Source organism: Armigeres subalbatus, chromosome 3, assembly GCF_024139115.2.
Source record: "Armigeres subalbatus isolate Guangzhou_Male chromosome 3, GZ_Asu_2, whole genome shotgun sequence".
NCBI lineage: Eukaryota > Metazoa > Arthropoda > Insecta > Diptera > Culicidae > Armigeres > Armigeres subalbatus.
This window is the reverse complement of record NC_085141.1, coordinates 53,198,843-53,343,021: the sequence shown is the minus strand read 5'-3', so window position 1 is coordinate 53,343,021 and position 144,179 is coordinate 53,198,843. Positions and strand designations below refer to the sequence as shown.

Here is a 144,179-nt window from a genome sequence, read left to right as displayed (position 1 = left end):
AACCAATTAAAAAATCTGCGGTAAAATTGATTTTTTCGGCTATGATTTTTTCATTCACGCCGGTTCACGCCGCCGCCGCCGCCGCCGATGAAAACCAACGGCGCGCCGCCGTGACACCGCCGCCGCCGGGGCAAAAGTGACCACCACGCCGCCGCCGCCGATTATATGACCGGCGCACAGGTCTAGTTTTATAGTGCTGCGTATTTCATTTTTGTGAAAAGGTGAAAGTGCTAGTGGATAATGAAATTTATTATCAAACAATTCACTGCTATACGTTCTGGCCCTCATGTTTTCTAAAAGGTAATTTTGAGCAAACCAACATACATAGTTGTATTTGAATTTGACGATAGATTTATTTTGTACGAAATTGTCATAATAAGTTTCACGTAGAATGTAATATATTTACTACAGCTTAGAAACAGAGTTCGCATCATGAATGAAGTCGGTTATCGTCAAAATTGAATGAAGGCGGTTTTCGTCATAAACAGAGAAGGCGGTGCTCTTCGAAATTCAGATAAGGCAGATTTCGTCAATAAAAACGGCGGTTCTCGTCATTTCATAGTATCTGAAGGCGCTCGTCATTTCATAGTATCTGAAGGCGGTTTTCGTCATAATTGGGAAAAGGCGGTTTTCGTCACGATTGAAGGAAAGTGGTTTTCGTCATTAAAAAATAGAAGGCGGTGCTCGTCACAACTCAATGAAGGCGGTTTTCGTCACAAACAGAGAAGGCGGAGCTCGTCGTTATTCAGATAAGGCGAATTTCGTCAATTAAATAAAAAAGCCCAACTTAATTCACCGAGTAGTGATACCGTCATACTACCTTTCTCGTAGTTAGTCAAGGCACCAACCTTATATGGCGCTTATATAGCTCGGTTCGCTGTACCATTATCTTTATAACTTTCAAAAGCAACGGTCGATCTTTATCAAATTATCAATAGTGATCAACTAGGCTTTGCCCTCTGTCGAATAAAACATGTTGCGAAAAAATCGGTCAAGGATTACTATATGAAAAGTTGTCTAGTGTTTTTCTTAGTGCACACACATACACACGGACAGACAGACATGTGCTCAGTTCGTTGAGCTTAGTCGATTGGTATATAACACTAGAGTAGAGTGGGCAAGATACGCACTTAGTTTTCGATCGTTCATGTGGTCCTTATGAAGCAAGCTTCTGCATATTAAATCAATGTCGATGATTCATATACTCTTCCTATATGTTACCCAGCGGAAAAAATATTGAAATTATTGAGATTCGTTTTAGTAAAAGATATAGCAGGACCATTTATAGCACCCCTATTCCCGTCTGCAACGTTAATAACTCGACCGCGTTTCAACCAAATGGCTTGATTTTTTTGTACATCGCTAGATATCGACAGAAACTAACCATGTACTAAAAACAAGCAATTCGATTGTAATGCGCTCGAGTAATGAACGTTGCTGACGAGAATAGGGGTGCTATAAATGGTTCTCTACTATTTTAGTTACTAGATAAAGATTGTCGCTGTCGTCGCTGTTCGAAACTTCTTTTGTTGGCGAGGATAGGGGAGCTAAATGTCAAAGAAGGAAAATCCATACGATTTGACAGCTTGGTACCCAACATGTTCCGGACAGCAGAACAAAGGGAATCGAAGCGACAATCTTTATCTAGTAACTAAAATATCTTTTGTTTTAGTAGAACCCTTATTGCAAGACAAGTAAAAAACGCACTCTTACCCCACCGGTGAGATAAGAGTGCGCATCAGGTGGGGTAAGAGAACGCATTTATCCAATCATGTGCTTTAAGTATATATTATCACAACTAAGAGTTAATAACATTTAATTGCTGTTTAATGAACATATATTAGTGAATGTTTAAAGATTGCGTAACTTTTAAAGGAGGAGGGGGTTAAGAAATGTGCATTTTCACACGAAAAAAAACATTGTTTACAGAGGTAAAAATATATCAGGTTTCGCGTGGCGTGAACAAAGGAATTTTCCTTAAAGAAAGTCCACCAATCACGTAACATAAAATTTGTTTCATCCCCCCTCCCCCCTATCTTACACTTTTTGTATAGATCCTCTAAAACTTATATGGATCGTCATACATCTCGCAACCCCTCCCAGCACAGCATTGCGTAAATTATGGGTGTTTCTTTTGATAAAATGAAATTATCATTTAGATGAAAAGGTGTTTTCGTACTATGTTTAGGTGTACAACAAGTCCTAATACAATTTCATTATTTCGCTTCAGTGCTTTGATCGCTTTCTAACACCAAATTACTTTAACTTATCCTTAAAACATGTGATAATTTTCGATTCCTGTCCCTTTTTTCTTAGTTGGGTCTCCGGGCCTTCTGTAAAAAGTTCGTTCTTGGAGTGAAATTATAGCCTTTCGGTACAACCGCAGACAACAGATATTTAGGCTAGAACAAATTTTATTGAAAATCCTGCACTGAAATAATTCTAAACCACTACCCAGACAACCACACATCGCATAAGAATACACGATCAAAATCGTTTACCGATCCAAGTTTCATCAGATTCGCATTGTTGTGCACAGCTCATCAGTTTATTTATAAATTTTCCCGCACAGTAGGCTATTTTACGAGTTTATTCCAGCTTCATTTGTTGACATCGCATATTCCTGCAATCAAACTCACATGAAATCGGATTATCTGTCAAACAGAGTTTGTTATCACAAACTACATCGCAATGCATAACGAACAAACTCGCATAAAAATCGTGCACATCGCATACACTTCCGTGCAACGTCGGATAAGAAATACACTTATATCGCCTCCACTTTTGTACGTAAAAAGTGTTTTCGCGACTGGTAAGCGATGAAATTTGTGCGCATAGGCATCGCATAACAGAAAAACAATTCTATTATGCATGCATTCTGGTTGTCTGGGTATTCCACATGTCACACACGTTATTTTTCACTACTTGTGTCCCTTCATGAATCAACTAGTATTACACGTTAACATATGGTGGGCGATTTGAAAATTTACTTCTATTTTCTCCAATGAAAATAACGTGGATAACATAATAAATCAATGTACGAAAATGTAACTTTTCCACAGTTTCAATCAATAAAATTATATTGCGTAAAAGTTATATTTAAAAGAAACCATTTTTTTTTTTTTTCGTTTTCTCAATTATTCTCATCTTAATGCACCAATGAACAACTGATTTTTAATTTTTATATAACATGTCTGTTTATTCTCAGTTTACAATTTATTGTCAGAATAAAACATTTCCTGTAAAAATATTCTATTCTTATTTTACGATTGATGAAAGAAGACCCTGGCTGTCGGGTGATTACTGTGCTGAGTTTTCCGGGGTCACGGGTTCGACAGCTGGCAATTCATGGTAGTTTATTTTGCGAGCTAAAGCTGGAAAAGTTTCACTCTATATTATAATAGCATTAGATTACTTGCGGTATTACCTGTAACCAGTGGTGTGTTGATCTGTCCAAGATTGTTGAGATTTTCGTGGTTTTTGTATTCGGTTTTTTGTTGTATATGCCTTGAAAGTTATTGATCCATTGAAACTTGACCCAATCAACACCCACTGTGCCGACATCAGCAGCATAGGATAGTTCCGCTACTCAACACCAGGTGTACGCAAGGACATGGGAGGCCATGGTGGGTGGTGTAATGGGGACAGCAATAGGGCGAAAATGTGATGAGGGAAAAAGGTAACGGTCAAGCCCAAGGCCAAGCCTTTTCGCGCGAACGACCACCATCGCTAAATGGCAATTAGCTTGCAACTTTTGCTAGAGAAAGACGTGAGTCGATTAGCTATCCGGAAAATTGAAACCAAGAAGTTAAAGTCGAAGATCTGTGAAAGAGTGAATTGCGCGACATAGGAGGAAATATCCAGGACCCCTTTTTGGGCTAGACCTTAGTGCACCCACATCAGTCTACGTGAACTCGGCCGTGGAGTGTTCTTGGAGCCATTAATCAAGCAGCGGTGGACCGCTTGCGTCCGAAGCTCGACCCTACACGCTCTGGGCCAGATTTGCCATTCTAGCACGTCCGTGGCACAACTGTCCAGACACCGCCATTTTGTGGATATCACCAACGCTGCAGGCACTCCGTGACTGGGTTCGAGGAGACAACCCAGCATCGAAACCTCGAGGTAGTGTCCCCCCCGAGACAGTCCAATACGGGCTACAATTGGAGCTACCCGGTAGCGACGTTAGAGGAAGCGGTTGGAGTAGCGGAACGTGAAGGGGGCCCCCACCGAAGAGTTAGAAAAGTGAGGTAGGAGGTAGATTAAGGAAGTGGGAATACGAAGGAGTAATAAAGGTACCTGTGTGTAAATTGAAGAATCCGGTTTTGGTGTTCAAGTGGAAGTTTCCTATATTTTCTTGGCCGCGATAATCAAGCGCGTACGCCGACCCTGAGGCTATTGAATAAGGGGGGTCTCATTAGTGCTGGGCAGGGATCGCCCCATTAGTTACACTTAGCGCCCAACTGAAATTTGCGTAGATTATCAGTGCCCGGGTACACTTGAATGCCAATTGCGTGTCTTTGCAGAAGTCTCTGGGAAAACGTCCAGACTTCGCTAACGAACTTGACCAAAGCACACAAAACAGGTAACCAATTGATGAATGAGGGTCAATATATTTTTTTTCATTAAGAGGGGTCTTGGATGTAAGCGAACGGTCTGAATAGCTACCCATCATTGAGCAAAACTTACTAAAAGCATATGAATTAGTCGGAGAGATTCGCGTTGAATTCCGGAATTTGATCAATGTTGTATTCTTTCAGACTGTTGAGTAAAACACCAAATAAAAACAAAAGTTTATCAAAGATAGACGAACTAAAACTAGGATTTTCAAATTATTTGCTTCATTAGGGAGCGTGAACAAATTTTAGGATTTTTAATTTACAGCTTCTTTGAACAGAAGTATTTCCTTTCTCTAGGATTTTCAATTTTTTGGTGGTATTCCACTTGAAAGGATTCCGTAGTTTCCTTTTAATTCAATATTCGATTTTCTTAGTTGAATGCCTGTTGAAGAGATGGCTATGTCCCATTTCGTATCGTGGTACCACGCGATGAATCCTGGCCATCTGACAATAGATGAGCTAGAGTACGAGTTGAAGATCCGTAGCATGCCGGTAGAAGGCACACGTAGCGTTGCCGAACGAAATCTGCGTAGTCGCCTGAAAGAGGAAAAAGGAAAATCAGACTTGAGAACATTGTTTGTTGGTGAATCGGTAGTTCATGAATTAGAGGTTTGCGACGATAAGTTGAATGGAATCAAAAATCATTTGGAAAAGCGTGCGATGAAAAAGGCTCCAGATCAATTGTTTAAGACTGATTAATTCACATTCTCTTCCGAATGCAGCGTTTGAGAACTAACACTAAGAAGGACGACGAATTGAACAGCCTTGCAGTGATAGCTGGGAGTGTGTCAAGTTACTCAATGTGTACTATTCGGCCACCTCCCACCTGTTAGAGGTGCGAGAGGCAGAATTAGCAATCATAAACGAGAGCTTGAACACCCTTAGGGAGAAAACCAAACCGATGAGTTAGAGCAAGAGAACAACGTGAATGAACAAACGAGTGAGAGGTCTGTGAATAGCAAGGAAACCGATCCTAAAGATAGCAATACGGTTGACAGAGTTAGTGCTAGGGACAATGAGTCTGTTAAAGTTGTAGATAGCGAGAGACAGGGATTCGCAGACGAAATAAAACAATTGAAAGCGATTATGACCCAATTGCTACAACGCATCACTGTGCTTGAGTCTGTCCAGCCCGTTGTTCAGCAGCAGGAACTTCATACAGGCACATCAAACAGTACTCAAATCGAAGAGCGTTTGACGGAGGAAAAAGAAGTAGAAGAAGTACAGGCGAAATCGGTAGATTTCTTAGGCTGGTTAAAACAAAGAAATGAGTCGTTGGACACACTCAAAAATTCAGAAGAAGAGAAGGTGATAGAAAACAGTAGCAATGAGAAGAAGGAGGTAAGGAAGGATAACAGTAGACCATTGAATAGCGGAAGTAAGTTCCCGATCCATAAGTGGTCGGTGAAATACGACGGAATGGATAATGGCAGACGGTTGAACGAATTCTTAAAGAAGTCGATTTCAACGCCAGATCAGAAGGATTTTCTGAGGCAGAGCTGTTGCAGGAGCTCACCATCTGTTCACTCAGAAGGCGAGATCCTGGTTTATGGAGGTTAGTAGCGATATAGGGACATGGAAAGAATTAGTGACTGAACTGAAAAAGAGTTCTTACCAGTCGATATAGATTACGTCTATGAACGGCAGGCTAACAATCGGAAGCAGGGTCCCAGAGAGAAGTTCCAGGACTTTTACTTGGACATGGTCCGGATCTTCCGCAGCATGTCGAGCCCGTGGGACGAAAAACGAAAGTTTGACGTCCTCTTCCGTAATACTAGGGAAGATTGCAGAATTGCAATGCTGGCAGCAAATGTGAGTTCCATACCTAAAATGAAAGATTTTGGTAAAAGATTCGATTCGATAAACTGGCATATGTATCAGAAGAGAGAGAGTAGGTTTTCGCGAAAAGAGGTAGTGCAGATTGACGAGGTCAGAACTCAGCAACCATACCGAGCAAACCAGGATAGGTTTCCGAATAGGAACCAGGATCGGGGAAGCTCAAATGGGAAGCAGCAGTTCAGACAAGACAATCAACAATTTCAAAAACGACCTTGGAAACAACAGCAGCTCAGTGTCCAGAAAACCGACAAGTTTCAAAAAGAAGTATGCAAACCAAATCCAAATCCTGAAACTGCACAGCGGCAAAATAATCCAGTTCCGAGCACTAGCGGAACAAGCGCCCTCCAGAGAATCGTAAACGCATACATTCCTCCAGGCAAGAGCGTTTGCTTTAATTGCCATGAAGGTGGACACGATTTCGAGGTGTGTACAAGGGAACGTAAGCTATTTTGTCTACGCTGTGGGTTCCCTGGTTTCAAAACAAAAGATTGCCCATACTGCCAATCAAAAAACTTGTACAAGACTGCCTAATGAGGCAAGACAGTCTTGCAAGTCACTCCACAAGACCTCAAACAGAACCAGAAGTTCCAGATTCTCTCGAACAGCTCGGTTACTCGCGGGTCAGTGGAGACATAGCTGAAGAGGCAGAGTTGACAACCATGCTCGTGACTCTCAGCGACGATTCCAGGCCATTCGTGAGAGTGGAAATACTGGGAATTTCTATTATTGGACTTTTAGATAGTGGAGCAGCTAAAACAGTATTGGGCATAGGTAGTAAAAAGCTGATTAGTACCCTCAAGTTGCAATTAAGACCCACGAGAATAGATCTCAAAACAGCCGGAGGACAGAGTTTAGACGTGATAGGGACAACAGAGGTTCCAATAACCTTTAACGGAGAAACCAAACTCTTACCAGTTCTGGTAGCTCCAAGTCTGAGTCGTCGTTGTATTCTGGGCTACGATTTCTGGCAAGCCTTCGGGATTCGCCCACGATATCTCAGCCCATTGATGCAATTGATGATGCTGAAACAGAACCGTTAGAAGAGATTAGTGAATTAAACGATAATCAAAAACGACAACTTGAAGAAGCAAAAGTTTGTTTCTACCAGCAAGTCCTGGTCATTTGGGAAAAACAAGTCTCATTGAGCATAAGATCGAGCTGAAAGACGAATTCGCCAACGCCGATCCCGTTCGGAAAAATCCGTACCCGTGGAGTCCAGTAATCCAGGAGAAAATCCACCGTGCACTGGACAACATGATTAAGGACAGAGTGGTCGAACCTTCCGACTCGGATTGGGCGTTGCCTGTCGTCCCTGTTAAAAAGCGAGACAGCGAAGAGATAAGACTTTGTCTCGACGCACGAAAGCTCAATGAGCGAACAAAAAGGGATGCATATCCTCTTCCACATCAGAATCGGATTCTTAGTCAGCTAGGTCCTTTTCGATTTTTGACTACAATCGACCTTTCGCAGGCCTTCCTGCAAGTTCCTTTGAACCGTGCATCGAGGAGATTCACCGCTTTCTCGGTTCCAGGGAAGGGACTTTTCCAGTTTACGAGATTGCCCTTCGGGCTAGTCAATAGTCCGGCAACGCTCAGTAAACTTATGGATAGAGTACTCGGACATGGCGAGCTCGAGCCGGCTATATTCGTTTACTTAGACGATATAGTAGTGGCGAGTCATACTTTCGAGGAGCATGTCTCGAAGTTAAGGGAATTAGCTCGGAGATTGAAGGAGGCGAACCTTTTCATTAACCTGGAAAAATCCAAGTTTTGTTGCCACGAACTGCCTTACCTCGGATATTTCCTTTCGGGGAAAGGATTGCGGCCTAACCGGATCGAGTCCAAGCGATCCTGGGCTTTGAGCACCAAAATCCATAAGGTCATTGAGAAGATTCCTCGGTATGGTGAACTACTACCGCAGGTTTATCGATAAATTCAGTGAACTCACCGCACCGTTGACAGACTTGTTGAAAAACAAGCCGAAAAAGTGCGGTGGAATGAGGCAACAGAAAACGCGTTCAGAGCCATCAAGGAGAAGCTGATAACTGCCCCAGTGATGGCCAACCTGACTTCAGCGTACCGTTTTGCGTACAAACGGACGCCAGCGATACAACTCTAGCAGGTGTACTCACTCAGGTACATAATGGCATTGAGCGAGTGATAGCGTATCACTCTGAGAAGCTGAAAGGTGCCGAGCTCAACTATCATGCAGCGGAGAAAGAAGGCTTGGCTGCCCTTCGCTGCATTGAAAAGTTCCGATGCTATATCGAGGGAACACATTTCACGCTCATCACGGATTCATCGGCGCTTTCGTTTATAATGAGAGCCAAATGGAGATCGTCATCCCGCTTGAGCCGATGGAGCATAACACTGCAGCACTTCGATATGGAGATAAAGCATAGGAAAGGGAAGGAAAATATTGTTCCGGATGCTTTATCCCGATCGATTGAAGCCCTAGAAGTGGATGAGACGGACAAATGGTACCGAGCTCTGTTCGAGGCAGTAGAAACCGATCCCGAGAAGTACGTCGACTTCCGGATCGAGGACGGAAAATTGTTTAAATTCGTTGCTGCACAGTCTGACGTTCTAGACTACAGGTTTGAGTGGAAGGAATGCGTGCCTGAGTCCAAACGCCAACGTGTCATTCAACAAGAGCATGACGAAATTATGCACATTGGGTTCGAAAAGTGCATTGAGAAAGTCAAACGCAAGTATTATTGGCCCAGAATGAATGCTGACATCAAAAAGTACATCGCATTGTGTGAGACTTGTAAGGAGAACAAACACTCCACATTATCAACGGCTCCAGAAATGGGGAAGCAGCGAATTGCGACCAGACCATTCCAAATTGTGTGTATGGACTACATACAATCACTTCCTCGAAGCAAGCAAGGCAATGCCCACTTGTTAGTCGTATTAGACATTTTTTCTAAGTACTGCTTGCTTGCTCCGGTGAAGAAGATTGCTTCAGGTAGTCTTTGCACCATTTTGGAAGAGCGATGGTTTCGTAGGCTGTCCGTTCCGCAATACGTGATTACGGATAATGCGACAACATTCCTATCAAAGGAATTCCAGGAATTGTTAAAGAAGTACGAAATACAACACTGGGCCAATGCACGACACCGTAGTCAAGCTAATCCTGCTGAGCGTTTGAACAGGACGATAAACTCGATGATTCGAACATACGTCCGCACCGACCAAAAGCTCTGGGATACTAAAATATCAGAGATTGAGTTTGTTTTGAACAACACGCTGCATGGATCCACGAAGTTCACGCCGCATCGTGTCATTTTCGGCCATGAGATGGTCACACGAGGATCTGACCACCGTAGAGAGCAAGATGGTGAGCTCTCAGAGAACGACCGAGCCGAGAAACTGAAAGGTATCAGTAAGAAAAATTACGACATTGTCCGAGAAAACCTGAAAAGAGCATATGAGAGTACAAAACATCAATACGATTTACGCCATAAACGCTACTCACCCACGTTCTCTGTCGGACAACGAATTTTCAAGAGGAGTTTCGCGCTGTCGGAGGCCGGCAAAAACTTCAACGCCAAATTAGGTCCGCAGTATAAGCCGTGTGTCGTGGTTGCGAGAAAGGGCAACAGCTCCTACGAAGTAGCCGATATGAACGGCAAGTCGCTGGGAATATTTTCCGCAGCAGATTTGAAGGCCTAAAAGGAAAATATTTATTATAATCCGTGGTACCAGTAAATGCTTTGGTTCTTGAGTGAGGGAAGGCCAATAGTGAGGAGAGAAACTGATCCGTTAAAACCCTATTTGGAGAGGTTTACTGAATCCTATTGCGTAATTCTCGTATCGAGGATGGAACCACTTGCAGCTAAACGGGAGGTTGCTTATGCAACTAGTACCCCATAAATGAATGCATTCAACTAGTCAATCGTGTGTTTTAATTCGTATTTATTGTTTCGTGATCATTTTTAAATTGATTAAATGAGTTGTTTCGCTGCATGTTCAATCATTGTTATGCCGAGCTTATCTGCTTCATTATGCACATTATGCAGTTTTCTGACTTGCATGCAACTTCGTTAAAAGTTTTTTGAGGCTGCAGCATCACCAGTTAACAAGACTGTGTATAGAGTACAAAGTGAGTGTGTGTGGATAAGGAAGGAATGGCTATAGCTTAATGATGACCCGTACTACTAATGCTTCAAAATAAATCTCATAAATACGGTCTATTCGCAATAGGATTCTATTCTTCGATGTTAGTTGTCGCTACACAATAAAATTAATCACTATTAAATAGCTTAATTCCTATACTTACCGTTGTATGATTATCATACAATGCAGACGATGATGAACTTGTAGGTGAAATCAGGACAACACATTTTAGAGTAGAAATAACACCATAATGATCAATTGGCCAAAGAATACTTCGACTAGTCGTCAAAATGATATTAAATTCCTCAAAAACTGTGATTGTTCTCCATGATTTCAGCCACAAATTCATCGTTTCACAGTCCACGCCATACCACATTAAACACTTTCTGTAGACATAATAGGCATTAAACAGTTTGGTTATTCACGGTCATCCATACGCGCACACTGATAAGAGCCGATAACGTTATCATAGCCACAGTTGATTACGATTGGAAATGGCTATACTCCGACATAGCGAAACTTTAGTGAAATAAATCATACCGTACTCTAGAGTAACTTTGTACATATTGTAAATATAATTCCGGAATTCTTCCTTATATGTTACTTTTGTAGATTATTTTATTTTGCATGTAAAATTGTTGATTTGCATGTTTTAAATTTTTTAATTTGTTTTATGTAGTTTAATTTGTATATATTTTATTTCGTTTTGCTTCAATGTTGGTTTATTATATGTGTACAGTCGAATGGGATCGCAGGAGACCGGAATCGTAAGATGTTGATGGTCAGTAGAAGGTTCAAACCTTGAAATAGAGTGGAGTTGGAATACCAATGATGAAAACTTATGACCCCGACCCATAATCCGTCTGATACTAAAAATGCTACTCTTTCCCTAGATTACAGCTTTGATTCGGTATTTTTGAATAGATTTGAGATTTTCAGGAGTCAATGTGTGTTAAAAAAAGAGTGTGTTAGTAAGTTTTGTTTTGTTAGTGAAAATTTTGGTTCAGAGGTACGCGTCACAAAGTTGTTGTTCCTGTGTATTAAACAAAAAAAAATACGGCTTCACCGATTTTTTTTTACCCGAGCGGGGGGAGAGTGTAACCAGTGGTGTGTTGATCTGTCCAAGATTGTTGAGATTTTCGTGGTTTTTGTATTCGGTTTTTTGTTGTATATGCCTTGAAAGTTATTGATCCATTGAAACTTGACCCAATCAACACCCACTGTGCCGACATCAGCAGCATAGGATAGTTCCGCTACTCAACACCAGGTGTACGCAAGGACATGGGAGGCCATGGTGGGTGGTGTAATGGGGACAGCAATAGGGCGAAAATGTTATGAGGAAAAAGGTAACGGTCAAGCCCAAGGCCAAGCCTTTTCGCGCGAACGACCATCATCGCTAAATGGCAATTAGCTTGCAACTTTTGCTAGAGAAAGACGTGAGTCGATTAGCTATTCGGAAAATTTAAACTAAGAAGTTAAAGTCGAAGAACTGTGAAAGAGTGAATTGCGCGACATAGGAGGAAATATCCAGGACCCTTTTGGGCTAGACCTTAGTGCACCCACATCAGTCTACGTGAACTCGGCCGTGGGGTGTTCTTGGAGCCATTAATCAAGCAGCGGTGGACCGCTTGCGTCCGAAGCTCGACCCTACACGCTCTGGGCCAGATTTGCCATTCTAGCACGTCCGTGGCACAACTGTCCAGACACCGCCATTTTGTGGATATCACCAACGCTGCAGGCACTCCGTGACTGGGTTCGAGGAGACAACCCAGCATCGAAACCTCGAGGTAGTGTCCCCCCCGAGACAGTCCAATACGGGCTACAATTGGAGCTACCCGGTAGCGACGTTAGAGGAAGCGGTTGGAGTAGCGGAACGTGAAGGGCCCCCACCGAAGAGTTAGAAAAGTGAGGTAGGAGGTAGATTAAGGAAGTGGGAATACGAAGGAGTAATAAAGGTACCTGTGTGTAAATTGAAGAATCCGGTTTTGGTGTTCAAGTGGAAGTTTCCTATATTTTCTTGGCCGCGATAATCAAGCGCGTACGCCGACCCTGAGGCTATTGAATAAGGGGGGTCTCATTAGTGCTGGGCAGGGATCGCCCCATTAGTTACATACCTGTTATGGTTTTGGTCTCGGTTTTTGTTGAAACTGTGCCAGAAATGATTTCCACTGGCCTGGCCTACAGCTGAGGACAATCATTTTGCTGTGAAGTGAATACATAATTTTGAATTATGAATACACATCCCAATGTTGTTCAAACACTTACCTACTTAAAATTAATGGACAATATTTTTCAGCGAATGAATTCCGAGGAGAAATCAACATTTTTATTGTCGAAATTAGTTTTATTTTGAACTCAAACTGCGAATAAAATGGAATTAACTTCTCAGTTCGCCGCTCAAATGTCAAGCTTCAACGTAAATATCAACATAAATATTACTTTGTTGGTTGTAGCAAAATCGACATGCCAAACACGTTCGATTGTTGTGGCTTTACATTTAGTAAGGATCGTCTTGTGTTACACGTTAATGTCCCATGGATTTCCAAAAGAAAATTAATTTGCTCAGAGCGTTGCAAATTCATTGTGAATTGCAGTAAACAAAATGTGTTAGATCTATCGAAGTGATGGAACTTCATCAAATAATTTGTATGTCAAGAAAACTGAGTTCATCATGTTTTTGCATTATCTTCGATCGTGTGGATTATTTTCAGTGTGTGTAAACTTTTGAATTGATATACATTGGCCTACTACTGCCATCTACTTAACTAATTGCGGCAGTACATACGGACGCAGCTGATTAACAACCGTTGAACGCAGCCAATCCATTTGACAGCCGCATTCGGGTTGCGCTATTGAAAAAAAATATAACGGCGACACATCACAGTAGACGTTCGATAACTGCAAGTCATTTAACTGCAATGCTTTTTAACTGCAATTCGATAGTTGCAACAGTTTTGCAGTTATGTCAGACTGATGTCAGACTCAATGATAGCTGCATTACGCTGCACATTTAGATGCACTTTCATTGCATCTGACGTCGTTTGACAACCGTTTGACGTCTAGAATGCGTTGCAGTTATCGAACGGCATTCGTTAACTGAAAAGTAAACATTTTGCAGTTATCGAACGGCTACTGTATATAGATATTTTTTGCAGTGTATGGATTTTTGCCAATAAAAATGTGTGGATTTTTGGAAGTGTAATGTAGAGAAATTTCACCATATAGATAAATACCTTTCGCCATGCTGATTCCAAAAAGTCAATTCCTAATATACTGTTTTAAGCACTCTTAAAGTGGGTAATGGATCGAAAGCAGTGCCTGGTTTTTTACCAAGGCGCAAGAAGCAACCTCATGGAAGACAATCGTAAATTTGTATTGCAAAGACATCTCTTTCAAACAGCACCTTTGACTACCAAAACGCGCCACTGCGCTAATCATTGTGCAACGGTTTTAATTTATTTTATTTTTTATTTTTTAATGTGCTTTTTTATACATATTCCTTATAGGTATTTTTCGGATATTTTCCCACTATGCATCGCCAATGATTCATCTCGTTTACCGTGCCCACCACTAGAGGACTCTATCGCATACAGCGGAGACATTTGCGCTTGAAAATAATTTCATTGTCGACGATTTTCCTGCAGTACAATCGTACCGGAAGCTAACGTTTGACAGATCGTGCTTGACAGTTCTTGCTTCCTGCGCTCTCTTTTCGTTTGTGACTGAATCGACGAGAACATCAAAATGGTACGTGGTGGCACGAATTTATATTGTTTTCGTGTACAAAACCGGTGAATTATGTGTTAAAATGTAATCGATTACCAAGCCAACTAGTATCCCTAGCGGCAGTGTGTAATTTAATGCCGATTCGGTTTGCTTTTCGACGGAAACAGTGAAATGTTTTGTTTCGTATCCAGCACCCTTGAGGTTAAGGGTGTTTGGGTATCTCCCCGGCTTGGACCAGCGAAACTAATCTTCGTGTGTTGTGTGCTTCATTTTAGGTGAACGTTCCCAAGCAGCGTCGTACCTACTGCAAAAAGTGCAAGGTCCACCGCGTACACAAAGTAACGCAGTACAAGAAGTCCAAGGAACGACAGGCTTCGCAGGGTCGTCGCCGTTACGATCGTAAACAGAAGGGTTTCGGTGGTCAAACTAAGCCTATCTTCAGGAAGAAGGTAAGTAGCCAATGGGTCCGGGGTGAACTGGGATTTAACGGGGTATGTAATAAGAATTGGGTTTTCTTGTAGTTTAGAAAAGGCGCCTAATGGATGATACCCCGAAACGAAAATCTTTGAATTTAACAATAATTTGACATGCTAACCATTTTAACAAAATATGCTTTCACATACTGTATACTGATCTGGGCCGTATGATGAACTTGTAGCATTGTGTTTTGTTACACCTTTGTTGTTCTACAAATTAAGACGAGACAGAACGCTAGTTACAACCACTAGAAGAAAAATTTCAATTAATTACAAAACAGTGTTTGCATACTCACATTTATTATTATTATTCAGGGCTTAGCAATATATTCTAATTTTTCAATGGCTCTACATTACAACTGTAACTTGGCCTGCTTTTCAACTCAGTACTACATATTAGCATTTTCGCAATTATTAATTGAAAGCTTTTTTATGCTCCCCGATTGCATAAATATGTATCTTGTTTGAACATATTTGTAGTTCACTGCCAAAATTTCAGCCCAATCGGTCATCTGGGAACTTGAAGTTAAAGCTTGTCAAAGTAGAGCATTTTGTATAAAAAACGGCCTCCGCTGCTTCATTCTGAACACAGATGTAGAAAGAATAATAAGAATATAGAAAACAAAGCAAATTTGGTATTGATGAAAGTACATTCAACATATTTTCTAGAAATGGTCTACTACATTTGACAATTAATGTAATGGGACGCTAATGACGCCGTAGTCCACTGTTTGTCACATTGAAAATTATTTGTCGGAATATTCTCCACCAAACTTCATGAGTAACTTAACTGCTTCCGTGGTCGATGGACCCATCGTAGCTTGTCTGCTGCAACTCCATGAAACTGCTCCGCCACTCTGGAGAAAGACATATCCGCTTACAGATCATTTCGTCACGTGATCGTTCACCCAATCAGCATCACTGTATCCGGAAAATGCCGAATCTGACTCCAATTTGTTAGCTTGCACTGTTTGTTACCCCGGAGGTATCGGAAGATACTTTTGGTTGTTCTCCTAATGCGGGAGCGCTGGATCGCTGCAAAATGGGTCAGATGTCCAGTCTCGTGCATTGTGCAATCAGCTCACGAAATGGCACCTGCTTCATCTTCGCTTTATCTTTCTCATTTCGAGGGCTTCTCATCTTCAGTAGTTGTTGATTCATGTCCAACACATTCCGGCGAGAGACGGTTACCACTATCGATGGTAGAAATCAACTTGCCTTGTACTTGGTGCTCCCAGTCACTGTGGCCTCTATCATGTTGCATTTCAAAGCTACTTACTTAGAAAGTGTCAGGAGTGCTGTGCTGTCCAAACATCACGCACCTCGTGGCTGCGTTGGTTCTGTGATGTTGCAACATCTTGATGCGAGACACTGTCAACTTTAAAATCATCATACTTACCTGTAAATCTGTGCTCCTTTCCGCTTCGCCAGAGGAAATTGCAAGGGGAACTCAAGCGGCTGTTGCGAGTCTATTCTAACACTAACAGCCGGCGAACTGTTATTCTTCATCAATGTTGAAGGGCGGCTTGCATCATCTTCGTAGTCGATCACATCGTGTTAGTCGCCGTCCACAATGTCTTGCTGATCAGCCCCCAGAAAATAATCTGTTTCTTCCGGGATCGGTACCTTCGCTTGCTGACGTTCATCCAGAATCATCGCATATCAGCTCTCAAAAACTTGCTCTCCGGGTTGTAAATTCGATAGGTCTTGGAACATTCCAGGTAGCGAATCAGAATACACGGTACTGACTTGGGGTCCCACTTCGCACGCTTGCCTTTGGAAACATACGACATTGTCCTTGCTCCGAAAGCACGTAGATTCGATAGGTCCGGTTTCCTTCGTCGGCGATCATTTGATCAAAAAGACCGCTATCGAAGCTGCTTCTGCCCAAAACCGTTTATGTAGCTTTCCGAACAAAGCATGAGGTCAAATCGAGAACATGTTTTGATGTTGAAGAATCGGTAATTTTGATTACTGAAGTTGACATCCCTTTTGGTCGTTTAACTGTTAAAATAACAAAATCGACACCAGAAAAATCTTACTGTGACAACAAATTAAAAACTATTTCTGCTATCGATGAGAGCAAATTGAAAACTTAATTTGATATTGGTTCTTGATAACGAAGTAATAATATAAGTATTTACCTAGTTGGAAATCAGTTCATGTTAGTTAGATTAGAATTGACCTTTCCCGTTAAAAATTGTTTCTCGTGTTATTGCCTCATTCGATTCTTTGGCTTCTTTGGGTTCTTTGAGAAAGTTTACCTTAAAAAGCCCAAAGAATCCATTGAGCGAATAAAAATTATTGACGAGAAAGGTCAATTCAACAGGAAACTGAAATCAAAGTAAATACAGTCCCATCCCGATTTTGACAACACCCGTTTTTGTCTACCCCCGATTTTAGCACATTTTCTTCCCGATTTTGGCAACAACTTCGAAAATAATTTTTTATTACTTTTTAAAGCTAAATGCTTTGTATTAATATGTAAAAGGATAAACAAAACCAAAAGTGAATGTCATTAAGGTTAATATGCTTATTATGGGCTCTGTACGAATGGTGGGCACTTTCACTGAAATAACAACCACTCGTATCTCCACTCATTGCAAACAATTTCTATTGAAACTTTTCTGCTCTTTTTATTCACGTTTTCCATGTCCCTATTCACACTACTCTAATTTAACCAGCCCACCGTAGAATGTCGTATTTTTGGAATTCTCACTGATTTTGTCGTCGACAAGCTGACTCACACCGTTGTACATAGTGTACCTATTAAGCAAAGCTGGGTTAATTGCTAGTAATTATATAGTCTATACGATATAGCCATCAAATCGTTTTCTCATTATGCGCCTCTTTTCTGATACCAGCCGAGAAACTGTCATTTTATCATTTTATCCGTCTTTCTGCTGCATTCCCGTATAGATAATAAGCAACAATTTTATTTCAAAGAGTCTTATTGTTTAAAATTGACGCGAATTTGTCTAGCGATTAATATCAGAACACTGTTGGCTTTTCCAGTTTCCTGATGTGTCAATTGCATAACGAGCCTTTTGATTCCAGCATGTTTGCCAACAGTTCAACAGTAATGGTAAGAGTTTGGTAACATGTAACCGTAAGGCTCTCGAACAGGTATTGAAAAAATCATATCATGAGAAAAAATCGGGTTAATCTAAGCCATCTTGATGCTCTTCGCGGGGCAAGTTATGAGGTTTCTAAGATCTTTGAAATTGGACGTTCGATGATTCACCGGATGGAAGCCTATTGAGTGAAGCGAATCACTTGGTAACACAACAATGAGCGTCGTTACGGTGCGCTGATAGAAAAAAACTCAAAGGTGCAGCCCAATCGGGTTGTACGCAAAGGTGACGTAGGACTACGTAGCTATTCGAAATTGATAGTATTTGCCATAATAATTTGTGTCGTTTTATTAACATTGAGCAAACTGCTCGGAGGCCAACTGAATCAAGAAGTCGAATAGTTGTTCCCAGTTGGATGGACTTTGAGTCTCTAACCGTGGAATTAACATGACTCATTGGCCGCTGAAGCCACTCGACTGGCTTTCAGTCGGGGACATCACAATCCTTACTTTGCCATGAACGCTTACATCGCGGGTGAAGAACAAACGTTGCATATAAATATATTTGTGTTTGGTTTCACGCCACTTCTGATTCTTCTTATTTCTCCTTTATTTCGGCCATTTTTGAGGATGGTGTCCTCCAAAAAGGTCTTTATGCATACAAAAGAAGGTTGATCCGACAATCCGATTTCTTTAAAGTGCAAAACTCAATCGTTACTAGCAAATTTGATAGCGTGGCTGAGGGAGATGATGCAATTAATTTGAATGGGTGGAATAACTAACAGCAACCAAGGTACCACGCTAAACCCGATGCCTCCGAAACAATCCATTTTCGCAATTAACTCTTTCTTTCCATAAAATGCTGGTCCTGAGAAGAACCAATTTTCTTTTCCCAATGCGTCTTTCCAATAACTAACTGCATCCAAACGCTTGACAGCACCTTGCGTTGAAATTGTCCGACCGCCGACCGCCTTCGAGCTGCTGTGTCCGCTCCGCTGCATCGAATGTCGAACCGCTCTTTGTGTAATCCCAATCAAAACGGCTCGCGTGCGCCGAACAGCAGCTTTCTTGTATTTAATAAATTAAGCCCGTTAGCCCCGCCCCTTTGTGATCTAATATGGGTGTAAATATAATGTGCACTCATAACGATTAATGAAGGGGCGGGGCTAATGGAATTACTTCATTAGATATAAGTAGAGATGTCGCAAATTAATCGATTACTTCGATTAATCGATTCATCGTTGTGATAATCGATTAATTTTGAATCGATTATTACCCAACGATTAATCGATTCAATAATCGAGATGAATCGTGAGTAATCGATTAGTTACTAATCGATTAATCAGAATTTTACGACATCATAAGGATGTCGAAAATTAATTGATTATTTCGATTAATCGATTCATCGTTGTGATAATCGATTAAATTTGAATCGATTACTATACAATGATTAATCGACAAGAATCAAGAGTAATCGATTAGTAACTAATCGATTAATCGGTATTTTACGACATCTCTAGATATAAGAAAGCTGCTTTTAGACGCGCGCGAGCCATTTTGATCGGGATTCCGCAGCAGACAACGGACCTTTCGGAGAATGACAAATTCTAAGAATCTCATGAAATTTTCTCGCAAGATTCTGAATTTGGTTATGAGCTGTTGGTTATCTAAGATGCGTATTGTTGTGAAGAGTAACAACATAAATTTGACTCAAGACGAAGTTTCTTCATATTACCAAACATTATCTCTTGGCATCTGTCTGTCCGAGCGACGTTCACCGATGGGTGGTTGCTGTAGATAGTTTCCACTGAGGTGGCGTCTTCATTGATTTTATACAAAAGAAGGTTGATCCGACTATCCGAAATAAACTTTCTTCAAAGTGCACAACTCAATCGTAAATAGCGAATTTGATAGCGCGTCGGAGGGAGATGATGTAGTGAATTTTAATGAATGGGATCACTAACAGCAACCAAGCTACCACGCCAAACCCAATGCCACCGACACAGTCCATTTTCGCAATTAACTCTTCCTTTTCATAAAATGTTGGTCCTGATAAGAACCAATTTTCTTTTCCCAATGCGCCTTCTGTCCAATAACTAACTGCATCCAATCACTTGTCGACACCTTGCGTTGCAACTGTCCGACCGCCACTTGATGATTTTTCGCTAAGCCTCCAAAAATTGAAATAAATTTTCAGCATTGCCACCCACTCAGTGCTGCTGTGTCCGCTCCGCTGCATTGAATGTCGAACCGCTCTCTGTGGAATCCCGATCAAAACGACTCGCGCGCGCCGGAAAGCAGCTTTCTTGAATTTAATAAATTAAGCTCGTTAGCCCCGCCCCTTTGCGATCTGATATGGGTGTAAATATAATGTGCACTCAACGATTAATGAAAGGGCGGGGCTAATAAATTACTTAATTAGATATAAGAAAGCTGCTTTTCGGCGCGCGCGAGCCATTTCGATCGAGATTCCGCAGAGAACCGACCGTTCGAAGAATGACAAATTCTAAGAATCCTATGAAATTTTATCGATTCTGAATTTGGTTATGAGATGTAGTTTATCTTAGATGCGTATTGTTGCGAGGAACGACAACAGTTTCTTCATATTGCAAAACATTAGCTTTCGGCATCTGTCTGTCCGAGCGACGTTCACCGATGGGTGGTTGATGTGTAAAGTTTCAACTGAGGTGGCGTCTTCATTGATTTTATACAAAAGCCACCATTTTATACAAAGGTTGATCCGACTATCCGAAATAAACTTTCTTCAAAGTGCAAAACTCAATCGTAAATAGCGAATTTGATAGCACGTCGGAGGGAGATGATGCAATAAATTTGAATGGATGGGATCACTAACAACAAACAAGCCTCAACGCCAAACCCGATGCCACCGAAACAGTCCATTTTCGCAATTACTCTTTCTTTTCATAAAATGTTGGTCCTGAGAAGAACCAATTTTCTTTTCCCAATGCGCCTTCTGTCCAATAACTACTGCAACTGTACGACCGCCACTTGATGATTTTTCGCTAAGCCTCCATAAGTTGAAATAAAATTTCAGCATTGCCACCCACTCAGTGCTGCTGTGTCCGCTCCACTGCATTGAATGTCGAACCGCTCTCTGTGGAATTCCGATCAAAATGGCTCGCGCGCGCTGAACAGCAGCTTTCTTGTATTTAATAAATTAAGCCCGTTAGCCCCGCCCCTTTGAGATCTGATATGGGTGTAAATATAATGTGCACTCATAACGATTAATGAAGGGGCGGGGCTAATGGAATTACTTCATTACATATAAGAAAGCTGCTTTTAGGCGCGCGCGAGCCATTTCGATCGGGATTTCGCAGACAACGGACCGTTCGGAGAATGACAAATTCTAAAAATCCTATGAAATTTCCTCGATTATGAATTTGGTTATGAGATGTTGTTTATCTTAGATGTGTATTGTTACGAGGAATAACAGCAGAAATTTCACTCAAGACGAAGTTTCTCCATATTACCAAACATTATCTCTTGACATCTGTCTGTCCGAGCGACGTTCACCGATGGGTGGTTGCTGTAGAAAGTTTCCACTGAGGTGGCGTCTTCATTGATTTTAAACAAAAGAAGGTTGATCCGACTATCCGAAATAAACTTTCTTCAAAGTGCACAACTCAATCGTAAATAGCGAATTTGATAGCGCGTCGGAGGGAGATGATGTAGTGAATTTCCACTACCACGCCAAACCCAATGCCACCGACACAGTCCATTTTCGCAATTAACTCTTCCTTTTCATAAAATGTTGGTCCTGAGAAGAACCAATTTTCTTTTTCCAATTCCCATTCCAATAACTAACTGCATCCAATCGCTTGTGCAAATTTGCAGCATTGCCACACTGCCACCCACTTCGTGCTGCTGTGTCCGCTTCGCTGCATCGAATGTCGAACCGCCTTCTGTGGAATCTCGATCAAAATGGCTCGCGCGCGCTGAACAGCAGCTTTCTTGTATTTAATAAATTAAACCCGTAAGCCCCGCCCCTTTGTGAGCTGATATGGTGTAAATATAATGTGCACTCTTAACGATTAATGAAGGGGCGGAGCTAATAGGATTACTTCATTAGATATAAGAAAGCCGCTTTTCCGCGCGCGAGCCATTTCGATCGGGTTTCCACAGACAAAGGACCGTTCGGAGAATTATGAATTCTAAGAATCCAATGAAACTTTCTCGAAAGATTCTGAATTTGGTTATGAGATGTTGTTTATCTAAGATGCGTATTGTTGCTAGGAATGATAACAGAAATTTGACTCAAGACGAAGTTTCTTCATATTACCAAACATTATCTCTTGAAATCTGTCTGTCCAAGCGACGTTCACTAATGGGTAGTTGTTGTAGGTAGATTGTTTTCACAAAGGTGGCGTCTGCATGGATTTTATACAAAAGAAAGTTGATCCGAAATAAACTTTCTTCAAAGTTCAAAACTCAATCGTAAATAGTAAATAAATAGTCCTGAGAAGAACCAATTTTCTTTTCCCAATGTTCCTTTCCAACTAACTGACACCACAATTTGTAATGAATTTTCAGCATCGGCACTGGTGGTGCGGGATCGCCACAGTGCTATTTTTATGGTCATCCTTTTCTTCATATGAAATTCTGGTTCGTTGAGGTTGAATGATCTGCAGCAACACATCGAGCATCACCACCAATGCGATGGATTTTCTTTGAAAATGTTATTAGCGTCTCCGTGATGCTGTGTTCTCTCCGCTAAGATCGCTTTGATGCGTCTGCTATGCGTAAAATCTTGTTCCAACTGAGGATTAGATCCAAACCCGCAAGTGATTGATTTTTGATGTCTGTGCTAGTGATGCATGTACGTGATTGGTTAGTTTACCTATTTCTAAACTTTTTATCAATTATTAATAATAAATAGTTAAAAATCAGTATTTTCAAATTAATACAAAGAAGCGTTGACTCATCCTTGATCGAATGGTCCAAAAAAATTGAAAATCCATCCAGAAACGGCTTAGATATTAAAGTTTAAAGTCTATCATATTTTCGTGACGGTCCCAGATTTTCGCAATCGTAAAGTGTACCCCAATATAGAAAACACAGACGTAGTCCTACGTCAAAAAACCATTCAAGCATTCAAAAATGAAGACCTCTACTGCCGTAATCTGAAAAAGTGACGTATACGACATTTTCCAAAAATGGTGTTAACGAGTACTACTCATCGAGCTCTTTAATAGAAAAATGGAAAACATGCATGTTGTAAAATGGCTGTTACGTCACTTTTCCAGATTACGGCAGTCTATGAGTCTGGAACTCTAGCACACTGAATGGGAGGCGTTGATACTGTCTCTCGACTCTCTTATCACCTTGGAAGAAGAGTTTGATTCAGTGGCGTAGCCACGGGAGGTGGGGGTTTTGTTCATGAACAACCCCCCCCCCCCCCCCGAGCCAAATTTTTTAGAAGAAATTTTGTTTCAAACCCTCAAATTAAAAAAAAACAGTTCAGAAACCAGCACCACCCCCCCCCGCCCCAATTTTTTGGCTACGCCACTAGTTTGATTGTTTGGTTTCATTATACTAGAGCAAGCGGGGTACGAATGCAAAAATCTTAGCATGGATACCTCACCACGGCTTGGCTTGTTAGACTGATGTGTTGCTTATTGTTTATCACAGCAACAATCGCTCCTGCTCGTTGTTTGGCATCCATCTGAGCGAGGCAGTTTACTCATTGGCTATGGATGCTACGATTGGAATAGATCAATGCTAGGAACTTTTTTCAAATGGGCGTACATGATTCTGACCTTGATTTTTGGAACGGCGACTGTGCTTTTCAATAATACTATTTTGGTGAACTTATGTGCCTAACAGAAAGAATAGATTCCGATCTATCTGGTAGTAACGTTTGTTAAACGAAATATGCTGAATTGAGAGAATACTAACCGTTTCAAATGTCAAGGTCAAATACAGTTACGCCTATTTGAAAAAAGTTCCTAGAATGCTAGATTGCTTTGAGAATAGGTCGTATGTGCAAAAGAGAGATTCTCTTTGTTCACGCTCTCTTTCGCTAATAGATCGGCAAGTTTAGCATTTTCTGCTACATTTTCACTTTAGCACGCTAGACAAAGTTATTGTCTTTAGATATCTGCCAAAAAATCCAACATAAATTTGTGTATAGCTTTGTAATAATCGAAAGAGAATGTAACCGAAGAGAGGCTCTCTTTTGCACATACGACCTATTCTCAAAGCACTCTAGAATGTTCACAATGCTCACTCACACTTCTAATGTCTGCTCTCGAGTGTTCTGTTTGTGATGGCGACGTATCAGAAGTGGAGTACATCTTGTGAAGTTCCCATGAGATCTCTGGGGCAATTCTTGCTGCTTCGATAGGCGAGTGATGCGTCACATGTGGCTTTATTATTATTTGTTCAGCCTAAGGCCGGAGTGGCCTCTGCAGTACATAACAATTGTCTCCGTCCACTGCAGTCACGCAATCTGGAATCAGTGCACAAGGCCGAATCACAAAAGGCCGAGCATACCACAACCAAGATAACTTGGAATGCTAAAAAATTAACGTTTACTTTTATTATGCTGCCCCATAAAGAAAAACTTGTCCACGTGTTTTGCAACTACTAGCAGCGATGTAATTAATCTTATTCAGTTAAGGTATTTAACGTCAGTTCAACGTCGAAGTTCAATCTTTCAACTGAAATAAGTGGCGGTGTTTATAGAGTCAATTTGAATCCTTATATATTGCATAATAAATCAATCTTTATTGCAGTAATAAAAGGATGAACATAACTGAACACTGTATACATATAAATATTAGCACATTAAAGTGCTGATGCAGTAAACTTATCATCATCAGTAGTATTGGGAAAAGTCAAATTCCCAAATCTAATGCAAGAACCCGAGTTCAAATCCACCGGATTCATGGCTCACAGAACCACATAATCGAATCTCCGATTGGCATAAATGTAGTAGTTGTGCGCTTCATGATGCGCACTACTCACGATCTAATTGCGACATCAGAAGCTAAACAAAATCAACTTTTCCAAATATTACGTTTTTAACTAAAAGCTGTATAACTCACTGTAACGCGGTGTTCTCAATTGTATATCATTTTTTCCTAATTTAAGAGAAACTGACTTTTGGCAAGAAATCACAAAATAATCCGAATAATCTATATTAAGTAATTAAGTAATTAATATTAAGAAATTAGCCGTTCAACATTTGGCGAATTACTCTATTTGAATAAAAAAAAGTCCGAATAAACTCGGCAGACCAACAAAGTGGACCGGAGCGAGCGCGCGGTTCACTTTGTTGGTCTGCCGAGTTTATTCGGCCTTTTGTGATTCGGCCTTTTGTGCTTTCGGCCTTTTGTGCTGTCGGCCTTTTGTGCATTCGGCCTTTTACGCTTTCGGCCATTCGTGATTCGGCCTTTCGGTAATCTATGGAAGGGCCGTAAATGGTCGATCCACTTTAATCGCTGCACACATCGCCTTCTTGTGCCTGTCGAATCGTTGTAAAGAAACATTTTTACTCCAAGTGCGCGTTGGTCCTCCACAAGCATTGTCCAGATCTCGTGTTGAAGGAGGACTACCGCCACCGGTTTAATTAGGGAGTCTGTTCGGTACGGCGGCGAACTCTATTCGATCGGAGTGTTTTTCGGAGTCCAAAGTACGTACGCTTTCCTGCTACGTTGCGTCTCCAAGTTTGTCTGCTGGTATCCTTATCGGAGGTCAAGTGAGCCCAAGTACACGAATTCTTCAACCACCTTGATTTTGTCGCCATTGATATAAGCTCATGGTGAATGCCCGTTGTCTCTCTTGAGCCTACTTCGTCTTCAACGTGTTAATGACTAGTCCGATCTGCTTTGCCTTCCCTCTTCAGTCTGATGTAGGATTCTTCCATCTATTCAAAGTCATAATAATGAAAGTATTGCTGGAGTCCGATGACCTGCAGCGAGCACCAGTTTGTCCGTAGGTTGACTGCTGTCGAGTGTCAGAGGTGGCATGCCGCAAACGGTCTTCACATTGTGCTCATGGATCAATCATTTTCTTCTGGAATATTCCTGGGTTGAGTGCTAGGAGACCGACTAGTGCAAAGGGATTTGGCTTTAGTGAGTCGAGTGTAGTTAACCCATACTCACACTACGCTTGACTGATGTGCAGAATGCAGATTCCCGTCACCATTTTCTAAATCAATGGAATATCTCATGCCTTGCGTTCATTTTTTTCCATAATGTCAGCAAAAATTGTGCACAGAACTTTACTTTTAATCACACCGACCACAAGAAAGTTTGCCTCCATCAAAATCCATTATATAAGAATTCGAAAGCACATTTAGTCATCTTGTATCCATTGGATCGCTATTTGATTTACATAGTGAGTTATGATTAAAAAACATTTTTGGTGGACTAAAATTTATATGAGATGTCAGATTGAAGTCAGCATTTCACTGAACTACAATAGGTAGATACGTTGTTTTTATCACCACAATTTTTTGTAAGGGCGGCCGATGCTATTGTTAATTTTAAATATAATTTATTATTAAATTTGTATTATGAAATTGACTAATTAGTTACATTATCGTTACGTTATCGTCTTCGTCGTTATTAGTTACGTTATCGTCTCGAGTTTGTTTCATTTTTTTTTTTTGAACTTTTTTTTGAATCTCCGAGTTGTTATGAATAATATCGCAAAAATGTCAATTATGAAATTTTGTATGACTTTTTTTTTCTCGATTTTGGCAACTTTAAAATCCGGTCGTGTTGTCAAAATCGGGAAGGGACTGTAATGAATGACAAAAAACAAAATTTTAAAAAAATGATTTTTATCGATATTAAAATATGTTTTCTATTTGACCTTATTATAATGTCAGGCATTGCTTGGACTGCCATCGAATAGTATAAACATCTGTGGGGCCGTACACTAATTATGTAAGCATTTTTTCTGGGTTTTTCAACTCCCCCTCCCCCATGTAAGATTTTTCCCAAGTAAATCATTTTTTATTTATATGGAGCATAAGAAAATGGCAGACTCGTTCAGGTTGCCCGTTTTGCTCCGGATAGTTGGGCACTGTTATCTCCATGCAAATATTATGCTTCTTGAGGAATTCGAATAAATTTCCTTCCGATGATCTGGGTTTTGAAATAGATCTTCAATAACATAGTCCAATACTTCAGAATATTGGACTATGTTATTCAAGATCTAGGTATTTCAAAACCCAGATCGGAAGGAAATAATTTTAATATTTAGGAATCAAATCTGTTTGATATTGCAGACTAAACACCTTCTGTATTTATTGGTTGAGACTTATTCTGTACAAATGCGATCAAACAAGAAATCAAATCATTTTAAATCCGGATAAACCACGCTTTACATGTTGTGAACGGTTTACAGAAAATACTAATTAATTGTTTTCTTCTTTTTATTCGTCTAGGCCAAGACCACTAAGAAAATCGTGCTGCGTATGGAATGCGTCGACTGCAAGTACCGCAAGCAGACCCCACTGAAGCGCTGCAAGCACTTCGAGCTGGGAGGCGACAAGAAGCGAAAGGGACAGATGATTCAGTTCTAAACGCTGATTTTGGTTGCTTGTGTATTTCCAATTGTAAGAACATTCGTTATAGAAACTGCTGAACACAACAGTTGATAAAAAGCCCAGCTGAAGGAACCTTTTCCCCCTTTGGTGAGCAAGGGTTTCGGATGTGACCAAAAAAAACACCTCAGTTCAGTTCGAATTAATTTATGTATCACAGTTCCATCACACTTCGTACGATTCTACATAGTCTTCTCCGTTGACCGCGCCATAATGACTAACCGACGTGGTTTCGTTACCAGCGAGCATCGACTGTCGGATGACAGCTGCCATCTTCGCGCACCGCACCGGGCGATCGTTTTGGCAGCAGAACTCCCTACCGGCGGACAGGTTGCTGTTGACCCAACGGGGCGAGCAATTTTGGTAGAACAGATAGGCTCGTTCCCGAAAGCAGTCCCGATCAATGGTTCCGCATATCAGCGCCGGCGAATTAGGTAAGTGCTTGAGGATGGCGTCCAGGCAGCGATTTGAGCATTGTTTGTTTCCCGATGCGGTACAGGGATACTGCTGCAGCAGCTCCATCTGAATGCCCGGATTCCCACGGGGTGGCTCCGACCGGTTCTGCTTGTTGAATTGTCCCGTGAGAAAGATAGCACATGAGCAGGGTACGGTTTCCGACTGAAGCACGGCGTTACTTTCTAGATCTGCATGTTTCGGTTTGCGTGGTCTTATTCGTACATTTCGGTTACTCTCGACGGGGCTTAGGAGGTTTACAATGAGAACAATTTTAATGATGATGATCACGGCGCGAATCCGGTGAACCATTTTGCACGGGTGCTGGAGTAGAACTGATTAGTGTCTTGCATCTTGAGATAACTCGTGAATGTGGAAAATGTGCCTCGGATAATGTGCTGATACAACATTCTGCTATTCGTTTGATTCTTGACCTTAAACTTTTCGCTTTTGCTTCGCAAGCAAGTGATACAGTGGTTCTCAAGCTTTTAATACGACACCACTATGTCAAACATAGTAAAATAAATATTTTACAGAAGTTTAATATACGAGAAGAAGCTCATGTGACCAAGACATGCATTATTTTCATATTGCCGGCGAGTTTTTGATAAGAGGGCCGACGAGCTGAATATCATATACTAAACTATTCACCTCAACGTAGACCTGTGCGCCGGTCATATAATCGGCGGCGGCGGCGTAGTGGTCACTTTTGCCCCGGCGGCGGCGGCGGCGGCGTCACGGCGGCGCGCCGTTGGCTTTTATCGGCGGCGGCGGCGGCGTGGATGAAAAAATCAATGGCAAAAAAATCAATTTTAATGCGGATTTTTGAATTCACGTGGTTTTCATTCACATCGCCCGTATAAAAATCGACTTCAGTGGATTAAAATTGTAATATTCTATGTTTGTCGATCATCAAACATCACATTCCATAGTAAATTACCAGCGACACTAATAAGTACCTGATCTCAAAAAGTTATTTTAATTAAAACTATTTTATTATTCTCTGATTTTGATAAATCAAAATTTAACAATTTTACAACTTTTCGTAACCCTTGAGCAGTATTAAGAACTAAACTTCGGTGGCATAAGACTAATTTGTTAATATTTTTTCCAAAACTTTTCCCAATTCAGTATTTTGATAAACTCCAGTCGATTTACTTCTAAATATATCTAAATTTGAGAAAAATTCTAACTACTATTCTTTGAGTTACATATACAATTGGGTAATGTTTGAGTGGTTGCATATCTAGTATATTTAGAGAATTTGCAGTGCTACTTCGTTCACCTGCTGTGACTCTTGGATCCTGGAACGGCATTCACGATGGAGTCCACTAATGACAACCACAATGGACAGTTTACTCCCCACCCCCATAGATGATCAACATAACTAAAATGGGCTCTGGCTGAGTAAGACTGGGGCATGATGACCAACCAAATTGAATATTTTCTTCAAAAGTTGGTAAAATATGCCAAAAAAGTTCTTGGTGGAGTTCCTGAAGGGACTCGGAGGAAACTACGATTTTTTTTCTAAGTTTCATTAGAAATTCCTTTGCAAAACCCTATAAGAAATTCTGCTCATATAGGTATTTTTTCAAAAACCATTAAGGTTCTCGTTGGGAAATTTCTTTAGTAAAACCACAGGTAAAACCGTAGAATATTCTTTCACGATTTCATTCGCAAATTTATTAAGGAATGAAATAGTTTCCGAAAGAATTCCTAAAACGATTTCCGAAGAAATTGCTAAAAAAAATCTTCTTTTAAAGGGATTTTCAAAAGAACTTAGTGTAAAATTCTTCTTCCGAACTTGGCCATCTTCACTATTGATCCCACGACTCACTTCCCACAAATCACACCAAGGAAATACAAAACCTTGCTTGATGTATACTCGTTTATTCCTCATAAGGAACAAAGGTTTGGGCACACAGGCCTTGATTATTATATATGAATAGGTATTTTATAATTTTGCCCGGTAGCACCGACTTCAAAAATAGTTTACAAGGAAGAAATTCCCGCAGAAAAATCAAAAAGAATCTTTTTAGTAAATTTTGAAAAAAAAATTCTAGGGAATTCCTAGAAGAATTTCCGAATGGTTCCAAATAGCAATTTCCGAAGAAATTTCTTTGAATTAATTTCGGGAAAGATTCCCAAAAAAAATTAAAAGAGATAAAGAATGTTGTGACGGAATTATTGAGGAAAAAGTCCAAGAACTTCTTTCTAAAGTGACCAAAGAATGTTCAAAGGATTACCCGTAAAAATTCCCAAGGAACTTAAATTGCTAAGGAACCCCTGGCGGAATTTCTATAAAATTTACAACGTTTTTTTTTTTTCTAAAAAAATTCCGAAGGAATTCCTAAGCAAACTTTCAATGATTTCGAAGGAATCTGTAAATGAATTTCTGAAGGAATTTTTAGAGGAATTATAAAATATTTTCCGTCGATATTTCAAAAGGAATTAGCGAAACATTTTCGGAAGGTATATCCGAAAGAATTTCTAAGGGAATTACGAAAAAAATCCTAAAGCATTTTATGAAACAATTCCTGAAGCAATTTCCTAAGAAATTTTCAAAGGATTATTATTATTATCTTTTTTTTTCGGCCCTGGGCCCTGGGGTAAATTTTAAGGAATATCCGAAGAACTTTCTGGAATTCGTTCAAGGAGGAGTTTTTTGTAACTTTGTGAGGCAATTTCCTAAGGAATTCCTGCACGAATCTCCAAAGGAATCTCTGGAGGAAATTGCGAATAAATTACTGGGAAAAAATCCAAAGAAATTCTTGAAGAAACCTAGGAATTACATCAGAAAAACCAGTAAGCATTTTCTCTGAAATTCTTTTAGGATTTTCTTCGTAATTTCCTTTGAGAATTCCTTCGGAAATTCCATCATAGGAATTCTTAAGGAAAGTATTTTACCTTCAAAAAATGTTTTAGAAGTTCCTTTAGGAATTATTTTTGAAAATCCATTCAGGTTCTCATTTGGGAATCTCTTCAAATGTTTATTTGGATTTTTTTTTTTGTGTCTTTATTAAGGAGACTTTCAGCCCGAGGCTGGCTCGTCTCCGGAGTTATTTGGAAATTCCTGCACTAAACCCAACACATTTTTTTTTTAAACGCCTCCAAAAGTTTATTTGAGAACTCCTCCAGAATTTTATATTTAAAATAATAATAAAATACCGCCCAGAATTCATTCGGATATTCCTCCAGGGACTTCTTTAAAAGATAATTCGTAAAACCTCCGAGATTTCGGCAGATCTTCCAGGAGATACTTTGAAATTTATTAAAAATGAAGTTGTTTGCGATGTAGTTACTTATTGAATATTCGAAAAAAAAAATCCAGGAATAAACAACAAACAAACAAAGACTTTAGGAAAGATGAAGGCATTTTCGAATTCCTACAGGAAGTTCCGGAAGAACTCCCGAAGAATGTGTTAAAGGAATTTCTGGAAGAAGTTCTGAAGAAACTCCTTATGGATATCTAGAACTTTTTCCAGCGATTCATGAAATAAATACGGAAACAATTTCAAAGAGAAAAATTTCCGAAGAAATTCTCAACAAATTCCGAAGAAATTCTCAAAAGAACGAATGGAATTTTTAAAGGAATTTTCACAGGAATTGCTAAAGAAACATCCAAAGGAATTTCTCAACGAGTCTCCGAAGGAGATTGTAGGAATTCGTAGAACAAAATCCGAAAGCATTCCGCAAGCAATTTTCGAAAGAAATTCGTAAAGGATTTTCTGAAGAAATCCGTAATGAAAATTCTTAAGGAATTTTCGGAGAAATTTTGTAAGAAATCTCCGAAGGAATACCCAAACAAATTTTAGGAAGAATTCCTAAAATAATCTTCTAACCCTTAAATGCGCAATGTTGTTTTAAAACAACAAACCGAAAATACGTTAAAAGTTAATGATTTTAATGGTTGTTTACGTTAAAAATATTTTCAACGATTTCTAAAAAAATCGCCTTGCGCCTTTAAGGGCTAATCTTCTTTCTTTATTTATTTCCAAACTAATTTCTGGAGTATTTTTCGAAGAAATTCATAAATGAATGTTTGAACGATAATTCTTCGAATATTCTCAGAAGTTCCAGGAATTTCACAATAAGACTGTTGCTGTAAAGTATTAAATAATTTCAAGACAATAAAATTAAATTAAATTTTCGTAATGTTTGAAAATACCTGACGTTTTAACTAAATAATTTGACTAAATACTATGCAGCGAGGCGACAACACCCCAGTTCTGAGCTACAATAGCTGTGAATAAGAAAATAAGAAGCGTTTTAACTGATGCTCGTAATATTTGCTCAGCAATATTTGCTTTGCTGATGCTCAGCAAGTGGTTTTGTCAGTTATATTCAGAAATTGATTTCAAAATATAAATTACTTACTCGGGAGTCGGAACACAGCATTCACAGTTGGGATTTAATTATTTTGCTAAATCAGTTTACCTTATAAGCCAACTGTCCTAATAGCACAAATCTTAAAACAAAGAAAACTGATTAAATAAGTTGATTTAAATAAATAAAAAAATAAATATTATCAAAATAAATAATGTGCAACTTGACTTGAAATTTCTTCCTTTAAGAATGGGGACGCTTTGGGCATGTATCAAGGCCCCACAAGAAACCCATTTTGCGAGTCACCTACAACAGGGTGTCGACTACCTGGAAAAACCTGGAAAGTCAGGGAATTTCAATTTGGACCTGGAATGTCAGGGAAAGTCAGGGAATTTCGATTGAGGTCAGGGAAAAAATCACAAAATCCAATATTGAAAATTTATAGTGATTTTTTTTATTCCAAGCAATATGCTAAACACTTATGACAATGAAACGCTGAACCATTTTAATCCATTGAAATAGGATCAATAAAAGTACCGAAACTTCGGATCAGAATTAATATAGCGTTTTAGCTGGTAATCAGACTGCATAGCCGATAAACAAAACAATACTCCGAGGCAGTTACAGTCGACAACCACTTTCACTATCAAGCTTTGAAGCTTTTTTGTGTGACCGTTGACAGTCTCTAGAATAAGAGTTTACTCCGGGCCCATTCCATGTACCCCATGGTAATCGAATTTGTTTATATTAATATCTAAGCAATAACAGAGGTTCCAAATCAATGATGTTCAAATGATCACTGTTGAGGCCTGATACAAATAGATTTTTTAAGTCCTCTTCAATATTGAAGATTATTTAGTTTGAGTGTCAGAGTCGTTTTGATTATTTGTTTGCAGTTGCCTCATATAGCGTTCAAATACTTAATCATTCTTCGCGAGAGTCTTAATAAAATTATATTAGGTCGTTACAAATATTTAAATAACATTTTGTCCTACTGGTCTCCGAAAGGTCTGTGGAATTTCCAATGGTGGATGAATGCACCAGAAAGTTTATAACATTGGAGTAAATAATGAAAACCTTTCAGGAGTTCTGCGCATTTACTTGATTCTTTGTGAACGACCAGAATTTCCTATGAAATTCTACATATCCTTAATGTTCTGCTTCTAGAAGTCATAAGGCTTCCAGTAACTCAGGAACTCATATGGATAGGAATCAAACATGCAGAGATTTTCATGTGCTTCTAGAAATAGAAAAAAAAACCTTTTTCATACCTGGAATTTTTCGAGAAATGGTCTGGAAAGTCAGGGAATTTCATTCTAAAATTTTAGTCGACACCCTGTACAAGTTTAGGTGCCCGACTAAATGAGGCCAAAGATCAGTTTAACAATTTATGTATTATTATACTAGATAAAGCCTCATTCAAACTCTCAAACTAATCAACCAACCCATTAATTAACCAAGACAATATATGTCACTACACCGACTTAGAGACACCATCGTTTGAGGTAGATTTGAAATTGAGTTTTGACGAGATCCACCTTAACAACATTTATCAACTTCCATAAGACTAGTTCAGTACTATTCCAATTAAAACTACCAAGCTGTATTTCTTCACAGATACGTATTTCGACCTCAATTATTAGGCCGTTTTCAGTGTGAGTTTTTTTATTGCGATTAGTCACCGGCGTGGCAAAATTATGATCGGCGGCGCGCCGACCCTAAATCATCGGCGGCGGCGGCGCGAGTAAAACCACCGGCGGCGGCGGCGTGGCGTGGCGGCGCACAGGTCTATCTCAACGATGTTTGTCTGTGTATAGTTACTCATCCTAACCGATTTTCTCGGGAATTTTTACGATTAATTGATCAGGATGGCCCCCGCCAGGGGCCAGGAAATCCAGAATGGGAGCACTAGGGGAAATGATCACAAATTACACCAAGGTTTTTTAAGCGGTTGTAGTAATTAATTCTCTGGTTAACCTAAATTTTTACAGCTTTTCAAATACCACTTGAATTTTCTTTGATTTTTTGTGAATTTTTCGGAGCGGTCCACTCATGTTATTGGTGCTGAAGGTTTTGAACGGCTGAAATCAAACCGAGCTCAAACTGGTCCAAAGTAATTCAAGCCTCTAACAAACGATTTTCTCTTGGATTACATCCGTAATCAACCGTTTGGCCAATTTCCAGATGGCCCTCTTTAGCGTCGGCTCAAAAAGCATGTTCCCCTTCATTTAGGTTATATTTGCCACAGAGGCCTTGGAATATTCGTTCAAAAACGAACGCATGCTTCGTTTTTAACCCACAGTGAGGTTTTAATTTCGGTGTGGCATCTTCACAAGCCGGGTAGTGCCGAGGAGGCATCATTCAGTAAAGCAGCGTTCATCGGCAGTGTTTCAGATGCAAGTGAGTATTGAGTAAATCTAGACCAACATTTGAAAAGGGCGTCACAGCCAAAACAAAGAAATACAGCACCAATCTCGTCGCTTCTTTTTGCTAACACGCGTGCTCATTGGTGAAAAAATCACAAAAATAAAAAACAAACCAAATTTATTTTTATTGCTTTGTTTTTGATGGGATGGAAATAGGAGCTATGGGATGAAGTGCCGAACTGTTCCCCTATGTGGACGAAGAATCACAAGGAATAAAGTTTGGCTGTCACGCCCTTTTCAAATGTTGGTCTAGAAATACAAAACCATATTAGCGAGAAAGAGAGAGCCTGCTTTATTTCCTTTTTTTTTACACATTAATTCCAACAAAAATGTGCAACTTAGTATAAGTGAGGCAAGAGAGTACAGTCGGGATTCGCTGGTGTTTTTTTGTTTTGGTTCTACAAAAAATATACTTTGCGAGAGAATTAACCTGATAGTTTAACAGCTCTAATAATATATGACAATGTTTATGAACATTCTTAGGATTGGTATGTTTTATCGTAAATCTATGGCTTCAACTTTTTTTACTGGTGTTTGGTTTTGAGGTTTAAATTTGTTAATTTGTTATCCTACCCATTGGCGTAACTAATGAAAAATTCTAGGGGAGCTAACTTTTTTTTAAACTTTTTTATTTTAACACTCATAACACAGAAAGTTTACCATTTTCGCTCGATTCAACTGATGTATATTGTTGGTCTACTAGATATCAATGGACGACTTAAGTATTTCAAATGATGTTCTTCAACGCCCAGCCCTGTTACAAAAATATAGAAATCTCGTAGGATTCCCAAAATTCTTGATAGGTTCAGAAAACCATAGGTGTTGCGCTCGCCGTAAATAGAATGTGAAGCATGATCCTGATTTTTAAAGGATTTTTTTATTTGCCTCGAACCTAGAATACATTATAAATTAAATATTGGATAAATTAGTTGGTTAAACTCTTTGCGCCAGCTTTCAATTCAGTGACCTGACAATTCCTACGAGCTTTCAAATGGCGATCTGACCACAACAAACTAAACTCTCTTTTCTGTTAGAATAACTTCTAGGATGATTTAAAAAAAAATCAGTTTTACATCCCAATACAACTTATTGGTCGTTGATTTTCAATTTAGTTAAAATTGCAACAAATTAACTTATATGAGCATTTGTTTACACATAGGAATATTTAACACATAGTTTCTCTCAGTAGGTCTGTTTCCCGCCTAATGAGACATTTTCACTGGTTTCATTGATGCAGCGACTATAGGAGTTTAAAGAATTAAATAGTATGCGGAGTTTCTAAAATCCATCCGAAAGAATACAAAGTTCTTTCTTATTCAACTTTTAATTACCTCTACTTGAAATCTAAGAGTTTTACCGAACCTTTCTCAAGAAGCCTACAGTGATAATTAAAATGCGCTGCAGCTTTTAGGATTGGTGTTAGTTAGGAAGGTTAAGATCATACGCTCGATTTAGATAACAATTACTCACAAAACCTGGAAAAACTTGAAAATCTCAAGGAATTATCCATTAAGTACTTGTAATACTAGTAAATAATATATTTTAATTTACTTGTTGATGATGTATTTTCTTTGGCATTTCATAAGTTAAAACGTGTTTTGAGGGGTCTAGATTTTGTCATGAGCAAGCCTTATAACAATTGCTCGAAGTTCAAAAACTTGAGCGAATAGATTCAACTTGCTGTAGTGTTTCGAAGAGAGGGATTGGATAATGAAGACAATCCTTTCTCTGCATTTACCCCCGTATATAATCAGTGGACTAGATATGTGCAATACTTATACAAAGTAACAAATTTTCTAGGGGGGGCTAGCTAGATGCTAGGTGGGGCTATAGCCCCCCTGTAGTTACGCCAATGATCCTACCTATCTAAACTACGAAAACCAGCTATGGCTAGCCGGTAAACCCGTTGATCAGATCCTCTCTAGCACCTGTTCTCTATGATGAACATGCCAAGAGCAAGAATCTGATCAAAACGGGTTTTGCAGCCACGCAGACGGACCACGACGGACCGCAAGTTTGTTGAAAATTGGGATGAGTTGTTCCGGCGTATAAAGCGGGGCAGCATCTTCCGAAGGAATCTTCTTCTTGGCGTCCTTGCTCTTAGCCGTAGCGGCCACCGCGTCACCCATTGAAGGGTGGAAAAACGCACCAGCTGCCGCACTGTGCACTTCGCTCTGAAATAAAAATGAATCGATTTGACAGAGAACCGCGTACGTCCGATCAGATCGCCCGGATTCGCTGGTTGGGATTTTAATACTTGGATACCGAAAGCGGGATTGCGCCTCGCTGGACATCATTTGAGATGTTCAAGTCGAAATACACGTGTTCAAATGGCTGTTAGTTGGCCCAACAAAAAAACGGATTTTTTAGTTGTTATAGGTTGTGGCCCAACCAGCGAATCGCGACTGTAAAATATTCTCTCTACTTCACTCTCCAACACTGTTTCGAACAGCAGTGACATATGGAGCGAGGAAGCATTCTTTAGCGCTTCCTCGGGAGTACATATATCTGGTGCTGCTCCTCCAATCGCAAATTTGCTCCTCCAATCGTGCATTTCGCTTTGAAATCAAAATTAATCGATTCGACTGAGAACCGCGTACGTCCGATCAGATTGGTTGTCGGGAGAAGACTGCTCGGATTCGCTGGTTGGGATTTTAATACTTGGATACCGAAAGCGGGATTGCGCCTCGCTGGACATCATTTGTGATGTTCATGTCGAAATACACGTGTTCAAATGGCTGTCAGTTGACCCAACAAAAAAAAACGGATTTTTTAGTTGGTATAGATTGTGGCTTCACTCTCCAACACTGTTTCGAACAGCAGTGCCATATGGAGCGAGGAAGCATTCTTCAGCGCTTCCTCGGGAGTATATCTGGTGCTGAAGCATCGGTTCTCATCTTCATTGCTTCGTTCATCCAAGCCCTGGTGCCATCAACTTCATTGTCTTTTTATCAAAAATGGCAAATGCAAGGCTGTTACAACAATAAAGGTAATAAACTGAATGTCAACGAAGGGAAAATCAGTACGTTTTGGCGTCATCTATGGTTTATTACCTCTTTTCAAAAACTGTCCTCCAATCGCGAATTTGCTCCTCCGATCGCGAATTTTCTCTCTCTCTCTCTCTCTCTCTCTCTCTCTCTCTCTCTCTCTCTCTCTCTCTCTCTCTCTCTCTCTCTCTCTCTCTCTCTCTCTCTCTCTCTCTCTCTCTCTCTCTCTCTCTCTCTCTCTCTCTCTCTCTCTCTCTCTCTTTTTTTTTTCTCTCCAACAATAGTTCCCATGAGTGTGGACCAGCAATGGACAACATGTTTTAAATCGAAACTACCATAGGGGTGATCGGGGCAATATGGGCAAGGAAATCGTTCCGAAAAGCGCCGAAAACCTAAAAAAACATCGTTTAAATGTAGTTGACTTATACTAGAGTATGTTACCTTTCATATTACGTCGATGAATGATGGGCCACCCATCCAAAACGTTTATTTAGGCGAAAAAAGTATTGTAATATGGAAGAATATGATATTCCTACAACAGTTGTGAGTATTCCATACCAAATGAAATAAAAAAAAAACTGCACAACAGCGGACTGAACCGATTTGTCACTCTTCACCGTTTGAACAGGCACATTTCAATTAGTCAATGGTCATTTTTTCTGTTTCAATCGCAATAATGCTCTGTTGTAATTTTTCCGTAATGAATCTTACATATATGATAATATTCTTGTATTTGACTACTGAAATTTGAAATCGTTCGCATTTTAAGGCCTGATATCTTGCTCTGTGCAGGTATGCCCATATTGCCCCATAGATACTGGTTTTGGGAAAAAAAAAGTTTTATGATAAATTCAGATTTGTATCAATACAAACATGTGTGCACAATATTCAATTTTAATATATCTTTTGATTGTGGTGTATTTTTGAGCTGTATTTTAATCAGTTTTGTGTCAAAACCTTATTTATAAACTTGAAATCTTATAATAATTTTGCCTATGCAGCAAAAATTTACATTTTCAAGTGTATTTTCATGTTTGAATTGAATTTTAATGCGGTTTTCACGTTGATGCATATGTGGAGCATCCTCTTAAAGATCATACATATATCTTTTACATGATAAAACTTGTCAATAAGCTCAAAATGAGGGTGGCTCATATTGCCCCGTATGTTCATATTGCCCCTACTGCCTACTACGTTCCGCATTACAGCCAATGTTGAACAAATTTTTAACTTGCCATCCTGTTCCACAATAAAATTTCATCTTCAAAAGGAGTGATAACAAAGTACGACCAAATTATTCGAAATAATTCCACATTATTCGGAGGCTTGGCCGCACCACCTCCAAGCCATGATTCTTCCTAGACAGTCATAATCTCCACATTAAAATGTACACGATGCTCAAAAACGGCCCTGAACCATCTTGCCCCGCCTAACCCTACTATCACATTTGGCAACCCGTTAATCAAGACGAACCTCTGCCTTAGAACCAACCCCCAGATGTCAATAAATTTCGCGTGGCGAGTGGGCTTGTAATTGCATCATGAACTCCTACACATCCCCGATAGGCCGTGGTCAACGCCGTTATTGGACTGTGTACATTGACGTTGGAGAGCAAATCCCGTGCCAATAGATGAAACATTGATTCCCTGTGCAATCGCGATTGTTCTGGTCAATCACAGAGTTTCAACTACGACATGCATCGTCATCATACTCATATTACGGCCGCAGTTCAAAGATGAGCGCACTATAGTTTGAAATTGTCTATCCCGAAGAAAGTTAGTACGCCTTTTATACCGAAGTTGGATTTTTAAACAGGTACAGGCAACTTACCTGGAATTTAGCATTAAGCATCGAGAAAACCCGGTAACGCAGCGTCGGTCGCAACGCTGATGCATATCTGGGTTATTTGGCCAACTTAGCTTTAGATCCTATTTCCATAAAAAAAAAATTAAACGAAAAAGCAGGTTGCGTTTCAGTCTCAATTTTCACCAAAAAAAATTGGGAAAGAAAAATGAAAAAATATTTTCTAAAAATTCCGCCGCAGATGGTTTTTGGCATCACGCCGCCGACACTTTTGCATCAGCGGACTACAGCTACAATTTTGAAAACTGTTCATGTTTTTACAATAATTCAAGAAAAATCTTCAAAAGAATGTCTTGTGGATATTCAGGAAAAATCCAGTAAAAAAATTTCCTGTAAAAACTTTGACCTTACTTCATACAATCCTGATAAAGTGCTAGCATTCAGAATGTTTTTTGAACAATTCTCTCTGGAAAATTTTGCTACAAATTGGTCATGAAAAAAAAAACAAAATATCGCCAGTGTAAATGCCGAAAAAAATTCCATGTGAATTCTGTCTGAAAATTCAAAACAGTCTCGTGGGAAATACATATAATTTTCGGTGGAAAAAAATGTTCATATTTTCATATTTTTTTACATTCTAATGAATTTCTTCGACAAGTTCTTCCGAATCTTCACCAGAAATTCTATTTCATTTCCAAAATAAGTTTTTCGAGCATTTTAGGGAGTGCACTTCAAAATGTTTAGTCTCCAGTTAGCCTTACGAGCAAAGGCATAGGATTGCCAATCCGGAGATGACGAGTTCGATTCTCGTTCCTGTCTAGGATGTTTTCGGGTGTCAAACATTGTCGACACCCTAGGTATAATGTATCCTTCGTACTTGCTACACAAGATATATAATCGTACAATTGCTGGCATTTAAAACTTTCAATTTATAACTGAGGAAATGCTAATAGAATAAACTAAGTTGAAAAGCAGACCAACTTCCAGTTGGAATATGGAGCCATAGAAAAAGAAGAAGACTTCTAAATTTTTCAAGAAAAAATCTTCTGAATTTTCATGAGAAATTCAATAGCCAATGCCACATGAAACATTTTGATATTACCGTTGATTTTTTGTTTTTGGATTTTTGTTTTCAAATTTGGAATTTTGAAATGAAATTTTTTACGCTCTTTGTAAGTTCTATCACATTTTTTAAATTTTCCAAATATTTTTTTTATTCGAGGCATTATTTAGAATTTCCACGGAAGAGTCTATGGATTATCTTCAAAAAATACTTTGGATTTTCAAAGAATAAATCTTTAGAATTCTCAAGGGTTGTGTTTTTTTTTAATTTGCACCATAAATTCTTCCAAAATTTCATGGGAAATTCATTCTTCTTCGGAAAGTCATTTTGATTTCTTTGTAGGTTCAGCTAAACATTGCTTTAAATCTTTACCATGCAAAGAAGCACAAGAAATGATTTAAAAATTTTAAGGAATTTTCACATCAGAAAATCTTTAAAATTTTGATTTAATTTTCTAAGGAATTCCTATTGGAATTGCTTCTAAAGTACAACCTTCACAAGTACTACAAAAGTGCAATTTTTTTCGTTATTTCCACTTGTAAAAACATCAAAATATCCTCGGGAAATTCATTATTGGTGTTTTAGATGAACTTTTTCTCGATTTTCTACTGGAAAATCTTAGGAATTTCCATCGGAAATATTTTGGTATACTCCAAATAATTTCTTTTGGAAATTAAAAAAACTGCTGAAAATTTCTAAGATTTTTTTTTTGAAAAACGAAAAAAATTTCCATTGGAAATTTAGAAGAATTTCCTTTGAAGATTCATTAAATTTGCCCAGGATTTTGAAAAAAATCTTTAGAGATTCTGTAAAAAAAGTAAGCTGGATTTTTTTTTCTAATTTATGCCGGAAGTTCTTCGGAATTTGATGTTTATTGGAATTTTCATGCATTTAGGATCCTTCTACGGATTCTTCTAGTTCTTCAAAATTTCTACCGAACCTTTTTTAGGAACTTTTCCACAGAATTTCGAAAAAAAATCGTTGAAATACTGAAGATTTTTCCGTGGAGACTCCGAAGAATTTCTTCTAACTATTCTGAAGGGTTTCCCTTGCAACTCCAGAATAATTATTCTTGAAAATTAGGAAGATCTTGGAATTTAGAATTCATCCAAGCAATACATGCAGGCAATTATTTAGGATTAAGAAGCCTAGTTCTTATGATATTGAATAATTAGGCTAATTGATCGACAAATTTAATAATGCACCTAATTAGAACATTTAGGTGCATTTTTTAAATTTTTCGATCAATAATGCACTAAATTCTAGTAGTGCGTATGAAAAAGTGTATGACATAGAGAAGTTTGCATTTAAAAAATCAACATGAAATTCTAAATAAAATGCTTTTTAAATTCATAAAAGGGTCTTAGAACTAAGAAAAGTCCGGCAATATGAAAAAAGGTGGCAGTGTTCCAGAAAAAAAAACACTCCAATTCCTAAAACTATCTAGGGTAATAATTAGTGTTATAATAACGATTGAAATTGAATTCCAAAACAAATCTCAACCCTTTCAGGACGGATGGGTCATATATGCCCAGCGTTTTAGATTGGCTATTAAATCACAAAAGAGAGCTAGACCACCATTTTCTTGAGTAAAATCAATAGTAGAATCATTCTGAACACTCAGATAAGATGGGTTAAGCCAGTATTGCTCTCAAGTTCAGCCCACGACTTCGCTCGGGTGATCAATCATGACATTTGTAATGTCCTCATCATCGGTATGTACCCAATCCGATGAAATAAGCATATGATCCTAATTTCCATTAACATGAGATCTAAGAGACAAGGTACCCAAAATTATCTTGAGTCAACATCAAGCTGCACAATGACTATGCCTTTTTTGTAGGGCCTTAGAAGCACTGGGTTCACGGACTTGAATGATTAAGTAGTTCAAACATTACGACTTCCAGGACGTTTTTTAAAACCTAAAAGTTTTGTATAACCTAAGTCGAGTCAAGTACGAAACACTGAAGACGACCTTACTGTTGAGGTCGCAATACGTATCTGTCAAGGTACAATCAAGTGGTGGAATTAAATGGGAAGGTACAAACTCGTCTTATGACAAGTAAAGACATTCCATTAAAAAGCTCAACATAATTTTTTTAACTAAAAAGTCTGTAGTAGTTTGTACAAATAACAATTGCCATATCAATCCAATGGACCTAATGGGATATTATATCATACATCATTCATAATTTGGTTAATTGGATAAATCGAATGATCCGAACTCCAAAATGATAATTGATCTATAATACATTCATTCTTCTATGAGTCCACCATTGACTGAAGCATATTCGAGATATGGAATAGAAGTTCCTTGGGAAATTATTCGAAAGACATCAGAGTGAACGAGAAAATATGTTTAGTATGGCATCATTGGATTCCACGAGTCAATATCAAAATAAAATTTCAATGAAGAATTAGAAATTTTGAGAGATGAGCCAGCTCTAGATTATTTATTAGAGAAAAAATAGAATCTTCGAAATAATGAAAATTTATAATTTCCATGCTGGGTTTTAGTTTGATTTTGAATCAGTTGAAATTGTCCATCTTCAAAATTGATCGGATTAACCATATGTTTTAGTTACATAGGTTTTTTTTAAATTTTTGTGCTTGAAAAAAAAACCACGTGGTCAAAGGGGGGGGGGAGGGGGGGTCTGCCAAATGACCACGATAGACCACATGGGGGGAGGGGGGGGTTGAAAATCTTCAAAAATATGACCACGTGGTTTCTGGATGGTCCCCAATTAGTTTGACAGATAAATCTTCGGAAGACAGTTCGGTTCGGAGGTTGCAATGGTGTTGAAAATCGTGTGACTTATGCCTTTCCCACCCAAAATCAAAAGGATGGAACCAACTTTGAGAATTTGGAGTACAAATAGTTAAACTATAGATAGTTTTAAATAGTTTAACTATTTGTACTCCAAATTGATTATATCCGAAGTTTAAAGGAACCATAAAGATGTGCCAAATATTGCTTTTTGGTTTACAAGAAAAAGTTTGCAAACCACTGCTTTAAGGTTATTGGACTGTACTGTCTCGGCGAAACAAAATTAAACTTGAGACATTTTGCGACCATGGAAGCCACTTTATTTAACAAAACCACTCTATAAAAAAGACAAATAAAAACAATCTACCCCTTAACGGCAAATAACTTCGCCGTGCCTTCGAATACCATCTGCTCCCCTTGACTGCATTCATACGAGATTTGCACAATCTTCCTCAGCCCATCCACCTTCACGCGAAAGTGTACCTCCTCGTCTATTCGGCATCGATTGGGAAACTTGAATTCTTGGGACGTCACCACATAGCCCGGAAAGTTGCTTCCTATAATTCCCGCCGTTGTAGCATTCAGTAAGGCACCATTCACGAAACTCTGCTGCTCCCACTTATGGATTGGATTGCTATCACCGGTGAACTCCGCGAACTTTTCCAAATCTTCCTGCCGGAAAACCCTCGTCAAAGTGAAAATCTGTCCCGTAGAGAAGCTACTGCTCAGAAACCTTCGGATCGGAAACAGCATTGTCTTGATTGTCTTCGAGGAATAGCGTTGCTAAATTGGAGACTGTTTTGTTCGGTGCTCGTTTCAACTTTAGTAAAATTCCATGGAAAGCCACATCCAGAGGGTCTTTGTCCAAATAAATCAACGTCGTAAGAAGATGCTTCACTAGTTCGTCCCTTGTCATATACCTTGCGATTAAAGCCCGGATTTGCTTCACAGTTCCACCGCGCCTCAAGAACTCTGCCACCTGCTCATCTAGGCAAATGTTGCAAATTCCTGCCGCGGAGTGTAACAATAAAGCCGAATCTGCCGAACTGTTTAGTATCTCAATGAACAGTTCGTGAGCTTTAGCGCGTTTTAGGTGATTCCAGTTGATAGGATCGTAAGCGAAATTCGCTAAGTTGGCAGTTACTTGTTGCTGAGCTTCTAAAATGACAAAATAAGATTGATCTCTTGTTGAGTTGTGGTTGCGTTTCCGCGGTTTCGACAGATCTTACCTAGATTCAATGTTTCGTAATACTCGTCCACCAGAAGCGCGATGTATTCTTGCCGATCAATGCCGTCTTTCGGTGTGCGACGCTTTAGCTGTTCATGGTTGGTAAACATCATAACACGATGTATTGACTACTCAAACGCTGACTCTTGATTAGAATACGATAGAAGCAGAGAAACTCTCTCGCATGCGGGTAGAAAGATGTTTTTGTTTTGCTTTCAGTGAAGATGGCAGTTGCGCACAGATGCTCTCAAAAATAAGCGTACGCCATGAATTGAATGAAAACATATTACTCTGAATAACAAACTTAAAGATGCAAGATATAGGCCGTATAGGCTATAGTCTTGAAAAATTCAATTTTCAATGGAACATAAGGCCGATACAAATATTTAAAAACAATTATGTTCCCCCCCTCGTTTTTTTCGCCCAAAAAAAATATTTTGAGGGGGCAACAAAAAAAATTCGGGCAATTCTGAGGATTTTCAAAACATTCTTTAACAAATACGAGGAGTTTTATTGATTTTTTCCATTTTAATATTTATTTTTTATTGTCCCTCCCCCCCCCTTGACCTTTCGGAGACCAGTATAGGACATAATTTAAATTAAATATTTGTAACGGCCTAATTTGTTCTTATTTTTAATTTGGTTCAAAAGTTCTTTTCATCCTACACTTACGTTCTTCTTCTTCTTCTTCTTCTTATTGGCATTACATCCCCGCACTGGGACAGAGCCGCCTCGCAGCTTAGTGTTCATTAAGCACTTCCACAGTTATTAACTGCGAGGCTTCTAAGCCAAGCTACCATTTTTGCATTCGTATATCATGAGGCTAACACGATGATACGTTTATGCCCAGGGAAGTCGAGACAATTTTTAAGCCGAAAATTTCCTAGACTGGCACCGGGAATCGAACCCAGCCACCCTCAGCATGGTCTTGCTTTGTAGCCGCGCGTCTTACCTCACTGCTAAGGAGGGCCCCTCCTACACTTACGTACAAATACTATATTTTCATCAAAATATGGCTCATGTTGGGGTTGCGAACAAAGGCGTATGATTGCCAATCCGGGGATGGCGAGTTCGATTATCGGTCCGGTCTAGGATGTTTTCGGGTTGGAAACTTCCTCGACACCCTGGGCATAGTGTATCCATTGTAGTTGACTTGTGTAGACTTCTGATTATCTACATTGTACATATATTTATTTAATTGTTAATGATAATAGAAAAAATCTATAATTGATTCCGGAAAAGGTACTATTTTTTAAGGATAGCTCCTTGTGGGCGGACAGACGTCAGAACAAGGAAATAACTCCGGAAACGTGATATAACGCGAATTAAACGATTACAACTGCGGACCACTTTAAAAACGTGTTACTTCATTTCGCAGACCAAGTGTTGTATTTATTTATTATTTATTTTTATTTTTAACAAAAAATTTGGAAAAGGGAAAAACCCCTTTGAGTGAATTCTTTAAGAATTACTTCTCAAAAAGGCACAAAACCTCTTCATCTTTTCAAATAACGTTACAAAATAAAATTTAAAATTAAAGGCTCATGCGGCGTAAATCCATTGAGGAGCCAGGTACTTCAAGCGAAAATATCACGATGATGATCATGCTTCACTTACAAACTGAAACGAAAGGGAAAGAAAACAAAAAAAAGATCAGAATCAAACGAAATAAGAAATATCATTTAGAAAACGAAACAGTAATTTCAACATAGGAAGATATTTTCTTCCTAAAATATCACGAACTGATGATGGTAACTGGTTATCTAATTTTAAAATATCTACAAAAAAATTATTTCTAGGAGAAACGTAATTAGAACAATGGAAAACTATATGATCGATATCCTCATAAGATTGACCACACTCACATAAATTAGAGTCTTTGATATTTATTCTATATAAATGGCTATTACAAATATAATGATTCGATATTAACCTAGAAAAGGACAAATAAAATTTCTACTAATTGATAATTTAGAAAACCATGGATTTTTATCAACTATTGGTAAAATAGAATGACACCAACGACCTTTATCACTCGAGTCCCAAGACAATTGCCAAGTATTTTTAGAATATTGTTTTAGTTTAACAAAACATTCAGAAAATGATATATTGCGATTAAAAACAACACCACAACGCACACCCAATTTAGCTAAACTATCTGCCTGTTCATTGCCGTAAATTTTACAATGAGCAGGAACCCAAACCAGTTTAATAATGAAACCTTGTAAATGTAATTTAAACAACAATTCTTTTATCATTAAAACTATATGGTGAGTTTTAGATTTAAAACTATTAGACTCAATTGCTTTAAGACAACTTAAACTATCAGAACATATTACAAAAAAATCTGGAGAACATTTCTGAATTAAAATACATGTAAAAAATATAGCAGTTAATTCCGCAATAAATATAGAACAAGGAGCTTGAAGTTTGTAATAATGAGCTGAAAAATGATTATAAACACCAAAACCTGCAACATCTTGAGTTCCGATCCATCCGAAAAGTAAAATTTATTGAAATCTAGTCCAATAAATTTACGCTGAAAGAAAATATTTGCAAAGCGTGAATACTCATGATAAGTTAATTGCTTCATCTCTTCATATAACGTCAAATCAATCAAAGGATGAAATGAATGTACTTCCATGCTATAATTATAAAATCCAAGTGAGAGGTTTGAACTTAAATTTTGAGAAATACTGTAATGAAATGAATCCAATATTCTACAAGTTGGGTTAATTTCAGATAATAATTTTAAAATATTTATTATATTATGATTTTTGGAAACACAATTTAATAAATATTTACAATTTAGTTCGCGAAATCGAATATTAAGAGGTTCAATCCCAGCCAATATCTCAATAGATTTGGTATGAGTAGAATTCATCAATTTCAAACAAATACGTAATAGACCTCTTCATGTTTTCAAAAAGTATCAAAAATTCAATCGGTCAGCCCAGCATCACAATTCGTATGCTAAAATAAGTCTCCTGTCAAATTTTCAGCTAATTCGGATAAAATTTCGAGGTGGCTCAAGTCGATTTAGTGTTTTTGGGCTATTTTAAATTTTGGAAAAAATCTAACAAGAGATATAAACGTCGAAAACTATCGCAACAACCTCTATACGGAAGCTTTTGGTGTGCTCTACAAGTCTTGTGAACATTGCGATTCGTTCCGTTCACGTTTTGTCCATGTTAAAGTGATTTTCAAGCTTTTAAGTGCATAAAAATACTGTTTCCCCCAAAAGTCGTTGTTCTACAAAATTCTTGAGTTTATGACAAATGATTGTTAATTTATTATATAATTATTCCTCTTTCTACCCTGGAAATTTTAGTAATATAATTGCCTATGTGCGATTTACCGTTGAATTCTTAAAAATCAGAAGCTGAACATTTGTAATAAATTTGCACGTTAGGATTTCTTCAAGCAAGTTGTTCGAATAAAACATAAATTAAATCATATGATATTTGATGCTTACAACAAACGACTTCCAAATTTTGTTAAATTCATCATATGTCTACATGATTTTAACATTGAGTGCATTGTAGTAACAAGTGAAATCGAAGCTTCTTTGTTTGAACAACTTGTTTGAAGAAATCTCAGCGTGCAAATTTATGACAAATGTTCAGCTTCTGATTTTTAAGAATTTAACGGTAAATCGCACATGGGCAATTATATTACTCAAATTTTCAGGGAAAAAAGAGGAACTATAATATAAGAAATTACCAATCATTTGTCATAAACTCAAGAATTTTGTAGAACAACGACTTTTGGGGAAACAGTGTTTTAATGCACTTTTAAGCTTGAAAATCACTTTAACATGGACAAAACGTGAACGGAACGAATCGCAATGTTCACAAGACTTGTAGAGCACACCTAAAGCTTCCGTATAGAGGTTGTTGCGATAGTTTTCGACGTTTATATCTCTTGTTAGATTTTTTCCAAAATTGAAAATAGCCCAAAAACACTAAATCGACTTGAGCCACCTCGAAATTTTATCCGAATTAGCTGAAAACTTGTCAGGAGACTTATTTTAGTATAAGAATTGTGATTCTTGGCTGACCGGTTGAATTTTTGATACTTTTTGAAAACATGAAGAGGTTTAATACGTAAGCACCGAAATTGAATTTTTTCTAGCTTAGCAAAATGTGTTGGAAAAGCACTTCCAAAAGAAAAACATCCATATTCAAGGACTGAGCGAATGGTTGTTTTATAAAGCGTAATTAAATCAGATGGATGAGCACCCACCATGTTCCTGTTATAGATTTAAGAAAATTAATACGCTTGGAACAGGTTTTATGAATATATGAAATATGTGTTTTCCATTGCAATTTTGAATCGAACCATATCCCTAGATATTTATAATCTGAAACTTGTTCAATTTTCAAACCATTAAGAAATAAATCAATTTTGTTGGAAGAATGTTTACGTGAAAATGTAATAAATTTAGTTTTTGAAGATGAACAATTAAAACCATTCTCATGCGCCCAAAGATCAATATTATCTAGAGCAGATTGCATAAAATGACGAATTATTTCCCTATTTTTGCCACTGATAGCAATAACATTATCATCAGCAAATTGGTAAAATATACAACCATTAGGAATGATAGACATCATATCGCTTGTGAATAAGTTATATAAAAATGGACTCAAGCACGAACCTTGAGGTAGTCCAAAATAACTACACAGGATTTTGTTTTTACACGATTTTTTTTCGCTCGTATTTTTGATCGTGTGACTTCAATTTACCACCAAACTCTTCGCAACATGTTTCAAAAAATCCAGAATAAATCGAAGAAAAATCACATGATAATTGAAATGCGTTAAACATTTAGGATGAGCGGAAAATTGAGAAAATGTAAATCGCGTAAAAACAAAATCCAGTGTATAACGAATTAATTTAGAAGAACCATTATGAAAAAAGTTCATAATTTTGAATGAAAATAGATTGCATAAAAAATTAGATATTAAATTTGGAATTTTATAGCTATTCATTTTAGAGAATAACAAATCAGGAAGAACAGAATCATAAGCACCGGAAACATCGAGGAAAGTAGAAACAACATCTTGCTTCATATTGAAAGAAAGCTGAATTTGTGAGGCCAACAAAGCAGTACAATCACGAGTACCACAGCCTTTTCTAAACCCAAATTGAGAAGAGGAGAAAATTTTATTTTTTACAGCCCACAACTCAAGACGATTAAGTATCATTCTTTCCATTAATTTTCGAAGACATGATAATAAGCTAATAGGTCTACGACTATCAACTAATGAAGGATCTTTACCAGGTTTGAGTATATTTATAACCTTAATTAAACGCCATTCTGAAGGTATAATGTTTAAAAACAAAACGGAATTATATAAAGAAAATAAATAATCTTTGCCATCAATTGGTAAATTAAGTAAAACAATAAATTTTATATTATCTATACCAGGAGAAGTATTCTTTGTAAGAGACAATGCCAAATCTATTTCTTCCAAGGAAAATGGACTATATAGATCGGGGAAATAATTTATGCTTTTATTATTTTTGAATTTTATTAACTGGGGAACAAAATCAGGACAAATTTTAGAAGCAAATTTTTCTATCCATTCATCAAAATATTCTAAAGCAACCGGAGTGGGGCTCATAATTTCTTAAATTCCTGGCTACTGACCATAAAGTAGCCAATGATGTATCTCTATCAAGATTTTCAATAAAATTTCTCCAATAATTTCTCTTTTTGAATTTTGTAATACGAATAAATTGCGCTTCTGCTTTGCGATATGAAATATAATTTTCTCTAGATCCTACACGACGAAAGGTTTTAAAAGCTTCAGATTTATTTTTCAAGGCAACTGAACAATCTTGATCCCACCAAAATGTAGGACGTTTAATTTTAATTAAATTTGAGTTTAATTTTTTTTCTGTGATTTCATTAAACAACGAATCAAAGTTTTGGAAAAGAAATCATAATTTTCAATAGGAGAAACAGAAGAATCATAATGAATTAAAGATAATGATACAAGATCAGAAAATTTAATCCAATCAACATATTTACATAAATCAGGAATGCACGATTGAATAAATGTATTATTATTAATCGAAGAATGAATTTTAATTAAAATAGGTAAATGATCACTACCACTAGGATCATTGATAATATTCCAAGATGAAATAAACGATAAATTATTGGAGCAAAATGATAAATCGATACATGTATTATGAGCAGGAGGAACTGCAACCCTGGTGAAAGATCCATCATTGAGAATATTCAAATTTAGTTCATCAATTAAATTCATTATCAAATTACCTCTGCCGTCCGATTTGGTACTACCCCAGGATACATTATGAGCATTAAAATCGCCTAAAATATAAAAAGGAGGTGGAACCATATCTAAAATGGATTTAAATTCAGCCAATGAAAACGAACTATTTGGAGGGATATAAATGCAAACAATTGAAAACTCACTATTATTATGTTTGATGGAAACTATAACATATTCAATTTGTGAATTTAGGGATACATTTAAATACTTGAATTGGATACCATTCCTTATACCAATCAAAACACCCCCGTGTGGAATATTTCTATCTTTACGAATAATATTAAAAGACGGAATATAAATATTTTTAGATTCGACTAACCAAGTTTCTTGTAAGCAAAATATGTCTATATTATAATTTTTAATTAATACTTTTAATCTATCTAATTTAGGAATAACGCTATGACAATTCCATTGTAAAATATTCAAGTCAGTGTGGTTAGAAAGAGCCATTAGGAAGAAAAAAAGGAAGAAATGAGGGGACCAAAAGAATTTAGTTTATTAAGTAATGTAGCAACAAAGGGTAAACACTTCTTAATTAGATTACTCCAAAAATCACTGAATCCTAAAATATCAACAATTTCTTCTAAAATACTTAAAATAGAGGACTTTTCATCAACCTTATGGGTTGAATTATTCTGGTGAACATTAGTATTTTGATTGGCATTTGTTTTAGTATCTATTCTTTGAAAACCAGGAATATTACAAGAAACAGAAGAATTATTGAGAGGAGGGAAATTTTTATTAAAGGAAGTAGACGGTTGAGGAATCACAACATCATCATTAAACTTAGATGAAATGTTTGTTTATTTGGGGGAGAGTATGAAAAAAGATTAGAGCTTTCAAAAGAATGATCATTCTCATCATTAGGTAATATTTCAAATTCATTTGTAGAAATAATATCACCAGATGTTTTTAAAATTTCACAGTAAGATTGTTGATTTTTCAACTTTATTTTTTGAACAAATTTTTTTTGATTGTTTTTATAAACAGAACAGTCATTAAATGAAACATGAGAACTTCTACAGTAAATACAAATATTAGAAAGTTTACTGCAATCAGTTGAAATGTGAGGTTCTCCGCATTTTGAACATTTGGGTTTGTTCGAACAAAAATTGGCAGTATGTCCAAACAAAAGACAATGGTTACAATGCATAAGCTTTGGGAAATAAAGTCTTACACGGAACAGTACATTTTTACAAAATCAGGAAGAACAGAACCCGCAAAAGTAATTTTTATACAATTGGAGTGGATATAATTAGTTGTTTTTTCATTAAATAATTGTTTCGATAAACGATAACAATCTAAAACCTGAACTGGAGAAATAGCATGGTTCCTAAAAACTCCAGTACCATGAGTTCTGATGTCGTCACAATTTAATGACTCATCATAAATTACACCATTTATCTCACATGAATCACAAGGTGCATACACCCGATATAAATTGCAAAATAATTTTGATTTAAGGAGGGAATTAGCATCGTCAATAGAACCGAAAACAACTCTTAATTTGATAAGAAAATTATTTTGAGCTTTTTAGTGGAATGTCTTCACTTGTCCTAAGACGAGTTTATACCATCCCATTGAATTCCACCACTTAATTGTATCTTGACAGATACGTATTTCGACCTCAACAGTAAGGCCGTCTTCAGTGTCACGTACTTGACTCGACTTCGTATAAGTCGAGTCAAGTACGTGACACTGAAGACGGCCTTACTGTTGAGGTCGAAATACGTATCTGTCAAGATACAATTAAGTGGTGGAATTCAATGGGATGGTATAAACTCGTCTTAGGACAAGTGAACTCTTAATTTATCTAATGAAATTTTTTTAATCTCCTTAACAGATTTATAAAGTTTGTATACTTCCGCAAAAATAAGCAAAACATTAATAGGTTTATCTTTTTTGCGGAAGTATACAGGATAAGGTCCAACAAAAGTAGATGGACATAATTTTTTTTTTTTTTTTTTCATGTAACCCGTTGGCAGTCTCTCGACTCAAACTCTACTCCGGGTCCATCCCTGTTATTCCCCACGGTAATTAAATTTGCTTCTATGAGCCTCTATTTTAGATCAATAACAGACGTTCCTAAGCCACGTTGCTCAAATGGTCACTGTTTTAGGCCTGATCCAAATAGTTTTATTAAATAGTCCCCTTCAATAACATGATCGCCGTTTTCACCATTATAACTATCACTCATCACTCCAACTTAACACTAGGTCTATTCCCTGTTGATCCGGTGATTAAATTTGCTTCTACGAGCCTCTATTTTTGATCATTAACAGACGTTTCTAAGCTACGTTGGTCAAATGGTCACTGTTAAGGCCTGATTCAAATAGTTTTCTACAAAATAATCCCGGTAGCATCACTTATTATCGTTTTCACCACCATCACTATCATAATTACTATTGTCCCTGTCATCACAAATATCTTATTTACAGTCATGAACACACACACAATGAATCGATCTTCAAAACAGCGCTCTTATATATCATATAAGAACCGACACTTCTACTAGCTTTCATTGGACATGTACCGAATATTTTACATTATTTCTAGTATAATTATAAAATAATTCCCACTTCTAGCACCTCAACTCAATATTGCATTTCATTCTTCATACTCACTGCGAACATGTTCCCATCCCAAATCAACTCTATCTTTTACCTAGCTTCTTCTGTCACTATGTCTACACCACCAATACCAACTTGTGTATTAACCTTTTCACTAACACTTGCATAACCACACAACATCACCATTTTCATATCAACAACCATTTTTTCACAATTTCATCGAGATCAGCAATTATCACTATTATCACTACTATCCCTACTACAATGTTAACGCAAACAAAAAAATTTGCAGTTTCCATCAAACAAATGAAGCTCAAAAAATAATAAGCTTAAAATCTATCGCGAGAGTCAGTTTTATTGTAGATATGATAACAAAGAGAGAAGACTCGAATAGAAGTGCATTTTTAAACAATAATAACGCACTAGATTTTGATAAATATAACTCGTTTAAAATTTATTTTGGAATCTATTTAGTCTATTTACCAGGCCACACTTCAGAAACGTGCGCCCAGCAATTATCAAAAATTCTCAACTTAACAACACCGAATACTGTTGCTATGGGCCTGTTGGTCTTCAAAAGCTTCGAAATCGCCTCCGAATAAAATTCAACAGGTAATAATTTTACAGACATTTCTTGAGCTTTGAATTTTTGATAGGGTTAGGAAGTCTTATTAATCTAGTCATAATTATGTCGAATGTTTCGCACTGTGTTATTATTACTCTGTCTGTCTTAGTTATCTTATGTTTCCTACGTTGTTCAGTTCAATTCTATACTCATTGTAGATTATGTTACGTTTTGATGTCAGTTCATTGTCTCTATTGCTAAAGGTCACCTCCTCTCAGGCGAGTATCCTAGTTCAAGCGTATAAGTAAGTACCGCTTAAGAGTTAAGCAAACGTGAAAAATGCAGAATGTCTTGATGATATTTTCTACTGGTTAATTCCTACCTAGCTATGTTTAAGCGTGGCTACGACTCATCATCATCAGGGAACGCCTCTGAAAAGTATTGCCGCATAGCAGAGATCATTATCACTGATGAAAAGGACCTCTACCTGTCTGCACCACCATTCAAGGCTCCAAGATACGATGTCCGTTGAATAACATGCACATGCATGAAATTAGTGCATCAATGCCAGATTATATGTGACGCGGCACTAAACAAATATAGGCAACATGTGATACCACCAGGACATGATATGTCTTTGGTTGCCATATAAGTGCTAATGGCGTAAGCCCACCCATCGCGGCAAGATAACCTATCCGAGGGGAGGGAGAAATAATGTAAGAAAAATGCTTGAGAATATCATTTCAAGACCAAAGACAAAACTACCCATACGCTGCTGCAAACAAAGACCCAAAGGACGACCCGACGAATCCAACAGCTCTCCCACGCAAACCAACACCATCAGCACGCACGCGAGGGTCTCTGCTGTTGACAGTGCTGGTCCGCGCGAGAGCGCCACCAGACTCCCGAAATCGACACTCGAGCTCGAGTCCCCGCCCACAAAGACAAGTCACTGTTCAAACGAATGTTGCCTTAATTGACTCCCCCATCCCGGGCACAGATTCTTTCCGAAGGATACTCAATATAAGTTCCACCGGGAAGCCAAGCACCAGAGATTGAGGAAAATCAGATAATCCAGCATCAGGCGTCTCGCGTCTGTTATTTAAGCAGAGAAGATGTTATAGGTGATATTCTCAATACGGCCGTTCAGAATGGTTCAGCGGATGTAAATTATGGATCATTATTAGGTCTTGTAATTTTGAACAAAACATTCTGAATACACGCGATAAACTATGAATATTATTATATCGGAGTTTTTATTATTATTTTTTTTTAAACTTTATTAGTGTGTTTTTTTAATTATCGGAGTTTTTAATTAGGGTCGCGAATCAAGTTAAAATACTGATAAGTATAAGTTTATAATTACTACCGACATTGTATTTGTGATCAAAACTGACATTGTGTTTTTAGTTAAAACTCAAGTATACTAAATACGTAACGGAATAAAGTAGTGTTATTAAAAAAAATTATAATAATTTACATTATAAATTCTGATTAATATCAAGATACTGATCCAACATCACATCTTCAAGGGCTCCTCACAACCTACACATTTCATTCAGGCACTTTAGAACGTCCATGTAGTAACTTGTTCACACTTGAAATCTGCCTCGACCAAGTTGGCAGAACGCGCCTTTACCCTTTCTGAACCAAAGGGCAGGGTAAGGTCCAACAAAAGTAGATAGATATAATTTAATACGAAAAGAACTAGAAGATGAAGATGGGATTATAGGAGGGTCAATAGAATCTTCAACTGGGGCATCCCCGTCAGTTTCCATAATTGGAAATCAACGGGGATCAATAATAATAGAATAAAGCAAATAAGAAATAAAATAACGAAAAAATAATAAAATTATACTCAATAAAATCCAAAACAAAAAACGTCAACGATCCACGTGTAAAAACGTCCCAACGCACTAAGGTAAGCACCAGAAGTAGTTCCAATCGCTCCAAGGCAGCCAAATTCCTTCAAAATCCACGGATCTGAAATAAAGAAAAAAAACTGACAGAGCAAAGAAAAAAAACCTTCCAACCCGGTCAAGGCCTACTTACCGAAGATGAGACCAAGTGTTGTATTTAGTCAAGTTGGTGATGTTTAGTCTATGTATTTACTTTCACTCAGGGCGTATTCACGTTAGACCGGCATTACACGCCAACACTCCTCCTCGTGAAGCAGTCCAATCCTTCATTTAATCACGCACGGTTCGGTGGCGACAGCAAACCCATCTCCGACGCAAACTTCCTGATCTTCAAAGGCAGCTAGAGGTTTAGTCAGGACGCCTGCGATCATCTCTTCTAACGGACAATAGCGTAGCTCGATGTCTCCTGCCGCACATCGCTCTTTGGTGTAGTGGTTTCGAATGTCGATATGTTTGGACCTGCGTTCCTGTTCACGGTGTGTCTATGGGGAAATATTATTTTTCGAAAATCAGTATCTCTGAAACACCCACCACGTGAAAGTATATGCTCTCCTATTTCATATAGTGGGTAAACTAAAATGTTCTATCGGGGGATGTTAAAAATAGTTTGAACATTTTATTCAAATTTCATTTTAAAAGTTAAACCAACCCAATGTTCATATTATCAGAACCATATGCCAGTCACAGGACAGATAAGAAATCTATGTTTTCATTTTTCAAACCCCAAATGTTCTCTTTAGCATATGTTTATTCTAGATAGGCTACCACCCAAGAACTCCGCATACCAGATAGGAAATGTATGTTCCACGAAATGTACATATGTTTATCTTAGATAGGATCGGTTCTTAAACATTTTCTATAACGAGTAGAATAAACATTCTCACGATCGGAAATCAGATGCAATTTATGAATTTAGTACTTTTCCATTCGATTTCTTTTTCTTGCAAGTTTGCTTTTTGCATTAGAACTTGAATACATTAGGATAACAGATGGCAGATAAGAGGTCCTTTGGAAAATACAGTTCTGTTTTCACTTCCTAATCGACAAGACGTTTGTCATTCCTTTAGTGAACAATCCAAGTTGCCTTCGAAGAACTTGATTAAATCTCCAGAAAAGCATAGAACCAAATTGCTGGTAACTAGCACTGGAATCCATTCAATCTTGTTCGGAAATTGCAACTCATCCGAAAGATCCGAAAAGATTTCCAAAACGCTTTTAATAGGGGATCTAGAACAATTTTTATTTTTTTCACTATTTTTGGTGCAAACTCCATACAAATCTCAAATGGTAGCCGATCTAACCCCCCAAAAAATGTATGGAAAAATGACCCCCGTATAGTATAGGAAAACCTATACTTTCGTGTAGTGGGTGTTTTAGATTTTTTTAGATTTTTTGAAAACAAAACTCTTCGGACAAACACACCGTGTGTTGTTCAAGTGCTACGAAGTCCATGCAGCCTTTATTGTCTTCGTGAATAACGGTTGCACAATTCTGCTCACCGTCCATTTTGCACAACAGTCGTCGAAGCCAGATCGCCTGCTGCTATCTAGTCTACCTATCGGAGACTAGATAGGGCTACATACTCGGCCCCATGTGGTAACATTACTCTGCAGATACCCACTGTATGATTTGCGGTCGTTGGTATCACCAGTCCAGTCGGCGTCACAGTAACCCGTCAAACTCCGTTCCGACTCCTCTGCCTCCGACTTCAGACCATAAGGCTATCTGACGTTTTATCATCTTTCTCTTGCACGCGCACGGGAAGGATAGGATTTGTTTTCATACGGAAACGCTTCGGAAGCGTTTCCGTATGAAAACAAACCCTATCCCGGCTGTGCGCGTGCAAGAGAAAGATGATAAACGTCCAGGGAATCAATATTCGGGCAACGCCTAACAATATACTCTTTGTCATCAACAGGGTTTGTTACTGACAAACGCACCTAGCGACAAACCTTTATCCGAACCCGATCACAATATGACAAGAATCATTTGCCTCGCATGCTCTTAAATTTCCGAGAATACGATGCTAATTTTGTAATCATTGTTCGATTCTCGAATATTTCCATAAAAGCAGAAACTATGATAGCATAAAACTGAAATTTACTGTAGAAATAATGCAAAATAACGGGTTGAAAAGTTAGCAACAAGATTGTCTTCTTTTTTGTTGCTGACAAAATTTTTCGGATCTTTGTCATTATTATCTCCGACAAAAACAAAGCTTTGTCGTTGGTTCGCTTTTGTCGCTTGTTTCGCACGCGCATTCCATAAAAATTGATTCCCTGTAAACGTCAGATAGCCTTATAGTCCTTCGTGTACATCAAGTGCCGAAAAATCCGTTTAGCTTCAAGCCAGTCCGCCTCCGTCAGGCAGCCTACTCTGCGGCTCAGGATTCCAACACTAGCCGCAATGTCCGGCCGAGTATTTGTCGCAAGGTACAGAAGTGATCCGATTAGATTATGATATTCTACGTTGTTCTTCGGCTCTCGTTCCTAATCTTGAAGTACCCTTCTTCGCCGCCGACATTTTTGCATCGGCGCGCCACTGTTTGAAATTTGCCAAGCCGCTGATCTATAATATTTCACGCCGATTCAAATTTGTAGAAGTCCACAGAATTCTCCCGGTCATTCCAAAGATTCAATGGAAATTCAGATAGATATACCACAGACAAACATACGTAACAGCTATGACAATTTGTTATAAAATCCATCGCCCATTTACTTTACTACCATGTTGCACCTCGTGCATGTTGCACGAAATAAAGTTTAGTACGACAATGTCAACAAAAGGCGCTAGTGTGAGATGTCAAATACAAAGGTATACGATGTGCGCGCCCTTGGATGTGGAACTCACAAGCAATTGAATTTAAAACGACCGTTGAGCTCATGGTGGATGGGAATTTCATCAGTGTTACGTCTGTTTGTCTGTGGATATCCATACGTGATGTTGTGAAACTGAAACTGAAGAGAATTTCTCGTGAAAATACGTGAAAATGGTTTCCTTGAAAATTCCATAAAAAATTCTGTCGGAATTTCGGAAAGCTCACCGTAAAAACTAAGGCTGAAACCCATTTGGCCGAAAGGTGTTTGTCCGGATATGTATGTAATATGACGGAACAAGCAATTTGGTTTCGCTTAATTAGCCGAAAATGTCAGAGAGTCATAAGAAAAATATGCAGAATAGTTCCTTTGGTCAGGCCTGGTAGCGAGTCACTTTTTAGGTCACTATTTTGAGTGAAGTCACTAAAAAGTCACTATTTGCATCCAAAAGTCACTAAAGTCACTATTTTTCGGAAAATGGTCACTAAACTCACTATTTTTGCATTGCCTTGGAATGAAGTTCGAAATAAAAATCATTTGTGCCTACTATTATTATAAGCCAAATCAAATGTAAATCTGGTATTAAATTTGGGAAATATGCACCAAAAAATTTCAAAGTATGTTTCTGAAAATCGTGAGGTTATTTCCGATTCCTGTCAACTATGATCTTTTTCTTCACGGCACGAATGGAATTTGTTAAAGTGCGAAAGGCTGACCTCAAGTATAGAGTACGGAAATGAGGAATATTGGAACCAGAACCACGTCTGTTTGTGAGCGTTAATACACTCCGGTGACAAGATAGTAGACATCCTCAGTTTTATCACATGACAATCAGATTTGATGTTTCTCAACGTCACACTGAGGAGTATTGCAGCCAAATCCTGACCAAAAATCAAAAACATTTTCTTTAATTTCCAAATCATTTTTCATTTTTGTACTTTCAAATAGTAATACTAATTTGCCATAGGATTTTTGGAACAATATTGATTACTTCTAAGCAATGCTGCCTGTCAAAACAACCCTATAATGTAATGTTAGTTTAATCGCAAATGTGCATGAAAAAATGTTCACGTATAATCATGTTTTTCTTGGATTATAATAATTTCCATGATAAAAATCAATATAGGGGAACTGCTCCTGGAATTCATCTCATGGCTCCGATATTCATCCTATAAAAAACAAAGCAATAGAAAGCAATTTGATTTGTTTCTTATTTTTGTGATTTTTTCCAGCAGTGAGCACGCATGTTGACAAAAAGAAGCGTCGAAATTAGTGCTGAATTTCTTTGTTTCGCGATGAGATGAATATATGTTCAGTGAGACGGAGATCGGAACAGTTCCCCTAGGTATGAATAAAGAGGGTAAGTAAAACGTTTTTAAACATGATTCAATCAGAAACCGTTTTCAGCTGATCTTTAATCCTGATATTAATTTTTACATTTTTACTATGCATAATATGTTTCACAAAATAAAACTTTCGATTGGGTCCCAAACCCGTCCAAGCAATGAAATTGTCAGTGTTAGAAAGATTGAAGTTTCCTCAATAAGCTCCTCAAGAAACATTTCATGCATCCTCACGCAATCGTGACTTATTTTTATTTCAATTAGTGAAATTTGCAAAAATAGTTGTACATAAACAATTAAATAATCATAGTTTAGAGCAACAAAGCTCACAAAAATTATGTTTCGTTTTCAAGTAATAGTTAGACTTAAATTAACACACCGATACATAAGAAGCATACGCATTTTTGGGATGTAAAATGTTACCGCCGCCGAGGGTTACAATGGGTCAAATGGGGGTGAGAATGGGTCACTGTTCCAACTACATATGTAGAATGCTTGTAGAAGAGATTTAAAGTTTCTGAGGTCAAGAAAACTGTATTATAGGACACCTTTTTTACACGATTTTGTTATCAGACCTCCACACTGTCGGTGAGAGCGTTGACCCATTCTCACCCAAAGACCCAGACCCATTGTCACCCCAGACGAAGGTATTAACAAATAAAGCGATTGCATTGCATTCCGTATATATTGAATCCGCTCCGGGGACTTTAATGTTGTCCTATGGCAAATTTATATAGTCGAAGTAAATAAACAAAGTACATCTTTTCGAAAAATTTAGTAAGTAATAATCAAAGAATGAAGATTAACATAAGAAAGATCATACACACAGCACACAACAGATTTTATTCTTGAAGATTAGCGGACCCAGAGGTGGGCACCACCCGTCGCAAGCACTGAGTTCTTACGCCAAGTGGTGCTCTATCAAATATCAATAACTTACCCTGCCAGTGATAATACTTCACGTGCTTCACTGCTAGATTGATGCAAAGAGCATTGAAAAATTACACATTTTAAAATTAAAGTTTATTAAAGTTTATGGATTTCTAGAGATCATGTTTTTGTTGGATTTTTAAAATTTTCCTCTGCCACGTCGAGCTCAAAATCTCAGAAGCTTCATTTAAATTTGTTATTCAACCATAGTTTAATAGCGGGTCAAATCGTACATTTAAAATCTCTTCATTATTTTAATAACTTTATATTTTTCAAACAAATGGTCCTACAAAAGATTTATAAGCTTTGTGAGTCCGAAAAAATTGTCGTCTGGGAATCTATTCGAATATTTTATATCATTCTATACAATAATGTTGTTGTAATTATCAACATAATGTTGTAACCCAACTTGTAACTCACTACCCGTTCCCGAGACGCCGGGTAGATACCATCTCGTGGTGTGGAACGTAACATGAGGTACCACGGTCACATTCCTAGCTTCTGGCTGATCTAACGAATACCATCCTCAATATCCAACTCCGTGGTACTTATGAAAGTGTCGCAGAACGTCTTTCCTTGATTTCTGATAGCATCCTAGAAAAGGCTTTCGGAAATAAAACCTTAATTTGCAATTTAGGAATAATACCGTAACAATGCTAATGCTGCTAAGGGAAGATCCATGAAGTACGTCACGCAAAAATTGGCGATATTAAACCCCCCCTCCCCCATTCGTCACACTTTTTGTATTAAACGTCTAAAATTTTTGTTTGAGTCATCACGGTGCTCGGAACCCCCTTCACCCTAGAGAGAGAGGGAGAGAGAGAGAGAGAGAGAGAGAGAGAGAGAGAGAGAGAGAGAGAGAGAGAGAGAGAGAGAGAGAGAGAGAGAGAGAGAGAGAGAGAGAGAGAGAGAGAGAGAGAGAGAGAGAGAGAGAGAGAGAGAAAGGGTGCGTTATGCACTGACCCCCCTTTGAAGCATAATATTTTCGATATTTTCGACCTATTATTTCGGGTTAACAGCATTTTCAGTTAAACGACCTGTTCATGCGGAGCACTGAATCCCTACCCCAACATGTGCGACATCTGGATTTGGTTCTAAACTGTAAACAACAAGGCAATTTTTATGCACACTTTTGTTTTCGATATTTTATCAAAACAAAACACTCAAGCATGCAGCAATATAACGATGAAGTATGCTTCAGATACCTGCTTGATTATAGGGACTCGAAAAAGAATGTATTTGCAGTAACTAACCGAATATAAAATGTTCGCATTAACGATTGCGCCCTAATGCCGGTTCTAAGCTTCGATGCAGAGTACACGAGCTTTGTTCGCCAGTGACAGGAGGCCCTTGGGGCTAACAACTTGTTTGGTCAACTTACCATCGTTTGGCCGAAATACATTTGGCGGAAAACCATTTGTTCAAATGATAATTGACCGGTAGCACGTTAAGCCGAAATTCATCTAGCCGAATTCCATTTGTCCGAAACGGTTATCAACGGTTATTTGTCCGAAACGGTTTGGCCGAAAATGTCATTTGACCGAAAGCAACATCCGAAGGGACATTCGGTCAAACAACGGGAAGTGACGATTAGGCGGAAGTCACTAGGCCGAAAAGTTGTTTGGACTAATATATCTTTTGGCCGCGGTCCGAATTCCTGCTTATTGTAATTCGCCCGCTGTCCTTATCGAGAAAATGGTAAGCTTTATGTTGATTGGAGTAGCCTATAGGCTAAGGAGGGCCCCAACCAACATGACGGAAATGATTTACAAAATGGTTTTTAGCTCAACATGTGAGAAATAAGTAACACAACAAGAGCGAGAACCTCTACAATCGTGTTTAGTATTTTTCAAAGGCGGTAAATTTTTATTTTTCACCGGTGGCGCTGTATAAATTTCTACCGATTTTTTTGTGCTGTTCAGCAATTACGGATTTAATGATTCGTTCAGTAAAAATAAGTTAACGTCAGAATAATCAACATATTTTTTTTATACCGAGAATCGAGAATTTGTTACTAACAAACGTCGTTGTTACAAACGAATGTCTAACTAAAAAACTAGAATTCCAGGAAAAAAAGAAATTTTGCAGTTAAAACTCGACAAACAAAATACCGAACATTGAAATGCTGGAACAAGTGTGTTTAGTGCTGCGAGTATAACGCTTTTTACGGCTTACGTAAGCACTGTACTGCCGGTGGACGCATAATTGTCCCATGTTTGGTGGGATTCTGGGATTATGCGTCCATCGGCAGTGTAGATCCAAGTACATTCAGGCGGAAACGGAATTAGTTCTATATAAAATTGTAATTTAACCGGTAGCCCTTTACGGATACTTTATAGGATATAAAGCGTGGACGTTAAGAAGATACTTAAAAATGCATTCGGGGTTTTCAAGCAAAATGTGCTGCGTACAATATTCTGCCGAAACGCAGAAAATGACGTTTGTCGCAGACTCGAATAGTGTCAATGTCATTATAGAGGTATTTTCCAAGAATTTCGGCATTAAATAATCACGCACTGTTTTCAAGCCTTATCTTGATTTTTATTGGCATTTTTCCCATTTTTAATAGTAGTATTTTTTCATTTAGTATGCTTGCTTGCACATTGTTGTATCCATGCGTATGGTTTCTTTGACGTTTGAATTTTCTTTACGAAAAATTATCTGTTCTTGTGTAATTGTGTTTTTTGTCTGTATTATGAACGTGAGCATTGTATGGTTGATGAAAAAGTGCATCCTCTGGATCTGGTCTCGAGTGGTGCGTTGCACACTGCTCTGAACACGATCAAGGTTCGACACTTGAAGAAAATGTGCGTGAAATTGATAGACACGATGATTTTGAAAAGCCACATTTAGCGCAGCATAATTTTTTTTGTTTGCCATGCAAGAAAGGAACGGGTGTCTTTTATGCTTCAGTTCCATCAGTTTGAAAATCATATTTTCGGGTTCCTCTTCGTTGAAAATAAGATCGGTAGATATCACATAAATTGTTTGCAGAAAACAATCAGCCAATTTCTCGTCCATCTCCGTAATAAATCACTCTTTATTTAGTTCTCTCTCGCTTTTCTCATCAGCAAATGATCACTGGGAACATAATGTAGATGATGTCTTTTAAAAACTACATAGAATTATTATGCCTAAAACACAGTAATGTGTGACTTAAAAGTTAAAATCATTTCATAATCTTTGGTATCATACGATCGTATCATGACCACATGGTCGCGAAATTAGTAGAACGAACTAAACTAGCAGTAGTAGTAGTAGTAGTAGTGAGTATGAGGAGCAGAGTGTTGGAGATAATGGAGAGAAGAAGATACTCAACAGTAGTGCAGATGGCGATCGCAATGGAAATGTTGGCGGCTTTTGTTCGTTCCAAATTGTTGGCGTAATCTTCTTTCCTTCGAAATGCTTTTCTATGGTGGTAGAATAAATTAGTCTTCTTTGCAGATGATGTTGACGATGGAGATGGGTAGTGACCATTGCTGCTGCTATTGTTCATTTGGGAGTTAGAGGCAAGAACAGATGATAGGGACGACACGGAAGTCAGCTGATTGAAGCAAGACAATAGGGTTGATGGCAATGATGATGAACGTGTTGTTGTTGTTGTTTCTGCTGTGGTTATTTTAGCAAAGTTACCAATAAAATCCTCTATGCACCAGCCGGCCTGAATTTTTTTGTAAGTTTTCTTTAAATTATTACGATTATTTTTAAGTTGTAGTTTAAGATTAATATTATTTCTTAAATTATTATTTAATAATAATGGATGATTTCTATTGAAGCCAACCGTTGACCGGATTGCGCACTCAATAAAAGTCCACATTCGGGCATCATTATTCAATAATAATAATGTTGAGAATTGTTTTGGTTTTATCTTTGTAGTAGTAGTGGCAAAACTAGTGATGTTCTTGCTAGCAGTGCTATTGGCTACCACTACTACTGTATTCGGATGTTCCTGTGTCTCTAGTTATTTCTTCTTCTGGGCCTTCTCGGCGGCTTTGGTTACTTTACCACCGGTGGCCTCTTTGAAGTTTACAGATTTAATGACCCCGACGGCGACCGTCTGACGCATGTCGCGCACGGCGAAACGTCCCAACGGTGGGAACTCCTGGAAACTTTCGACGCACAGCGGCTTGCTTGGCACCAGGTTGACGATGGCCGCATCACCGGACTTGATGGATTTGGGATTCTCCTCGGTGACCTTGCCGGAACGACGGTCGCACTTCTCCTTGATTTCGGCGAACTTACACGCAATATGAGCGGTGTGGCAATCGAGAACCGGAGTGTATCCATTGGCGATTTGGCCGGGGTGGTTCAGGACAATGACCTGAAGTGAGAATAGAGAAAATGGAATGTTTAGTATTAGGGATTATTGGCTATTTAAATTGATTATAAGGTACACTGGGGGAAGTGTACAAAGGGGGTTAGTGCAAAAATCGACTCGAAAAACTGTAATAGAACGTATCCCTAAGTTTTCACCACACCATTACATTATGCTGAAATATGCGCCTCCGCGCCACGCTGCCGCCGCTGACAATTTTCGGCATGCCGCTATCGCAAACATTTTTGCATCGGCGCGTCGCCATTGAAATTTATCACGCCGGTGGTTTATAAATTTCCGGATCAATATAAATAACGCCGATTCTAATTTGAAGAAATCTGCAGATTTTTCCGTAGATTTTCATAGATCTTTTGAATATCTCGTTCGTTGAAACTCCAGAGATTTTTTCGTGGAAAAACCCATGATTTTCTTTAACATTTCATACAATTTCCCGTTGAAATTTCGAAGATCTCTCCGAGAAAACTACGCAAAACTTCGAGTGTAAATTTCGAACGATTTTCGATTTTCCATTGAAATAAATAAAAAGATGGCGTCGATATCGAATTTAAGAACGAAGAAAAGTCGTTTGGAGGGAAGCCATTTTGCCGAAGACCATAACCCAACAAAAATTGGAGGTGAAGAAAGCGTTTATATGACCAAAAATAATCTTCTATAGCTTATATAGCTAAAATTGTTTGTTGGGAAGGCTGAAAGTTCTTCTTCTTCTTCTTATTGGCATTACATCCCCACACTGGGACAGAGCCGCCTCGCAGCTTAGTGTTCATTAAGCACTTCCACAGTTATTAACTGCGCGGTTTCTAAGCCAGGTTACCATTTTTGCATTCGTATATCATGAGGCTAACAAGATTATACTTTTATGCCCAGGCTGAAAGTTGTTTGGCCTAATATGTCGTTTGACCAAACAAAGCATTCAGGGATTCAGCCACCCATCTAGTCTGAAAGTATCGTTCGGTAGAAATGGTCATTTTGCCAAAAAAAAAAAAACGTTCGGCAGAAAATGTCGTTTGGCCGAAATGGTTGTTTTGCAGAAAGGACATTTTCGGGCCAAATGGCACTTCCTGATAAAACGACCATTTCTACTAAACGGCATTTTCGATAAATGATCTATTCGGTCAAATGATTTTTTCGTTCAAACGACTTTGGGCTTAAAATATTATTCGGCCAAGTGGCATTCTAATAAATAGCTTCGGCCAAACGACAGGTTGGGCTACTTAGTCTTAGTCGAAAGCAACAAGGCCGGAATGTATATTTGTCGGAATGTATATTTTGCTGTATATGTCATTTGGCCGAACGGCCAAACGCGCTGTTAGAGAAGAGAGCTTTTTCGGCCAAATTACCTGTTCGGCCCTGGGAGGGAGAAACAGATTCGAAAATTGTGTGTGTGTCAAGATGAGCCGAAATCTAGCTGTCAGTGTGAGCCGAAAACGAAAATCCAGACAAGAAATTTTTTGAAGGCAATATAACAACAATAACACGCAAAACAAAATTTAGTCTTTTCAGGTGGCGCCTGTATTGACTGTTTTTTCTTGTTGAAAATTTACTTGTTGCATGACGACAGTATATATTTAATTTGATGTGTACTATCGAGAGCTCCCTCCCAGGTTCGCCCATATATTGCTTTGGCCAAATGAAACGGTCGTAGCGGCCAAATACAATTCGGCTTAATGACTTTCGGCCTAACGTATTATTTGATCAAATGGATTCCCACCAAATGATTTTTGGCCAAACGACCCTTCCTCTTTTTTAATAATTTTTCATTGAATTTCCGAAGAACTTCTTATGGACAATACGAAGAATTTTCTGTACATATAAATCCAAAGAAATTCCTTCAAAACTCCGAAAAAAATACAACGAAAATCTGAATAGTTTTAGTTAAAATTAGGGGGAAACTTATCCTGGAAATTTCGAAGAATTTTCCATAGAAATTTAAAAAAAAATCCAATGATTTTTCTATGAAAATTTCGAACAATTTGCCGCTCAAATACATTTTTTTTGTTGATATCCACATTTTGAACAATCTTCCATAGAAACTGAAGAATTTTTTGTTTTTTGAATTTCAAAAAAAATACGTTAGATATTCCGATATGTAAATGGAATGATGGGAACAGAATGTCTTGTGACAGAGAAAGTAGTGAAAAAATTTACAAATATGCGACGTTAGTGTGCTAGCCATATTCTTGTATGCATGAAATATTCCATTAGGTTGGGATTTTTTGTACCAACACTCAAGTTGTGTACATTCAAAGTTAATTGCCTATGTTCCGGGTTAAGCCACCCGGAGTGGGAATTAATAACTATGTCTGAAACTCGATTATGCATTTGCACAACATATGATAGATTTAGTTCGGAAAAGGTATTGAAGGGTAACCACTCCCTTCAGCGGGGTTTGATTCCACTAAATCAGTACGCTAGACAGGTGCTTTCCCTACTAAGCTACGAAGGGACCGAAGGAGTTGGGTCGGCATTTACCTGTCAAACTTGACAAGGCCTTGACTAAGACACTGTAATTCTGTTTACACAGATTAGCTAAATTGTCCAATAAAGAGGACCAATAAAGTCTATTGATGCTTCAGTGCGGGCTAACTCATCAGCCAATTCGTTTCCAGCTATGGAAGAATGGCCAGGTACCCATATAAGGTGTAACGTATTCACTGAATTCAGTTCCTCAATTTGAGGTCGACATGCGATTACTAACTTCGACCTTGAGTTGGCCGAAGCGAGAGCTTTGATAGCTGCTTGGCTATCTGAACAGAAGTATATTACTTTGCCCATAATGTGTTTCTGCAGTGCCCTACATACATAATGGCAAATATTTCTGCTTTAAAGACAGTGCAGTGTCTACTCAGAGAGTGGGACTGTTCCAATCTCAGCCTACGCGAGTACACACCTGCACCCGCTATACCGTTGAAGAGGGAGCCGTCCGTGTAACAAACAATGCTGTCCGACATACTTCTCTCCAAATTAGAGGTGTGCGCCGCCGCGCCACGCCGCCTCCACCGACATTTTTGCATCGGCGCGCCGCCGTTTCAAATTTGTCATGCCGCTGATCTATAATTTTCTACGCCGATTGAAATTTTCAGTGGAAACTCCAAAGATTCAGTGCAATTCCATATAATTTCCTGATAGATCTCTACAACATCACGTTGAAACTCCAGAGAATTTTTCGTGAAGATACCAATTATTTCCATGAAAGTTACGTACAATATCTTGTTGAAATTTTGAAAAGCTCTCCGTAAAAACGTTGAAATTGAACTTTTGAACAGAAAAGAGTCGTTCGGCAGAAAGCCACAAGGCTAAAAGTTGTTATGCCGAATATGTCGTTTAACCGAAAAGACTATTTGGTAGAAGCCTTCCCGAGCAAACCGATAACTTTTTTTTAATGTTGTGAAATCATCGATTATGTTTACTTAATTTGATATCTTTTTGGTCGTTTTAATGGTTAAAATAACAAAACGTTATAGCAGAAATATCTTACTGTGACATTCAATCATAAACTATTCCTGCTGTCGATGAGAGCAAATCGAAAACTAATTTTGATATTGGTTTCCGATAGTTCGATGTCATATCATTCAATTTAGTAATCTACAGCAAAATGAGATCAAAATATGTAATCAATCATAATGTTTTATACATATTTGGAAACGAATTATGACTCAATTTGATGTCAAAATCAAAATATGTTTTCATTGATCTCATTATGTTTTCAGACTTCGCTAGGATATCTAGCCTAATGTCAGAGAATATTTTTATTTTCACCTCAAAGCTTTAACGAAAGATTTCCAGTTTTTCCAGAATAGTTAATCGAAAATTATTTTCAGATTTTCCACGGAAACTACTTTCAAGTATCGAGTACTCTTTGGAATTACCCAATCTAGATTATATAAGACAGTTAGTTTTTTATCCTTTATTAGAGTGATTTTTTCGCAGGGAGAAGTTCATCACTAACCGGCTAGTTTGGCATAGCCAACTTTAAATCATAAAAAAATGCTCGGAATTTTTGAGGATTTTTTTGGATTTCTTCAGAAAATTCTTTCTATTTTCGATTAGAAATTCTTGGTAAGTTCCGTTTGCTCTACCAGGTTGTGCGGCCGAAACGATCATTGGCCAAAAATGCCATTTTGCAGAAATAGTTTTTTGACAGAATGGGCCATTTGGCCGAAAAAGCCATTTACTCCTACGGGTAATACGGCCAAATTTCAATGACTGATCCTCGTACTGAACGGGTAATACGGTCAGAAATGGCCATTTGTTTGGCGAAAAGGTATTTTTGTCTATTGACCATTGAACAAAATTTCGTGGCCTCTCTATTTTTAAGTCGATACTGGCCCTTAGGCCAAAAGACATCTAACCAGGTATCAATTAGCAAAACTAAACGTTTTACGGAAACTGTTATCAGGTCAAAACTGGTTTCACCGAAAATGTAGTTTGGCCGAAAGCAATGACTATGGCAATCTATTTGGCTGAATTTGCCGTTTGGATGAAAAAGTCGTTTGACCGAATATAGATCATTTGACCAAAAATGCCGTTTGGAAAAAAAATAACATTCTGTAGAAAGAGCCATTTGGCCCAAAAATGTACTTTTTGCAACCTTCTTTGAAAAGTGTTGTTCAGCTGAATTGATCATTTTGCCAAAAATACGTTTATCCGAATATCAATTCGGCTTAATGGCATTTGGTTAGATGGCTTTTGGCTCAAAGGCCAGTATCAACTTAAAAAGTAGAGGTTACGAAATTTCGAAAATTATTACGAAAATTATTAGGCCAAATGGATGGATATTTTGGATTAAATTACCCGTTCAGTTATTGACATTTGGCCGTACCTATAACCTGTTGGCCTAAACTATATTTTCGGACAAATATTCCATTCTGCCAAACGACCATTTCGGCCAAACTTTATTTTTGGGCTGATGACCTATTCGGCCAAACGACCTGTTAGGGCAAACGACTATTTGGGCCAAATTACCAGTTCGGCCGTGTGTCGCTTGCGGCCAATGGGATTTTCCAACAATTTCTTATGGACAATACTTTAGTCGTTCGATAACTGCAACATGTTTTCGTTTCAGTTAGCCAATGGCGTTGGATAACTGCGACGCATTCAAGACGGCAAACAATTGTCAGACGGCATCAGAATAGAAGTGCACTTGATTATATAGCGCTATGCAGCTATCATCGACATTGACATCGTTTTGAAGCTCAGCTGTCCGATAACTGCAAAACTGATGTAACTATCGAAATGCTGTTAAAAGCATTGCAGATAAATTACTTTCAGTTATCGAACGTCTAATGTACAAAGAATTTCCCGTAGAAACGCAATAATTTCGAACAATTTTTCGTGGAGACATTTTGAACAATCCTCCACGGAAATTCTAAAGAAGTTTCCGTCAAACTTTCGGACAATTTCTCGTGAACATTCCAGAGATTTTTTCTTGAAAACTCTTTAGTCTCCCGCAGAAATTCGTAAAAAATTACTGTTTTATTGTTGGCCATGCCAAGCTAGCCGTCTTTATTATTCTAGACTGAGAATGCCAACGATTAAACACCCATACAATCTCCTACAATTATCAAGAATTTTCTGTGAAAATTTCGAAGAATACTCAACAGAAATTCAACAGGAACTTTTCGTAAAGTTTTTCCTGTAGAAGTTAAGAACATTTTTTTGTAAAAATTCTGAAGTTTCTCATGCAAATTGCGACGATTTTTCTGCTGAAATTCCAAACAATTTTATTTGGGAATTACAAAGACCTTCTCTTGGTAATTCCAAAGATTGCTAGAAAATATTTTCCAAATTATGGAAAAACTTAAAGATTTTTCTGGAGAAGTTCATTAGATTTTTCATGCGAAATTCAAAAGATTTTTCAAGACATTAAACTTGAAAATATCCCGAAAAAATGCAAAAAAAAAATCTTAGAAAATCGTAATGAAAAAATCGCCACGCCGATTCACGCCGCCGCCGCCGCCGACGAATATCGGACCGGCGCACACCTCTACTCCAAATAGCCCAATGTCCTCTCATCCCGCGAGGGGAATTGTGTTGAAAATGTCCTATAAGGAAAACTACTAGCGAGTGTGAGATCACTTGGAGCGAGGACAGTTCTGTCCCAATCAACCATGAGCTGTAACAGCAAAGTGTGTGTAGGTAGAACTGCGGTTTACAGGATTCTCTCCCATGAAACCGAGAAACCATAATCGGTAACACGCAGAGATATGGCCATTTTCGTGAAAACGGTACGGGATTGGCCATACACCCTGAACAAGTGTCACTTTCGCAGAACACCCGGAACCTGTTACAAATTGGCCAGAGAGTCTTACAGTCCTCAAAATGTATCTTTAATAAAGACCCTACATTCATCGTCTTGGGAAACCATGAATTTTGACACCCATGGTTCCAGATGATGCCAAACCCGGCTCTTCCTGGAAGGCCCATGGAACCTGCTGTAAGGGTGGCAGTGGACACTATCATTCTGGAAATGTTTCTGTAATCATCGTCTCGCAACGCCATGAAGCCAGATACTCATATCTGCATTATTCGGATCTGTTGTCATTTCACCATGTTCCCGGTACCATTTTTACGAAAATGGCCATATCTGCGTAGTTTTGATGAATTCTCGATCTACAGCCACCATTGATCGGCATATTAGTTTTAGTTTTTGGAGAAAACATAAAACATGATGGAAGTAAATGTCACATAAAATGACAAGCAGTGGAAAAATGCATCTTGAACATACCCTCAGAAAACCCGAAACATCTCCGGTGGCCTAAGACCAATCTCAGGTTTTGCAGGGGGACAGTATACTAGAAAAGTGTCCGCTTCTGATGGTCCAGGTTTTATCAAAATTAGTTTGATAAGAAGTCAAGTACGAGACACTGAAGACGGCCTTACTGTTGAGGTCGAAATACGTATCTGTCAAGATACAATTAAGTGGTGGAATTCAATGGGATGGTATAAACTCGTCTTAGGACAAGTGAAAATTAGTTTATTATATGCTGATTTGAATTTCGACATAATCAGGGATTGAATCTTATAGAGTAGTGGTCCCCAGCATGTTTACTATCAAGGGCCGCATAGCCATTTTGAACTATTGAAGCGGGCCGCAGTACATTTGCACAATTTGTTTTCATTTCATGTAGAATTTTACAGCCTTATCAGAATGATTTTTAATATCTATTTCACATTTCAATACAATGTGTGGCGATAAATCTATTTAAATCTATTTAAATAATATATATTGGTTCAAGAACTTTCATTATTCAAAAATCGAATAAATCTGAATTCCTCATTATATTTACGTGTGTCCAGACTTCCGATCTATTGAATTTTACAGAAACCTTCCATTTATCAAGTGTTCGGAGCATGGGGAAATTCTTGACTTTGTTAAACATTTTAGGTACCATCGTTCAAGGTTTTTTTTTGACAAATAGAAGGCTTCTTTGGATATTTTGAAACAAGAATTATAACGTAAATTACTCTCAAATTGCCATTATCTCCATTCGGGTGTAGTGCTCCGTTTATTTTTTTTTTAGAAATTCAAAAATCCAAAGTAGTCCCCGGAGTCAAAAGATGCCTTGCACGACGGTAGCGTAACCGGTAGTTTGACCAGAAGTTCAACATTTGGCACGGGGCAATATAATCGAAGTTGTTTGCGGTTGGCCTACATAGGTGTTTAAGCATCGAAATTCGCGAAGTCGAAGCAAAATTCTTCACACAAGCAATGACAGTTCTTTATGGGTTTTTACTGTAGAGCAACAGAGAGGAGGGGATGGCGGCCATGTTTCACTCAAACTCTGACAGATAGCAATGGGATTTCCCATAGGAGGGACGAGCAGAATTTGCTTCGACTTCGCGAATGATGTGAACTTGACAGATTCCCTGAGTATAACAAAAACTGAGCATGTCATGTCATCTAATGCTAATCAATGGGCCACATGTAGTGTATATTCTGAAATCCTTCGCGGGCCGCAGGAAAAGGCTTCGAGGGCCGCACTTTGGGGATCACTGTTGTAGAGAATGAACAAGTCTCTCACTTATCATCTCTGTATACATATACGATATGTAGCATACCACGAGAGACTTTTTTCGCAAGCTGTCATGATAGAGAACTAATTCGGGAGGCTATACCCAGGGATGCCAGGGGATATTTTCAAATGTCTGCACAGTTGAGTAAAAATGTCTTCAAATGTCTTCAATATCAAAATTATGATTATCAGTGAAAAAATTTCAAAATTTGTTATTTCAATCATCTCCTTGTTTTATGTATCGTTTATTTTTACAGAATTACAAATTGTTGGAATTCAAGAGAATCTTCTTTTAAATCTTCAGAGTAAGGGAAATGACTTTCCCTTGGTTTTTCTAATGAGTCTTTAAATATAATTCCAACGGATTTTTATAACTGAATTTCCTTGTGGAATTTTTCTGAATTTATTTTTGAAGAATTGCCTGTAGCGATTCGGAAAAATTCACCGTGAAATACTTGGATAAACTTGCATAAGATTTTCTGATGAAATTTCCTGAAGAATTTCTGGAGAAACTTCAGGATAAATTCCTGATGAATTTTTCGGAGACTTTCTAAAGGAATCCCTGAAGGAATTTCCGGAGGAATTGCTGTTGGAACATTCAAAGGATTTTCTGAAAGAACTTTCAGAAAAATGTCTGAAAGAACTTCCGGATGAAATGCTAATGGAACTTCCGGAGGTATTACAGGAGAATTCCTGGAGGATTTTCCTGAGGACTTCCTGAAGGATTATCCTGAGCAATTACTGAAAGGGTTTCTGAAGAAATGTCTGAAGAATCTTCCGGAAGAACTTTTTGGAGGAATTTTTTGAGGTATTGCTCATGAATATTGCGCAGGAATTTCCGAAAGAATTACTGGAGGAAATATCAGAGAAATTCCAGGTATTATTGGAGAATCTTTCGGCAACATTCTCGGAGCATCTTGAAGAGGAATTCCTGCAGAAACTTCCGAAAGGATTCTTAGAGGAATTTCCGAACGAATGCCTGCAGGAGCTTCGAGAGCAATTCCTGAAAGATCTGCTGGAGGAAGTCGTGAAAGAAACAAACTGAGGAATTTCTGAAGGAGCGACTGGAGGAATTTCCGACGGAATTCTTGGAGGATCTAACGGAGAAATTTCTGGACGAACTTATGAAGGATCTTCCAAAGGAAACTCTGAAGAAATTTTCTGAAAAATCTTTAAAGAAATTGCTGGACGAATTCCTGGAGGAATTTCATGGGAAATTTCAGAAAGAATTCCAGTAAATAGAGAAATTCTTAAAGGAATTCCCAGTTAAAATACTGAAAGAGTGCCCAAAAATATTTCTTGAAAAAATATCAAAGGAATTCAAGGAAGAATTCAACAAGGAACTGTAACGAGTTTACCCCGAACTTTCTTTAATAAAAAACTCTGGCGGTTTTTTTAGGAAATTTCTCTGATTTTTTTTTTCAGAATATTCTCCTGAACAAATAAAAATAATTTACGGTGGCTATTCTGAGAAATATCCATTTAACTCCAGAACAATTTCAATTTCTTGTCGACATTCGTAAGAATTTTTTATGGAAACTAAAGAAAATTTTCTGAGAAAACGAAACTAATTTCCTGTGAAAATTTTCGTAAAAATGTGAACATGGGTAAACATGGGAAATCCGAAGAGACATCCCTCAACTTCCAAATACAAATGATACTCCGGATTTGTATTTGAAAGACAGAAAGACAGACAAATTTAGACAAATTTCTTGTGGAAGTAAACATGAATTCTTTGTAGGAGTTCAGATGATTTTCCTGCAAGAACTTAGAAAAAAAATTATGGAAATAAAGATAAATTTCTCGTTTAAGTTTTGGGGGAATTTCTTTACTGCCCATACAGAAATTATTATAAATTTCCAAGATAATTGGAAAAGAATTTACAATTTCAATTCTCTTGAAATTTTATGAGAAATTCCTCGGACTATTAATGGGAAATTCTCTTTATTTTACACGATTTTTTGGGCCCAAAATGAAATGTTGCAAAGCCCAAAACTTGCCTTAATATGTCTTAAATAAAAAATATTATTTTTACTGATTTAGACTTTCACCAGAATTACCAAGAAAAATTTAAGCGAATGCTGCCATCGGGAATTTTTAACCAGCACATAACTAAAATGTGTTGCAATTGTCAACCTTATCAACCGACTAGTGTAAATGTGTTTTTACGTATGAAATTTCAAGAAACATTAGTCTATTATGTATAACTTTTGAAATATTTAAATGATCTGGATATAGAAGTCACAAAATTTATAAGTTAGTCATTAAATTATATTTTCTATTCGCTGGCTTATTGATTGTCTTCAAGTATCTTTAAATAAGATGGTAAGTCTTTAAATATTTTGAAAAGTCTTCAAAATGTCTTCATGAAATAAATGTCTTCAAATCGAAGACATGTCTTCAAATCTGGCATCCCTGGCTATACCCCATGATAAATTTCAACAAAGAAACAAAGCGAGAATCACCATTTTTCTGTGGTGGCTGCCTATCCGATTTTGTTTTCTTCCACTTGTATACAAGTTTGATAATTTTGTTATCATGGCTTGTTACGATTCGGAACAGTTTTTGCCTCTCTTTTATCGCTGTTCGTTATCTATTGAGAGCGATTTCTGCAAACCCTGGATATAATTTTACCTATCTCAACCTTTTTGTCTAACCCCTGTAATTATGTTTAAGTTATGTTTATTACACAATATGACATTTGGTCGTCTTATACTAAAGACACACTTGTGGTACTAGTACCACGGTTAGATACCCTAGTACATATTGTACCATGGTACTACCAGCATGGTACAAAGTAACACACTAGGGGTACAACTTGTACCATGGTAAGAATAACATCAGTGTGTCATTAGTATTAATTAAAAACTGTAGACGAATACAGCCTATGATACACGAAATAAAGCAATCATAACTGGTGCATGAAGTTATGTGAAGATTTCGAATTATCATTACTAACTCAATCTCGACCCCCCAATCCCCGATTCATATTCATCTATGGCGCTAAAAGATGCCTTGGGGAAAAGCAATATTGTACGATTTTCAAACAATCTATTCGATGTTCATGTTTTTCGGATGACAAGGCCATTATAGGTAGGTCATTCATAATTATGTTTGAGCTGTACAACCTAAACAGTATCAACATTGTGTTACCCACCTGAGCGGTGAAATCAGCGGCACCCTTCGGTGGGCTGGCCTTGGAATCACCAGCAACGTATCCACGACGCAACTCTTTGACCGAGACGTTCTTGACGTTGAAGCCGACGTTGTCGCCGGGCAGGGCCTCCTGGAGTGCCTCGTGGTGCATTTCCACCGACTTGACTTCAGTGGTGATGTTGACAGGGGCGAATACAACCACCATACCTGTTATGGACAATATTGGGGGCACATAAAACCAATGAATTACAAATTTGAGTCAACATAAGTTCAGAGTTTGAGAATCTTACCAGGCTTCAGGATACCGGTTTCGACACGACCGACTGGTACCGTTCCGATACCGCCAATTTTGTACACATCCTGCAGCGGCAGACGCAGAGCCTTGTCGGTGGGGCGTGACGGGGGCAAAATGTTGTCGAGGGCTTCAATCAAACATTTGCCTTCAGCCTTGCCTTCCTTGCGCTCAATGGCCCATCCCTTGAACCATGGCATCTTGTCCGAAGCTTCAAGCATGTTATCGCCGTGCCAGCCGGAAATCGGGACGAACGCAACCGAAGCCGGGTTGTAACCGATCTTCTTGATGTAAGACGAGACTTCCTTCTTAATTTCCTCGAAGCGGGCCTCGTGGTATGGGGGCTCGGTCGAGTCCATCTTGTTAACACCAACGATCAGCTGCTTGACGCCCAGGGTAAAGGCCAGTAAGGCATGCTCGCGAGTTTGGCCGTTCTTGGAGATACCGGCTTCAAACTCACCAGTACCGGCGGCAACGATCAGCACGGCACAATCAGCCTGCGATGTTCCGGTGATCATGTTTTTGATGAAATCACGATGTCCAGGGGCATCGATGATGGTGACATAGTACTTGGCGGTTTCGAACTTCCACAGGGCGATATCGATGGTAATACCACGTTCCCGCTCAGCCTTCAGCTTATCCAGAACCCAGGCGTACTTGAACGAGCCCTTGCCCATTTCCTGGGCTTCCTTCTCGAACTTCTCGATGGTACGCTTGTCGATACCACCGCACTTGTAGATCAGATGACCAGTCGTGGTGGACTTGCCGGAATCGACATGTCCGATGACGACGATGTTAATATGAATCTTCTCCTTACCCATTCTGCTTTATGCAACAAAAACGACACTAACTGAGATCTGGTTCGCCCCTGCGCACTAGGTCCACGGTTACTCGTAGGATTTACCGAAAATCTGAAATGAAATTAATGAATGAAAAAAAAAGATTAATATCGATCACTGTAGTTATTGGATGCCAGGTGGTAGCATCACCTTTTCCTCTTCTTCACATTTTATGTGCTTGAACTTGGCAGTAATTTGCTTGGAATGCACCATCAAACTCCAAAATATGTAGGACATAAAGACAATGTGAAAGAGCTTCATATTGATTAAGGTACAGCACAACCGTTTGTGAGTACAATCTGTTTCAGCCGAATTCTGCCATCGAACTGATCAACGGCCGGCAACTTTGAATGGCAATAAGCGTTTATAAATGTGGACAAAAGGTGGGCCCAAAAGCGCGAAAGATTCGGCCGTTGATAAGTGGCGGCTCACTCCACCGACCGACCGCGACTGTAATCTCTGTTGCCACATAATACTAGTGAAAAAGTTATATTTTCGGTGAGAATTTCGTTTGTGCTGATATGCACCTCATGTTGAATGGAGAATGATCGCCAGCATAGAAGCGTGCGTCCCTAAAGGGCGCGCTATATCTATGGATGTAAACTATATTTTTAGATTTGATTACAAAACATTACATGGGTCAGTCGGTGGCGGTGGACGCACTTGCTGTTGTTGTTTATTGGTGCTTTATCATGGTAAAATATTGACTAGAAAGCTGATAAACAGTGGCTGACTGTCGTAGAGAAGCTAAAAAATTACTCCGAGCCAATAGATAAATGTCTTTCTATTAGTCCATGCGCTAAAGGGATAATACGAAGGATTATCCGTAATCCAACTTGACACAGTTAAGATTACAACCAAATAGTCGATGTGATATGATGGATGAAAAATAATGAAATTAACAAGGCCTTAAGTTTCCAATGAGGACTATTGCAACAAAGATAATAATAGTGAAAATGAAGAAAAATTATCATTGGTCAGCTCTGGTTGAAATTGCAATACAATCCAACTGAATAAATGTTGAGATTTACCACCTATGCACGAAGAACACATCTCAACAGCTCTCAAATTTAGATTAATAACTGGGCTAGCCAATTGCTTTCAGTCGTTTAGGAAAGCAGGAAGATGCTAATATCATCTTCCAAACTTAGACGTACGTGTTCATGATACAAGAATTAGAGGCGAACGTACAGATTTGATAGTTCCGTTAGGATACGTTATTGCGGAGCTCTGACGTGGCGGACCTATTTTCTCGCGTGTCTCGTGGGACCAAAATGTCGACCAAAGCAAAAAAAAAAAAACAAATTTAAGTGGAGAGGGAGAAGCGGAAGGGTGGATCGCTTCGCCAGATGAAGTGGCCTTAACAGGTCGCCCCACCGATCGCCAGGGGCAGGCGATACATAAGAGCGTGGCAGGTCGGAGGAGCCACCCATCGAGATCAAGATGGACGGAGCTACTCTGACCAGGGCTTTGCCTCTACAAACATGTTGCAGAGGGTCAGCACGGACTTCTTAAGGTCCTTGCTGTACTTCCCGCCGTTGTTCAGAAAAGATATGATTATGTCCCTTACGTCTGTAATTCTAGAGTGGGGCGGCATGGTCATTTTTTCAAATCAATGGTTTTTCGAGACCATTCTGGGTCCTGAACAACTGTGCAGAATTTGGGACCGATTGGTTGCTTCCTCGCATTCCGCATCGCGTTTGAAGTTTGTATGTAAATTAGTATGAGAGAACGTATATTTTTGCATTTCTACTACTAGGGGTTTCAGTTCATCGTATACCAAGTGGCATATTGCCTTAAAGTTGTCTGTGCTTAAAGTATAACCCAAAGAATGCCGAAAAACTTTGCTGAAGAAGGCACGTTGCTGGAACGTCCTCGAAAAAAGTTATAACGCTTCGAACATTGAGTGTTCAAACCATATGCAAAAAATCATTTATACTGCCAGCACTGCCGTACTACGTAGACCAATAATTTAACTGAGTGTTATTTCAAAATAATTGATCTTATAGGGCTTTAGAGCTAATGGAAGCTATCCGGAATTATTTTACAAAGAAAAAAATCCGACAAGAAGGAAGATGGGTTTTGCCCTTCGATAACCATAGGTTGTCCGGTAGTGCTGGCAGAAACATTGATTTCTTGCATAGCGTTTGAGCAATCAATTTTCGAAACGTAATAACATTTTTTGTAGACCTTCCAGATACGTACCTTTTTTGGCAAAGACTTTCGGCATCTTCCAGACTATATGCTAACGTATTGAGTCACGTCATTTTCCCTTACTAATCTCCGTGTAAATTTAAAACGCGATGCGGCATGCGCGGTTGCAACCAATCGAGCCCATATTTTGCACAGTTTATTGGGGTCCCAAAACGATTCAGAAAAAACCTTGATCTCACTTGATCTGACGAAGTTTGCGTTTTTCCATACAACTGCGCCCCACTCTAGTAATCACCTCCATTTTCTGGCCTCCAATCTCCTTGTGCCTGGTCATCACTTCCGTGATGCAGGTTTCCGACCCTAAGGAACGACGGAAACCAGTTCCTCCTTCTACGAGGACTACCGAAGCTCGCAGGGAGGAAGGCTTGCCCTGGAGGGAAGTTTTGAATCCCAAAAAGGCGTAGATGGAGCGAAAAGCATTAAAGGAGACGAAGGCGCCATTGGCCAGGAAGGGGAATGCCCGTAGAGGAAAGGGCACATCTTCCAATGGTCATGGCAGGAAGAACAGAGGCGAAGCAATTATCGTCAAGGCTGATGGTAAGAGCTATGCTGACGTTCTGAAGGCTTTCCGGGGCGATAAAAAACTCACTGACCTAGGAAATGATGTCAACTGCATCCGCAGAACGCAGAAGGGCGAGATGATCCTCGTTCTGAAGCGGGATGCTGCACGGAAGATTTCCGCGTATAAAAAGCTGACAGAAGAGGTGCTGGGTGATGCTGTTAAGGTGAGAGCCCTATGCCCAGTAGAGGTAATCCAATTTCGAGGCCTGGACGAAATTACCGAGGCCGGTGAGCTGGTAGCTGCACTGAGAGATCAGTGTGGCGTTGAAATGCAGGATCCCGCGATTCGGCTGCAGAAAGGTTATGCTGGAGCGCAGGTTGCCTCATTGTAGATACCTGTGACTGACGCCAAAAAGGTACTGGATAAGGCCAAGCTGAAGGTGGGTCGGTGAGCGCAAACCAACAACCTCAGTCCTGCTTCAAGCGCTTTGATTATGGGCGACATAAGTCATATGACTGCAAAGGTCCTGATCGGAATCGGTTTTGCCGGAGGTGTGGAGCTGAAGGTCACAAGGCTCACACCTGCCAGGTTGCACCGAGGTGTTTGATCTGTGGTTCTGGCCCGGTGGGCAGGCCTGTCCGGCATCCAGACGGGCTCGGACATGCAAGTAGCTCAGCTAAATCTCAACAACTGCGAGGTAGCGCAAGCCCTGCTACTACTTATGTTGCCTTGCTGTCCGACCCGTACAGCATCCCTGCTGAACATAGCAGTTGGGTTGCGGATAAGTCCGGAATAGTGACCGTAGGTACCTCATCCAGGAGATAGTGATAGATCTTCTGGTGATGAGGGTTTCCACATAACGTACATATTCACATATGAGTTTCCATAACATTGTAAATTAACGTCCAAGTCGGGTGGTTTAATCCCCGGGAATAGGCAATTAACTTTGATTGAACTGAACCTGAGTTGCGTGCTCTTGCCTACGCAATGCGGTCGGGTCTGAGCTTGACGACCGACTGGCAAATGCTTACACAACCTCACTTGATCAGTACCGTTGCTGATGAAGAATGTGTATAGCCGCCAGACATTCTAAATACTCACGCTCCTCTAATGTGGACGTGTACAATACACATGTGGAAGTATTGGCTTGAGAAATGGATTTCGAGTGATTTGACTATGCGTCCAATTTGGGAATCTCGAGCTCGTTCAGTAGCCGCTAGGTTGCGAAGGCCGACGGAGGTCCTTCGTAGCTTAGTTGGTTAAAGCACCAGTCTAGCGTACTGTAGGGTCATGGGTTCGAGTCCCATCGAAGGGAAAGTGGTTACCTCCAATACATTTTTCAAATCAATATCTTCCACATAACGTACATATTCACATATGAGTTTCCATAACATTGTAAATTAACGTCCAAGTCGGGTGGTTTAATCCCCGGGAATAGGCAATTAACTTTGATTGAACTGATGAGGGTTTTGTTAAAGCAAAGGTAAACGGAGTTTACTTTTGTAGCTGCTACTGTCCTCCTAGATGGAGCATAGAGCAGTATACTAGGATGTTAGATAATCTTGTAGCGAGACTAACTGGTCTTAAACCATTAGTTGTAGCAGGTGACTTCAACGCGTGGGCAGTGGATTGGGCCTCTCGGTTCACTAACGCTAGAGGTCATATCCCGCTAGAGTTTCTAGCGGTTTTAAACGTAGTCCTGCTGAACGAGGGCTAAGCGTCAACGTCATGCATCGATGTGGCCTTCTGCAGCGCGGGATGGACGGTGGAGACTGAATTGAGGGTTCACGAAGGGTATACTGCTAGTGACCATCAGGAAATACGTGTTATGGGCAGCTATACCCCCAACAGAATCACAAGGCGGGTTAGTAAGGCTGTTCTAAGACGACGTACCTCGCAGTTCGACCCAGAACTGCTGGAAGAATCACTACGGTGGGAAAATCGGACTCTAGGCCTTAGTGGTGAAGAGTTATCCGATGTCCTAACACGAGCATGTGACATGACAATGCCCAGGAGGACTATGCCAACCGGCAACCGCATCCCGATGGACGAGCACGATAGCTGATTTCTCAGAACCTGTATTAGAGCTAAAAGAAGGTTGCGACGTGCTAGAACCGAAGCGGACAGGCTAGAAAGACGCCAGGTGTTCCAAACAGCGAGCAGAGCTCTGAACTGCGAAATCAAATGTAGTAAGAAAGCCTGCTTTGAAGAGCTGTGTAGGATGGCCAATCATACTCCATGGGAGGATACAGAATAGTGATGGCTAGGACCAACAGCACACCTCCTGAGAAATCCCCGGAGATGTTAGCCAGGATCGTTGAAGGTTTGTTCCCGAAGTATGACTCATCGGCCCGCCACACCGTACGAGTCAGTGAACGTAGTACCGCTAGTGACTTACGTTGAGCTTATCGCCGTTGCAAGAAAACTTAGGCTAAATAAGGTGGGTTAAATAATGGCTTAAGCTAAATAATGGGTTCCGTAAAGGCCGATCTACCATCGAAGCTAAGATAGCGCGTGGTTTGAATAGGAGAGGTATTAGGTGCTGTGCATTAATTACACTAGATGTAAAGAATGCATTTGAATCATTTGTTTGAGAAACTGCATAAGTCCATTTTACACTATTTCGAGAAAACACCAAAAAAATGTTTTTGAACAAATTTGCACCGAATCTTTTGATTTCTTCGATACAGATCAATAGTTTTTGGCAAAACTCAACACCCTGGGGCACTTTCAGTGCAAAAAATGTAAGCAGTACTCCACAAGTGCTCTTCAAAGTACGTGGACATATGTAGTTTCTCAAACAGACGAAAAAAATTTCATACATTCCTGAACAAAAATTCTTTTTTCGTATTTTTTTCCAGAATACGTGTTTTTGGACGAGGGTTCAGAATATATAAAAATCTCATTTTGGCCAAACAAACGGTTCATTTAATAACGCTAGCTGGGCAGCTACAGCGGATTCCCTGCATCGCTTGAGAGTCCCGGATTATCTGTGCAGGATTCTGAAAAGCTATTTTCAGAACAGGATATTGTTAGTCGACACCGACGCTGGTCAGCAGTCGATTGAAATGTCAGCAAGTGCTCCACAGGGATCGATCCTCGGACCGGTTCTGTGGAATATTACGCTCAAATCTCCCGGCTGGTGTGAAAATAGAATGCTTTATGGCAGAGGTTATATGGGATGCGGTGAACACAGCGTCTCAACAGATTATGTCGAAACTACAGCGCTGGTGGCGTCTTGAACAAAACCAGCAGCTGCAGTAGAGATCACTGTGATGCAGTGAACAACATGCTCACCCCCAACAACAAAAACGTCGCGGCTGGGCTGCGGGGACCTCCGTATGTAGATATAGAGTTCATTGCGGTTCACGCGTGGCGTTTGTTGTCGGGGTGCTTGTCTCCTACGCAAGTTTATGATAGATCGATAGGTTACTATCATAACTTGCGATCGACAGGTGGTGAGGTTACCACCCTTGAAGTCGATGTTGCGTTATAACGTCGAGTGTGTTAGCATAGGCGAGAGCGTTCTCAATAGTCCTCCCCTGATGTATTGCTTAATTGCGGACCGGGGGATATGGGGTTTTAGTTCTAGTGGGTCGGGTGATCCCATCCCCACACTACCTTAGTTAACCTCCTCAGGTGTCTGTTTGCAGATTTCCGTTTACCCTTGCTCAAGAAAAAAAGGCCTGAAGAATGTTCTGTAGAAGAGGATTTCAAAGCCAGTGGACGGCAATATTTTTAATTATGTAAATCTCACATATACTTCTCAATGTAATTTGAACCACAGATAACATATATTTAGGCTAGAACAAATTTTATTGAAAATCCTGTGTAAACTTTTGAATTGATGTTGGCCCACTATTGCCATCTACTCTACTGATGGCGGCAGTAGAGTAGATGGCAATAGCTGATTAACAACCGTCGAACGTAGCCATTGCATTTGACAGCCGCATTCGAGCTGCGTTTTCAATAATAATAGAATTGACGGTTTTCGATGTTTACACACGTATCGGATACCAGCCTCAATATCTGTTATCTGTGTACCATTTTTTCAATGTAGTTGAAACGTTTCAATTGGGGTTATTAACCTCCAATACAACAACAAGCTCAAACCTAAATTTCAGATAGAATCATCTCTGAAAATCGCCGATTTTTGCGTGACGTACTTTAAGGATCTTCCCTACCAGATATTCAGGCTGGCATCCGAAACGTGTGTAAAGGTGAGGGGAGAGGGTAATCGAAAAGTCAAACCCAAGTCAGATGTCAAAGTAGTACAGGGACGGATACACTTTGAAACCCACAGAGCCGCCATTACCGTGCGCAAAAAGCTGGATAGGGCGAATTTAGTCAGACTTTAAAATGTTAAATTCAACAAAGAACGTCGTGTATTTGAGTGTTTTATGTATGTATCGTGAAGAGGAGATGCAGAACTTGGTATTAGATACCAAGCAGAATTAAAATGTTGAAAATTTCTACTCCTTATGACAGGAAGAGCAAAATTCCGCTACTATGGGGTCCACTATTGGGCATTTTCCATATCAATGCTAATTCTGTTTTTTGTTTACCGATGAAAGTGCCACGCTTATGAAAACCGGATTCAGTTCTATGTGATAAATTACTTTACTCATTTAAAACGTGTTGAGGTTCAGATAATTTATCAATTTGTAGAATGTGCATAAATATTCAATGACTAATATTCAACCGAATATTGACAGTTTAGAGCCGACTATAAATCAAGACAAAATTTTCAAAACGACTTATCTGCTTTTGTAAACAAAGATTCAAACGTCGATTTCACAAATCTGATAGCACTTCGACACAAACCAACGCCATCATCAGGTAGCCGAAACCTTCACCTACCTATTGGTAGTGTTTGTTTGCGTGGGAGTGCTATCAGATTCGTCAAACCGACGTTCAAAACTTTGTTTACAAAAGCAGATAAGTCGTTTTGAAAATTTTGTCTTGAAATGTGTCTGGAAGTAAGCTTCAAACCAGGCTATTGACATCCTATTGTTTAGCCCATCGCCAGATCGTAGCCAGGATGCCCCGGGCTATAATTTTTTTCATACTGCGTTTCAATGATGACAGCGTCTATTCAATGATGACAGCGTCTACGTCTATTGATGATGATGACACTGCGCTTGTCACAATAAAAGTGAAGAAAGGTGGACTTCACCAAACATTTTCGATTATTTTACGCTCTGGTTCAAAATCGAGATATTTTTTGTTGTTGCGTAGAACCACTGCGTTAATTGAGTTGAACTTTTTTGTGGTACAAGAAGGCAAAAATAGTAGAAAAGATCAGCGTGATAAGAATTCTACACACATCATATTTCGATACTCATCCTCTGGGATGACCCGTTCTTGGAATCCAGTTTTCCGCGAGCGATAATGGCCGCCAGCTTGCCTGCGGGTTAGTCTCTGATTTGACGTTTCTGGAGGTCAACTGCACCCACCTTTCAAGCATTTTGATCAATGTGGTATATAAGAAGGCTTGAATTCACTGAATCAGCACCTTCTTATATGCCACATTGGTCAGATTGCTCGGAGCGGTGGGTGCAGTTGACCTCCACAAACGTCAAATCAGAGACTGACCCGCAGGCAAGCTGGCGGCCATTACCGCTCGCGGAAAACTGGATAGACACTGCACCCAACCATTGACTGTTAGGTTTTCTAACAATTCTGTACAAGAACCTACCAAAACCTATAAAAGAACTGGGTATATGTGAAATTGTTAAATTCTATGCCATTCTATGTTGGTATTTTGATGCCAACCGAATAATAATTTGATACGCGTTTGGTATTGTAATAACAGAGTATGTTATGCATTAAATATTGTGCATATTAATTTTTGGTATCGTTACTTTGGTGGTATTTTACCTCTTATGCACACTTTAGTTCAGTAGTGTAAGGTATCAATAACAAAATGAAGTATTATTGAGTTATTATCTCCTGCTCGGGAGATTTTCAATTTTCACCTGTGGATACGTTTCTACAACGCAGTAGTGAAAAAGTTTTTCTATACTATGTTTGGTATTTTGCGTACGTAGTAAGAGTTCAATATCTCATCGTTTTTCATTAGTATCTCTGATCAAAAGATAAAATATGTAGGTACACAGTTTGCAATGCCTGGTTGAAGCCTAGATAAAATGTTGGGATCTCGGTCAAATTTCCGACGGATATTGATTCCTTTGTAGTTGGCACATATTTTAAATGAGATGGAATTCTCAACTTTCCGTGCAGACCTTTCGCCAAATTCGTACCTTTTAAAATCCCTGGACCAGATCCCTGATACCTTTAACCAAGACTAGAAGTTTAATTTCAATAGTCCTTCCGACAGAACAGCGTTCTGGGCCAGCCATTTCTTTCGTGGTCTTAATAACACAAGTCTCAATAAATAGTTGAATAACAAAATTGAAAATAATATTTTTTGCATGCTGCTGCGCAGCAAGTATGAAAAAAGATTTTCGCAGTAGTTTCCGTTGAAAAAATCGCAGGATAGAAAAAATACGATGAAAATGATTGTGCGATGTACCAAAAATAAATTATACAAATTACAAAAATCGTCCAACAGTATAGAATTTTATTGCACATTGAACTGAGACAAGAAACATCATTTTCTAAAAATACATTTTACCGTTGGAGGCTCGTACGTTGTAAAAAGCATACGCATTTCACGCTAGTAGTCTATACATGGATCTAGATTACGCGCGTGGTCAACGATGATAGTGAAAAATCCGAAGGATTAAAAGCAATGAAACGCTGAACAAGTTCCATGTTGTGTGCGGGGAAAATAATCCCACCTATTCTAGTTTACAAACAAGACGACAAACACGCTACAAAAGTCAAGGACTCCCTGTTTTGGACTTCAATCCCGTTTGTGTTTACTAGCAATTTAATTTTAACATTGTCTACCGGAGGGAAGTTTCATTGATGCAAATTTTGCCGAAATTTCCAATTGGTACGAATATTCAAGTCACTACGCTATAGTAGATCAAGAGAACATCAGGTTATCGCTGTTGCAATGATTGAGGCGTAGGCCAATCCGTTGGTAAATGCTCGCAATTATGTATAGGTACGGGTAACCTATTAGCATCTTTTGGAACAAATTGATTATCGAGCCCGGCAGATTGCGATGCTGCACGCGAACAATTAAAGCACCAGAGTCAGATTGGCCGGTTGAAATTGAAGTCGTTGCTAATTGGAGCGAGGCAGACTGTACCTGTTGGATGTTTGTAAGCAGATATGGGTCATCAAACGTGTTTTCAATTGATGACAAGCAGGATTATACTTTTCCTTGATAGAGTAATTCCTCTGGATATGGGCGTATTTATCGTAAATAATAATTAGTTCGTTATTAGCCGTCGCACTTTCCAAGTTTGACTGCTTCCGCATAGGAACGTCAGGCCATGTAATCTTTTGTTCACGTGGTTGGCGGACACACGGATTAAAAGATTGAAGTCTGCGCGCGCTGAAAAAAAAAACTGTTGACGTTCATATAAGTGTATACGTGACCTGGGCGAGGTTCGATGATAATGATTTGTTCTACCATCTGAAAAAATGAACGCAGTATCGAAAATATTTGTTTCTCTGGTTACTAGGGAATCAATTTTGAAACGTAATTAATCAACTTGTTTTTCAGTCTCTACCAGATTTTTCTACACCCAATCAGCTAATGATAGATTTTAATACAAGTCACCATAAAAACCTTGCAAAATCTGTATAATATTTTGGCATATACAAATATGGAAGATGCTAGGACTGAAAATCTCTCTAATAGAGACATAACAAAAAATATAGAAGATATCATTGCAACCATAGTATTTAAATGTTGAAACTATATTTATCGTATTGAAATATACAGTATCTGTATTGAATGGTCACATGTTTTGTATTAAAACCTTGCAGAATTTGTATATGCCCAGATTTTTATATAGAAACGCAAGATTTGTTTTTTGGGTGTAGAGATAATTGAATTAAGGTTAATGCTTTGAAACACTGACGAACAACCTTGATTAGTTCTTGTTATAATCTTACGAATCCTTGTTTCTTTTTTGGCAGTACTGAAAAATTATAATCTCTCAAAGACGTGAGTGTTCTTGCGTGTTTTTTTGCGCATCAATAAGCAAGTTACTTCAAATAAATCTGCTGAATATGCTAAAAAATAACATATATTGCTGCGTTATAAAATTACTGCAAAAACACAGATGTTGGTGTTTTTGCCGACAGTGTCAATATCATCGTTGGGTAATTGAGAGCAAGGATGTTTTAGTTTATAATTTGATTGCTATTCATAGCATCTATGAATGAAAAATACATCCTTTCAATAACCCCCAATAAGACCCAATGTCACGGAGTATTAAGTTGACATTCAAAACTCAAAATTTCCAGACAAGATATGGCATGTATATGTGTACGAGCTTCTCTATCTGGATAATATCAGCCACATCGCATGCGCGCTCATTAATTTGGGACTTTCGATTCTCACACTGGAGAGTTGAATGCATCAGAGCTATATAGATATCTATTTAAGAAATCCAGCTATTGACCGGGTCAGTGTTCCACGATAACGAAAGATAGCTGGTGCAAAATGTTATTTTATCTCATTCGGTAAATTTTGCAAACCCTATTGATAAAAAAATCAATCATCACGTCCAGTGACGTCATTACATTGACGAAGCTTTTTCTGTTGAATTCCCAAAAAGTCTTGTGACAAAACAAACGTAGAAAGCTATTTTGATATCGCTCAAGCAAATACAGTAATATCCCGATTTTATCACCCCCTGGTGAATTTTGAGGTGATAAAACAGGGTATGTGACAAAATTGGAAAAAAAAAATTTCCAATTGTTTAATTCATTCCACAAATATGAATCATTTCGTCGTTCGTAATAAACTACAGGTGGTGAAAGTTATTTTATGAAAATTAATGTTGCTTGTGGTATTATTTACGAAAATAAAAAGAATGACAAAAACTTTGGGGGTGACAAAATCGGGTCGAAAACGTGATAAAATTGGGACGTGATAAAATCGGGTCGAAAACGTGATAAAATCGGGGGTAGACAAATTCGGGGAGTGACAAAATCAGATCAACACTGTATATCGATTTTCTCATTCCCCGACAATTAAAATGATTTGCAGTGCAGCTTTTCCGAACTGTTTCACATGTTACCGGCTGACAGTACGCATTGGAAACTATTATGGCCGCTCTATTTTACATTTTACAGTTTCTACACTTCAAAATATTCGACTGTACTATGAGTAGAAGCATAAGAACTTGAACGCTAGTGGCGTTATAGCCAATAAAAGTATTTTGCAAAAATATGCTTCTATAAGCACCCGGTCCTATGGCTGCTAGGTCAAAGCAAGCTAGATGTTGGTGACGCGAACAGAAGCGACATTAGCAATCGTATTCTTTTGCATCAAATGTATTGTGCCTTGCAACAAAATGACAACTTTCGTGATCATTTTCCAAGGCTCTCATAGATGTGAAAAATGGCTCCGCAGAACAAATAGCAAGTGCTATCCAAGCATTCACCGCCGCTTTTTTTTTAGGTATGTTTTTCTTAGGCGACTATCTGGCGTGTATTTTTCATTGCGACCAAAAATCGGCGGAAGAGTAGATTTTTTTATGAGCGGTACAGTACTGTAGTCTGTATGTGATTGCCGTGATTACTAGTTACCGTTTTGACTCAAATCCCGAACATCACTCATATTCCGAACACTCGCTTTTATGGTCATTTTGACTTTATTAGTGTATTTTTTTCCATAGGGTCTTGATCATCAGAACAGAAAACCAATGCAAGTTTTAGTTTTAGAGCGCTAGAACGCCAGTGTTCAGAATATGAGTCATGTTCAGAATTTGAGTCAAAACGGTACTCCTTTTCTGATTTGAAATGTGGAACCTATATAACATTGTGACCCGACTGATCGAGCGTCTGTTCACCAAGGAGGTGCGGCTCCAACAGCGTCTGTTCTGGCATCCACCGGCTGAGTATGAAATGGGTATACCCCGTTAGGCATAAGTACGTTAGGCATAAAGACGTTAGGCATAACGGACGTTAGGCATAGCGGACGTTAGGCATAATGTACGTTTGGCATAATGGACGTTAGGCATAAAATGACCCAAAGAACAGCCCATGACATAAGAAGGCAAAATAATGCCAAACGTCCATTATGCCTAACGTATATTATGCCTAACGACCGTTATGCCTAACGTCGCGGACCCGTATGAAATGCTATTCCCCGGAAGCTATACCTAAGATGGCAGCCCCATCCCGGTAGATAGGGAACCTTGGGCCAACAACCTACTGTTCCCGAAACATCAATTTGTTCGAGAATCCGATAATGAAAGAATACGATAGAAACATGGAACTTTTAACCCTAGCCCAGCAGGGTGAATTGGCACAACTTGCCAGTGAGGCACGTCGCATGAAGCTTGAGATCCTGGGACTGAGTGAAGTCCGTTGGGCAAACTTTGGAAAACACAGAACGCCGTCGGGACAAGTTCTGCTAAACTCTGGTTTACGAGGTGAACACGCTCCCCGGCATCACGGAGTTGGCTTCCTACAAAGCGTTCAGGCACACTCTGCGCTTATGAAGTGGGAACCTATAAGTGAAAGGATAATCGTTGCCAGATTTAGAACACGGGTCCGAAACCTTATTATAATCCAATGTTATGCACCAACCGATGCTGCCGATCTGCAAGACGAAGAGAACTTCTACAGTCAACTCAATGCCGTCGTAGATAGAATTCCGAAGGGTGATATCAAGATCTGTTTGGGCGACTTCAATGCGAAGATCGGATCCGACAACTCGAACCATGAGCGCATTATGGGACGCCATGGTCTCGGAGAAATGAGCGAAAACGGAGAGCTGTTCGCAGAATTTTGTGGTAATAGCGACATGGTTGTCGGGGGATCGCTCTTCCCTCATCGACCGGTTCACAAGATCACGTGGGTCTCCCGTGACAGCTTTACAGAAAATCAAATCGACCACATCTGCATCAGCCGAAAATGGAAACGGAGCCTTCTTGATGTACGGAATAAACGTAGTGCCGATATCACGTCTGATCATCACCTCCTCATCGGCGAAATACGCCTGCGCATTGCGCGGATTCGTCGGCAGGAGGAAAGAGTTGGACGACGATTCAACACACGCCGACTGGAAGATGCCACGGTGAAACGGTCCTTCGTTGAAGAACTGGAGACGCGTGCTGCAGATATTCCGGAAGGTGGCAGCGTGGAAGACCAATGGACCGCCATCAAGAATGCCTTCATCGCCACCAGCGAGAACAATCTGGGCGAACTACGCGCCCAGAGAAAACAATGGATCACCGATGAGACCTGGAGAAAGATAGAGGAACGAAGAGAAGCCAAAGCCGCGATAGAGCGATCGAAAACCAGAGGAGCCAAAGTCTTAGCCCGTCAACGATACGCGGCTCTTGAGAAGGAAGTAAAACGCTCATGTCGACGGGACAAGCGAGCGTGGGCAGACTCTCTGGCCGACGAAGGAGAGAGAGCCGCCGCAACCGAGGACATTCGCCTCCTCTACGATATCTCACGACGCTTAAGCGGGGCGAAGATGAATGCAACGATGCCTGTGAAAGACGCGAATGATCAGTTATTGACCGACCCAACTGACCAGCTGAAACGCTGGTTCGAGCACTTCGAACAACTTTTTCAAGTGCCAGCCAGGCAATCACCACCTCGGCATGATCTGCCTAGAATCCGACGTATAACACGCGTCTAACCGAAGCTCCATCAATGCTAGAGATTCAAACAGCCTTCCAAAGCATGAAATCGAATAAAGCCCCAGGGGTCGATCGCATATCAGCCGAGATGCTCAAAGCTGACCCCATGACATCCGCTCAACTACTGCATCGTTTATTTCGTAATATCTGGCACACCGCAACTTTCCCGGTCGACTGGATGCAAGGTATCTTAGTGAAGGTGCCCAAAAAGGGTGACCTGACTGTATGCGATAACTGGCGAGGCATTATGTTGCTGTGTACCGTTCTCAAAGTTCTGTGCCAAATTATCCTAGCCTGGATTCAGGAGAAGATCGATGCGACTCTCCGGCGGCAGCAAGCCGGATTCCGTGCCGGAAGATCCTGTGTGGACCATATTGTCACGCTCCGCATTATTCTGGAAGGTCAACGAATTCCAAAAGTCCCTTTACTTGGTATTCATTGACTACAAAAAAGCTTTCGACCGTCTCAATCACGAGAATATGTGGGGTGCCCTAAGACGCAAGGGGGTTCCTGAGAAAATCATCGGCCTCATCGAGGCACAGTACGAGACCTTCTCGTGTAGAGTGCTGCACAATGGGGTCTTGTCCGACCCTATCCGGGTCGTAGCTGGTGTGAGGCAAGGATGTATTCTATCACCGTTACTGTTCATCATCGTAATCGACGAGATTCTGGTAGATGCGATTGACCGTGAACCAAACCGCGGGCTGTTATGGCAGCCTATAACCATGGAGCACCTAAACGACTTCGAATTGGCTGATGACGTTACACTCCTCGCGCAACGGCGCTCTGATATGCAGAGTAAGCTCAACGACCTTGTCGAGCGCTCTTCCTCGGCAGGTTTAGTCATCAACGTCAACAAAACCAAATCGTTGGATGTAAACACGGTGACTCCTTCCAGTTTCACCTTAGCCGGGCAACCAGTGGAGAATGTTGAAAGCTTCCAATATCATGGTAGCCAAATGGCGTCAGACGGCGGTACCAAGATCGACATAGGCGGACGGATCAAGAAAGCAAGGGCTGTCTTTACGAGTTTAAGAAATATCTGGAAAAATAGGCAGATAAGTGAATGCACCAAAATACGAATTTTCAACTCTAACGTGAAATCTGTGCTGTTATACGCTAGCGAAACATGGTGTGTATCAGTGGAGAACACTCAACGGCTGCAGGTGTTCATTAACAGATGCCTGCGGTATATAATTCGGGCATGGTGGCCTCATAACTGGATCTCAAACAACGAGCTCCATCGTCGTTGTCACCAGAGGCCGATAGCAACAGAAATTCGGGGTCGGGAGTGGGGCTGGGTTGGCCACACTCTACGTAGGGGCGGAAACGAAATCTGTAAACAAGCATTAGACTGGAACCCAGCGGGATATCGCAGCAGAGGCAGACCCAGAGGCTCATGGCGGCGAAGCCTCAATAAAGAAATAAAAAAGGCGACCGAAATCTAACCTGGCAACAGGTTAAAGCGATAGCCGGGCAACGCTCAGGATGGAGATCTTTCTATTCGGCCCTTTGCACCACCGGAGGTGTACAGGATCCATAAGTATGTAAGTAAGTATATTTGATATATACGAGAAAGGCAAAAAAGTGTAGTATCATTGTGCAGTCGCCTCTCCTTCTTCTCCTTCTTATTGGCATTACATCTCCCACTGGAACATTGCCGCCTCGCAACTTGTAAGATTGTCTAGTAGCCTAGAAATTTGAATATATCGACATAGGGAGAGTGAATCCTGAGCAAAATATGACCAAAACACATCGAGATAGAAGATATTGAAATACTGAGGTTATCGAGATGTGAAGAGCATAAGTGCATGTGGATTGAAGGGACCGAGAAAGCCATCGACATAGGGAGAGATATCGAATTATAATAACAAATAACATCCAAAACATACAGCTACGTAGTCATATGTCACCTTCGCATACAAACCGATTGGGTTGTACCTATGATTTTTTTTAAGGATGTTCTGTTAAGTGTTATATGTTTTCAAATTTTGAAAAATTAAAACATATATCTTGAAACGATTATATGTGCTACTAATGGTGTTCTGCTACAAGAATTTATAATAGATATTTGATTAGCATAAAGAAGGTGCATTTTGCCCCGCCCTCACCCATATGGACACAGTGCACGCTGTGCCGATCGCTTCAAAAAATTCGCACTCACATACAAAGTCCCACACGGGGATGCAACTGTCGTCCTATCTCTCTGACTGACTGTGACTAACTTTTTTCGTGATGGTTGTTTTTGCGCCGTCGGTGTGTTAAATTTAGACATGCGTTAGAACGATGGTTGGAAAGCAACGAAAAATAAAAACAAAACTCAAGTGATAGGCGAGAAAGTGTTGGGCCGTCTGATTTGTCGATGAAGACGTGTTACGGAGTAAACACATGGCAGACAGAATTCGCCACTTTTTTCATTGAGCATGGTGCAGAACCTTTACGAATCAAAAACCTTCTGTTGCCATGCGGAGCGAGAATCAGAAGATTTTTTTTTTCGCACTGATAAGATGCGACGTAAATAATGCCGGTTCTGTGAGTTACGTCACTAATGCGCAGAACGCAGACGATTATCAGTTTATTAAATAATTTGGCTCGATTTACTACTCTATAGACTTCTAAATAATATTATTTACATATTCTTTTCAAACAGCTTACTTATTAGAGAAAGCAAACTGATTGGGTGATAACTAGAAGTCTCAGCTGAGTTTTTATCCGGCTTAAAAATTAGAACAACCTTGGCGTTTTGCTCCACACACCTGGCCACGTCCTTACAAGTGATTTTATTTCATAATTGCCGAATCATCTGTTCAGAACCGAAACTTTATTCACCACGGAACCGGACTTCTTTTTTAGGGGATAAATTTATCCCCCAGTGTCAAATTTATCCAACACTCTTTTTTTATTTGCAATAGTATGAGCGGGAATTTCTAATGTAAAACTATAAGAATATGATGTAAAACGCCCATACCACTCAATAATGGAACATGATACAATCATGAGAAAATAGAGAAATAAAAATAATCAAATTAAAATTATTTTAAACTCGATTCCATGCTTTAACTTAAGATTCTACTCATTTGCTTAAATGTTCAGAAAGCTACTTGCACAAGGTACTATCTATAGGTACTACATATATGTCTTGGCTAGTTTTATATCATTTTCACTCTCAGAATTGTTTATGCTGCATTCGCAAAGCACTCGTATTGGTGAATCAGAAAAGATGTGACAAATATGACGTAGGATGAGTGTTCAAATAGTGTATTATCTGTATCGCGCAAAGAATTAAATAGTTTGATGGACATAACATCAAAATTCCCAGATGCAGGTTTATCTATCGGTATATGATTTTGTTGAGCTATATAATGTGGCACGATAACATGGAATCTGTTTGTTCTCTACAACAACATGATCAGTGTTGGTAACATCTCAAATTCTCAAATCTCATCGGCGATTAAAATCATGCGTGAGTCAATTCCCATCAGAATTATGGCCCAGAGAATCGCTCGATTTTTAAATCGATTTTTACGTGTTCTTTATTGTTGAATGCATTGAATTCACTTTTTTCGTCAAAGATATATCATCGTTTCGTGGAGATATATCAGCTTCCACACTGATATTCTTCCCTCCCCCTTCATACGGGAGCTTGGCAGAAGGAGGGTCGTGTGATATGTGCCATCACAAATATTGCCCTCCGCTCGCTTTCAAATCGACTTCTATAAAAACATTCTTCATGCCTTGCCGTATCCTAACGGAACTATCAATTCTATACTTTCGCCTCTAATTCTATCATGAACATGTACGTCCAAGTTTGGAAGATGATATTAGCATTTCCATATCATTGTAAATCGTTTAACTTCACGTAGAAGTAACACACACGAAATCATTAATTTAGTAAATAATATTTGTTTTCTTAATCTTTTAATGAGGAAAAATGGTATGATGAAATTGTAGTGCTTTGAAAATCAAAACTTAATTTGTTTGATGAAATGGTTTTCACAATTTGCATGGAATTTTAAAATTTTGACCGTGTAGGTATATATAAAAAAAATAGAGATCATACTGAAGAACCGATTTGACTACAAGATAAATTGTGAACGCAATAAAAATGTATCAGAAAATTGATCAATTTTTGGCGAGACAAATTTCGTCGGGTCAACAGTAAAATTATAATTGTTAGATATGTTAGATTGTTAGATATACAGGCCTCTTCTGAAAGATTTCATGTAATTTTGTTCACTTTTTTCGGTCGCGGTCTTCCTTCCTGGTATGTAATCTGAAATACAATTTTGATCCCCCGAAGGTTACTCAAAATCTTTTTCCGAATGCCATGAAACTCGGAAACAGAGAGTGGAGGTATTAGTAGATCCACAGAAGAAAATATTTTTTAAAGATTGTAAATTTACTGCTTCAATATCTTAGCAAATATTTGCTAACTAATAAATTAGCTAACAAAAATTAGATTGATGTTTTTCAACATCAACAACTACCATCTATTGCTTACATCAAATCACCACTAATGGATACATTGTTCCTTTAGAGGTGGTAAAAATTAATTTTGGTTCCCATAGTTATGCTATTTATTGATTTCTTATTAGACTCTCTACTATTGGTACAGTTTTCAGAGTAAGAGTCAAATTTAAATCCTAGGATAAGTTGCCTTGTTTTTTGTATGCCGTGCTCCGTGACATCTATGAGGGCGTCGGTGAGTCGCTGGCCTCTCGTTAAGTAGATGTCATATCATCATTTCCTTCCCTTTCCTAGTAACGGAGAAGATGGGCGTGGCCGGCAATGATAGCTTTCATGTTTTATCATTTTGGACCCCCAATTGGATTTCCATTGAATCCCAAATGGAAATCCATAAGCAATTGGGGTAAGAAAGGTAAAGAATATACATGACAACTATCAGTATGCAATCTACGAAATACTCCGTTACAACGCAACGCAACGCAAACGCAACGCAAATTTAAATCCTAGGATAAGTTGCATTTAGCAAGATTATTAAAGCATGACGCATAAACTGAAACCATTGTAAACTCTATAATATCGGTACTACCTCCACTAAGGGTACGGTTACCCTACCACAATTAGCGGAATCCTTTACTAAGTCTTTGTGTGAATCGAATTATCTGGGCCAGAGAAAGATTCAATTTGTTGCTCAATTTGGTCATCAATCAATTCGAATCGATTGTTCAGTTCTAAAGAAGAGTTTTATTTATTTTCAAAATCAGAGTTCGCAGCTTAGGCAGAATGCGATGCTCTTTTAACTTTTCTTTGGAGGAAATAGAGAATACAGAGATTCTTCCTTTCGTTTGTTTTTATCATTGCTCATTGCTTAGCGAGGAAAAGTGACCTGATTGTTTTTTCTTCCAGAACGATGTCCTTTGAGGATTACCACTACTTGTCGAAATTTTACTTAAGTAAAAACGGAGGCACGAACCGTACGGGTTCAGGCAAAGATTCTACAGACAAGTACTGTTTGATATTTAAATAGCTTATTACTACCTAAATAATATATACATGAAATAAATAAGATAATGAAAAAAGCCCTGATTAATCCACCTGGTGGTGTTGGTGTCCTTCTCGTTAAAAAAATACAAAAAAATATACAAGAGTGTTTTGCGCATAAATATAATAGTCAGCGCCGCACTGTGGTCGGATATCATGAAATCATGGCATTAATAAATAACTCCTTAGGGTTGCCTCATAGAAGTTTGGTGTCTTCTACAAAGTTGTTATGATGATAAGTAGGATGATAAGTAGGCCTTCATATGGTGATAAAAATATAGTTCGGAACTCTACCGCTAGGGCGGCGCTTCAGCTAACTTTTTATATGAGCATGACAGGATGATGGTGTCTTCAGCCAAAATCAAGAATTCAGTATTTTGAGCAACTCTTGTGAAGGAACTATCTTTGAAAAGGCTTTTGATTCTGAGATACAATGCATTTTATGTAAAAAATGTGAGTTTATATCCAAAATTTGATTATTTTTAGTTTAATTTTGTATCTATGTGAAATATTTATTTCCACATAATTTTTATGCATCTCGGAGAGTAATATATAGTAATGAACCGATTGGACCATGAAATAACTTATAGAACGCCTTAATTTTTGGAAAATATTCAAAAATATGATGAAAAGTCGATTTATTTTCCTACTCCCTCCACTTCCCGCTTAGATTTTATCTCCGATAGAATCTTTGGGTTATAAAGAATGTAACGGACGCGAATTCGGTTGCAGAAATTTGCCGTAAATCTTCCACAGTGCCTTAATTTTTATTTAGTTCAGCATGTGTTTGACGGAAACCTTGTCACTTATTCAATCAAAGTAGGCCGTAAAATTCATATTATAATGAGTACATAAACTTTCTGGGCTGCGTTTTGGTTATTTTGCAGTATTATTTTAAAATATATTGGTCTATAATTTAGCTTAAAAATCACTAAATGACGCTACAGATTTGGTTCCCTTGAAGTTAAAGTTAGTACACTCTGGACGGATTTCGAAACAAGAAGGTTTGATTTTATCCATATTCTTAACAAGCTCTGACTAGATCATATCAAAACGTAAACTAATTAAGGTTGTCCGTAAATCTATGTCTAATTCGAGGAGTGTGCCAATCATAAAAAATATAAAATGTGTATTTGATAAGGTTCGTCAGAAATACCATCGGGTGTCAGTATATTTGGCGATATTCTATTTTCGTCTTCAAGATCTAAATCGTTGAAAATGGGCTCTCATGAAACATCACCGTGAAACAGATAAGTACGTTCTTCGATGATTAATGTACAAAATATTTTGTATTTATATTATGTTCTGCATAAACAGTTCGTATGCCAACGTTAAATAAATATTAAAATGTTTACAACTATTATTTAAGAAAAATATAGTACCAGCAGAAAATTTCTATTGCATGGTACTATAAATGGTAGTAATTGTAGGACTGCATCAAAGAAATTTGTGGCGTATGTTAAATTGAGCGCAAAATCATTCAGTTGAACAAATAAAAGTAGGTCGTTTGAGAGTTACGGCAAGTTTCTGCAACCAAATTCCCCTCCGTTTCATTCTTTTCAACCCAAAGATTCTATCCGAGATAAAATCTCGGTGGGATGTGGAGGGAGTGGGAAAATAAACCGATTTTTCTATATATTTTAAATATTTTACAATAATTAAGACATTTTTTAGGTTGTTTGTCGATTAAATCGGGTCAGACCCTACCATATATTACTCTCTGGAATACAGAAAGTTTATGCGAAAATAAATTTTGTACATAGATACAAAATAAACAAAAAAAATAAAATTTTGGGAATAAAAGCACATTTTTAAGAAAAAAGGCATTGTATCTCAGAATCAAAAGCCTTTTCAGAGATGGTTCCTTCGCAAGAGTTGCTCATAATACTAAATTCTCAAACTTTGCAGAAGACACCATCAACCTGTCATGCTCATATAAAAAGTTAACTGAAGCGCCCCCCTAGCGGTAGAGTTCCGAACTAATTTTTTATCACCATATGAAGGACTACTTATCAAGCAACAACTTTGTGGAAGACACCAAACTTCTATGAGGCAACCCTAAGGAGTTATTTAATAATGCCATGATTTCATGATATCCGACCACAGTGCGCCGTAGCGTGCGGTTGGCCAGGTTGGCCTCCGCCAAGGGCGCTAGTCTTTAGGGGGCGCCGAAATCAAGGATTACGCTATAAGCAAAAGACAAATTTATTTAGCTTAGGGTTGGTACAATGGTAGAGATATGTCTCATGACAAGTAAGAGATATGTGGAATAATCTAGAGCAAGCCAAAAATATTGCCTTTTTTCCACATCATCATGTTATATGGATTTGTTTTAGTTTTGACTGCTAATCCGATTTCTCAAGGACCTCCGAAACCGGTTACAAGAGGTCAGTAGAAAAAAGAGAAAAACAAAAATATAATATTTAACAAGTTATTTGACAATCATGGATTTTGATTATTAACATTGTGTGAATCGGATTATTTAAAATTTTAGCTTTTACATATTAGGGCCACCGAGGGATTTCCGGAGCCATAATGTTTGATAGCAGTGACTATTCGCTAAATAGAACTTATTGAAACAGTGCAGCATACATTTAAGCGTATTTGTATAGAGAATTCTATTACTCGGCGCGCCCTTGATGTGTCTACGCTTCATCGACTTGTACATGGATCTATTCACTGCAGCATTACTAGTGAACTCCAGTTTTGGTTTCCCACGCATGGTCTACGTCAGTTGGATCTATTCTACATCCCTAGATCAAGGACAAACCTGGGAAAAGCTGCACCTCTTTCTCGTTTATGCCAGACCTACGATGAGGGCTACAACTAAGTGGCCATTTTTATGGAGCTTTCGCTATTCTAAAGGATTATCCGAAACTAGCAGCTATGCTAAGCTTTAAAATTTTATTGTATTGTGGTCCGATTATTGGGTAACCCTGTAGGACACTATACAATATATGAGATAAATAAATAACTTAATTAACTAAAAAAAGGACAATTCACACTCAAATTCATTGGTTTGAATTTATTCAGCTTTTTCAAGTGGACATCTTTGAAAGGTTACATTCATGATAAACCGATTGACAAAATTTAGAAAAGCCTTTTGTTCCTATATCCGGAAGTAGTGGTATGGATTCTTGTGTAATTTATAGTTCAGGTAAATTTCCAGGTTTTTTTTTTCATTTCTTCTTATTATAATCAAATGTATATTGGTCCTGAGGTGGACGGCAATTCCGACCATTGAACAACCCACTGCATAGTTCAATTTTATCAACACAAATATGTACAGGAAGTGACTTCAAACTATCAACAGACACAGTCCTGAGTTAAATTTTCCTTGATCCAAACAGATCCGTTGGCGAATTCGACCACCAACCAATCTACACACCATACAGTTATTTTTTATTTAATTTGTCCTAACTGGGTTCAGTGGTCCAAAGCTATATTTTACTTGATCCAAATAGGTTCATTGGCAACTCCCGGCCACCAACAAACCAACTCCAAAATATGGTTTTCCCTGATTCAGCTAGATCCGGTAGAAACTCTGACCTTCAACCATCTCACCCCAGAGTGAAATTTTATTAACTCTGTTAGGTCCAGAAGTGGTTTCAAAACACCGTCAGACCCACTCCAGAATCGGATTTTCTTTGACGCGAATAGGTCCGATAACGATTCCGATAATCGACCGACACATTTCAGAGCTGGATTTTATTGACCCACTAGACCCAGCAGTGCATAGGCTCTGAAAAAACCTTAACATTATTAATGAACTTCCAGCACGGCTCTAGAAGGTCGCTTAAATAACTTATAAAATAATCAAAAAAAAAAGTATCACCAAATGGAAACAAATCTTAGATGAACATTCTGCAATTCAAATGAACTTCAGGGACAAAAGCTCTTGTTCTCTTCACAGTATTGAATGATGTTTAAAGCACCTTTAAACCACTAAACCTTCTAATTTTACTGTTCATGCATTTTATATTGTCAAATTGTTGTTAAATTTTCCCATTTTTATAATCAAAAGAGGGGCGCCAAATCATGGTTTCGCCAAGGGCGCTAGCAGTCCACGCTACGGCTGTGATAATAGTGTTTTGTTTTGGCCATAACTTTAGATCCCATAATTCGATCTGGGAAGTTTTCAATAGCAAACAATGGGACAGGATTCCCAATCGAATGGAATTTGTTGCGAGTAATTCGAATAATACTAAGTTCCCAAAAGGGTATCTACAAAATTTGCACACACACACAAACAATGCCGCCCATATCTCGTGCTTTCGACGATGCAGGTCTTAATTAATGGAGCGAACATGAAAATGTTTTTTTTTGTTAGTCTATTGTTTGTCGTCACTTGTGCCACTGAAATCAGGAGGTATATTTCAAACTAGATTCTAACGCGTTTCATATTAATCTCACCAGGATTTACGTACAACGTAGTCACCTTTAATCGCCGGAAGCTGATAAGCAAGCCGAGCCGCTTTCTCTTATCTATGTGGGTATACTGGCTGGTACGTGACAGACTTTCACCGAACCAGCCAAATTATGCAATTCAATGAAAGCTCGCGCCACCAAGAGAGACCACACAAGGCTTATCACCGTAATAATTCATTCTAATCATTATTGTCCGGTCATGCCAGACATTAATATAAACTATGGCGTTCTGTTCATTAATTTTGTGACAAAAAACGATTCAAGATTCAATAAAATATTTTTGTAAAATTCAAATAGTAATCATCTGTCTTATGTATGTTTCTTCTTTCTTTTTGGTGGCCAAATGCCTAAACTTATTCCCGGATTTTCACAACTTCTATTTGAAGGCTTTCTATCTGTCAGTTATTGCCCCTTTTTAGTGGATGGGTGCGTTCCTAATGCAATAGGAATATCTCATGGACCAAAACTAGAATGGATCAAACTGTTGGATGAAACCAATTTTGGTACCAAAATATTCATTTTGCCACTTAATGTGTTGTGAAAAATGTTCAGCTCCATTCTGGTCTTATCAACGTTATGTTTATTTGGCCAACTTCTACTGCAAGCACCCAAGCAGAGCAAATTCTTTAAATTTAGTCGAGATTATCGGTCCAATTGGCAACAAAATGTCTAGAAATGGGTTCTGTGTTTGATGTTAACTGTTTTTGCTCATCAATCTACGACCAGTTTTGGTTCAGTAACACGAGTCAATGGATTTTGAAAAAAAAATGTTATCTATCTATGTTTTGGATGTTGTTCTGTGATCAGTAAGACCTTCTTCTTCTTATTATCAGTATTACATCCCCACTAGGACATTACCGCGTCGCAGCTTAGTGTTCATTCAGCACTACCACAGTTAGTAACTGCGAGGTTTCTTAGCCAAGTTACCATTTTTGTATTCGTATATCATATGAGGCTTATACGATGATACTTTTATGCCCAGGGAAATCGAGACAATTTCCAATCCGAAAATGCCAGGGTATTGGCATCCTATTGTTTAGCCCATCGCCAGATCGTAGCCAGGATGTCCCGGGCTATATTTTTTTTCATACTGCGTTTCAATGGTCTATGTCTATTAATGATGATGACACCGCGCTTGTCCCCGGCTCGGAAAATGCCGAAAATAGCAATATGCGAAAATGCGAAAATAGCAATACCTGTGGGCTTCGTGGCTGTACGGTTGGTGAAGTCAATCGTCTAGACGCATGTGCTATGGAGTGTGGGTTCGATTCCCGCCGCGGTATGGAGGAAACTTTTCGTGATAGAAAAATTCTCCGCTGGTTAACTGGGTGTTGTCAGTGTTGGTAGAATCCTACTCAAATCTCAATCATCGGGGCTTCATGCACGATCCAACAAGCTTGTGATTCTGTAAGGGTCTGTTCACAAATTACGTAACGCTTCTGGGGGGACGGGGGAGGGCCAACTTGCGTTATACTTTGTTACACTAAAAGGTGGGGGAGGGGGTGGGTAGTACCAAATGTTACGCATAACGCGAATAAAAGTTTATTTGAATGTCTTATTTTTAAATCACTGATTGAAGTTATTGCTGTTTATCGTTATCGTATATCATTACCGAAATCAAGCATGCTGACATAGCGGGACTGATATGCATAAAAATACCAAGTGCATATTGTATTTCTCGACACCACAGTTCCGCAAAACTATGTACATGGTTATGATCACAAATTATATTTTCGTTTCTGCTAGCTGTATTCTTGATATCCTTGATTTTTGATCATGTGCCGTCCCCATTCTAACAGTGTTAAAAAAATACCAAAACCCAAATGCTTCAGAGAAGGGAAAAAAATCTGTCTTTAAAATTGTAAACTGTAAAAACAGTTACGCGTTACATGCGGTAGGGAGGGCGTGCCAAAAATGTTACTTTTTGTTACGAGGGGGAGGGAGGGGGTCAAAAACTCGGTTTTTTGCGTTACGTAATTTGTGAACAGACCCTAAGGAGAGTTCCGCGCTTGAGTTTCTCGGACAGAATCGCATATCTTCGCTCATTCACTGAAAAACGATTTCGTTCTAAAAAGCGCCAAAACGCAATCGAGGCGTATATTTTGTTTACATATGCTAAATGCATTAGCCAGTTTTTTTAAGCTAACAAAGCTAATTGAATGCATTCAACAATGAAGAACACGTGAAAATCATGCAATGATGCAAATCGTGATTCGAATCATGGGCGATTCTGGGCCATGATTATGTTGGGACTTGGTTCACGCATGATTTGAATCGCCAATGAGATTTGAGAATTTGATATTTTACCAACACTGGCGCGTTGTGTCCTGTCCGTTGTCTCTCATGCTAGATGTAGAGTGTTAAGTCTGTACGATCTCTGATCAAAGACGGTGTTACTGTCTTGTCACTCTTTTGTAATACAATCAGTGATAACTTTGTTCTTTTCAATAACATAATTTTAGTAATTTTCGTGTAACATCTACTTGCTCTCGTAACGCACAAAATAAAATAGAAAGATAAAACCAAAAGCCACTTGCTAATTTTCTGCTCAACATCAGAGAAGAGCTATCAGATCCAAAACCGTAAAAATGATCAGTTGTTTCAATATTCTTTTTAGTCTGTACTAGAAATCCGATCATATTGAAAGATATGGATCATTAAATCTTCTTCTTCAATTATTTATTTCTTTACATCTCTTATATCTGTATAGGTTTTCTTTCCTTTTTTTCTAATTTAACATCCGCCATTACGTATAGACATGTACAACAGAAAAGACATATACGACCTGTGATAGTATATGTGTCCCAGCAAATATGAGACAAATATGCAATTACAGAAAATATATAGTTCCTTTGTTTCTGTCTATCAGAAATCCTGCGTGTGGCCCCAAATGGCTGAGCAGAATATCTGAGATGCAGTAGCTCACCGTGGATGTGTGTGCACACCACGGAGGTCTGACATAAAACGATAAAGAGTCACTCATGGCTTGCTGTTCACTCACTGATCGACAACAATTATTGAGTCATGTTCCTTTGCTTTGTACCTACCAACATAATGAGTGTTTGGGAAATAGGCTCTTATGATAGATTTCCCCGTTCTTTAGGTACGACCTAATATTAATAAAGTTCATCAATTTCTGGAAAATGAAATCAAATGGAATCTATATCGGACGCTGAAAGTGTCCACATTTCAAACGAATACTGCAAATGAGGTGTAAGTAGCGCCATGACGATCAGCGAGCCCCACTTTCCACTATCAAAGATCACTGGTGACAATGAGCGATCGATGACGACCGCACCTACCGTACGAACGAGGGACCAGCGAACATCGACAATACCTGACAAGATTAAATAGCACTGTTTTATTTTGTCAAGACTGAAAAGCCGCCATCTCTAAAGAAATCATGAATATTCATCGTTAGATAAAAACGCCTCGATTTTTTTTTCGACAATTTTTCGAACAAAACTCGCTGTCTTTTAGAATTAAAAAATACACCACAATAGCTTGCTTTAATAGAAAAAAAATAACGAAGACTAACATGGGACAATTATGGGTAGTATGGTAGTGAAGAGGATAGGTTGATGCGTATTCATCGTCTTGATCAAGACATGTCAGCAATCACAACAAATTATAACGTAAAGTTGAGCTTGAGCTTGAGCTTGAGCTTGATTGACTGCTCGTAGTTGCTACTCCATTATGACCAGATCAGCTGTTCTTGCACAGGGAACCAACAGATGTTTGCTTGGGACTAGCACACATCTTCAATGTACAAGTACTGGTGATCTCATTTGTTAGGTCATACTGGCGCCTGCCACGTCAGAATGCAAGTCAATGTAGGGAAGGGGGAGGAAATGATGATGCAATCACTCGCCCACTGCAAGCCGAATATACCTCTGCACTTGCCACGAGTTCATGCGGAATTTGTTGGAATTTCTGGGTTAGGGTGGAGAGGCAGGGGTCCGTCTTGGTTAACGAGCTGCCAATGTGATAGATAGGAGAAGGTAGCTGATGGAATTTCTAATTGGATGTAGGAAACGAGCTCTATAGTTCATTTCCAATTCTAGCAGATTACTGTAGGAATACTCAAGTTGAAGGTATAGGAATAGTAATGGAAACGGCATGGAAGTCCATTTCCAGTTCTAGCGATTGCTAGAACATGAGAAATAAAAAGAAAGATAAAAAGTAGGAAAATAGAACGGACCTGGGATTGAACCCACGACCTCCTGCGTATGAGGCAGAAGCAGTAGCCATATGACTACCAAGCCCGCTTCGAAACAAGAGAGATCACGCACTGAACTGATTAATTTTATTACCGGCCGCGCAATGCAGAACACAATAATTCGGCCGACCGCGCGATCGTTCTGCTGTCCGAAACATGAGAGTTCACGCACTGAACTGATTAATTTTATTACCGGCCGCGCAATGCGGAACACAATAATTCGGCCGACCGTGCGATCGTTCTGCTGTCCGAAACATGAGAGATCACGCACTGAACTGATTAATTTTATTACCGGCCGCGCAATGCAGAACACAATAATTCGGCCGACCGTGCGATCGTTCTGCTGTCCGAAACATGAGAGATCACGCACTGAACTCAACAAATTATAACGTAAAGTTGATGTGACAAAGTATAACGCAAGTTGGACCCCCCTCCCCCAAAAGCGTTACGTAATTTGTGAACAGACCCTAAGAGCTAGATACAAGTGGTTCGCAGGGTTACAGCATTGATAGAAGACCCTTTAATCAGAGTGTATGTAATTAAGAGTGGCGACGCTGTCAGAATTGGAACAAAATTCATCTGTCATTCCCATACAAAATTGTGTTCCAATCGAGCATGAGACCTGTCAAATGTGGCATATGTTGCCACTCTTAATAACATACACTCTGCTTTTAAATAAGCGTGGCAAACTACGTATCCCTGCACGTAATCATTAAACGAATTTTATAATCGTCTCCCACCGAACCGGAGTGAATGAAATATACGATTACGAGCTTAGTCGGCCTTTTTAACAGACAGCTTTCTTCCATAACATCACTGCCAGACGGCTCCACCCCATTACCCCGAATCCCAGTACCCCGAATGCCATTACCCCGAAGGCCACTACCCAGAATGGGACAGTACCCCGAAAGTCATTACCCCGAATGGGACACTACCCCGAAACCCATTACCCCGAAAGACCATTACCCCGAATACATTCCGAATCTGTAGTTTTTTCCAGCATTATATTTAACATCCACAGTTACTGATGAATCGTAAAATGACAATCTTTGAAACTAATAAATGAAAATAATATATACAGTGATCGCACACATATGGGTCACTTTGTAACAATAATTAGTCACTCCATTTTGCACATTCGTTAAATGGAAATGACTCATATTGGTGTGTGAACCATTATTGTGGGGTCAGTGTACTACTTAGAGTTACTTAGAGAAAGGCAATAAAGGTTCTATTTAATCAACATTTTTGTTTTTTTTGTCTAATTAACTTTAATTAACTATCATTCTACGCCATTATTATCTGGGAAAGTGTTATTTTATGAAATGGAGTAAGTGAGGAGATAACGCCTTCTTTCAATTAACATAAGACGAACAGTGAAAATAATGCCTTCTTTAAATGAACGCGTTTGCCTGATATAAAGCAGAAAAAAGAGATTGGCCTTCTTAAAATGAACGTGTTTGCTCATTTTGGGACTAACAGAAAAGATGATGCCTTCTTTAAAGGAATGTATTTGCCCGGTATAAGGCAAACATAGGAAATAAAGCCTTCTTTTAATGAACGCATTTGCCCAGTTAAAGTAGGACAGAGTTGATAATGCATTCTTTCAATTAATGCGTTTGTCCGCTCTAAGGCGATCAGAGTTGATTATGCCTTCTTTGGATAAACGCATTTGCGTAATACGATTCGAACATAGGAGATAATGCCTTCTTTAAATGAACGCGTTTACCCGGTTTAAGGCGAAAATAGCTGATAATGCCTTTTTTTTAATGAACGCATCTCCCCGGGATAAGGTAAACAGAGTAGATGATTCTTTTAATGAATGCAACTGCCCGGTTCTTTAAATGAATGCATTTGGTCGGTGTAAGGCGAACCGAGTTGAAAATGTTGAAAGGAACGCATTTGCCCGGAATATGGTGAAGAGAGTAGATGATGCCTTCTTTAAATGAATGCATTTACCTGCCGAGCCGAGCTGATAACACCTTCTTTAAACTAAAGAATTTGCCCGGTTTAAGGCAAACATAGGAGATGCTGCCTTCTTTAAATAAACGCGTTCGCCCGGTTTGAGGGGAACAGAGTTGATAATGCCTTCTTTATATGAACGAATTTGCCCGGTATAAGGCGAATAATGGAAATAATGCCTTCTTAAAATAAACGCGTTCGCCAGGTTCAACGCATCACCTATTCAGTTTCTTCGTTTCTTCCACAAAGATGGTCACGCAACCAAAAGTCATGAAGATTTCCGTAGTCACTTCTTCACATAATTGATTGCACGTCACTATGGACAGACTAGATCAAACCAGAATGGCTTCTCAAATGAACAAATAGTAGGAACTCTGGTAATATAAGGCCCGATGCCCACGTAGCATCTTTTCAATGCTGCGTGCACACGGCGTTAAAAGGGCGCATGTGTGCATCTGGAAAAAGCGGTAACGCAGCGTCGCCGCACCGATGCACACCTGCGTTTTTTCAACGCCACCCCCCTTTATATGTTAATTCAAATTCATTATTAAAAAGGTTTCAAAAAACTTTCCAAGTGGCAACTGCCGCTTGAAGAATAATTGTATGAAGACTTCGTGCTTTGGTGTCAATGACGATGCAACAAGTATCAGAGGCGACACTACAACAGGTCGCAACTGTGGCATTTCGGGCTGCAACGATGACTATTATCAACCCGCATTTATTGCAGGATAACAGTTTTAAGCGGATAATAGTTTAAAATTGTTTCAGTTCAATGAAACGAATCGCACCGTTGAGTACCTAGTCCGACACAGTGAACCTTGTCAAAGGTATGGAAATGCTAATATCATCTTCCAAACTTAGACGTACATTGTTCATGGTAGAATTAGCATTTCCATATCATTGTAAATCGTTTAACTTCACGTAGAAGTAATATACTCATATCATTAATAGTGTACTTGTCAAAGGACCATCGGCTCGAAAAATAAGTACGGATATACGATCAAAATCCTCTTGAAAAATATGTAATTTGCTCGACTGAAGTTGCTTTACTGTTGTATAATTCGTAAAACAAGTAATTATTATTCACATGAATACTAAATAAACTTCTTTTGATTTACGTTTTTCCTTCAAAATAAACTACAACCTTAAAATCATGACTGATTCGGGGTACTGGCTTATTCGGGGTGATGGCATTCGGAGTAGTGACACATTATGGGTAATGGCCTTCGGGGTAACAGCATTATGGGTAATGGAATTATGGGTAGTGTCGTAGAGTCCTGCCAGACAGTGGGGGTTAGTTTGTACACACACACACACACACACCTCTAGGTTTCATTCATGAAAGAGAGTGATAAAACTACCTACTAGTGAGTTAAAAATTTGAAAAAAAAAATCCTTGATTCTCAATGGATAATGCTCTAAGAATTCAGTATTGTAATATCTGAAAGTCGGACAAGCTATGGCAGCAAATCCACGAACACACATTTTCGGATAAACTTATACGACTGATCGAGGAAACGATGGATCGGGATATGTGCGTAGAGCGAGTTTCAGGGGCATTCTCGAATCCCTTCGAAACATCGCTTTGGAGGAAGTAATACGAAGGACAAGGATTGACACGAGTGGTACGATTATTACGAAGTCCTATCATCTATTTGCTTTCGCCGACGACATTGATATTATGGCACGTAACTTTGAGAAGACGGAGGAAGCCACTGAAACTGAAAAGGGAAGCGGATTGGACTACGCATCAACACGTCGAAGATTCAGTACATGATAGGAAGTGGCTCAAGAGAGGACAATGTAGGCCACCCACCACGAGATGGTTAAAGAATTCGTGCACTTGGGCTCACTAGTTACCTCCGCTAGCAATATCAGCAGAGTAATTCGGAGACGCATCATGTCAGGAAATCGTACTTGTTTTGGACTCCACAAAACGCTTCGATCTAATAGAGTTCGCTGCCATACCAAACTACCTACATATCTTCAAAACGCTTATTAGACAGGTAGTCCTCTTCGGAAGTACGGACACGAGACCTGGACAATGCTCGTGGAGAATCAACGCGCTCTTGGAGTTTTCGAGCGGAAAGTGTTACGTACGGTACATGGAGGAGGCGACTGAACCAGTCGCAATAGCTGTTAGGAGAACCATCCATTGTTCACACCGTGAAAATCGTAATACTGCGGTGGGCCGGGCACGTAGCCAGAATGCCGGACAGTAACCCGGTGAAAATGGTTCTCGACAACAAGAAGGCGAGGTACACAGCGAGCAAGGTCCGCAGGCTGTGTGGCTGGTGACGTGCAGCCATGGACCGAGTTGAATGGAGAAGACTTTTATTTACTGCACAGGTCTTTCCGGCTTTAGTCTGAGAAATAAATAAATAATAATCTGAAAGCTTGAAAGTTCTTGAAGTCCGTTATCGTCCAGTCCATTCCCAATCAATTGAAAACAAGAAAAAATTAAATATGGTTAGCTTGTTTATAACAAACTTTGCACAGCCTCCTACGAAAAGATATTTATATTCTGATAGGGGAACTGTTCTAGTTTTGGCTATGTTCCTAATTTGGCCAGTTTCTCACATAACTCCAAAAATAAAGCAATTTTCGAGGGTTTTATTATCCCTAGCAGGAGATATATCCATCATGCTCATGTTCACTGTTAAAACTAACCGATTTTTTTTAAATATGCATTTTTTAGAGTTGACCAAATTAGGCACAAATGTGGCCAAAACCGGTACACTTACCTCATTCAGATAGTTTGCCTATTGAATATATATTTTTTTTTTCTATAGTTTTACCGGTTCTTCAGTTCTATGACGAAGACGACCAAATATTCGATTTGTTACACCTCATGTCTCAAATGCTACTTTAAGAGCAATGTACTGTTAGACAACGTTGGAGGATCAGTCAAGGGTATCACTAATCATGGACTGACATTAAGTTTCTAAAAAAAAATACCGACAATTAGTCAAACGCCACGAAATGACATTTTACAACCCTACTCGTCGTCTCTATGAATTGACAACAACGCCTCTGCACAATGTGCTAAGTAACAAGATGCCTTTCAATTTGAGATAATTATCATTTAAACATTTGATGTTTCTTCTTATTCAATTAAATGATGCTTATTTTATTGAAAGCATATTATGTCAATGATTGCTAGCGACATTAATCAAAGTTTCAATATTGTGAAAATTTCAACACAATTTTTTTGATAAATTTTGCAATAAATAACAATTTTATGAAGTGCATGTTGCACATAACCTTCTAAAACTGCAACATTTTCTACCACATGGCCAAATAGTTTTAGAAGATTTTCTTCTCGTCCGGTAATTGCGTCGAGACTGTTCCATCGATTTTTCTTTCAAGGACTACTCGTAGGGTGCGATAATAATGTTGAAATATTTCAAAGATAGGATCATTGAATTACCAGCTCTGCTTTGATTATGGAGCAATAACCGACAAAGAGAACTCGATTTAATGCAACACAATTGTTCGCCGGTAAATTAATATTTTCCGAACTTTGATATCGGCGACGAATAGCAGTAAAGATGGCCGGCTTTCAAGGTCCAGACAATTTCACCATCTTATGCCACCGTGATTTTTTGTCGGCAAAGATACGTTACGAGCAGCATTTGTAGCTAACGACTAAAAATTTAACCGGAAAAGCATGTTTTAAAGATGTAGGATAATTCTCGAACTACATTTGCGGTATCCATCAAGATTCTAACAAATCGATTTCACAGTGCTGATTCATGCCACATGGGAAATTTTAAATTTAGAAGAAGCACATTTTTCACTGTCTAGGTTCCCATTATTTCTGTTGTAGGCACGTTGAAGTGTAGCAAAAGTAAGGTTAAACACTTACGGGAAAGCTGTTCTCCACTAGCCGGCAGAAAATTACACTCTATTTGGAATAAAATTTGTACAATTCAGTCCTAGCCGCTAATGGCTGCCGATTTTCACACTCCACTCCTTCCTGTTTTTCAAGCACTGCACACTGGAAAAATCGCTCTGCACGTCTGCACGGGCCGAGACGAACCTTGGAATGATAGTGCCGTTGGGCTCCCCCGGTGTTGAGAGCCCTTGCCCGATCGCCCACACCAATTTAACGTCCTATTCGGGTGGATCCAACACTTCCAAATCACACACATTTACACATGAAGAAGGGAAATTCTTATCCTAAAGGACATGCAGCTCGGAAAGTTTGTGAAAATTTTTGGAACATTCATCTTCGGCCATCCAATTTTCCAGCCAAAATCACCGACCGAATTTTTCTGTCTTCAAACGGCAGCATCACTTACCACATTTACCGGCAGGATTTTCCAGAAATTTTCACAAATTTTCAGGAGCTCATCGGAAAACGTTCCACTTACCACGAGCACAAAGAAATGAAAGGCCGAATTTCGCGTGATTTCGCACATGCGCGACAATATTCGCGTCGACCAACAGCGGCGCACCGTGACAGATCCCTGACGACGACGTTGATTGTCTCTCGTGAACGGTGCCACCATTCGCCCGAAGATACAGAGCAAACGGTGCAACGGATGAATCCAACTCGTCCGCGGAGGACCCCTACCCTGAATCCAAGTTCCCACACATGACACCCTTCTGCTGCCATGCCGGGCTCCACGTGGCTGGAAATGTGCGCCCGGTTGACGACTGGGAGTGCATTTATCATCAGCCCAGGTCAGACCAGACACTCCCAGGCAAGATTATCGATTTTCATTCCAGGACACGACAAGCCATTGAGCACACAACGCCGAGCGAAACGACGAAGTTCATCGAGCTCTGGCATCGGCATGTTGTCCACCGGTGGTGGCGGCTGGACTGGAAATGATGAAAAAAGGCGATGTTTGCCATGTGGAAAACGAGCCGGTTCTTAATTCTTTTTTGCACCAATTCTGCACGAAAACCTACGCGTAATCATAAACATTTCCCATGCGTGCAAACCCTGTGAGAAAATCCGACCAAATAGAAAGAACCGTCCTCCAACCAAGGCGAGATACAGCTGTGTTTTTTTCTCGTCTGCTAGACCGGCCGGGATGACGATGGCGGCTTAATAAACGCTTCTAAAATGAAAATATTCTAGAACTTCTTTAAAAAAATCCTTGAAGCATAAATTTTATTAGACTACTTTTTCGGTTGATTGGTTTCATATTTTTGATTTTTTTCCTTATGTTGACAAAAAAAATAGAACAATAATTGGCAATTCGATTTTCAAATGCAAATAATTTATGCAAAAATTGGGCGAATTTGGCAATTAATTGATTAAATTATAATTAGATGAATTGATAATATGACATTCAGCTACCGTGTCTCCTTCTTCAGTGTTAAACGGATTTCTCCTACAACACATTATTTATATACCTCCATACTCCATTTATATACCGTCATACGCATATTTGTCCCATGTTTGCTGGGATCCCCTATGTACGTGGGACAGTTATGCGTATAACGGCAGTCATAGCAATTAATATATCCTTTGTATTGTTCCTAGGTATTTAAATGATTTATTTCCCATTTTTCAAGGGACATTTATATTTAAGTCCTGCGATGACGACTGCAAAGAAAAGGGTGGTGGAAATGAATTGCCTCTGTGGGCTTGTGGGGTGGTGGGTGGCACAAAAAGAAAATGGGATGAATTCTGAATGCCGGCTGACGTTCGTTATTCGAGAAAACCGAAAGCGAAACGGGAAATGAGTGAATGGCCGAAAACGATATTTTTATTTTTGCGAAACCGGCACCACGCTGTCGTCATTCTTCAAGGTTGTACCTCCGCCGTTGGGATAAACATTATTGGCATGTTTGAAACAGTCGTTTCGATTGGAAGAAACTAAAGCTAAGGATAAAACCTAATAAGACCACACAAGTTTATTCTCCTTTTTCTATGATTGTTTTTAAGCTCTTGCTTGGCAATTAACTTAAGAGCCAGTTCGCGAGAAGCGCGACCCCCTCTTGTATCGATATTCTCCGATTTGGATGAAATTTTCAAGGTTTGTTCATATATGTAAGAGAAGACATTTTGCAAATTTTTAGATTTGTTTGAGGCGATGTGGGGTAAAACGGCCCTTCAAAAATTATTGTTCAAAAATCGCCAAAACCGATTTTGTTTAAATTTTGCACGCTTTTTCTACTCAATTAGTACTTTATGCCAAGTGGTTAATATGGTTATAAAGTTGTATACTTTAGGAGAAAATGGACTTTTTCGATAGAAAATTGTCCCAAAAGGAATACTTTTCACCAACAGATCTAGGATAAAAAACTAAACCCGTAAGGCAATTACGGAACTAAAGAGCTTTCATCTCATATATAATTCAGAAGCGCCAACTCAAGAATTTCTAAGAAAATCGCAATTTACTGTAGCACTGTTTATTCACAAGAAAGTTCGCACAAATTTCGACCCTACTTATGTTCATGTTTTCCGATCTGGTGAAAACTGTCCAAGTTTTTTTATCTAATTCATTTCATTTATTCAGACTAAGGCCGAAGTGGCATGTGCGGTATACAAGAGTCTTCTCCATTCGGCTCGGTCCATGGCTACACGTCGCCAACCACGCAGCCACGCAAGTCATCTTCCACCTGATCGATCCACCTTGTCCGCTGCGCACCTCGCCTTCTTGTGCCCGTCGGATCGCTATCAAGAACCATTTTCACCGGGTTACTGTCCGACATTATGGCTACGTGCCCGGCCCACCGCAGTCGTCCGATTTTCGCGGTGTGAACGATGGATGGTTCTCCCAACAGCTGATGCAACTCGTGGTTCATACGCCTCCTCCACGTACCGTCCGCCATCTGCACCCACCATAGATGGTACGCAGCACTTTCCTTTCGAAAACTCCAAGTGCGCGTTGGTCCTCCACGAGCATCGTCCAGGTCTCGTGTCCGTAGAGGACTACCGGTCTAATGAGCGTTTTGTAGATTGTCAGTATGGTACGGCGGTGAACTCTCGTCTAACTTTTCAAAAGGTCCTAAGTAACATTTTTTTCATGAATTAATTTGAATACTGTAATCAAAAGCTTTCATGTTGTTCTGTTGATTGCGCTATTCAAATTAATTCATGAAAAAAATGTTACTTAGGACCTTTCGAAAAGTTAAGCGAGAACTCTACTCGATCGGAGCGTCTTGCGGAGTCCAAAGTACGTACGATTTCCAGCCACTATGCTTCTCCGAATTTCTTTGCTGGTATCATTTTCGGCAGTCACCAGTGAGATCAAGTACACAAATTCTTCTACCACCTCGATTTTGTCACCACCGATGCAAACTCGAGGTGGGTGGCTCACATTGCAGCGTGGCCATCGAACCGGGAAAAACGGGAAAAGCGGGAAAAAGACGGGAAATTGAAGTCACCGGGAAAAAAAGCGGGAAAAACCGGGAATTCAGGACATGTACCGGGAAAAAAATAATTTTCGTCAAATTACATTCAATAGTAGTTTGTGCAACAAGTTGCAAAAAGATGATTGCACACGCTATTTTTTGCAATGACGGACTTAAATTTGATTATTCTGTACAAAAATTGTATAGTCTAATTTGCTCGACATGATCATTCTTCCTAATAAATTATGTTGCTGCAGCGAACAATCGGATTCTATGTGACCGTGCCACGTTGCATAGTTCAATAAGACATGAAGCGATAGCTGTACTTGCCTTTGGAAATTTTTGATGTCATGGCCATAAAACTATTTCATTTATTACGCGACGCCGAGAATACACAATTTGAACACTTACCCAAGCTAATTCAGCAAAATGTGGTCAATTAACTACTGGTCTGATGTTGGTTTTTCATTATAGCACCCAAATGAGTGTTATAATGAATATTATGCAACCCATTTGAGTTGCATAATGTTCATTAAAGCACTCATTTCGTTGGTATGGAAAAGTAGGCCGTTTTATTACTCAAAGACGAACTGTAAACCAGATATTATGATCAGGAATTGCAAAATAGTAGTTTGTGCAACAAGTTGCAAAAAGATGATTTTTTCAGCACGAGTTGTACGTTTATCCAACGAGGCTTGCCGAGTTGGATAAATACTACGAGTGCTGAAAAAATCGAGTTTTGCAACGAGTTGCTCACGCTATTTTTTGCAATGACGAAAAATGGGCTTTAATATGATAAATCTATACCAAAATTGTACAATCGAATTTACTCCACATGATCATTCATGCCAATAAATTATGTTGCGGCAGAAAACAATAAGATTCCATCTTATCGTGCCAAATTGCATAGCTTGAAAAGCTATGAAGCGATGGAAGCAATTGACTTTGGAAAATTGTGATGTTATGTCCAACAAACCATTTCATCTATTACGAGACGCTTAGAGTACACTATTTAAACACTCACCCAAACTAATTCAGCTAAATGTAGTCATGTAACTACTGTCCCAATGTAGGTTTTTCATTATAGCACCCAAATGAGTGCTATAATGAATATTATGCAACCCATTTGAGTTGCATAATGGTCATTAAAGCATCCATTCTGTTGGTATGGAAAAGTAGGCCGTTTTATCACTCAAATGACAACTGTAAACCAGGTATTATGATCAGGAATTGCAAAAAATTCTTTTCAATTATGTTGATATAAGGAAAAAAAACTAAAACTTAACAATATTTATTACTCAGTCGCATTCTGACTGAATTATTTAATTTCAGTACATGGTGTTTGATACATTTTGATACATTGGTGTAGATTTTTTTTCCAAAGCCAGTTTGTGTTGTCACTAGATCATTTTGATATCAATTTTTACTGACAAATATCATGGATATTGTGTTATGAGGCATTTTTTAATCTTTCTTATTGTGAATTTTTATGTTTTAGAAATTCATCGCGCAGTTACGAGGCAAGCTTAGAATCGAATATCGAAATATTCATCTTGAAGTTACTCTTCTAATCTCCAAGCTCATCTTAAGACGAAACTACTTCTATTATTATTTTAGCAATTTTCAATTGCATAGAATTCGAAACAAAAAATAAATATGGTGAATAATATATATTTTGATTTGATATATATTTATAAAAAACAAAATAATGATTTTGATCGGAAACAAAGATTTGGGTCTTCGGGTTAAATCTCTGTTCAAATTAATTGTTGTATAATTATGTAAGCATTGAAAAAGTTTCGGCTGCACTATATGATACTATTTTCATTGCTTTCTGTGAACATTATGCTCTAAGAAGAAAGAACCTTAATTGACTGGCATGCAATGTCAATTGGCTCTGTCAGAAGCTTACGAAATTGGCAACCAACAAAAAAGATATGACGGGTTTGCATCTAATAAAAGATTCAAACCATTGTAATCAGGTGCTAATGTGGTATTACCATATTGATTAAATGTCCACTTCATGGTCACGAGGCGCACAATTTCAATGTGTCTGTTGATTTGATGCATTTCGCATAACGGGTTGTTGGTAATTAAATGAATTTATTTCAAAAGTTCGTTACAAATTATCAGTTGCTATTATTACAAATTATAAAACTAAACTCAGGTATGGAAAAAAAACACCTAGTTAAGGTCCCTCTTACCTATTTTTTTCAAGTTAAATAAAAACCGGGAAAATTTGACAAAATTTATCGGGAAAAGCGGGAAAAAACCGGGAATTTGAAAATCGAATCTCAGTGGCCACCCTGACATTGTCTTCTCTTGAACCCCTTCCTATCATGTAGCTACTTCGTCTTCGACGTGTTGATGACTAGTCTGATCCGCTTAGCTTCCCTCTTCTGTCTGATGTAGGCTTCCTCCATCTTCACAAAGTATAACGTGCCATAATATCTATGTCGTCGGCGAAGCCACATAGCTGGACGAACTTATTAAAAATGTACCGCTCGTGTTAATCCCTGCTCTTCGTATTACCCCTTCCAAAGCGGTGTTGAATAGCAGACATGAAAGACCATCACCTTGCCGTAACCCTCTGTGCGTTTCGAAGGGACTCGAGAATGCCCCTGAAACTCGAACTACGCACATCGACCGATCCATCGTCGCTTTGATCATCCGTGTCAGTCTATCCGGAAATCCGTGTTCGTGCATTAACTGCCATAGCTGGTCCCGATCGATTGTATCATATGCGGCTTTGAAGTCGATGAATAGATGATGTGTGGGCACGTTGTATTCGCGGCATTTCTGCAGTACTTGGCGAATGACGAACACCTGGTCCGTGGCGGAGCGTTCGCCCTTAAAACCCGTCTGGAACTGCCACACTAACTCCCTTGCAATTGGTGCTAGTCGACGGCATAAAATTTGGGAGAGTACCTTGTAGGCGGCATTCAGCAATGTAATTGCGCGGTAGTTGCTACAATCCAGCTTATCGCCCTTTTTGTACATGGGACACACGACACCTTCCATCCACTCCTGCGGCAATACTTTCTCCTCCCAAATCTTGGTAATGGCTCAAAAGCTCTCCTGGTAGTTGGTCAACCCCAGGGGCTTTGTTATTTTTCAGCCGGCCAATCTCCTCCTGGATTTCCTAGAGATCCGGAGCCGGTAAAATTATGTCCTGCGCGCGTTCTCCCAGGTCCATCACCATACCGCCATCTTCGTCTGCCACATCGCCATTCAGGTGTTCTCCGTAGTGCTGCCGCCACCTTTGCTCATTCGTACGAAGGTTCCCGTGTATGTCTGTGATGTTCGGTGAAATAGTCCGAACCCTTCGAAAGAATTGGTATTAAAAGAGAGGTTTGAAATAAATGCGAGCTTAAACGATATATTGTAGTATAATGCTTGAGAAGAATACACGAAGACTTCGGTCTGTCTCTTATAATTTGATCAGCAGACGAACCAGACGTGTTTTAAAAAACTTATAAACTAAAGAAACCCAAAAGTCATATATATCAAGTGGCTACGAGGAAAATAAACGTATTAGATAGCTAAAAGTGATTCATAGTGATAATTCAAAATACATAAAAGAATTAAATTATTTCCTCGCAGCAATTATTGAAGCGTGCTTATTTGACAGTGCAGTGTTTTTTTTCTTCCTAAGCAATGGAGGGGGAATCTGCTCAACAGACATCCTGGGTTGTCCAGGAAGTGCGGGGTTAGGGACCACCTCCAACAGCAAACGAGGGAGGCAGGACTACATCCCCGACCCGCTAAACCGTTTCCATTGGGGGCAGCAGGGACAGCATGATGTCCAAGGGCTTGACGACCCCTCCCCAGCTGTCTGCGAGTCAGGGAGAACTGCCTAGGGCGTGGTGGGATTTAGCAGTGGGCTCTGCTAAAATCCCTCCCAAAAAAACCACAAGTGCCCGTAAGCGGACTCTATCAAAGCGACTGTGTGCCGCTTCAAAAGCACAAGCCCAGGGAGTGCCAATTGGCATGTGGAGTGTCCCTACTTCGGTAGGGTAGTGCGTGAGCTGCTTCGGCAGGGAGTGAGTGATCTGTTTGTGCTGAGGCAGGAGTGTCATAGCGCGTCACCGCTATTGTCACCTCGAAGCGCAGCAGAAGTCTGAGTATGGACTGCACATGCTAAGGTAAGAGTGTCGTAGCGTAGTATCGTTGATTGGTCCCTACACACCGCTATCGACACCTCGAGGCATGGCAGTGGAGTGTTAGAGTGAGTTGTGGAGTGTACCTACTTCGGTAGGGTAGCGCGTGAGCTGCTTCGGCAGGGAGTGAGTGATCTGGTTGTGCTGAGGCAGGAGTGTCATAGCGTGTCGCCGCCGCTATTGTCACCTCGAAGCGCAGCAGAAGTCTGAGTATGGACTGCACATGCTGAGGTAGGAGTCGAGGTATCCCATCGACACCTCGAGGCATTGCAGTGGAGTGTTAGAGTGAGCACCCGAAAAGGGTCACATGGAGCGAATGGTCTTTGGAGAAGCTGCTTCGGCGGCAGGGTAGCAGTGGGTTGTACCCACACACCTACAGTTGTGCACATGTGGTGCATGGGGAGTGTCCCTGCTTCGGCAGGGTAGCGTGTGGTCTGCTTCGGCAGTGGTGTGATTGATCTGCTCGTGCTGAGGCAGGAGTGTCGTAGCGTAATATCTGTAGGCCCAGGCAGTTACCGCTATCGACACCTCGAAGCGCAGCAGAAGTCTGAGTATGGACTGCACATGCTGAGGTAGGAGTCGAGGTACCTTCTCGACACCTCGAGGCATGGCAGTGGAGTGTTAGAGTGAGCACCCGAAAAGGGTCACATGGAGCGAATGGTCTTTGGAGAAGCTGCTTCGGCGGCAGGGTAGCAGTGGGTTGTACCCACACACCTACAGTTGTGCACATGTGGTGCATGGGGAGTGTCCCTGCTTCGGCAGGGTAGCGTGTGGTCTGCTTCGGCAGTGGTGTGATTGATCTGCTCGTGCTGAGGCAGGAGTGTCGTAGCGCAATATCTGTAGGCCCAGGCAGTTACAGTAGACGTTCGATAACTGCAAGTCATTTAACTGCAATGCTTTTTAACTGCAATTCGATAGTTGCAACAGTTTTGCAGTTATCGGACCGCTAAACTTCAAACTGATGTCAAACTCAATGACAGCTGCATTGCGGTGCACATTTAGATGCACTTTTATTGCATCTGACGTCGATTGACAACCGTTTGACGTCTAGAATGCGTTGCAGTTATCGAACGGCATTCGTTAACTGAAAAGTAAACATTTTGCAGTTATCGAACGGCTACTGTACCGCTATTGACACCTCGAGGCATGGCAGCGGAGCGTCCGGGAGAGCATCCAAGTAAGACTCAAATGGAGTGAATGGTGTGCGAGCACCCAAGTCAGTCTCGCGTGGGACGAGTGCCTGTGTGAGCGATAATGAGCGAGTACGCTTAGTACTGCCGTCCCCCCAGAAGTAGTACTGCGAGGTAGTTCCTGGGGGAAACGATGGTGGAGCCCAAGGGAGTTTAGTCGGTATTACCGGTATGGTCGAGTCCGACACTCCAGTACACTTCCGTGTGGTAGTTTGGCAACTACAATGCACGTGTACTGGGTTAGTGTGTAAATGCATTCTCCCTTGCAAAAAAAAAAAAACGTTTCCATTGCCGCCAAGCCCATAGTCCCTTCGGTTCAACCAGAAAGTAATGCTTCAAAGGGGGGCCAGTGCACAACGCACCCTCGAGGTTAGTTGCGTGTCCTTGCAGCACCGAACATCGTGACTCACTTTTTTTAGAAGAACACCATGGTATCGTGCCAGCGCATTGCCGGCTTTCCAGGTGGCCTTACCACGCCCTATGTCCTCGGAAGGTGGGAAGGGTCGACTTCGCGCCTGCTTCCCTCTGCACGACTGGTATCAAGAATGATGATGCCGCGTGCACCCCAAATTGACCTCTCTGCGACAGGGCCTATTCGCCAACACACAGAGGGACTTGCCGACGCGGTGCCTACGCCTGCCCCAGCCTTGACGAGGACCCCTTTCCGTCCTCGGGCTCGGAACCCGCCCGGTTGACCGACGCCGCGAAAGCGACGATACCATGTTGTTCTTCGCGCGGCCACTTGTTCGATAAAAGGATCGAGTTCGACCACAGAGCATGACCACCGGTATGACTCATGAAGCCGACTCCGATCCCTTGGACCACCTCTTATTTGCGCCTGGACTATCCATCCTTGAGTCTACGCGCCACCTTCTGTGTAGCTCCGAGACGATTTGGGCGATAGCCGATAAAACGGCGTTCCAGCCAACTTCATCTTTACACATCCTCCGAACTAGGTTGTCCGGGGTAGTGTCCAAACCACATGTGGCAAGCATGTGGTCACGCATTGCGCGAAAACGTGGGCACACGAACAACACGTGTTTCGCCGTTTCCTCTAAACCTGCGCACACTAAACACTCGGGCGAGGCCGAACAAGCCAGCTGCGTTACCTGCACTGTGATTTTGCAGCACGCTTAAACGCCGGGCACATCGAACCCCCATGGGGTGCTTGCTATGCACAGCTTTGCTGGAACAAATCAAACAATTGGGAGGGTTCGTGCAGCATTGTACCTTATGTCCCTCCAATCCGCAGCGTCGGCAGGCACTTGAAGCAAACTTCGGGTTGCTCGTATATGCCCACAGGGCACATCGACCATCCCACCTTGACGCTCCCTAACTTGACTACCTTGGAGGCGTCCGCTGCAGATAGCCGAACCAATGCTACCTGCGTCCCTGCCGGACCTTTCCGTAGCCGAACGGCTGCGATGGGCGTCTCCACTTCACACTGTCGCCGCAGTGCCGTGACGAGCATTTCGACTTCGGTGATCTCGTCCAGGTCTTTAACCCTTAGATTCACCTCCGTCGTGAGTACCCTCACCTTGACCGTCTCGCCTAGGACTTCCTCCGCCAACTTCTTGTAGGCGGCGCCCTTTTGCGAGACGCCCCGCTTCAGCTCGAGGATCATCTCGCCCATCCGGGTACGTCTTATTCGACGTACGTCGGCGCCTGTTTGTGTGTATGTATGTATGTGTGTGTGTGTGTGTATGTGTACAAAATTTTGTAGACACACTTTTTGGAACTTAGCATTGGCCGAATTACTCTCAACAAGTTCCATTCGACTGAGAATCCTGTCCCATTGTTTGCTATTGAAAATTGGCCAGATTGGACTATGGGATCAGAAGCTATGGCCAAAATACTATTTTTTATGCGCAAAACACGCTGAAAAACACTCACTCATATTTTTTAGTAATTTTTTGCACGAGAAAGGCACCAACGCCGCTTTCTAGATTGTTGACTAGTGAGGGAAGTAAGATTCTACTGTTTTTTATTTGATCTTTTTTTTTTTTAAAAAAAGAGATGTTTAATTTTGATACACATAGTTAAGTTTGCCATATTAATGTGTTTTTATCAATAAGTTTTGATTAAAATTGTAATTCATCCGCCATTACACATTTTTGTCCAAGGTACCCCCCGAGCACGGCGAAGGTTCCCCTTGGGGTACATTAGACCTCTTCATGTTTTCAAAAAGTATCTAAAATTCAGCCCAGAATCACAATTCTTATGCTAAAATAAGCCTCCTGTCAAATTTTCAGCTTATTCGGATAAAATTTCGAGGTGGCTCAAGTCGATTTAGGTGTTTTGGGCTATTTTCAATTTTGAAAAAAATCAACAGCCTTTATATGGAAGCTTTTGGTGTGCTCTACAAGTCTTGTGAACATTGCGATCCATTCCGTTCACGTTTTGACCATGTTAAAGTGATTTTTGAGCTCTTAAGTGCATAAAAACAATGTTTCCCCTAAAAGTCGTTGTTCTAGGAAATTCTTGAATTTGTGACAAAACATTGCTAATCTTTTTTCCCTGGACGTTTGAGTGATATAATTGTCAATGTACGATTTACCGTTAAATTGTTAAAAATCAGAAGCTGAACATTTGTCATAAATTTGCACGTTAGGATTTCTTCAAACAAGTTATTCGATCAAAACATTAATCAAATCCTTACCTTGATGCTTACATTAAACTTCCAAATTTGGTTCATTTCACCATATGTCTGTATGCTTTTACCATTGAGTGCATCGTAGTAACAAATGAAATCGAAGCTTCTTTGTTCGAACAACTTATTTGAAAAAATTCTAACGTGCAATTAATTAATTTATTTAGTTAACATTTAAACAGATAACACTGAATCAACAATTTGACGCCACAATGCACGGTTCGAGGCCGCATCTCTCCATCCTCGGATACGCCCCACGCTCGCCAAGTCGTTCTGCACCTGGTCTGCCCATCTCGCTCGCTGCGCTCCACGCCGTCTCGTACCTGCCGGATCGGAAGCGAACACCATCTTTGCAGGGTTGCTGTCCGGCATTCTTGCAACATGTCCTGCCCATCGTACCCTTCCGGCTTTAGCTACCTTCTGGATACTGGGTTCGCCGTAGACTTGGGCGAGCTCGTGGTTCATTCTTCGCCGCCACACACCGTCTTCTTGCACACCGCCAAAGATGGTCCTAAGCACCCGTCTCTCGAATACTCCGAGTGCTTGCAAGTCCTCCTCGAGCATTGTCCATGTTTCATGTCCGTAGAGGACAACCGATCTTATTAGCGTCTTGTACATGACACATTTGGTGCGGTGGCGAATCTTTTTCGACCGCAGTTTCTTCTGGAGCCCGTAGTAGGCCCGACTTCCACAGATGATGCGCCTTCGTATTTCACGACTAACGTTGTTGTCAGCCGTTAGCAAGGATCCGAGGTAGACGAATTCCTCGACCACCTCGAAGGTATCCCCGTCTATCGTAACACTGCTTCCCAGGCGGGCCCTGTCGCGCTCGGTTCCGCCCACAAGCATGTACTTTGTCTTTGACGCATTCACCACCAGTCCAACTTTTGTTGCTTCACGTTTCAGGCGGGTGTACAGTTCTGCCACCTTTGCAAATGTTCGGCCGACAATGTCCATGTCATCCGCGAAACAAATAAATTGACTGGATCTGTTGAAAATCGTACCCCGGCTGTTACACCCGGCTCTCCGCATGACACCTTCTAGCACAATGTTGAACAACAGGCACGAAAGTCCATCACCTTGTCTTAGTCCCCGGCGCGATTCGAACGAACTGGAGTGTTCGCCCGAAATCTTCACACAGTTTTGCACACCATCCTCCGTTGCTTTGATCAGTCTGGTAAGCTTCCCAGGGAAGCTGTTCTCGTCCATAATTTTCCATAGCTCTACGCGGTCTATACTGTCGTATGCCGCCTTGAAATCAACGAACAGATGGTGCGTTGGGACCTGGTATTCACGGCATTTTTGAAGGATTTGCCGTACAGTAAAGATCTGGTCCGTTGTCAAGCGGCCGTCAACGAAGCCGGCTTGATAACTTCCCACGAACTCGTTCACTAATGGTGACAGACGACGGAAGATGATCTGGGATATCACTTTGTAGGCGGCATTAAGGATGGTGATCGCTCGAAAGTTCTCACACTCCAGTTTATCGCCTTTCTTGTAGATGGGGCATATAACCCCTTCCTTCCACTCCTCCGGTAGCTGTTCGGTTTCCCAGATTCTGACTATCAGTTTGTGCAGGCAAGTGGCCAGCTTTTCCGGGCCCAACTTGATGAGCTCAGCTCCGATACCATCCTTACCAGCTGCTTTATTGGTCTTTAACTGTTGAATGGCATCCTTAACTTCCCTCAAGGTGGGGGCTGGTTGGCTTCCATCGTCCGCTGAACTGACGTAGTCATCTCCTCCGCTGCCTTGACTTTCACTGCCTGTACTCTCAGCGCCATTCAGATGTTCCTCGTAGTGCTGCTTCCACCTTTCGATCACCACACGTTCGTCCGTCAAGATGCTCCCATCCTTATCCCGGCACATTTCGGCTCGCGGCACGAAGCCTTTGCGGGATGCTTTGAGCTTCTGATAGAACTTGCGTGTATCTTGAGAACGGCACAGCTGTTCCATCTCCTCGCACTCCGCTTCTTCCAGGCGGCGTTTCTTCTCCTGAAAAAGGCGGGTCTGCTGTCTCCGCTTCCGTCTATAACGTTCCACGTTCTGCCGGGTACCTTGCTGCAGCGCGACCGCCCGCGCTGCGTCCTTCTCCTCCAGAATCTGTCTGCACTCTTCGTCGAACCAATCGTTCCGTCGACTTCGACCCATATACCCCACGTTGTTCTCCGCTGCGTCGTTAATGGCTGCTTTAACTGTACTCCAGCAGTCCTCAAGAGGGGCCCCATCGAGCTCACCCTCTTCCGGCAACGCTGCCTCGAGATGCTGCGCGTATGCAGTGGCGACATCAGGTTGCTTCAGTCGCTCTAGGTCGTACCGCGGCGGTCGTCGGTACCGAACATTGTTGATGACGGATAGTTTTGGGCGCAGTTTAACCATCACCAGATAGTGGTCAGAGTCGATGTTAGCGCCACGATATGTCCTGACGTCGATAATGTCGGAGAAGTACCGTCCATCAATCATAACGTGGTCGATTTGTGATTCTGTCTGCAGTGGTGATCTCCAGGTGTACCGATACGGGAGGCTGTGTTGGAAGTAGGTGCTACGAATGGCCATATTCTTGGAGGCGGCGAAATCAATTAGTCGTAGGCCGTTTTCGTTCGTCAGCCGGTGAGCGCTGAACTTTCCAATAGTCGGTCTAAACTCCTCCTCTTGGCCAACCTGAGCGTTCAAATCTCCTATGATGATTTTGACGTCGTGGCTTGGGCAGCTGTCGTACTCACGTTCCAGCTGCGCGTAGAATGCGTCCTTATCATCATCAGTGCTTCCGGAGTGTGGGCTATGGACGTTGATTATGCTGAAGTTGAAGAACCGGCCTTTGATCCTCAACCTGCACATTCTTTCATTGATCGGCCACCACCCGATCACGCGCCTTTGCATATCGCCCATCACTATGAAAGCTGTTCCCAGCTCATGTGTGTTGCCGCAGCTCTGCAAACGTGCAAATTTATCACAAATTTTCAGCATCTGATTTTTAAGAAGTTAACGGTAAATCGTACATTGCCAATTAAATGTCCAGGGAAAAAAGGGAAATAATAATATCATAGAATAGCAATGATTTGTCACAATTTTAAGAATTTCGTAGAACAACGACTTTTAGGGGAAACAGTGTTTTTATGCACTTAAGAGCTCAAAAATCACTTTAACACGGTCAAAACGTGAACGGAACGGATCGCAATGTTCACAAGACTTGTAAAGCACACCAAAAGCTTCCGTATAAAGGTTGTTGCGATAGTTTTCATCGTTTACATATATCTCTTGGTAGATATTGCTCAAAAATGAAAATAGCCCAAAAACACTAAGTCGACTTGAGCAACCTCGAAATTTAATCCGAATTAGCTGAAATTTTGACAGGAGGCTTATTTTAGCATAAGAATTGTGATTATGGGCTGACCATTTGAATTTTAGATACTTTTTGAAAACATGAAGAGGTCTAGGGTACATGTATCCCAGGTTGAGAACCGCTGGCCTACGAGATCCCTGAAACATTAACGTTGGAATTCATGGAGGATTTCCGATGGAATCTTCGAAACATTTCCGTTGGAACTCCTGGAACATTCCCGTCGGAATTCCTGAAGGATTCCATTCGTAATCTCTAGAAGATTCTCATTGGAATCCCTGAAACTTTTCCGTCGGACTTTCTGGAACATTCCCGTCGGAATCCCTGGAACATTCCTGTTCAAACTTCTGGAATATTTCCGTCGGAATTCCTGGAGGATCCCTAGAAGATACTTATTGGAATACTTGGAACATTCCTGTCGGAATCCCTGCAATATTCCCGTTGAAATTGCTGGAATAATCCCTGGAAGATTTCCGTCGACACCCGGGAGGATTTGGAATCCCTGGAACATTCCTGTCATAATCCCTGGTGGATTGCCTTCAGAATCCCAGGAGATTCTCATCGGAATCCCAGGAACATTTCCGTCGGAATCACTAAAGGATTCTCATCGAAATCCTTGGAGGAAAGTTGCATTTTTTTTCATTAGAGAGATAGAATATTTATAAAATATGCAAAAATATCCACTGAGTACCGGTGGGAACCTGACGGCAATCTGTAGTGTCGTGTCGGATAATTGAATCGGAGATGCAATAGAGCTGTGTTTTAGATCAGATTAATCCACCTAGCGGTGATGGTGCATTTCTCGACCTTCGTAAAATGATGATGATAATGATGATAATGATGATAAAATAGATGAGCTAGTAGCTAGGAGTAATAAAGTAATTTTTTTTTTGTCCGTTCTATGAAAATCAGATTATTCAAGGCAAAGATATTGTAAATCCAGTTGAAAACCGAAAATCATATTTTGTCCCATTCCCGGATGTGGCAACTGCATCGCGAGTGGTGCCCTACTATGGCACAGATGCGCACTACTCGCGATGCAGTTGCAACATCCGGAAATGCGAGAAAATGCGATTGTCACGAGACCTCGGTTCGGTTTTCAGCTTGATCTACAATATGCTAATAAGAATTTCGACATTTTTTTCCTTTTCCAATCTTTTTGGCGAACATACTCCTGTTTTATCTTACCAAGTCATATATTTGAAGGATATCACTTTTGGATGTTTATTAAACTGAAGCTCCGACTACACAAAAAGAAAACGAAAATGTCATTCCCATCAAGCGAGCGGAGGGCAATATTTTTTATGATATCCATTTCTCTCGAGACTTTCGCTGATTTAATGAGATATTGTGGACATTCATCATCGTTTTTTGCTATTTGGCGTCAAAACCAAATGTAAGAAAGCCGGTTGGTGGAATAATTCTGGTTGGAAATGCAATATATGAAGATTTATAACGATGAATGTGATCAACCGTAGCATAATGGGCCAAGGTTTGAGCCGTTATCCCTAAATCTCATGACCGTATTTCTACCAAACTCCCGTATGAAGAGGGAAGGAAGTGTATCAGTGTGGAAGCATCCGATAGTTCGTTTTCAGAAAAAAATTATGGCCTTTCGGTACAACTTTGTTGCACAAGAAAGGCAAAAAGTATTTTGGCCATAATTTCTAAGGTAATATCCAATCTGGCCAATTTTCAATAGAAAATAATAGAACAGGATTCCGCGTCTAATGCAATTTGTTGTGAGTAAATCGATTGAGGGTAAGTGCATTAAAAGTGAGCTAGACTTTTTTACTCGCTTTTTATTACACAAAGTATTTTGGCCATAATTTCTGTGCCCATGGTCCGATCTTCCAAATTTTCAATAGAAAAAAATACGACAGGATTCCGCGTCGAGTGAAACTTGTTGCAAGTAAATCGGTTGAGGATAAGTTCCAAAAAAGTGAGCTAAACTTTTCGCACTTTTGGTGCGCGCACACACACACAGACACATCATCTCAGTTCGTCGATCTGAGTTGATTGGTATATAACACTATTTGTCTCCAGGCCTTCTGTAAAAGTTTGGTTTTGGAGCGAACATACAGCCTTTTCGTATAAAAAAGCAAAAATGGTGTTTCGGCCATAACTTCCTATCCAATATTTCGATCTGGCCAATGTTCAATAGGACACATAAGGACAGGATTCTGCGTCGAATGCAACTTGTTGCGAGCAAATAGGCTGGAGATAAAGGCCTGAGAAATGAGTGACATTCTTTACGCGATTTTTTCGTAAAAGTTTGCATTTTAGTCATAACTTCCGATCCCATAGTCTGATCTGGCCAATTTTCAATAGGAAACAATGGGACAGCATTCTGCGTCGAATGCAACTTGTTGCGTGTAAATCAATTAAGGTTAGGTGTCCGAAAAATAGGTGACATTTTTTTGTGATTTTTCTATAAAAAAAACCCAGATTAATCCACCTAGCAGTGATGATGCCTTTCTCGTGCATTATAAAATATATTGAAAGAATCACATTAGAAAGGTCAAAAAAGCAATTAGTTAAAATGTATTGCCACCATTTTAGGAAAAAAAATTTTTTTCGGTTTTGAATTTTTTTCCAAGGGGACCTTTGGGAAAAACAATGATTTTTCAATAATTCCGAAATGCAATGTCCGATCGAGCGAATTTTCAATAGCAAACAATGGGACCGCATTCCCCGTCGAATGCAACTTGCTGCGAGTAAATCGGATAATGCTAAGTTCCAAAAAGTGTGTATACAAAATTTGTACACATACACACACATACATACATACACACACACAGACATCACCTCAATTCGTCGAGCTATTGAGGTGATGTCTGTATGTGTCAAAATTCAAAATTTTGTTTTTGAAGCAATATTATAGCCTTTACGTACACTTAGTGTACGAGAAAGGCAAAAAGGTATTTTGGTCATAGCTTCCGATCCTATAGTCCTACCTGACCAATTTTTAATAGGAAACAATGGGAAAGGATTCTGCGTCGAATACGATTTGTTGCGAACAAATCGGTTGATTAAAAGTGTTTGAAAAATGAGCGACATTTTTTACGCGATTTTTACGTATAAATTTGTATTTTGGCCATAACTTCCGGTTCCATAGTCCGACCTGGCCAATTTCCAATAGGAAACAATGGAAAAGGATTCTGTGTCGAATGCGATTTGTTGCGAGCAAATCGATTGAGGATAAGTGCCAGAAAAATGAGTGACATTTTTTGCGTCGTTTTGTGCGCGCACACACACACACACACACAAAGGGTGGGGGGTATGGGCAGCAGGGACTTTGTCCATATTTGACGACCCCTCCCCATGGCCACTTCGAGTAAGGGGGGGGTCTAGGATGTGGTGGGGTTTGACAGTGGGCTCTGTTGATCCTCTATAAAAAGCTGCAAGTGTCTGCAAGCAGGCCCTATCAAAGCTACCGTGCGCCGCTCAAAGCACACAATCCCAAGAGGAGTGCCAACCGGCACATCAGGATTCACACCAGCAAGATCCTGATTATGGTATACTGGTCACGGCAAACGACATTGGACGATTCTCGGTTATGGATAGAACTAGGCGTATATGGGCTGACAGTCGAGCTATTCTGTTTCCTGAGTAAAACCCGACTTAATCCACCTACAGTGAACGCAACCCTTCTTACACTTTTGAATGGTTGTGTGTGCCCAGTTCATATTACAATTTCTATGCATATGACCTTCAATTGAATATAAAATAACTGATATTATCATGCTTTTATCGATTTCAAAATAAAAAAGGATATTTCTGAAAATTAAACAATTTTTAAAAATACAAAAGACTGCAGATTTGATTTGCCGCCTTAAATGGCAATATTACAGCTTCTGTTTAAGCCCAAAAGAGTTCAAATCGGGTCATAGACGGCTGAGATATTGGTGTGACAATTCTTCATTAGTAGTCTGAAAATATGTCTCATATTCGTATTTCACAGATATCTCTGAAACCGAATTTCCAATTGCAGAAAAAATGAATGGGTCCAATGACAAAAACATAGCTTTCGTTTAAAGATAAAATCGCACAAATCGGTCCAAGGACGACTGAGATCTTGATGGGACATATTTTACCAATGTGTGAAGTTGATACGTCTAATGTTTTATGTTCGTATTTCAGAGATATCTCCGGAACCCAATGTCTAATTGCAAAACGAAAATACAATGAGTTCAATGGCAAAGTCATAGCTTTCGTTTAAAGATAAAATCATGCAAATTGGTTTACAGACGGCTGAGATATTCATGTGACATTATTTTGTTAGTTTTCTGAAAATGCACTTCATGTTCGTATTTCTCACATATCTCTGGAACCAAATGTCCGATTGCAAAAAAAATTGAACTCGTACAATGACAAAGTCATAGCTTTCGTTTAGTGTTAAAATCGTGCAAATCGGTCCACGGACGGCTGAGATCTTGATGTGAGATTTTTGTAACGCACACACATACGCACACACGCACACACGCACACACACACACACACATACATACATGTGCTCAGTTCGTCGAGCTGAGTTGATTGGTATATACGACTTGGGTCTCCGAGCCTCGGATAAAAAGTCGGTTTTTCAAGCGATCTTTATACCCTTCTTAGGGTGTAAGAAGGGTAAAAAGGATATTTCTGAAAATTTAACAATTTTTAAAAAATACAAAAAGACTGCAGATTTGATTTGCCGCCTTAAATGGCAATATTACAGCTTCTGTTTAAGCCCAAAAGAGTTCAAATCGGGTCATAGACGGCTGAGATATTGGTGTTACAATTCTTCATTAGTAGTCTGAAAATATGTCTCATATTCGTATTTCACAGATATCTCTGAAACCGAATTTCCAATTGCAGAAAAAAATGAATGGGTCCAATAACAAAAACATAGCTTTCGTTTAAAGATAAAATCGCACAAATGGGACATATTTTACCAATGTGTGAAGTTGATACGTCTAATGCTTTATGTTCGTATTTCAGAGATATCTCCGGAACCCAATGTCTAATTGCAAAAACAAAATACAATGAGTTCAATGGCAAAGTCATAGCTTTCGTTTAAAGATAAAATCATGCAAATTGGTTTACAGACGGCTGAGATATTCATGTGACATTATTTTGTTAGTTTTCTGAAAATGCACTTCATGTTCGTATTTCTCACATATCTCTGGAACCAAATGTCCGATTGCAAAAAAAATTGAACTCGTACAATGACAAAGTCATAGCTTTCGTTTAGTGTTAAAATCGTGCAAATCAGTCCACAGTGATGTCGCAGGCAGCAGTAGCGAGTACCAGTAGTACGGCCAAGACTGCTGAGAACCAGGCAGGCCAACAGGAGCTAGGACCCGGGAATAGGGTGTCCACCCAAAAATCAGAAAGTGGTGCTTTTCAGGAGGAGCTACAACTTTAGAGGACCAACCTGATGGAGGTGCGGAAGCGAGTCAACGAGCTTTATGCAGCCGAACACGAACAGATCGCGCTAAAAAAGAGAGCCGAAGCAGCTGAAAAGGTGCTGAAAGAAGCGGCGGATCATACAGCAGTTGAGACACAGCAGGCACCTAAAAGTCCCCGAATCACTCGCACGGAAAAGCGAGGAAGGGATTCGCCTGGAGAGCAGGAAGTTACGAAAAAGCAACGGAATGTGCAGGACTTTGCCAGCGTGCCGAAGGAACGCTTCAAACGTCAAAGTGGCAGACCGTGGAAAATCAGCGGGAGAAGAGGAAGAAGCAGAAGGAGAATATAGAAAAGAGGAAGGAACAGAAGATAAAAGAAAAACGTCGCTCTCCTCGGGAGAGAGTTAAAGGTGATGCCCCGATCGAGCCTGATGCCCCGAAGCGAGCGATAAAACGTCGTACGCAGCGATCCTGAAGAAGGTGAGAGAGGACCCGGAGCTAAAAGACTTGGTGGTGAAGTGGTGAGAACTAGGCGTACCCAGAACAAGCTGTTCGTTGCTGTTCGAGCTGAAGCTCGGCCTTCCGGGAGCTCATTGCCAACTCATTGGGCAGTGACGGTAACGTAAGAGCTCTAACGCAGGAAGCAGTGGTCGAGTGCAGAGACCTGGACGAGAGCACGACGGAGGACGAATTGAGGGATGCACTGGCCTCACAATGCAAGCAAGGGGTGCAAATGACGATTCGACTGACGAGAGCGTACGGTGGCACACAAGTAGCAGCGATACGACTACCAGCAGAGGCTGCCAACAAAATGGTGGAGGCGGGCAAGGTGAAAGTAGGATGGTCGGTGTGCCCGTTGAGATTCGCTCCTCGAATCACCAAACAGATGGAGCTTCAAATGTATGGCATTTGGACACCAGGCGCGAAACTGCTGTGACCCAGACAGATCCGGTCTTTGTAGGAAATGTGGTGGAGAAGGACACGTTGCGAGGGACTGCACGAAGCAACCAAGATGCCTGCTCTGCAAACCGGAGGATGGAAACGACCACATGACGGGTGCCCTGCCTACAAGAAGGCGATGGTGGGCCGAGATTAATGGAGATCATCCAGTTGAATCTCAAACATTGCGACACCGCACAGCAGCTGTTGTGGCAGTTGACAACAGAAGCAATGTGCGACCTGGCAATTATTGCTGAGCCGTACCGGATTCCTTCCGACAACGGCAACTGGGTGGCGGATGCTACGGGGATTGCGGCTATCCAAGTGATGGGCAGATTTCCTATCCAAGAGGTGGTAGACAGTTCAAGCGAGGGTTTCGTAATCGCCAAAATTAACGGGATCTTTGTGTGTAGCTGTTACGCACCCCCAAGGTGGACTTTGGAGCAGTGTTACCGGATGCTGGACTCACTCACGGAGAAGCTGATCGGCCGAAAACCAGTGATCATCGGAGGCGATTTCAATGCTTGGGCAGTGGATTGGGGAAGCAGACTGACTAACGCCAGAGGTTACAGTTTGCTGGAGGCGCTGGCTAAGCTGGAAGTAAGATTGGGCAACGAAGGTACCGTTAGTACATTCCGCAGAGATGGCAGGGAGTCCATCATCGATGTCACGTTCTGCAGTCCGTCGATGGCGAGGAACATGAACTGGAGAGTTTGTGAAGAATATACCCATAGCGATCACCAGGCGATCCGATATAGTGTTGGAACGCGAACGCCGACGGTACGACGGGAGATAAGGTCTAGTTGGCGAAGATGGAAGACGAAGGATTTCGATAAGGATCTTTTTATCGAAGCACTTCGAGCGGACAGCGACGCTACAAACCTTGACGCAGACCAGCTGACGGAAACGCTAGCGAGGGCTTGCGATGCCGAGGAAATAGGAGCCAACGAATAGCCGGTGGCCATGTTACTGGTGGAACGAAAATCTTGCCAACCTTCGCGCTGCCTGTCTCAGAGCTAGGAGACACGTTCAGAGTATAGACACTATAGGTTCCATAGACGAGCGGAGGAACGGTTGGGTCATTTCGATTAAGTGTGTTTTTCCACTTTTTCACAGTGTACAACGTGAATTTGACGTCACACGCTCCGTTGCTTGGATTGCAATCGTGACGTCATGCTCGTTTGGCTACACTAACTGACAGTTCGTTTTGCTACACTCGCCTTCGCCTCAGCTCGTCTATGGAACCTATAGTGTCTATAGTTCAGAGGGCACGATCTGAAATGGTCAGAGAGGAGCGGAAGATAGTTTTCCGTGAAGCTAGAGCGGTTTTCAAACAGGCGATCCAAATCAGCAAGTCTAACTGCTTCAAGGAATTGTGCCGGGAAGCTGACGCTGATCCTTGGGGTAACGCTTATCGAGTTGTGACAAAGAAGATCAGGGGTCCAGCGACGCCAGCCGAAATGTGTCCGGACAAGCTGAAGATCATCGTGGACGGTCTTTTCCCGCAGCATGGTTCTACGACGTGGCCGTGTACGCCTTTCGAAGATGAAGACCTAGTAACCGCTGCAGGTATGCAAGTCACCAATGACGAGCTATTATCAGTGGCGAAAGGTTTGAAGATGAAAAAAGCTCCGGGTCCGGATAGAATTCCAAATGTGGCTCTAAAATCCGCGATTTTGGCGTTCCCGGATCTGTTCAGGATGGTGCTGCAGAAGTGTTTAGTAGATGGTAATTTTCCGGACACATGGAAGATCCAGAAACTGGTGCTGCTGCCGAAACCAGGAAAACCGCCGGGGAATCCAGCATCGTATAGGCCCATATGTCTGCTGGATACACTGGGGAAGCTTCTGGAAAGGGTTATCCTTAATAGGCTTACACAGTTCACGGAGGGTGAGACTGGCTTATCGGAAAAACAGTTCGGATTCCGCAAAGGCAGATCGACTGTGGATGCAATCAGGACAGTCATTGAAGATGCAGAGAGGGAGTCCATGAAGAAGAGGAGCGGCAATCGGTTCTGCGCGGTAGTGACGATTGACGTCAAAAGGCGTTCAACAGTGCCAGCTGGGAGACCATCGCCGCAGCGCTGCATGGAATGCGAATCCCCGACTTCCTGTGTAAGATCCTTAGGAGCTACTTCCTGAACCGGATTCTGGTTTACGACACGAACTCGGGGCAGAAGTCGATCAGGGTTACGGCGGGCGTTCCACAAGGGTCCATACTAGGCCCGACGTTATGGAATGTGATGTACGACGGGGTGCTGATGCTGAAGTTGCCCAAAGGTGTAAAGATTTACGGATTCGCGGATGATGTCGTCCTAACGATATCCGGTGAGTCACTGGAGGAGGTGGAAACGCTGGTGGCGGAAGCGACCGACGCAGTAGAAACCTGGATGAATGGAGTCAAGATGCAGCTGGCTCATCACAAAACGGAAGTGATGATGGTCAGCAAATGCAAAGTAATCCAGCGGATGCAGATTACCATCGGAGGACACGACATCCCGTCGGTGCGGACTCTGAGACATCTAGGTGTGATGATTGATGACCGGTTGAACTTCAACACCTACGTGGACTATTCCTGTGAAAAGGCGGCTCAAATGATCAGTGCGTTAGCAAGGATCATGCCGAACGTCGGCGGACCGAAAGGCAGCAGTAGGCGTCTTCTTGCGTCAGTATCATCCTCGATACTAAGGTACGGAGTTCCAGCCTGGGGAGCTGCGCTCAAGACGAAACGTAACCAGAGGAAGCTGAATAGCGTGTTTCGTCTAATGACCATTCGAGTCGCGAGTGCGTACCGAACTATTCCGTCGGAGGCAGTTGGCGTTATCGCAGGGATGATTGCAGTCTTCATAACCCTAGCAGAGGACATCGAGTGCTACCAACGGAGGGATACCAGAAATGTGAGGAAGGCGGTGAGACTGGACTCTATGGTGAAGTGGCAGCAGGAGTGGGACAATGCGGATAATGGAAGGTGGACCCATCGGCTCATCCCCAATGTGTCGACGTGGGTGAACAGGGAGCATGGTGAGGTGAACTTTTACCTCACACAGTTCCTGTCCGGACACGGTTGTTTTTGCCAATATTTGCACCGGTGTGGCCATGCGTCATCGCCATTCTGCCCGGCGTGTATCAACGTAGAGAAGACTCCAGAGCACGCGATATTCGACTGCCCGAGGTTTGCGGAGGCACGTAGAAGAATGCCTGTCATAAGGGCGGACAACGTCGCAGAGCGAATGTGTCGCGATGAAGGTACGTGGCATGCGGTAACCAGAGTCGTGACACAAATAATGTCAGAGCTGCAGCGTCGATGGAGAAGGGACCAGCAAGTAAGCGTCGGTTTGGAGGAAAATCCAGCACAGTGAGCAGTGTTTGGTCTCGAGTCGTCGGGGCGCCAGCGAACCGGAAGTCTTCTGCCAACCGGAATCGTCGGACCGACCTCGGCACTCGAACCGTCAACCTGCTGAAAAAAGAAGAAAGAAGAAGGAAGTGCTTCGGTTATGTAGGGCACCGCCAGTGCGGACGTTATCCACCACCGGAACTGTCGGACCACCTCTGCAACCCGAAGACGAAGTCGGCGCAATGCGCGAAAGCGTCCCCTGCGATAGCCGCCGGTAGTCGGGGCACCATCAGTGCGGAAGTTTCCTTCAAAGTAGTCGCAGCATCCCGTGGTCCCGGGGGGATCGAGGCAAGGAGGATAAGGGACCCGGTTTATCCGGGAGGCACATTTTTAGCAGGAGGAGCCCATCCCTGTTCGCCTTCGAGCATAATGTGGATGCTCGAGGTGTCTGCCGCGCAGATTTTTGATGGCCTTTAACCCTTAAAAAAAAACACACACACACACACACACAAAAGGGGCAGCAGGGACTTTGTCCAAGGGCTTGACGACCCCTCCCCATGGCCACTGCGAGTTAGACCGGGACCATCGTCCCTAACCCCTAATCCCAAGGCGTCAAGTGACCCGTGCCGAGGGGATGCATGGCCAGGGGGGTGAAATAATAAGCTAGGCCTTTAACGGAGCCTGTGGGGTACCTGGGCACCCTCCACAGTAATTGTCCCTTACCGCGTCATGCTGGGCTCTGGCGTGGTGGACCTCTTTTCCCGAACAACTCGTGGGACCAAAATGGAAAACCAAGTCAATTCTTCAATTAGTTGTAGTAGTGTAGGCGACAACCCCTTCGCAAGAGGTGGGTTGTTCAGGTCTCCGCCTAGGAGGCCAGAGGCAATAGTCGGCAGCTCAGTGAGCAGCGCCAGCGTGGGTCACTTAACCTTCCTCTCGGCTAAAAAAAACCCCGGTAGAGGTTATTGACGGCCCATGGCTTGTGGAGGCGATGAACCGCAAACGCGATGGGCTCTCGGCCTTCGAGGTGGCGACGGAACAGCTGGACGCCATCATCGACTTTGCGTCATCGAAGCATAATATCAGTAAGGACCTCAAGAGGAGCTTGCACAAACTTCGAAAGTCGATGCTGGACGCCAAGCTGGAGAGGGCAGTTGGGACGGCCAAGTGTAAACCCGTGAAATCCGTGGAGTCGAGATCCGCTGTCCTCAAATTCACGGAACAGAATGCCTTTCGGTCATGTATCAGATCTTAGAGCGACGTCGCGTAGTTTGGAATCCGTCACGACAACTGCTTATAATACCTACCTTTTAGTTTAGGAGATTTCTTTCAAATATAATGCAACGAATTATATATAAAATCTTTAAACAATATTATATATTATTTATCATTATAGTATACTAATAGTCTTCATTACAGCATTATTGGACTGAAGGAAACTTTTTCAACATTACACGCCACCAAAAATACTCGTGGGACAAATGAAACCCTACTAGTAGGTGTAACCTTGATTATAGTTCCGTAAATGTATCTTCCCAAGATGCAAGAACCTGTATGCAACAACTTACGTTGTCGTTAATTCCATAGAAGACCGGTCCAGCCGCGCCCACTACCGTCCGTCCCTGACAAACAAACACATTCGCTTTATATTTACACATATTGGATAACAATCAGCAAACTTACCTCGCGCCACATTGTTCAACTTTTGTGTCTCCTCCGGGCTGAGCCTGAGGATTGTGTTCAACACCGGAACAAGGTGTGACTTCTCATCCCCACTGTTGAGGGTTAAAAACTGTAATGGAAGTCCATCCAATTAGTCAATATGTTTATTGAAACAATTCAATTAAACCTACCTTAAATATCACATTCTTGAGATATTCGGAATTATGCACGTGTTTCTCCCGCTCGATGGACCTCTCATTGCGTCGCAATTCCTCCTTCAACAGCTCGTTGAGCTGCGTCAGTTTGGCCAGGTCCTGTTCCGCTTCGGCCAACAGTGCCGTCAGGTGTCGAACCCGGCTTTCCTGTTTAGTCAGACTTTCTTTGGTGTGCTGAAGTTCTATCGTTGGCGATACCGAAGGACGTCCCGAAAGGTCCGCCGAGTCCGCTTCGAACACGGAAGCATCGTCGAAGGAGGAATTAAGTAGTTCGTCCAGCGGGATCAGATCCCGATTGGAGCGAGCGCGTTGGTTCTGCTGACTAGAGATGGAAGTTTTTCGCTTGGGAATGGAAGATGGATTCTGTTGGGAAGAAGTGCTTTCGGAGCCTTCGCCTTCCTCCCGTTCCATGAGAAGTAGATTGATTTTTTGCTCGTCGGATATGTGTTGCCCGCGGAAGAAGCTCATCCCGCTGCTGGTAGATGGAATGTAGGGGTTGTTGTTGCGAAAATCATTCGATCCTTCCGAAGAGTGTTGTAGAGTGGCTTGTGTTACCCGACGTTGAAGGCCTTCGATTTCTTTGGAATGTTGTTCTTGAAGATCTTCGATTTGCTTCTTGTAACAGTTTATGAGCGTTTCATTCTGAAGGCGTTGGGTTTTCAGAGCCTCCTGATGGTTAAGATTAGTGTGGCGGCATTCCTCCATGAGGGATTCATTTTGCAATCGTGATTCCTCAACCAGATCGTGCAGTTCTTTGCAACGGTTTTGAAGTCTAGTTTTGTCTTCGCGCAATTCCTCGCAAGACCTTCCCAGCTCTGAAATTTGCTGCGTAACACTTTGAAGCTTTGATTGAGACAACTCAAGCGTTTTGGTAAGGTTTTGCACTTCTTCTTCAAGTTCCCGTTCCCTACCACCGTCTTTGTTTTGATTTTGTCTAAGAACGGATTGAGCTCGAATCTTGTAACTTGCAAACTCCGTTCGAACATCCTCTACTTCCTGTGCCTTTTCCTCCAGTCTTGATTTTAATTCTTCAGCATCGCGCTCCATACTGTAAACTTGCTTCATCAGCTTACTTTTCTCTGACTCCATCAAACTATTTGCTTTATCCTTCTCCGTGACTGCATCGTTCAATTCCAATCGATTGGACTCAATCTCAAGCTTGATTCGCTCGTAATCTACTTTCAGTTGCGCCAATTCGACATTGGTTTCTCCACGTTGGTGTTCGCTTACACGCAGCTTTTCTTGTTGCAAATCAACATTCTTTTTCAACTCTTGTGAGTGGTTTCTCTCCGCATTCAAACTCTGCTCCAAAAGCGTGAGCTGACTTTTCAAGCTTTTGGTTGTTCCTTCCAGTGCTTCGATATTTCCTTCTAACTCTTTCTCGTGAACTTTCTTCATTTCCAACTTCTTGTTAAGCTCAGCTAACGATTTTTCATATGCTTCCATCTCCAAATTAAGTACGTTAGCTTTCTTGGCTGCTAGTCGACACTTTTCAACCTCTGCCTTCAACGCTTTCTGACTTTCTATCTCTTCATTAAGTTGTTTTTCTTTAGCTTTCAATGTCGCTTTTAGTTTCTGATTTTCAGAATCGATTTCCTTCTTTGCCAAATTAAAAGCTTCTTTCTCGCGTTTCAAATTCTGCAGCTGTTCTCGGTACTCGCGAATTGTGCTCTCGAGTGATGACTTGTCTTTTTTGCTACTACTATCCAGCTCGGTACGCACCTGATTCAGCGTCTCAATCTCCTGGTTTTGCTTTTCCAAACGATCCTTAACATCCTTTAGTTCAGTTTCCAGATGCAGGACGTTTTGTCGCTCCACTTCCAACTGATCCAAAACTTTATCGTACTCCGCCTGCAGTGATTGCAAATTTTTTCCACTCGGCTGTGTTTCGCGATCTTTCTCAAACTTTTGCAATTGAAGCGTTTGTTCGGCAACCTTCTTCTTCAGCTTAACCGCCAGCGACCGCAGTTTATTGTACTTCTCCTCGAAGCTGTCGTCGATCTCTCGTAGCCGGGCTGACTCGTCAGCACGCGAAATCGTCGAAGTTGACATAACGTCACTCTGTGCGTCGAAGCTGCGGTCTCGATCTTTTAGAGCGGCCAACTCGGCTTCCTTGTCGGCGAGCTGACGTTCCAGGTCGTGCGTTTGCTGTCGAAGTTGGTTAACATGTGGAGAGTCCAATTCATTCACTTTCTGCTGGAGCACCGATTTCTCCGATTCCAGTTCGGAAATTTTGGACAGTTGAAGCGATATGACTCCGCCTCGTTCTTTTAAAATTTCGTTGATTTCTTTGAGTTCTGATAAAAGGTCGCTGTTTTCCAGCTTTACCAACTCAAGTTTGGACTGAACGGTTTGAAGATCCGATCTGTTGTCGGCGTTATTGACTGATAAACTTTCGTTATCAGTTTGCAATTGTTGATTTTGCTTAGTAAGAAGATTATATTGCTCTTGGAAACCTTCTAGAGCAGAGGTTGAGTCACGAAGTTTTTGTTGCAGTTGCTGAACTGTGTTGTCTTTCTCGATGATAGCATTCTGAAGCTCGGACAATTCGTCTTGTCGTTTCTCATTTTGTTCAGCTTCTTCTCGCAGTTTCTTATCGAATTGTGACAACTGTTCGGCTTTAGTACTCAATTGGTCATGAGCGTTCGATAAACTGTCTTGTAGTGGTTCGATTTGTTGTGATAATAACTTAGCACTTTCCTCCACCTCAAATAGACGTTTTTGGAGAACTTCCTTTTCTGTTTTCAAAGCGTCGTTTAAAATTTGAAGCTCTGCTTGATGGGCAGACTGTTCACTGACAAGCGTGTCGCTTGCCTCTCGCAGTTGCTGATTCTGAACGGATACGATATCGTACTGACCTTGAAGGCTCTCTAAAATGGAGGTGGTATCCTCCAGCTTCTGTTGAAACTGTTGAAGTTGCTGATCTCTGTCTGCAAGTAAGCTCTGCAGCTCGCAAACTTTATTAGTTTCAACTTTAGTTTTTGTATTGTGCTGCACGGACAGTTCTTGTAGATCATTGAGAGTCTTCTGATGATCTGAATCAAGCTTCAAAGATTCCGCTTTTAATTGATCTATTGTTTCTTGAAGCTCTCTACTGTTTATTTCGGCATCTTGCAATCGTTCCTTCAAATTAGTACGTTCTAACTGGATGGACAAACTTTCGTTAGATAGTTCATCATTTGTTTTTAGTAATTGCTGATTTTCCGCGGTAAGCACGTTGTATTTTTCCTGCAGTTCTTCCAGATTCACAATAGACTCTTGCAGTTCGTTTTGTGCTTGTTTCAGTTGATCATCCTTATCAAACCGACCATCGTGAGACTCGGACGATAATAGCCTCTGCTCCACTTCACTCAATTGATTAATTTTCGCTTCCAATTCTCTCGTCTGCCGCATAAATCTATCTTGAATATCATCATGTTGCGTTTGTAAGACTGAAGCTTCTTGAACAGATTTTGCGCTTAATAAATTGAACTTCTCTGATAAATTTTGGTTCTCCAACTGAATACTCTGGATTTCCGTTTCTTTCATTTGACACTTTTCTTCTATTTGGCCTATCACAGAATGAAGATTGCGATTATTAGATTCTATTTCGTCGATAACTTTTTGCTTATCAACAATTTTACTTTCTAGAACTTCATTTTCGGCCACTACTTGCTTTATTTTTTCCTCTAAGTCATCATTTTGAACTGATTTCTGGTCATAAATCTGTAATTGTTTCAATATGTCTTCATTCTCTTTTTTCAAAAATGCGTTTTCTTTCTCCAGAACTTGAATCCTTGAAAACAACATGTCCGAAGCGTTCAGTAGTTCCTTCTGCCATTTGGGAACCTGCTCCGAATACTCCCTAACAGTTTTAATTAGAATTTTCCGGTCCGATTTGAGAAGCAAAATTTTTGCAGAAATTTCTTGCACTTTGTTCTTGTAAAGCTTTAGTTTTCTTATTAGCTTTTCTTCTTTTCCAGACAATGCTGTTTCATTTTTGGCTCTCAGCAACTCCTGCTCTAGAAGAAGTTTACTCTCTTCAGCTTTTTCCATTCCAACCTCCATCTCCTTTACCTTTGTTTCCATTCCGGACAAGTCTGCTAGCAGTTCCTCATTTTCCTCCGTCAGACGCTTGATCTGCCGCTGGAATCCTTCATTCTCTATCGATAGTTTGTCGAGCTGACCCTTCAATAAAGCACACCCATCGACTTCCCGTCTCAATCCGGCAACCAATTTGTCCAGCTCATCCACCTTCATTGCAGCATTCAACTTTTGTTCCGTTAATGAAGCAACCATTTCTTGCATGGCCTTCATACAATCCTTGTCGGCCGTCTTCTGAGTCTCAGCCTGTGAAAGTTGTTCCTTAAGCCTCCTGTTTTCTTCCAGACATTCTGCGTATAAAAACAGTTTTATCAATTAGATCATTTTTCAACAAAACATACTTCCATAAACCATAATAAAAATTGGAATTTTGTATGACCATGAGTGAGAAAAAAAACACACAGCACAGATTATAAAAAATGTACTTTCAAGTAGTATTGTCCTTGACCTGACTAAAGGATACACATGTAATCAACAGGGTATCGTATACAAATAAAGCACAATTTCAATTGCAAAAAAAATGGTTAAAGATCACAAACAAGACTTAGTATTGAGTGCCATCCAATAAATGTTATAAGTTTATCATCATATACAATCAAATCAATCAATATAATGCCTAACAGCATATAACATACCAAAAGATACTCAGTAATAAAATATTTTTTCAAAAAAATGCATCAAATACTCTAAAAGCGAGTTTACTTTGTTATCACACTCTACTCGGGTAACTTACCATCTTTTGCCTGTTTGGCCTTTTGAGCGATCCCCAATAATCCACGACATTTCTTTATCAGATCCTCCCGGTTCAGGCCGTCGAATGGACTTCCACTTTTCTTGGCAGTGGTGCCTCCTCCGGAAGCAGAATCCTAGTAATAAATTTAAGTTCGTGTCATCAACATAAATAAAACTACATGCCTCGTCATTAAGGTCATTGGAAAAAAAAATACGCACTTGTTCAGATGAATTCCCGTCCATATTTAACTTTAGATGTTGGGTTGAAACTTATGAATAACACTTGATAGGCAGACTATGGATATTACTGCATAGTTTTAGAATAAATAATAAGATATAGATTTGCAGAACAGTACAGAAAAGTAAAATTTTTGTTGATGACGGAATAAAAAAATTGCACTTTTTTCAACAACACTGCTGGATGCACTTGTTTGACGTTTCAATTTATTTTTATAGCAAAAATGTATGAGGGTGTTGGGTTATTTAACCGAAACAAGGCACGGAAGAAAAAAAGTAAGTATTGCCGATTCCACCAATTTGAAGAGTCATGCACGGAACCGCGAAACAACTCACTTTATTGGCCCTGACGAAAGCGAGAAAACAAAATGGGGGCCAGCTGATGCTTTTTTATTTCACCCAGCAAGGTACATAGGACGTCAACTTTAAAATGCTTATTGAAGCGTTAAAACACATTTTAGCCTTAAATTGTTCACTTTTTTGGATTAGAAATTCAATTTACCTTCATATAGGTAACACCAGCCCCCTGAAACGGCTGTCATCTGCATACAATTTGATTGAAGCCGAAAACTTGGTGCTAAACTTGGTGCTAGCTGTCAAGCTGTCTCATTAAGCACGGAACACAGTGACGCATGCGACAATATCGCTCAAGGACAGATTTAATTCGGATAAAAAATAAATAAACAGCATTTTTATTTAATTTTGGGCTGTAGTAAAAAGAAAAAGCGCTCCATCTAAAATATGATTTTAAACTTTATTGCAATTATCTCTATAGCTGATTCGTTCA

General features: G+C 40.2%; 5 protein-coding genes and 2 long non-coding RNA genes across 11 annotated transcripts; 1 reads left to right on the top strand and 6 right to left on the bottom strand.

The window, feature by feature from the left end:
• Window positions 1-3,286: 3,286 nt before the first annotated feature.
• Window positions 3,287-13,100, bottom strand: LOC134226021 (uncharacterized). The gene is made up of 3 exons (XR_009983372.1): window positions 12,842-13,100; window positions 12,691-12,778; window positions 3,287-3,374 (listed from the first exon to the last, which is right to left on the bottom strand). It is a non-coding gene; the product is annotated as an uncharacterized LOC134226021 (long non-coding RNA).
• Window positions 4,936-10,940, bottom strand: LOC134222360 (uncharacterized). Of its 2 annotated transcripts, XR_009982414.1 has the most exons (5): window positions 10,740-10,940; window positions 9,936-10,128; window positions 7,368-7,477; window positions 6,232-6,441; window positions 4,936-5,153 (listed from the first exon to the last, which is right to left on the bottom strand). It is a non-coding gene; the product is annotated as an uncharacterized LOC134222360 (long non-coding RNA). The 2 variants fall into 2 exon arrangements; XR_009982415.1 differs by lacking the exon at window positions 7,368-7,477.
• Window positions 13,101-14,168: 1,068 nt separating the features above from the next.
• Window positions 14,169-27,553, top strand: LOC134219129 (large ribosomal subunit protein eL42). The gene is made up of 3 exons (XM_062697824.1): window positions 14,169-14,323; window positions 14,578-14,751; window positions 27,270-27,553. Exons 1-3 carry the CDS (start codon window positions 14,321-14,323, stop codon window positions 27,405-27,407), a joined length of 315 nt encoding a protein of 104 aa, XP_062553808.1. The 5' UTR covers window positions 14,169-14,320; the 3' UTR covers window positions 27,408-27,553.
• A 6-nt stretch (window positions 27,554-27,559) lies between these two features.
• On the bottom strand, window positions 27,560-28,505 carry LOC134219127 (follicle cell protein 3C-1). Its single transcript, XM_062697823.1, has one exon. The coding sequence runs from the start codon at window positions 28,191-28,193 to the stop codon at window positions 27,594-27,596; it is 600 nt and encodes a 199-aa protein (XP_062553807.1). The 5' UTR covers window positions 28,194-28,505; the 3' UTR covers window positions 27,560-27,593.
• A 15,045-nt stretch (window positions 28,506-43,550) lies between these two features.
• LOC134227656 (uncharacterized) lies at window positions 43,551-44,650 on the bottom strand. The gene is given in 3 exon segments (XM_062709307.1): window positions 43,551-43,975; window positions 43,977-44,411; window positions 44,483-44,650. Coding segments are annotated over 3 exon segments (903 nt in total). The 5' UTR covers window positions 44,592-44,650; the 3' UTR covers window positions 43,551-43,616.
• An 18,801-nt stretch (window positions 44,651-63,451) lies between these two features.
• LOC134220524 (elongation factor 1-alpha) lies at window positions 63,452-112,656 on the bottom strand. Of its 4 annotated transcripts, none has more exons than XM_062699603.1 (4): window positions 112,524-112,656; window positions 76,727-77,639; window positions 76,438-76,643; window positions 63,452-65,253 (listed from the first exon to the last, which is right to left on the bottom strand). In XM_062699603.1, the coding sequence occupies exons 2-4, from the start codon at window positions 77,547-77,549 to the stop codon at window positions 64,894-64,896; spliced, it is 1,389 nt and encodes a 462-aa protein (XP_062555587.1). In that variant the 5' UTR covers window positions 77,550-77,639; window positions 112,524-112,656; the 3' UTR covers window positions 63,452-64,893. The 4 variants fall into 4 exon arrangements, with proteins under 4 accessions (XP_062555587.1, XP_062555586.1, XP_062555585.1 ...); XM_062699602.1 differs by having other exon boundaries at window positions 112,452-112,583; XM_062699601.1 differs by lacking the exon at window positions 112,524-112,656 and adding an exon at window positions 112,016-112,195.
• A 25,185-nt stretch (window positions 112,657-137,841) lies between these two features.
• LOC134225645 (GRIP and coiled-coil domain-containing protein 2) lies at window positions 137,842-143,580 on the bottom strand. The gene is made up of 5 exons (XM_062705896.1): window positions 143,375-143,580; window positions 143,157-143,289; window positions 138,317-142,713; window positions 138,147-138,255; window positions 137,842-138,085 (listed from the first exon to the last, which is right to left on the bottom strand). The coding sequence occupies exons 1-5, from the start codon at window positions 143,396-143,398 to the stop codon at window positions 138,039-138,041; spliced, it is 4,710 nt and encodes a 1,569-aa protein (XP_062561880.1). The 5' UTR covers window positions 143,399-143,580; the 3' UTR covers window positions 137,842-138,038.
• Window positions 143,581-144,179: the final 599 nt, after the last annotated feature.

What these genes read in the sequence shown, in the direction of transcription:
- LOC134219129 (XM_062697824.1), top strand. An exon ending in AGCCTATCTTCAGGAAGAAG is followed by an intron (nt 14,752 to 27,269) that starts GTAAGTAGCCAA and finishes TTATTCGTCTAG; the next exon opens with GCCAAGACCACTAAGAAAAT.
- LOC134219127 (XM_062697823.1), bottom strand. Translation starts at nt 28,193, where the DNA reads ATGGTTCACCGGATTCGCGCCGTGATCATCATCATTAAAATTGTTCTC.
- LOC134220524 (XM_062699603.1), bottom strand. Translation starts at nt 77,549, where the DNA reads ATGGGTAAGGAGAAGATTCATATTAACATCGTCGTCATCGGACATGTC. An exon ending in AACCGGTATCCTGAAGCCTG is followed by an intron (nt 76,644 to 76,726) that starts GTAAGATTCTCA and finishes TGTCCATAACAG; the next exon opens with GTATGGTGGTTGTATTCGCC. An exon ending in CCGCTGATTTCACCGCTCAG is followed by an intron (nt 65,254 to 76,437) that starts GTGGGTAACACA and finishes TTCTCACTTCAG; the next exon opens with GTCATTGTCCTGAACCACCC.
- LOC134225645 (XM_062705896.1), bottom strand. Translation starts at nt 143,398, where the DNA reads ATGGACGGGAATTCATCTGAACAA. An exon ending in ACGGGAATTCATCTGAACAA is followed by an intron (nt 143,290 to 143,374) that starts GTGCGTATTTTT and finishes ATTTATTACTAG; the next exon opens with GATTCTGCTTCCGGAGGAGG. An exon ending in TCAAGAATGTGATATTTAAG is followed by an intron (nt 138,256 to 138,316) that starts GTAGGTTTAATT and finishes CTTCCATTACAG; the next exon opens with TTTTTAACCCTCAACAGTGG.